The 126,299-nt window shown below is 40.8% G+C and overlaps 1 protein-coding gene and 1 long non-coding RNA gene across 8 annotated transcripts; one reads left to right on the forward strand and one right to left on the reverse strand.

The window, feature by feature from the left end:
- Nucleotides 1–7,092: 7,092 nt before the first annotated feature.
- LOC144375368 (uncharacterized) lies at nucleotides 7,093–12,097 on the forward strand. The gene is made up of 2 exons (XR_013435096.1): nucleotides 7,093–7,374; nucleotides 11,490–12,097. It is a non-coding gene; the product is annotated as an uncharacterized LOC144375368 (long non-coding RNA).
- On the reverse strand, nucleotides 9,096–74,816 carry Snx10 (sorting nexin 10). Of its 7 annotated transcripts, XM_040291781.2 has the most exons (9): nucleotides 74,608–74,816; nucleotides 54,012–54,207; nucleotides 46,212–46,544; nucleotides 36,114–36,157; nucleotides 23,310–23,396; nucleotides 19,843–19,943; nucleotides 19,389–19,487; nucleotides 11,435–11,647; nucleotides 9,096–10,979 (listed from the first exon to the last, which is right to left on the reverse strand). In XM_040291781.2, the coding sequence occupies exons 4-9, from the start codon at nucleotides 36,135–36,137 to the stop codon at nucleotides 10,898–10,900; spliced, it is 606 nt and encodes a 201-aa protein (XP_040147715.1). In that variant the 5' UTR covers nucleotides 36,138–36,157; nucleotides 46,212–46,544; nucleotides 54,012–54,207; nucleotides 74,608–74,816; the 3' UTR covers nucleotides 9,096–10,897. The 7 variants fall into 7 exon arrangements, with proteins under 7 accessions (XP_040147715.1, XP_077896067.1, XP_021577924.1 ...); XM_078039941.1 differs by lacking the exon at nucleotides 54,012–54,207; XM_021722249.3 differs by lacking the exon at nucleotides 46,212–46,544.
- Between the last annotated feature and the right edge of the window lie 51,483 nt (nucleotides 74,817–126,299).

Below are 126,299 nucleotides of genomic sequence, written 5' to 3' on the forward strand. Positions count from 1 at the left end.
CAATGTTTTTGTAACAAAACTCTTCAGTGTGGCAGGACCAGTAATTTAAATACAGTTCCAAGTTGGTGGTGTACGTTGTACGTTGGTGATTGGTTACACCCAGTGAAAATCAATGTCTATTGGTTATGTCCAGTGAGGTGATGTAACTGCAGCTGGGCATGTTCTTTGTGCACGTCCATGGGGCTGTGCTCCCCATCAATTGTAACCAGTCATTGCTAAGGATGCCTATGGCTAGTGCCCCTTACTGCTCTTTATCAATTACAAGCAGACATGACTAAGCAGTTCAATGGCTGCTGTTCCTTATGGCCAGCAACTTAAGAGAGTCCCAGCATGTCCCAGCATGTCCCAGCATGTCTATAGCAAATGCTCCTTACAATTTATAAACTACCTTGTAGGTTGACTCTGACCTGTAGACCTGTTTTTGTCTTTCTCTCTCCAACACTGGAACGGTTCAACAGTGTTTTCAGGTGTCCTCCTGCCCTGGTAGCCTTACTCCAAGCCCCCTTACACATTTACCCTAAAGACTACAGGACTTGCCTATAGACTGGGCTGAACATAGAACATAGGGCATGTGGACATAAAAATTATTTTCTCAAAGAAGTGGTTAATATTTGTCTATTGTTCCTTAGAAATAAGATTGTTTCTCACACCGTGGCTTTTAGGGGAGGTCTCCTTTAGGTCAGGAGATGAACCTGATAGGTAGACCTACAAAGAGGAAAACAAAAATTGGACTCAAGACAGTGCCCATTACTTATTGAACCTAAACAGAATTAGGAGTTTCAGGAAGCTATCTACATGGCCTTCACTCTGTTCACTACCACGACAGACAACTGGTAACGGCTGCTCGCACCCTCCAGCCCAGCAGGCTCTACCATCTGCCCCAGCCTCCACTCCAGGAGAACTTCTCTCTCTTCCAGACCAGTTCCTAGACTGTGCTGTGGCATAGGGTGAGGAGAAACCCAGCAGATGGGATACTACCATGTCACATGTACCCTGAGAGCTGCTGGGAGAAGAGGGGGAAGCCGACCTGGAGGGGTGCTGAAGCGGGGAGAGCAGAGCCAGTGTGGGCTGGGCTGGGTCTGGAAGTCTGGAAAGTTGTCAAGAGTTTGAAAAGAAGCTGAAGAAGGAAAGGGACATGAAGAAGGAAGGAAGAGAGAGAGAGAGGGGAGACAGAGGCTTTGTGTTTTTTTGTTTATTTTGTTTTGATATCAAACAGGGCTTAACCACTGAGTCACATTCCCAGTCCTTTTTTATATTTTTTTTTCTTAATTTAGAGACATAGTCTCACTAAGTTGCTTATTGCCTCACTAAGTAGCTGAAGCTGGCTCTGAACTCACCATCCTCCTGCCTCAGCCCCCAGAGCCATTGGGATTACAGGCATGAGCCATCACGCCTGGCTGGACAGAGGCTTTTTTTAAAGAAGTTTAACAGGGTTAAAAATCAACTTCTTAGTGTTTTTTAGGAGATATTAGCAAAGCTTTAAATTAATTTTCAATGATGTCTTTTAAAAATATGTTTTAGTTATAGATGAACACAATACCTTTATTTTATTTATTTATTTTTATGTGGTGCTGAGGATTGAACCCAGTGCCTCACACATGCTAGGCGAGTGCTCTACCACTAAGCCACAACCCCAGCCCCTTCAATGACTTTTTAAAAGTCAGACTGGCTCTAGCTTTATATGGAGTTCTATAACACAACAGCAGACATTTGGAGAAAGCAATAACCTATCCATACAACTAGGGTGACAGCCTCTCAGATACTTCAATTTGCTCACTGGCCATTTATTGAGTGCCCACTCCACTGTACACACACTATGCTAGGTGCAGTGTCTAATGAGAAACAAATCGACCAAAAGAAATATTTAGCCAAAATATTTCACTGAATGATCTCTTGGTCAAGGAGAAAAACAGTCCCAAGGAAAGCTTTTTTTGAATGTCATATAGACCTCATGAATGGGCAGTGACATCACCATTTCAGTGGCCTGCCAAGGAGAAATGAGAACCAAGGCACTATTACTTGGAAAGAAGTACACAGAGGGGTTTTGTTTACCCTTGGGAAATCTAATGTTTCCCAAATCCAAGAACACAGGCATCTCTTAATCACCTATTACTCTGCTCTAAGGTCTTCTGCCACAGGAAAGGGGCTTTAAGAAGGGTCTGAGGGCCTCTTATGTACCATTTGACAGTAATACATCATAAACTCTAGAATGTGCTCTTGTAGTCAACTGTGGGCTGGTGCTGGGGAAGGGAAAGGGGGTCCAAGATGAAATGCAGTCCTCACCCTCCAGGGACTATTGCTGAAGAAAGGCACAGACAGGTAATGGGCTCTGGATGCTGTCAGAGAGGCATGTAGAGTTTAGGAAGCATATCAGGCCATCAAAATACAGAGGGAAGCTGGGTGGGTATGGGCAGAGCAGGTGTCAGAGCACAGGGAATATTTAATCAGAGTCCTGGATAACTAGTAGGAACTCTCCAAGCAAGAGGGCTTTGGGAGGGGCAGAAAGAGACCTTCCCAAGCAGACAGAGTATGCAGTGATTTTACTTGCACCTCATACCTACTGCCATGCTGCAGTATTATCTCAGATTATAAAGAAGCAAACTCTGAAAAGTGACTTGCCCCAGGTCACTCATTTTGTAAGCAGTGAAACTGACATTTAAATATAGCACCATACGTAGCATCTGCCTCTCTAGACATCCTGGTCTCTAAAGAGTAATCTTTCTCACTTAGTGATATCCACTTATATCTCGCACCCTGGCCTCAAAAACACCCATGGTGAATGCAAGTATCTCTTAATCATTCTGAGAAGAAATCCAAAGTAGTATAGTTTAAAAAAGATCACAGAAGTTTAGATTCTCCTCTTCAAATGAGTTTAGAGAAACTGCATACAGTCACACACACACAGTCACAGGGAATGGTAACACATCAAAGACCCCGAGATGTGCAGAAAATCAATGTTAAACTTTGCTTACCCCAATGTCTGAAATGCAATTGACTATAAAAACCTCATCCTGTTTTTCTACCCCCTTTCTTTTTAACAGTTGCATCCCTCAGAACTAGTGTTCTAGGGAACACCTTTAGGACATTCTGATTTAGTCTTATTGTACTGATGAGGACACTGAGGTCCAAAGAATTTGGGACCTGCCTTTAAGTACAAGAAAAGCCAGAATCAATTCACCAGACCTGCTTCCAGATCAATACTCTTCTCTGGAAAATCTCTTTCCAGACCCACACCCTCTGATAAATCGCACTTCAACATGTCTATTCCATACCTCTGATGCATAAACAGCACAAGCAGCACAGGAGTTGACAACCTTGCAATTGTCAACTTACAAATCACCCATTTAAAAAAATACAAAGAAATCCCTAGGTGAGAGCTGAGATCGTGTACACAAACTTTGAGTATGTTTATAAACACTATTAATCGCCCTTGTCATGGTTTATACTAGTTCTCCCAGCCTGGCTGATATCAGTTGTTTATCTTCATTGCCATCCACTGAAATAATAATACCAATAACAACTTCTAGCTCTCTTTTTGCTCTCAATGTGAAGGATAACATTAATATATCGATACACATTTCTAGTGTTTATCTTTATACATCCATTTAAATGGAACAAAAACTGAAGAAATCACTCGTTAACAAGATAATCAAAATCAAACCTCTGTACCAAGTATTTCATTGATATATTAAATCCCATTATCACTAACTAAAAAAAATTATTTGTTTTGGAATTTGGTTGGAATTCAAGACAACCAAAAACAGATAGAGGGTCGGGACTGAAAAATTTTAAAGGTAATAAGCAAATTAAAAACATATTTCAAGGATACTTAGTACAAAATTTTGAGAAGTATATATGAATAGCAGCATATTATGAAAGGTCAATTGGATTTTCTTTCTAGTAAGTTAAATATTCAGTGCTTGTGCTCTGCATTTGTTACCAAAGTCTTCTTTATCAGCAGAAGAAGGCAAATGATACCCTGCAAATGTTTTAAACGTGCAACTTTGCTTATCTTCCTGTATTAATGTTCCTTATGGCAGTTGCTATATTAACCTTATCACACAGCACAGCAAAAGGGAGACCTATTGTGAAGGGAGGGGGGAAAACATTTCATTTAATCTCTAGGACCATTTTTTTTTTAGTTGTTGATAGACCTTTGTGTATGTGTGTGTGTGTGTATGTGTGTGTGTGTGTGTGTGTGTGTGTGTGTGTGTGTGTGTGTACTGCTGAGAATTGAACCCAGTGCTTCACACATGCCAGGCAAGCACACTACTGCTGAGCCCCAGCCCCAACCCCTGGGACCTTTTATTAACCTAGCAGTTTTCTGATTGTCAAGAGGGGAAAAATTAAAGTTAGGCTTTTACTAGGTTTTCTTAAAATCTCAAAGAGAAACTAGACATTTGCAAATGGGTAATTCATTAAACACCATACAATGTGAAGAGGACACAGATTAGATTATCGACTAAATGCTCATTATGTGAGTTCTGGGTTTCACAGGGTCCACTAAGAGCCTTGACAAGGAGACAGGAAGTGGCTCCTCCTGAGAAAGTCAATCTCTCCTTCAGAGCTTGAATCGCTCGTTTATGGATGTGACACTACAGGAAATCCCATCTGCCCCTGGTAAGACTTCTATTTTCCTCTTCATACACTATCTGTGTAGACATGGAGGAAATTCAAAGGCTCCATCTTTTAATTTCTTTTTAACTTTGACAACAATATGTAACCTTACCTGAGCCCTTTTCTCTTGAGGTGCTTGAGAAAGCATCTAAACTTTATGATTGAAATTAGTATTTTCATTCAACTGCAAATGCTTGAACTCAACACACATATTAGCTGGGTGAACATACGCCTCTTCTGTTTCTTATGCCAGGTAATATGCTTTTTCCTTTTTTTTTTTTTTTTTTTTTTCATTATCCCTTTAATGCAGAGCAGGGCTACTGATTACAAAGAGGCAGTTTGACTCCAGCAATAGGTCTTCTTCACTAATCCTCACTGTCATGGAAATTCCAGCTGCTACAAGAATAAGAGGCTCAATCCATATTTGCCAGCTCTAATATGAAATCTGTCAGAGCCCAAATTAATGAGTTCCAAATTCCTTACATCACGATAACAGGTTAAGACTGGTCAATTAATTACATAAATCCTTCCCGATTCATTGTGCGTTTGCAGCCCAGATTGTGTCTTACATTACTCCATGACACAAGGCCTTTTGGCTCCTGTTGTTCCGCAGAAAGGCCCCATTTAAGTGGAGGCTGACTGCCATGGCAAAATGTTAAATGTCACACGTTAAATTTGCACTTTTCTGTAATTGCTTTTGTTAAAAAAAAAAATTAAATGAAAGCACAGGGCTCCCAGTGTACCACTGTGCAGACGGCTGGAATTGTACTGAATGAATCCTAGGAAAGGCAAGTACCTGTTTTATCTCCAACAGTTCACACAGAGTCCTCTGTAACCAATTCTCTATAGGTAGTGGAACCCAAAAATGCATATATTTGTGAAAATAACCAAGTTTCCTGAGATCTGTGGCAATAAAAATACACATTTGGAAGATGTTTTGCTTTATTAAAGGATTAAAATGGGCTTCTCTACATGACTTCCCTTGTCTGTGTGTATACACACACACACACACACACACACACACACACACACACACACACACACTACCTGTGAACCTAATCACTTGAAAAGAAAAAATATAGTATACAAGCATGTGTATTATATTTGTGTTAGGCCTTGCCTTTAAAAAGATGTTCCTCATGGCTTTGCTATTTGGATTTGTAAATGTAATGTTAACAGAGGGTAGAAGAATTGAGGGCCTAGAATAACTCAAAATCATCCAGGTCAAAGCTTTTCCTTCTTAAAACGTCAAGATGTGCTTAGAATCAAGCCAGTGGGAACTCAACCTGGAACTATAACCTCAGGATTCCTAGCATAGTCTCCCTTCAAGCCACTGCATTTCTTTGTGGGGTTTTTGCAGATAGGTGTTCTGTACCGAATGCAACCCGTTAGGGTTGGTTCCTGAATCATTTTACGAGCGAATAGATGATTCTCTGAGCACAAACTGAAACCTATAAGGGCTGCAAGTGCTTTCCACTGGGGAAACACTTCGGACCGGAACATTTCAGACACAGACAACTAGCCAGACCCAAGGCTGCAGGTTCTCGGGCTGACGGTCCGCTGCGGCCGCCGCACTGGCCCTGCAGCGCCGCCCTCTGTCCGCCAGAGGCCTTGCACCTAGTAGTCAACGGCCGAGCGCTTCTTTATTCAGGGGCAAAAAAGAAAAAACCTTCTCTCTTCTGTCCCCAGCCCAATGGGATAGGGGTTTTGTAGCTCTTCGCCCGTGTACGTACGTGTACACACACACACACACACACACACACATCAACCTCACCCACGGCCCAGTCGCACCAGGCTCGACTGTCCCCTCCCTCTCCAAATGAAAAGAGGCAGGTTAACACGACGACACACCGCCCAGGAAGGTTTTAGGCTCCCGGGGGGACTGGAAGAGACCGGGGTTAACATGTGCAGTGCAAGTGCAGATGAGAACATTGAGGATGCAAGGGTTTGCCCCAGCCCAGCCGCGTCCAGGGCGCTCAGGGGAACCCCCAGGCCATAGCCGCATCCAGGCTGAGCACCGTCGGTCTCTTGGGCGCAAGAGAGCTGTGCAGCGCGAGCATCTGCAGAACAAAGACGCGGGTTCGGCCCCAAGCTGGGGGACGCCGCCTGCCTCCGCCCAGCGCTGCCCGCCCGGACCCAGCCAACGGGCGGCGGGGCCCCCTCTCGCGCTGCGCTCACGAGACCGGCAGAAGCCCCGGCAGCGTGCAAACCCGGAGACCCGGAGGGTCAAGGGTATTCAGAGATGCCTTCAACCCCAAACCCTCCATCCGAGGGCCTTTTATAATACTATTATTTTATTATTGCTTCTCTTTCCCAAGCAACCAGAGTTGTCATTTTAACGCTGGAAGGGGGCCTCGTGGTGCCCACGCTTGAAGCAGGTGGGGCAGGGAGCTGAGGTCTGTGCTGTAAATCGCTGTCTTTTTGTGGTGGTTGTTCCCACTCACCACCCGCCGCCCCCCTCCACCCGTTTTTTTTTTTCCCTCCCCTTTCCGCAGCGCAGTTGCTATGGGTTACCAGGGCGGTTGCCATGGGTTACCGGTCCGAGGCCGGTTGGCTCGCTACCTGCTACCCAGTCGCCGGCGGCGGCGGCAGAGCGGCCAGGGAGGGGAGGAGGCGGGAGCGCGCGTGTGCGGGACGCGGCGCGGGGGAGTGTGCGCGAGCCGCGGAGGCGCCGCAGCCAACAGGCGGCCGAGGGTGCAGCCGCTGGAGCGCCACCGCCGGTGGGGTGGGGGGCAAGGCTATAAAGAAGGCCCAGAGGTAAGAAACTAGCAAAAACACAACCACAAGTTATGCCCGTGCTGTGCCTCTAGCAGCAAAAGACAAGCGGTGTGGGGTTTTGGATGCATCTACACTTCTCGTCGGGGGAGAAAGGGTATTTTCCTCTTTAGCATAAACCATTTGCATAGTGTCTTTAGACCAGCGTTTAAATTCAGCAGAAAATTGTGGCTTATTTTTTTTTTCCTCTTTTTCTCTGTATCGTTTGAAAAGAAGTCTTTGGAATTTCAGAGAAAGAGAAAGGGTCATTAACTACTAGAGTTTGTACAGCTAAAATAAATTAGTGTCCAATGCACTGTTCATAACAAGGATCTAGAAAAGTTTCCAGCAAGAGTGAAGAGCAATTGTGTCTGACTTAAAGGGACAATGGTGACTCGTTTGTAAGATGCATACGGCAAAGAATAGAGCCAAAATCCTTTGTAAATATATCAAATTGTAAAGAAATTGTTTATTTACATCCTAAATTTTCTGAACTCCATTTCTAAAAACGTATGTTTCTTATGACCTTTATTTGCAAAGAAAATTGTATGTATGCTTTTAATGTCAAATTTCAATAACTAACTTCAGACAGTATTTGTATTTGAAACTGTGTTTATATATAAGAAAGTAAGAAAGGGTCTATATTCCAAAACAAAACCACAAATTTGTACTGAAATAAATCATTTCCTCTGTTGAAAAGATGCTGCATTACATTTCAATATTAAGAGAGAGACTATTTTAGAAACAGAATAAGCTTTTGATATTTTAGAGGCCTTTCAGGAAAAGGGGTCTTCCTTATGTCTAAAAAAATGGTTCTTTACAGTTCAGATATTAGAAACTTTTTTTTGTAGCAGAATTGCTCAATAATGATGAATCCTTAAAGCCCCCAAAATCATAAACTAAGTTCAAAACAACGTCCAGTTTACTGCTGGATATAATGGTAATTGTGTCTAAGCTAAATTAGTTTGTTTAAATTCTTAATTGTCATATATAAAGAAATTTTATTTTACTTTTATATGCTTCATACCTCTTGTTTCTATTGAATTATTCAATAAAATCTGATCTAGGCTTGAAAAGCACTGGCAAGATATCTAATATCTTAAGGTACAACTGCATAAAGATAAGCATGTGTGTTTCCCTAGTAATTTTTTAGACTTGAAATTTCAACTAGAATCAAATCACTTTCTTCCAAGTAAGATTATAAGAGAAGTCTTAAGTAACAGGTTGTTGATTTTTATTGGTTATATATAAAGCCAGCTCTGAAACAAAACATGTAAGCTGGAATTGTAAGTGGATAGTTTACCCTTTCAGAATTATCCAGGGAAATAGTTTTGCTGTGTGTAAATCAAAGCATCAGGATTACAATGTTTTAAATTTAAGTTACATTTTAAAAAGAATATTAAATACTATTCTATTTAGTTACATAATTAAACAAAGCTTTTAAAAATATGTCAGAGAAAGGATAAGAGAAAAACAAAACCATTGGGAGTTGGAGTTCAACTAAATATCGGGCTGCAAGAAATCAATTTTAAGAAGCCAGTGCTTAGATATCAAAACAGCTGAACCAAGGAGGCAAATAGGTACAACTAAAGCAATAGTAAATCAAGTTTTACCAATTCTTCCAAAAAAAAAAAAAATACTGATAACTCAAAAACACACTGAATTTAGTTATAAATAAGAAGAAATACATTTTCTATGTAAAATAAGTGATACAACAAAGTTGATTATTTTTTCATGTTTAATGTGGAAAGGATGATCTCATGACATTTACATACCAAATACTAGGCATTATGTAGTATTAATGTTGATGGCTATGTTACATCAAAAAATAATGTGATAATTGGTGGCACAGTATGATTTTCAAAAGTGCTATAAAACAGAAATATTGGGAATTCAAATACACATTACCAAGGAGCTGGGGATTGCTCTGCAAGGCCCCAATGGCAAACTTTACATGTTAGCAAAATAATCAGAAGTTGCTAAATTCTTTTTTCCTTGTATTAAAATAGTGACATAGATGACAAATAACAGGATCTAAGATACACTAAATTAAAATACTTATACAAGTTTAATAATGTTTTAGACCAAACCAAAAAAAAAAAAGTAAAGAAATTCATCTTATTCTAAATTTAATTTTTTTTTCTGTTGGTTTTTAGTCCCCCCACCACCTCCCACCATTGGTTCTTTAAAACAAAGCAAAGACTTTGTGACACAGTAACTTTAATTAAAATTTAAAAAAAAAAAAAGGAAAAGTCTGCTTTTTTGTAGCCTTTGCTGTCTTCCATATAGACTGGGTAACATTTAATCAAAGCAACAAGTTATCCCTGTTATTTGAAATATCTTCCTGTTAGTTCCACAGATATATTTTGTACTTCCACAGATATATTTTGTACTATTAAATGAGGAGGAAAGTTGGATAATTATCTCAAGAATATGCTGCCTTGTCTGAAATTTGAAGTTCAAAGTAGTTTATCTGAGACATCTTATCTTTGGGCCATTAAGACAATACATTTCATTAAAATTATACCAATCTTCAGGCAGATGTCTAAAAAAAAGGGTTCTTAAGAAACAAATAATAAATTTTGAAGTTAGCAAGTTGACATCCTTTCTAAAATTATGGGAATAGTTATTCAAAAAATTAAATTTGTAAATTTTTACAAGATCATTCTTCTGACTTAAAAATAAGTTACAAGTAGCCACCACTGATAATAAAAGTTATCTAATGATAAGAATTACATATTTGGTCAAAAAATAAATTATTAACCTGTAATGCTAATTACACAATAATGAAAACAGTTTCCAGAAATCATTTGCTTAAGCTGATGGTTGGACAATGAAAATATATTTCTGAATCTACAGACTGCAAATACAAGTAAAATTACTAGCACTATTTGTTTTTTCCCCTAAGCTGTAAACATTAATGTTTCTATTCATAAGATAACATTTTCCTTCTAAGTACGAAATAGGTAAAATAATGGGAAGCTTAAATACTCTTAAATATTTCAATCAAACACCCAAAGCAAAGTATTTTGCCAGTGCAGGGGAGGTATCCACAGAATATCAGCCACATGTCTGAGAGAGGCAGTCTGATCTACGAGGTTACTGTTCACAGTGGCTAACATCACATGCGCTGTGTTTACGGGAACTGCTCCATTGACGTGGAAGGAATGCCCTATCTGGATTTTATATGCTCCCTGTTTACCTATCTTTTAAAATTCAATAAAACCAACTAGGTTTTCTTTAAACATAACTCGTTTCACTTGAGGGCAGTATCTTGTTTACCAATAATATTTGGCAATAAAGGATAGTATGGCATTCACAGGCTTTTAGCTTTATACAGAAGCTTGGCTAAAAGTTAGACAACATAAAAATGCATACCACTAATAAACAATCCACCATCTTTAAGAATTTAAATATCTAATATCATGAGAGTGAGCTTTAGGTAAGAATATATCATTAGCAAGCTTTCTTCTCTATGCCTGGACACAATTTGCTATTCCTAAGATAGTGACATTAGAATTATTTTTCAGGATTCCTGTGGAGCTGTACTTATTTTACATCCATGTGAACTGCTGTCATCACTACTGTGTCCAAGCCCAGAGGATGAACTGGAAAAGAAGAGAGGGGGAAAATAATAAAAAGAGGAAATTGGTTTTCACAACACACTCAAAGCCTGAGTAACAGAGGAGAACTTTAATTATCTCCAGTCACAAAGAGAGACAGGAAATTTGGACTTTTAATTAGCCATTTGGAGTGCAGTTGGATATTTTTTTAGCTAGATAATTTAAACGCGAATAATTCAAGTCTGACTAAATGAAAGTCACATAATCAGAATGCAGATAATTGAATTTCTACTGCATTCATTAATTCAGTGTGGAGGTGTGTGTGAAGACTACTATGATGAGCTGTCACAGCTCAATAAAATCTCAGTCAATTAATTTTTTCATTATCTTAGTATTACATCAACAAAAAAGCGAAGTATGTGTATATATCTATACACATGCCTGTGTGCACTATGTGTTGTACAAATACGTATATATTAAATCAAAACGCAAGGAAATACCTTTCTGAATCGTAATCTACATCATTTTCTTTTCTCCCTTCTTCATCTTCTTCAGGGAAACGTCTGTTCATCAAGGCAAATTTGTGAATTGCTTCTTCCACCGAGTACTTGGTCTGCCCAGAAACACAGGCCTCAATGTCGTCTGAGTTCAGATGGCTCTGCAAGAAGAGGTGAAGGCTGCTATCTGAAAGCAAAAGTGCATTCTGCAGGACTCTATATAAAAGAAAGAAAGGGAAAAAATAATCGGTAAACTGGGACGGACGGATCCCGGGAAGGAAAAAGAAAAACCTTAGAAACACACCACAGAGTAATTTCTGTACTGCAGGAAACTTTGCATCAATTATGGGTTCTTCCCATTAAAGGGATGAAAGCATATGTTAACTTTTATTCAATTATTTGGAAATTTAGGTGAGTAAAAACATGAAGCTAATAGTTAAGAACATCTGTTAAAAGAATAACTTCAAGGACATTTGTTCAATTTAACCATCTGTTATGACCATGTGGATTAATTATGGAAATATTTTGCTTATATAGTCATAGGAATTTATTCTACTTAAAAAAATTTACTGCCAACAGCATGTTAATTCAGGCATCTTTATTGGATAGGCTGTCACGAAACATCAAAACTTTTAACTACTATTAAAAATTATACGAGAAATTCAATATATTTCTCAGCATGTTTTACATTTTAAAACTTCACACGTATACATATGTTCATAAGTATATGCTTATTGGGGCTTACTTTTTTTAATACCCAGGTCTGATTAGAAATTTCTCCAAAATCTTCAGTAGCACTGCAACTCCATATCCTCAAAACAAGTAACCAAATAAAATTGATTCCAGCCAATTTTACCACATTGAACTAAAATATGATAAATTTGTGCTCGATTCATACAATTTCCCCATGACAAATTAACATTTACAAAAGTAATATAGATTTTAGCTAGTGTATTAGAAGTTCATGGAGGACTAAAAACTACACTGTAGCAAAATCTGTACATGCTTAAATTCATATTATCAGTGAATGTGTTTTTATCTGAAATACATGTCTGAGAATAGGAAATCAAGTATAGACTTTAACAGAAACTGGTTTTATCTTCATAGCAAAGGTTTTGATGTATGACCATCTAGTCTTTTTTAATAGTTCAATTACGGTATAATAGGAGACACAAAGATCAGATATAGGAGATAACACTAGAACACTAAACCTAAATATAATTTTGCCTAACATGGGATTTTTCACATAGAGATCTATGAAAAATAGATCATATATTTCAGACCAAATGAACCTTACCTTATATTTTGCATGTTTAAACAAGTAATTAGAAAAATAAATCTCTCTGGCCATTAATATCAATTTAGTTAAACTCCAAGGTCATTAGAACACCAAATCCTTTTTTTTTTCAAAATAAAGCAATTATTTCTTCAAGAAAGCAAATGCACATATCAAAATGAAAATCTAGCCACCACCTCCTTTGCTTCAATAAGTTTATAAATGTAGTTTGAGAAAGTATTCATTCATTACTAGTCTGCTAAAACAAAAACTAAGACCTTTGTGATTTTTAAGAGAAAATTTCAAGCAGAGCAGCTAAATACGTCCCCTCTCTGTGCCCTCTGCCCTGGGTTCTCCCAGAAGATGACCATGTCACAGGATAAAGATTAATTTACCATGTACAAGTAGCCAAGTAGTAAAATCCCTTTTACTACTCAAGATTTATTTTCTACATTTATAAATGTTTACCATTTTGTTTTAAATACTTCAAATTAAGAGAAGAGTTATATCGCAACAACCCACTTATATGAACTTGGACTCCCTGTGAAGTTTGAGCAGAGCATTTCCTGTGGCCTCCTGTCGGTAGTTTCCTGCCAGCCGTAGGACAAGTAACTGTTCATAGGATTGTGCTCGCTGCTTTGTGTCTGTTGGAAATGTGTTTTATTTTCTTTATAAAATAATGGGTAATCTTTAAAATTGATTTTAGATGGTTTGAGGCATTGCACCACAAAAGTAATGAGCACTAATGTCAATGATATTGGACACAAATTCATTTTAGCTTTATTTCATGTCTAAAGCAATTCTACTGAGCCTTGAACTGCTCACACACTGTTATTAACTTGCTAGTAACCTAACACATGGGTACAGCAAACAAAAGTGATCAGAGTCCAGGTTGATCAGGACCTCAAGGCTACTGTCCTTTTTTCTTGAGCTATAATTCAATTTCCAATTTTACTGTACATTAGACTCATTATTTCCCAGTGTTTTCTGCATAATACTGCCACCTAGAGGACACACGGTTAAAAAGAGAAGGGGCTGGCGGCCCAGCTCACAGTACATGGAAGAAGATGAGGTTGGGGAGGAACGTTCCCACAAAGTTTCAAAACCAGGGCTGGGGTTGTGGCTCAAGCGGTAGCGCGCTCGCCTGGCATGCGTGCGGCCCGAGTTCGATCCTCAGCACCACATACCAACAAAGATGTTGTGTCCGCCCAGAACTAAAAAATAAATATTAAAAAAAATTCTCTCTCTCTCTCTCTCCCTCCTCTCTCACTCTCTCAAAGTTTCAAAACCAGTGTGTCTTCAAGGCATGGTTTTTGTTTGGGGGACCTCTTTTCTCTATGGCTAAAGGTATGCCACCATACTACATGAGCATGAATCTTAAACAAGCAAATCTATTTTAAATATGTTTACGCTTTTTATTTTACAGTCGGATATTTCATTGCAAAATTTAAATTGAAAATTTTGCAAAGTGTTTCCCCCATTTAGTTCAGTGAGCATGATTGGTTCCTTTAGAGTAATAGTCAGTTTACCATCTATCAAAGAGGGTTATGACTGCCACAATCATAATACTAAGTCCTATTTTTTCCTTAGTCATATTTGCGCCACTTTTCCACAAACAAATCTAATAGCAGAAAATCAACTTCAAATTCAATATAAAGAATACTTTGTAAAACAGTCAATAAAATGTCATTGTTAGAAGGCCCCATAAAAATAAATATATATGATTTTCAAGCCTTTATAAAAGGAACAAAAAAAAACAGCCTCTAGAGTTTTAAAGGAATTTCTGAAAATATATTTACAATGAGAGTCAAAATTTATTCCTTTCTCCATAACAACTTTAAAACAAAGCGAAATCTGCTTTTTCCTTGAATTGGACACAGTTGAAAATCTAGTTTTCCTCAACATTATTTTATAAGGTGCATTATATAGTGGTTCAGTTGGGAACAATATACAGCTACACAAAATCATTTAATCCTAACTAAAGATGTCCTGAGTCTACTGAACCCAATATAATGATGTCTATACACATCTGTACAGTGTGTGGAACGTTAGCAGTTTGGGGTAGAAAAAAAAAATTAATTCAGCCTCTTTACCTCTTACCAGGAGAAAAATTTTTTTAAATTTTAGAAACCCTATAAATCTTCACTGAAGATATTCATGATCTGTGCTGTGGTGCCCTCTATTGAACACAAAGACTTATAAAATGTGTGTGTGTGTGTGTGTGTGTGTGTGTGTGTGTTTACAACTAACTGTAATGTTTCAGTGGTAGTCTTTTATTAAAAAAAAGAGGGGCTGGGGATGTGGCTCAAGCAGTAGCGCGCTCGCCTGGCATGCGTGCGGCCCGGGTTCGATCCTCAGCACCACATACAAACAAAGATGTTGTGTCCGCCGAAAACTAAAATAAATAAATAAATATTAAAAAAAAAAAAAAAGAAAACTAGCACATGTGAGACACTGGGTTCGATCCTCAGGACCACACAAAAATAAATAAATAAAAGTTTTGTGTCCATCTACAACACACACACACACACACATATATACACACACACACATATGAATGTGTGTGTCTGTGTGTGTATATATATATATATAAAATCTACAACATATATATATTTTTTTAAAAAAAACTTTAAGAAATACCAAACCACAATAATCGTAGGATGAATGTAGTTATACTAATAGGAGCATTCAGTAAAGAGGGAAAGCCAGCTCCCACCCATGATATCCAATAAATGTAAAAAATTAGTCTGGCTTAAGCGGAATGCACTCGCCTGGCATGCGCGGGGCGCTGGGTTCGATCCTCAGCACCACATAAAAATAAAATAAAGATGTTGTGTCCACTGAAAACTGAAAAATAAATATTAAAAAATTCTCCCTCTCTCTCTCTCTCTCTCTCTCTCTCTCTCTCTCTCTTAAAAAAAAATAGTCTGAATTCCACTGTTCATAGTTGGAAACTTACCAACAGAGTATAATAATTTTAGTCCATAACTTTCTTTTTCCTGAAACTATCACAAGTGACTTTCAATTTATAATTAGGGGAAAGAATATAAAAGGAAGATTATAGTCCAAGATTGAGGAAAAACAAATAGAGTTGAAAAATTCCACAATCATACTGGCCAATTTTAGCTAGCAGTTGAGAGTTCTGCTAATTATAAACTCGCCAGTTCCTAGAATTAATAAAGTACTTCCACTTTTCCTACAATTTCCTTATCTGAAAAACTGAGATAAAACCCAATTCCTAAGTCTGTTGTAAGTACTGAGATAAAACAGGTAAAATGCCAACACATAGCAAGTGATATATTCTTATTTGGCACCTAATCAAAGCAACAGTTTTCTAATTCCTCTATGAAGACAGCCTGAATTTGTACTTTGCTGTTAAATACGCATCATTTCACAAATGACCATAAAATGAAAAAAGTACATTTTATATTACACACACACACACACACACACACACACACACACACACAAAGAGACATTTTGGTTTCACTGAGTTTGAACACATATAGTGCTTCTGGTTCACAACTTCAAAACTTACATAAAACCTCATTTTTAAAATACATGCTAATCCAGACATTATTACCCTTTATACCTGAGTGATTACATCACTAGAATAACTCTGAACCATGTACAGCCAGAGGAATAAAAAGTTGTGCTCCATTTGCATACTATATGTCAAAATGCATTCTACTGTAAAATAAATAAATACATTTTAAAAATAAAAATATGTGCTAAAAGTCTACAACACAAGCTTATGTCACATTTTAATGTTGTGATTCCCAAAGGTCCTCTACAAATAAGATAGGAGGTATTTATGGATAAACTTACTTAATGGTAAACAACAACACCTTAAAGGATGCCTGGCTGGGTCAGGCACGGTCCTGAATTACACAGCACATGCAGTTTCCCTACATGGGCTTGGGTAGATGAAGAGAAGGAGCTCTGGGGACAAAGACACAGAAGATGGCTATTTGTGCACAAACCAAAGAACAGGAGAGTTGTGCATGGAAATCTGGGGGTCACAGAAAGGAGAGGCCACAGTTTAGGTTAACTGAGTGGTATCTGACTCCTTGCCTCCTGTAAGTTCAAAGCACGGAGAAGCATCAGCTTTCTAATATGAAACAAATATTCACCTACCGTTGCAAAACAAATAACATACAAGTGAAGAGGCACTGGGTTCAATTCTCAGCACCACATAAAAAATAAATAAAAGGCATTGTGTCCACCTATAACTAATAAAAATATTTTAAAAAATAAAAAAAATAACATACAAGTGAGCTGCATGTCTGTTGCATGATTTCACTTCTAGATGATCCAGATCCAATATTAATGAATTAAGCCACAGCCCTGATATGTCCATAGTGCTTCCCCATTAGAATGGAAGCTTCGAGGACAGAAGAATTTGGGTCCATTCTGTGCAGGTCTCTATCCCTGGCACACAGCCTGGCCCAACGCAGTTCTTTAACAAATATCTGTTGAATGAAAGATCACCATAGGGTTTCCAGAGTCCTTTCTGAACCATTATCTGAACAGACAACCACCATGAGGTTGGCAATGCATAGAATGTATTACCCTGGTCCACAGAAAACCGAAGGAATTAAGGGACTCAAAAGAACTAAGTGAGGAGCTGGAGCTGTAGTTCAGCGGTAGAGCGCTCGCCTCATACATGTGAGGCACTGTGTTCGATTTCCAGCACCACGTGTAAACAAACAAATAAAAAAAAATAAAGGTGAATCAACAACTAAAAAACAAAATATTAAAAAAAAGAATTAAGTGACTTTCAAAATTCTGTAACTAAGGAAAAAAATCAAGAGCCAAGATTTATGAGAGACCTAGAACCCAGGTCCTCGAGCTCCTAAACCAGTACACTTTCCATATGACGTCTGCAAATAGCCAAACAATACTGTGCACAAAAATGCCCTGCACAAGCACAATTCCACGGTGACCAAAGGATACTCACTGGAGTCGTTAGTTCCAGTAAAGCAATGGTAGATGAAAAGGTTGTGTTCAAAACAACTAAATGACTTCTAGTCAAAAACACATGCCCTGTGCTTAACTAATGACAAATACAGGGACAGGTGCTGTCCTTTAATCTCAAATAAGACCATACTACAGAAGATAAGCCACTCCTCAGTGCTGGCCAGGATTTGGGGATTCAGACACCCCCTCCCAGTTCTCCCTGGTGATGGCCAGGCCGCAGCTTCCCAGGGGCAGCATCTGGAGTGAAGGCTACTCTGCAAACTTGGGCTGTAGGGACCTTATCTTAAGGCCATCAGCCACCTGGGCCCCATGGAAACAATTAAAATCAGAGCTGTCCCCAAAGGGAAAAGGCAGAAAAAACTTGACCAGCTCTTTGTTCTGTCATGCTTGTAACACCCAAAAGAACACCACAGTAACGTTTTCAAAGGCCTCGGCTCCAATGAACCGTTCTCCTGGTCTCTTCTCTTCATATTTATTCCTCTGACTTCTCTTCCTTTCCCTGCCCTCCTTCAATTTATAAGCTTGAATCTCTCTGCATGTCTCTATGACCCCTTCAGAGGAAAGGCACTATGTCAATCTAATAGAAATAAATATTAATATTCATGTGCACACTTAATACCCAGAGCCTTTATGAGTGAGCCATATGGGGAGAAGGCAGTATATTATTTCAGGCTAGCTCTAGGGACCTATTTAGTGAACTCAAAAGGAGATGATTTCAGATCCTGAAGCCACTAAAAAAAAAAAAAAAAAAAAAGCATGAGTGTTCAGGAGACCAAACCTGCCACTAACTAGTAGTCACATGGTCTACCCCATTTCCTTATCTATAAAAAGGGGACTTAGAAAATAAGCTCAATGCTACTTCACGTCTAAATGCATTAAAACAATAATTATCAACACTTAGACAGTATATGCCAGACACATCATATACCGGATACTACTGTGGGTGCTTAACGTGCCTTAACCCAACCAATCCCCTCAATGACCTGAAGGGTAGGTTACCCCATTTTACAGATGGGAAAACACAATTGCAGAACCAGGATTTGAACACAGGCAGCCTGGCCTGTTTACAAACCAGAGTGGCAGCACAAGCCTCCTGTTGGACGGCCATTCTGTCATTTCAATGGGCGAGACAATGGAAATCCTAGTAGTGTGAATTCAAGTGGCTCTATGGAAGTACGGCTCTCACAGAGAACTCTATAGAGTTAACCCACTGGGATTATTCGAACACCACCAATACTCCTTTACAAACATTCCCTCTAAAGGAAAAAAATCAAGCCACTCCCTTAGAAGAGCCCTGAAAGGTGTGAGCAGACCATTGTAAAAATGATTTTGGCCTGCCCATCTTAAATGCCGTAAGGAAGACAGTTTCGAAAAAGTGCCTTTTTAAGGCACATTTGTTTCTTGGCAAATTTTACTTCTGTCGGCTGAACTCCCAAGTAATTGGTATTTGCTTTACATCTCAAGCGCCCAAATATTTATCCTCCGATTCAATTATTCATTGTTCCTTTTTACAAGACTCAGTCCCAAATGTGTACCATGTGATGTGAGCCACAAGATGGCGCTCTAATACAGGCAATGAACGTGTGCGCCTGCCTGGAGAGCAGAGAGGGCATTTCAGAGACAGTAACGTCCTCCCAGACAGAACCAAAGGACCCCTACTGAGCAATTTGCTGTCTGACTACAGAATTCCGATATACTTACTTTCTGAGGAAATCTTCCAGACCCTGGCGACGCTGATCAACGTGTTGGCGATTGTTCATGTTGAAAAACAGGTTTTTAGATGGAAGTTCTGGCAGTTGTCTTATGAGAAAGAAAAAAAAAATTCTTAATGACCAAATCAAGGTGACTTAGTTACAGAAATCCCTTAAAGTGAAGGGAAATTATGCATGATAATAATTAGCACACAGCTATTATATATGCAGAAATCAATTAACTTTTTTTAAAAAAATCTTTAAATATGTTTTGGGTCTTTCATGGTCAATATTTGTGAAAACATGGTAAATTTCAAATTCAGATGCAGTAGCCTCAAAACTAAGTCATATAGGCAATCAAGAAGCCAATAAATCATTTGTATTTTATATACTTAATGCATATCAATCTAACAATGTCTGTCATAATAATAAAGTCTCCTCAATATGTTCTTTAAATCACTTACACCAGCAATGCATTATTTTGGAGTCTCTGCCTCAGCCACACAAATTCTCTATATCTTCTTCGTACACAGGATGTCTTCATTGTAAAACACATGCTATTAGTCTGTGTAAAAAAATAGAAAAATAGGATCTTCACCTGAGGAAAAAATGCTTTCCTTATAACTCATAATAAGTTTCAAATATTCATGCTAGATAGGATGTAAACCACCAAAAATATATTTACATTTATGCCAATACTCTGCAATCTTGCATGTAACTCACCAAAATCTCAGCCCTGAGGTCAACCAAGATGGCATTCGTGAGAAATGTGGTCCCAGACTGTGCATGGCCCAACCACACCCTGAGCCCTGAAGGAGTCTCCTGCTCACCTAACTATGAGCATTGCCATCAAGGATGAATTACAAAAAAAATAATAATAATAAACAAATTCTAAAATGCCAATGACCATTAAGAACTCCTTGACATGGCTGTTCCTAGGGATCACACAAGTCACCAGGTATCCTGAAATCACTGCTCCACTGGAGAACAGCATTTCTCTTCTCTACTGGACACGAGGGGGAATGCAACCCAAGTCAAGAGGGAGGTGCAGGGTGCATGGGGATGGGCATGAGCACACAGGCAAAATAGGCAGATCCAAATTCCAGGCTTGGTTCTGCTAAAGGGCAAGTCACTTGAACTTCAGTTTCTTGAGTAATGAAACAGGGACGGACTAGTACATACTTATTTTACAGGGTGGTTGTAAAGATTGACAAGAAGCACTTGACAAATGTTATCTACCAACGTTATTATTAGTTATTAACAGTTGGTTTCCTTGAAGCTATCCTGAGACAGACTTGGAAAAAGCCACCCAATCTAAGCTAAGCCCTAACTAATGCTTCTTAGGGTAAACACAAGATGGGTAAATACTATTCTTTGGGAAAAACAAGAAACTGACAAATATTTGTGTCTTACTGGTTTCAAAAAAAATAATAATAATAATACTCCTATTCTCTATTTACTCTCTATATTTGTATGAAACTCTATTTCATAATCTTTACAATTCCAAATGAGAAACTTATTTTTCCAATAAGACTTGTATTATTTCAAAAATTATTACTCTGCCAATTAATAAGATCAGCAGCTGTTTTCCTTGGGAGATCTAAGTGATTAAGGGTAACTGTTCCCATGAAATGTCTGACATAGTACCTGATATGTGTGAACTTTATAAAGTTCAGAAAACCTCAGGTCGCAAAGAAGTTAAGAGATTCACCTTCATAGGAGCCACTGGTCTAAATACCATCTTTGCTGACCAGGTCGCAGAGAAGTTAAGAGATTCACCTTCACAGGAGCCACTGGTCTAAATAGCATCTTTGCTGACATGGCAGCAAATGTGCTAGAAGGAGTCCAGGGCACAATAATGTTCTGTGGATGGATTTCCTAGCACACCAAGGTCTCACTTTGAGGTGCTCCTCAGGGACTAAGCAAGCAGGCTGTGTTACACCAGAATTAGAGTCCTAATGAGGTTTGGGCAGATCCCCTCCCAGTATCTTCCCCCCAGAGAAGACCAGGCCACGGCCGTGCCTCCTGACATCCCCAGCACAGGCTGAGTCAACTTAAAATTCCCTTTAATTTCCCACCTCACAGTCACTGGATGTTAGTAAACAAAGATCCACCCTCATACCTAGACCAGAATAAGGTCTATCTATGAGCCCTTTCATTCACAGGACAGGTTCACTAGAATATGAAATATATATATATATATATATATATATATATATATATATATATATATGTACTACCCAGCTCTATCACCTACTACTTTAAAATTCCAAGTAAATGTCAAAATTTCAGAGTCTCCTGATATTACTTCCCTTGAGGTTAATTTAAGCAAGTTAATCACCAACTTCTCTAAGCAAAGCTCCATCAGTACAGCATCTAACCAAAGCCATCTAGAACTCTCCAGCCCCATCATCCACTTTGAATTGTACGGTGGGCAGGCGCCTCTTCAGCATCAGACCATACTGAGATCACTAACTGATGAAGTTCCTTGGAATCTGTTGGCTAAGATTTGTTCATTGTCAATTTATTAGCATTTCAGAGAAGTGCCAGAATACCACCAAATAATTTGTGGAGCCCCATAATATGGGGCTCCAGATACAGGTTTCTGAATTCGAGGCATGGTATTCACTAGCTTTTCACTATCTCCGGAGAATAATTAAATTTCATGCCTCCCATAAGGTGGGTGATAAGGACTCACAATTTTTCAGAGGCAGTTAAGGGCAACTAAAGAATATCATTGCATTTCAAATGCTTATTCTTATATGCTCATAATTTTCCACACAGAACATACCTCTGGTGTGAGCTTATGAATAGAACCAAAAGAAAATAAAAATATATAGCATACCCTCACAAACGTCTGCAATGCAACCACTAACTACAGGCAGTTCTGAGTTTTAATTTGGTTTATTTCCTAAGTTGGGAGAATTTTGAAAAGAAAAAAGATAATTTTATGGCTGGTGTTGGGATGTCTAATATACCAACTTAGCTGTTCACACTGATAAGATTAAATGATGGCTAAATTTTATTTCACTTGTGTTTCGTTGTCACAGATAAATTCTGAGCCAGTTCCTATACTCCTAAGAGAAGTCTGGACTAAATAAATTGGGAAAAGAGACTATCTTCAAGATCCAGGGCCAATAAACCACAGCCCATGGTCCCAGTCTGGCCTGCCACTGTCTTTGCAAATAGTTTTACAAAGCACAATTGACTGGTTCACTCATGTACGGTCTGAGGCTGCTTCTAACCTCCAACAGCAGAAACGGTGGCTGAACAAAACAGAGGCAAAGGTATTCAGTGCCTGGCCCTCCACGGGAAAACTTTGCAGAGCTTTGTTCAAGATGATCACAGAAGGCCACACACCACAGAAACCATTCAAGAGATTACGGTACGCGGTTATTTCCAGATAAGGTATATCATTTCTAATTGCCTACTCCTGATGCTAATTACTCAGAGTCTAGATTAAGGCAAAATAATTGCATATATTCATTTCCCACTTTCTGATTCTGTGTATAAAATATTACCCTTCCTTTTCCCAGGAACTCTGTATCCTCTCAAAACTTCAGGTTTATCATCCAATATATTCTCCAGAAACACATTATAACAGATCATAAAGAAATATCATTAATGGGGTATAAATACTCTTAAGCCATGAATTTTAGATGTATTCACATCTTTATAAATGAAGGCAATAAACATTAAAATATTAATATTTTTAAAAGGTGCAAAAAGGATGTAACTAAGAATTTTTCAGCTGTAGAAATCATCTTATTACTTCATTTAAGACATAAGCATTAGTAGTAACCATTCAAATTTAGCTCTTTGAATTAGGAAAGCTTTTATAAATTTTAATTTTAATTATCTCAGAGCAACCCATAAAACAGATGCTGCCATAAAATTTCTGATTTCCATTGACCACAGATTGCATACTTACATGGATACATATCTCATAGTCAATATATGAATGCCAAAAGTCCTCCTTCTGAATCCTAGGATCTCGGACCCAGACGCTGACAAATTCCTGTAAGGGCATCGCAAAGAAATCTGTTTCAGAATGGCAAGTAAAGACTGGAAAGATCTGAGAGAAATGACTGTATGAGAACAACATTAGCCAACGAACGTGTCATACTTAAAAAAAAAAGAAGAAGTAAAGTTCATGAATCAGGCACCACAAGCAAGTTCAGAAAACACTTAGCCACAAGTGGAATTTTTAAAACAATGCAAAACTGACCGGACCTGCTTACAGATAATGTTATAGGTAACTGAAAACAAACAGAAAGATATGCTCTAAAACTTATTTTTAACTTGTAATCATAAAAAAAAAAAGTTCATAGTTTTCACAAATTTTAAATGCAGTCATTTCTTACTTTCATTATCTCTAAATTAAAACTATAGGCCATGTCTGGCAGATTTCTTTCTGGAACACAAATAAGGAAAGGCAGCCAAGGTCAGGTGCAAAGTAAGCAGTGAGTTGAAACTGACTATGAGTGAGCAGCCCAGCCTCGAGAATCTGCAGTGGTGACTTACTGGAAAGATGAACACCCTCTCTTACACAAGACTTTCCTATTTTTAAAATATATTTCCGACATATTAAAGCAATTCATTCTCATATATTTGTGTTCCAAGTAAAAGAGATGTTTAAAAAAAAAAAAAGCATCACTATGGTTAATTTTTGTGCCCCTTTTTAAAGATAAGAACAGGCAATAGGAGATGGCATTGAAACCAATACTTTTTAAAAAGTGCTCTTTACTAAGTTTAAAATATGAAAACATATGCAGCAAAAGAGTATTGTTTGGCATCATAAATGTTCATATATAACTCATTCACTCAGCAATCACGAATTTGCTAATTGAATTTTAAATATTTTAACTTTTTGTTAAGATTGGGTCTGTCAGCTGACACACAGTCCTCTCTGTCTGGTTTTAGCACATCCAAGACGCAGACTGAGAGTCTGAGCCCAGGTTCTTTCCTCTTAGTGTACACTTTGCACCAGTCACCTGTCGCTGTGGGTGTGTATTTAAACTGATTTTCCTGTAGTACTTTCTTATGCAGATAATAAAATGGGAGCTTTCAGTCCAGAGTATATTTTAAAAGCAGCAAATGAGTCCATATTCCCTGAAAATACCTTTCTGCCACCTATCAAGTATCACCTTCTAAAGCATTATATGCTTGATTCTTGTATTTGAGACTCATGTCCTACTGTTTGCCCTCAGTATATAAGTATTATGAGATAATGTCCCAAAAAAGGTATATCTTCATTTGTTTGTTTTGGGGGGGGGGATTTTGTTTTTGTTTTTGTTTTGTTTTGTTTGGTACCAGGGATTGAACTCACGGGCATTGACCACTGAGCCACATCCCCAGCCCTATTTTGTATTTTATTTAGAGTCTAGCAGAGTTGCTTAGCTCCTGTTTCAGCCTCCCAAGCTGCTGGGATTACAGGTATGCGCCACTGTGCCTGGCTCCAAAAAGGTATATCTTAAAATCTCTTCGCTGTGTATTTTTAAAATCAATTTGGAAGCAGAGGGGAAAAAAAATAAGGTAATAGTAGATCAATACTTTAAACATTTTGGCCATAATTTCTTTCTTTTTTTTTTTTTGAGAGAGAGAGAGAGAGAATATTTTAATATTCATTTTTCAGTTTTTGGTGGACACAACATCTTTATTTTATTTTTATGTGGTGCTGAGGATCGAACCCAGCGCCCTGTGCATGCCAGGCGAGCGCGTTACCCCTTGAGCCACATCCCCAGCCTGGCCATAATTTCTTAAAAGCGTATTCCAAATTATAAGAGGAACTATAAAAATAATTTTAAGCAAAGTATCTGTAATGTCCCCTAATTAAATTTATTGTGATTGAGTCAAGGATAGATAGATCCTGCCCAAAAATTTAACAGAAGAAAAATCTAGGAACTCTGCTTCTTTGCTTTTAACCTTAGTCTTGAGTGCGAGCATGTGTGCGTGTGTGGGTGTGTGTGTGTGTGTGTGTGTGTGTGTGTATGTTTTAAACTCATTTTCTTGCAGTCCTTTTCACATATACACAGTTCTTAGAAGGAATCAGTGAATCAATGAACAGAAAGATCAATAGGTTAGGAAAAGGAGAAGACCATAAGTCCACATCCCCCCTGCTGCCTCCCCACCCTGCACATACTCAGCGCTGAATTCTGGCTTTCACAGATCTTGGGCACTTTTGCCTTCACAGATCCTTTCCTCCACACAGACACAAAATTAAACACACACACACACACACACACACACACACACACTTTACAACTACACTAGAATACATACAAATACATTAGCATTATATACTATAGCCTTTTTTGATCTAAAGGTTCATTCTTCTGATTTTAAAAGGAATTAAAACATTTTCATGTTCTCTAAAAATAGTGTGTGGGCCCTGGCACCATGCCTGATGCAGAACTGAGGGATGGATCCCAGTCACAGGTCACATGGAAGCTACGCTCCCTTAGAGGATGTTGGCAGGGTCATTTTTCCCTTGAAGAGGAAGACATTCTTAGATAAGACAAAAAGGGAAATTAACTATTTCCAACAGCTCAGTGTTCCCCTCAGTAGAAGGAAGACAGGCATCTGTTACTGAAATAGTGGGTCTTCATCCAGATTGAACAAAAAGACAGAAACATATTTGTCAATTTGCCACAAATCTGTATTTAAAAAAAAAAATAGGGGCTGGGGTTGTAGCTCAGTGGTAGAGCACTTGCCTTACACACATGAGGCACTGGGTTCAATCCTCAGCACCACATAAAAATAAATAAATAAAGATATTGTGTCCATCTACAACTAAAAAAATATATATTTTTTTAAAGTTTCAAACTAAAACCAATAAAATCCAGTTACTGCAATGCCACATACCCCTGGCTACCTGACATAATTAATTGGTAGCAATGGCAAACAGTTCTCTGAAAAGTAAGGGCTGCCCCCTACTTTTTATTCACTCTCACCCCAATGTCAACATATAAACGTTGAACAGCTTGTCTCTTTTAATGGAAACAGTACTGAATTTCTTGTCATGAGCCCACTTTTTAAATTATAAAAGTTATTCACTGAGCTTCTGTTTCTACATCTGGAAAAATGGGAATAAATGTCTGTCCAACCCTGTTTGTGAGGTGGATGGAGTTGTAAAATATTAGTGAAAGATATTTTTCTTTAAGTACTACAGGAATGTAAAGTGTAATTATATAGAGAGGAAAAGGCTACTAGCATTGAGGTCTTTCCTACAAACATTAGAATTAAGAAATTAAGAAATCAATTGCATATCTTTTTTTGAAGCAAAAATTACTAATTTAAGAACCCATTGTCAGACGAGGGTAATCCCAGTGGCCCAGGAGGCTGAGGCAGGAGGATCATAAGTTCAAAGCCTGCCTCAGCATTTAGCGAGGCTCTAAGCAACTCAGAGAGACCATGTCTCAAAAAAATAAAAAGGGGCTGGGGAATGTGGCTCAGTGGTTAAGCACCCTTGGGTTCAATCTTCAACACCAAAAACCAAGCAATGAAACCCAATAGCAAATACTCTAGCAGCATGATTTTTCAGAAAAAAAGACAGTTATACCTAAGAGTTAACTAAAGATTTCACAGTACTTATTCCACCCAGACACTTTATAATATTTGAAAGAGGAATGGACAACACAGTAACAAATTACAGTAAAGAATTTCTTCCTCTTCTCAGTGTGTTCTCAGATGCTTATTATCACTTTAATCTTTATATAAGGAAATGTACATTGAATGAATATTTTAAATCCATACAGGGGAAAAAGGTCTTCTAAGAACACAGTTATGCATTTTAAATGTACACTCAGAATTCATGGTGACACTAGGATTCCAATTTTTTTTTTCAGTCCTGAAAGGTTTGTTTTGTTTTATTTTGTTTTTTTAAGAGAGAGAGAGAAAAGAGAGGGAGAGAGAATTTTTCAATATTTAATTTTCAGTTTTCGGTGGACACAACATCTTTAATTTTATTTTTATGTGGTGCTGAGGATCGAACCCAACGCCCCGCGCATGCCAGGCGAGCGCGCTACCTACTCGAGCCACATCCCCAGGCCCCGGAAAGTTTTTTAACTTGGTTTGAATGCTAAATATCACTATTCTTTTGTGGATGGTGGACTTTTCTTCCCTTTCTATTGCCTGAAACATCACTATACCCGATGCACCGTCCCGGCCTGCTATTCTTTATACCTGTTGCAATTTTAGAGTGACTTCATCCAAACACATTCAACCACCCTGCATGAGCTTGTAGCTCTCATAGCACCACCCGTCTATCCCATAAACTCTCAGTGTCCTAAACACCATAAACATCATTCTGTTCCTCACCTCAGCGAAGAACATCCTCAACAATCCCAGTCAGACTTCTCTCTTTGACTCACCCCCTCAAATCCACACTGACCAAATCCTTAAGATTCCCCTCCATGGAACTACCCACAATTCCATTTCCTCTACCTCTGCCTTTGTTCAAGGACCTCTTGCCCAACATTAATTGATCTCTGGGCCCATATTCTATGTACCCTCCAAAACACATCTGATGATGTCATTTCTTTTTTTTTTTTTTTTAATTTATTTTTTAGTTCTCGGCAGACACAACATCTTTGTTGGTATGTGGTGCTGAGGATGGAACCCGGGGCGCACACATGGCAGGCGAGCGTGCTACCGCCTGAGCCACATTCCCAGCCCATGATGATGTCATTTCCCTGTGTAAAATCCACCAAAGACTCTCCCATAATCTTCAAGATCTAGTTCAAACACCTTAGCTAGACAAACACCACTTCCCCTCTACTTATCTCAAAGGCTAAGCTTTCTCTCCTTTTTTTTTTCCTCCAAATATTTTTTTTTGTTGTTATGTACCTTTATTTTTTATTTATGTATATGTGGTGCTGAGGATCAAACCTAGTGCCTCAAACATACTAGGCAAGTGCTCTGCCACTGAGCCACAACCCCAGCCCCAAGGGCTAAGCTTTCGACATCACACACAACATGCCACTTCACACCTCCATGCCTCTGAACAAGCCGTTCTCTCTGGATTGCTCTCTGCTTCCCCACCATCACCCCCCTTTTCTTAACCTTCTCTTCTACTGTTTTTGGCTAACTCCAATTCATTTTCCAATGCAACTCAGTCACCACTCCTGGAAACCCTTGTCAGACTGTCCTGGTCTAATTCATTGCTTCTCCTCTGAGCCCCTAACGTCCTATCTTGGGCTCAGTTCCTACTCACCACACCTTGCTGTCCTGTACTCTGATCACCTGTAGGTCTCCTCTATCAGAAGCTGTGTTCCTACAGAGCAGCTCATGCTGTCTTGTGAAACTTGAGTATCTAATGTATCCAGTGGTCCTCCATTAATTTCAGTTAATGAATAAATGAAAACCTGCAGGAACAAATAAATCGCCTTCGAGGGGGGAAAAAAAGAAATTAAACTTCTGCTGAAATAAAAACCTCACCCACATGGGTTCTTGGACTCCATGTATTAATGATAAGTTATTTCACAGCTGGTTTAAAGTTTATCTTAATTTAACAAACCTCTTCCTCCAAGAGTGTGCCAATTAACAGCAGAAGGCTACCAGAGCAATGCTTAAGATCTATGAGAACAAACTGGTTTCGAACACCCTAAAGAACTCTAGAAATGCCTATTTACATAGAAATAATCGAAAATCATTCTGATATCTTCAATAACTTGGTCCCCTAAGACGTGTACCAGGCAACAATTCATTAGCCTAGTTGGAGTTAAAATATGTACTTTGACTGTAATAAAAGTACATTTATTTTAAAATATTCTATAATTCAGATGGGCCTCTCCTCCCCCACTCTGCAATTAGTAGGAATTAGTGAAGTTTCACTACACTTCCAGCTAAGAACAGCCCAGCCAGGCAGCCGGGGTTCACCTATAATCTCTTAATTAGACGCATCCCTCACGACCTGCCCACCATCCTTCAAGGGAATGTTGACAGCCTGTCAGCCACAGAGGACAGCCCCAGAGTTCCATACCTACCATCATATGGATTTCCTATGGAAATGGCTTCTGCAGCAGCAGTTAGTCAATTTAATAACCTTATTAAACACTTTAATGACTTCTTGGGCCTAATGACTATATTGGGCATGAAAGAAAATGCCAGGAAGAGTAGAATTAAAAATTTAAACTAACTGATCCTTCCTGTTCCCCCTGTGAAAACAGGCTTCTGAAGAAAGTAGGCCCTTCGAAAACCTCATTCCTGTGTCCTTTGGCAGTAACCACTCTGTGTTGGTGGCCCCAACCCAGGTTCAACCTTTATTTCTAATTTGCCTTTTCTCATAGCCCTGATGTGAGATGAAACTAATAATAAAGAAAAGCTGTGTTGTACAGGGTACTGACATGCACCAGGCACTCTGCTTAACCATTTTCCTTTAATCTTTACAATAATCCTAAATGCTCAGCAATATTATCGTCCTAATTTCATAGATTAAAAAAAAAAAAAAAAAGGCTTCTAAAGCTCAAGCACTGGCCCAAAGTCAAATGACCAGTTAAGGCTGAGCTAGGTGTCGAACACAAGTGTGCCTTGTTCAAAGCCCGCACGCACGCACACACAGATCTAGTTAAGTGGTTCTTTAAGCAAAAGAAAATACGAGGTAATGTCCAACTTCACTATAATTGCATTGTTTGGGGGGAAGGATTATCTACTGTGCTATTAGACAAAATACCAGTTTAAGCAAAATGCTTTTTGAAACTCCACCCCTCCCACCCAGGAGACCTCAGTACACTTAGTCATCATGTTTGCCCAGGTTCCTCTTGGCTGCGACACTTTTTCAGATTTTCCTTGTGTTTGATGACCTTGACAATTAAGAGGAGAGCTGACCAGGATGTTTAGAAGATTGTTCCTGAATTAGGATTTGTTTGGCATTTGTCTTACGATTGAACTGGGGGGTTCTGGATGTCTGAAAGACCACAGAGTAAAAGTACTGTTACTTTCATCAGGCCATACGGAGGGGGCATGCCGTCCTCACCATGACTCCACGGCTGACGTGGACCTGGATCACCTGGCTAAGGCAGTGTTTACCCGATTTCTCTAATATAAAGTTTCTTTTTTCATAGCTTAACAAATGTGAAGATAAATTTATATTCACTATTTTTTCTTTAATATTTTTAGTTGCAGGTGTACATAATACCTTTTTGTTGTTGTTGTTGTTTATTTAGTTTTTTTATATGATGCTGGGGAGGTCAAAGCCAGTGCCTCATGCAGACTGGGCAAGCACTCTACCACTGAGCCACAATCCCAGCCCTAATTTTTCCTTTTTTTTTAAAGATACTTCTAATTTAATCATCACTGGCCAAGTATTCCTTGAAATCTATGTGAATGCTCAGCTGGAAGGGTGAGGTATTAAACTATAAATTCTCTATGCTCGCAGTTTTCTAAAAATGACATATACATATTATCAAAAGAGTAGAGAGAAATAACCCGAACTTCTGGTTTTTTTCCTTAATACTGTTCCAAAAATGTTCTGTAGTGATCAAATCTTCTAAAAATTTGGAAGAAGGAAAAAAAAAAAGAAAAGAAAGAAAGAAAGAAAGATCTTTCTTTGGGACTGGCTCAGAAAGCAGCAGAGCCCTTGAGTGACTCTAACAAACCTCATGCTCAGAGTGTCTGCAGTGTTCTCTGAAACCTGCTGTGTACTCAGAAGGAATAATATGTCTAGCTGCTTTTCTTTTCTTACAGAAGACTGTGAATTCCCTGCTATGGAAACCATACTTTTTTTTTTTTTTAATGGGAAAACTTAATAACTGGGTATAAGAGCAGGACTGAGAACCAGAAGAAACAGATAGAGGAAGAAAGGGGGAGGGAGGGGCAGAGAAAAAAAGATATGGGAAGGAAAGAACAAATTTAGGTTTGAGGGAGTGAGAGACTGGCTTTTTGTTTGGTTGGTTTTGTTTTTAATACTGAGGATTGAACCCAGGGCCTCGTGCATGCTAGGAAGGGCTCCACCACTGAGCTACACTCCCAGCCCTCTGAAAGGATGTTTGTCTTTTTTTGTTGTTGTTGCTGATTCCCTTCAAAATCCTCAGTATCCCAAGACACGAGGAGATCATTTTTATTCTTTAATGATATTTATTGGTTTTAGCCCAGTCTGTTTACAATTAGTATCCCAATATCAAAACCATGCTTTGAGGCTGAGGCTGTAGCTGAGTGATGGAGCATCCACCTAGCATGTCTGAGGCCCTGGATTAAGTCTACAGCACCAGGTAGAGGGTGAAGACAGCTTTCTTACAGCAAGTCCAAATTGCCACCGTAGGTCAACATAAGCATATCTTAAATATATTAACATTATCCCTAGAGGTCATTCTTCCAAAATGAGATGGCAACACATCTCTCCTGTCTCCCTCATAGCACCCTATCTCCTGCCTCAGTGGTGGGGTTCCAGCGGTGCATGGAACTCCCCTAGGCCCATTCAGGCCTGCTCTACTCAGGGTATTTCCTGCCAAGGAACTGTTGGTGCCAATAACTAGTAACTGCTGTTATTCCCAGTATGGACTCTGTGCATTTTGAAGGAGGAAAAAAATCCTTATCCTAAAAAGTGAGGAAAAAAAAAAAAGATCAAAGCAAAAACTAGATAGGAAAGGTAGCAGAATACAACAGTCACTAATATGTCATTATGTAAAAACGTGAGTGTGTAACCGATGTGATACTGCAATTTGTATTTGGGGTAAAAATGGGAGTTCATGACCCAATTGAGTCAATGTATGAAAGATGATATATCATGAGCTTTGTAATGTTTTGAACAACCAATTAAAAAAAAAAAAAAAAGCAAAAACTAAAGGAGAATGCAGCCATCATGATCTAGAAGAACAAAGATGATCTGCCCCCTGCCATGAACTCAGACACAGAGGATGGGGTTTCAGCCACCCTTCAGGTCTCAGCCCACAGAGAGGAGCAAGTCTAGCTCCTTCGTGAAGGAGCTGCGGCCTACCAGGTTCAAGGCCAGAATGTTGGTCTTCATGAAACAGACCATGACCTGCAGGAGGAAGCTGTTCATTCACACATTGCAGAAGACGAGCTTCCACCAGGCCAGGCACCAGGGCTCTTAGTAGTGCAAAGAAATCAAACTGCTCATTCTGGACATTAAAAAATAAAAAGAGCAAAAACGCCTGACTCCACAAAAGATGCTGTCTGAAACGTATTTCCTGTCACAGCCACCTGCCTTTCCATTTGGATTCTGGGTTCTGTCTCATTAAACACAAGAGTTGATTCAGTTGAGTCCGTCTAATTATTCTTATTAAAATATGTAACCATAATATTTTAATTGTAAATTAAAGTTGCATGCATGAATGAATCTGAATTCATTTTAATTTTACAATGGCCCAATGCCAAGGCCTTATTATGGGGAAGATCCATCAGCTCAGATACTGCTCTCCTGGGAATTCAAACCAATGTGCAAATGGAACGTGTTTAACTAACAAGGGAGACTCTCACTCCCTTTTCTCTTCTCCCTAGATTTATTACAGTAATAAAGCTGTTCTAACAAGAAAGACTGCATTTCCCAAATCTTTAAAAAAAAAAAAAAAACATCAAACTTCTAGGTTGGCACTACCAGTTATGTAGAACCATCTGAATGTCAGACTATCTGAATCTTGAACAATGATGGCAAATAGGTCTTAATTCACAGGCCAACCTCATGATTCATAAGTAATATCTGTCATGGGTATTAAGTGGAGAGTAACTATGCAAATACTGTATCCTTGGGATAGATTCTACAACAATCAGTAATATTGCATTTGATCCTTACATGGGTGATAAGGCGGAACCTGACTTATTTTCCACTAAACAACAATCAGCCACTAGGATACTGAAAGGCTCAACCAAAACCTCCCCTATTCTAACAGGCATTGACTACCGGATGCTGTTAGGGTAGGCAGGGAGGTAAGGGAGACCATAGAAAGCCTTTCCTTGATTCTAAGCTGAGGCCTGAAGGAGAAGGAGGCGTTCACAGGTCACTACATTATGGAAACTGAAGGAAAAGATAGTTCCAGGAGTGGGGAAAACATCTGAGAAAATCCCGGCGACAAGAGTGCATAGAGCATTCAGGCTCCAAAATAAACTCTAAAATAAGGAGTAAGAAGGGCCCTGGTGTGGAATAGGGAGCAGGAGGAGGTAAGTCTGGAGAAAGAATCTGACTTGAGCCCTGCAGGGCTTATAAGCCACGTGTCCAAGTTCTGGCTCTGCTCTAAGAACATGGATTAGAGGTCAGATCATTCTAGCTATATGTAGAAATGGAAGGATGGGTGGTGAATTATAGTACATCCAGGATCTAGCCTTGGTGCATTCATTTCTTGCTGAGAAGCTAAAGTAAATTTTTGAACATTATACCTCTTTCTGCTTGCAGTATTTTTTTCCTTTTCCATTTAAAAACTTTCCGTCTTGGGGCTGGGGTTGTGGCTTGGTGGCAAAGTGCTTACCTTGCCACATGTGAGGCACTGGGTTCGATCCTCAGCACCACATAAAAAAATAAATAAAGAAAATAAAGATACTATGTCCCTCTATAACTTAAAAAAAAAAACTTTCCATCTTAAAATTCCTTTATGCTGTAATATTAATATGTGGCATAATATTAATGTATATTTATAAGAATGGCCATTTTCAAGGGCAAAAACATACTTTCTTTATATAGGCGACTAAAACTGATGTCTGGTTTTTAGTCATTGAGTGATTTGGTTTTTGGTTTTTTTTTTTTTTTTGGTACTGGGGATTGAACCCAGGAGTACTTTACCACTGAGCTATATCCCCAGCACTTTTTATATTTACTTTTGAGATAGGGTCTCACTAAGTTGCTTACGACCTCAATAAGTTGCTGAGGCTAGCCTCAAATTTGCAATCCTCTTGCCTCAGCCTCCCAAACTGCTGGGATTCTAGGCATGGATCACCATGCCCAGCTCATTGAGTGACTCAATAATAGAAATCAAGTGATTAAACCAAGCCCTCTCCCACCCCACCAAAGTTGCTTATAATCAGAAAAAAAAAAAAAAAAAAAAAAAAAAAACCTTTGCTGCTTTCAAGGGTAGCCATCCTCACCCCACCTCCCAGGAAGAAAACTTTTAAATGTGCCTTTGGAACAGGGTTGGTGGTGGGCACAAGCCCACTCCCCTAGTTCTTTCTTCTTTTTTTCTTTGCAGTCCTGGGTATTGAATCCAGGGCCATGTGCATCCAAGGTAGGTACTCTACTAACTGAGCTATATCCCCGGCCCCAAGCCCACTCCTCTGGACAGCCAGCCTGGTATTGGGAGGCCTGTGCAGATGTGTTACAAAGAACTCACCCTATCCAAGGAGGTCTGGACTCCCTGGCAACTGGAAGACAGTAGTCTCTAGAACTGGGGAGTCCTGCCCAAGTGACTTTGTTTGCCTCAGGATTTGGCCACTGGACAGTCTAACAACGTGATTACCACACGTACTTTGGGCCATGCTATATCTGTTCTGACCTCCAGAAGAAATGGAGATTAGGGCTGGGGATGTGGCTCAAGCGGTAGCGCGCTTGCCTGGCATGCGTGCGACCCGGGTTCGATCCTCAGCACCACATACAAACAAAGATGTTGTGTCCGCCGAGAACTGAAAAATAAATATTAAAAATTCTCAAAAAAAAAAAGAAATGGAGATTAAAGGTACAGTTGGCTCTCAATGGGACTCAGTCACTCTCCATATCTGTGGGATCAAGTATGGATCAGAAATATTGGAATAAGAAAATTCCACATCTCTATTAAACACGTCCAGACTTTTTTCTCTGATCATCTGTCTCTAAACCATACAGTGTAACAACTACTTACATAGCACTTACATTGCATTTGGCATTATAAGTAGAGATGATTAAAACATGGGAGGATGTATATGGGTTATGTGCAAATACTAAGCTGTGACAGTAAAAGCAAATGTGACTCCATTTTGTTTTGTGACTCCATTCTGTAAAACAACTATGCCAAGGAGAAGGGTCTTGACTGGGGCAAGAAGTTCTTTTCCTTTTGCTATAGAAACCTTTAAGAACACGGAACTACCTAATAGGGCATTGTTTCTGTAACTAGGGTAACTGGGGTGACTGGGCTAACTGTGATTGGTTAGGCTTCCTACCGCTTGACTGCACTGTCCCGCTTCTGTAACCTGGCTTGCTTGCATTGGCTAGACCCCCGAATATCCCTTTTGCGGTTTTCAGGCTTATAAGGAGCCCCCTTGCAATTGTTCGGGGCTGATCAGGGAACAGTTTTATGTTCTAGTCAGTCACCACTAGTGTGCTTCAATAAAGGCTTGATTCAATTATATGTGAGTGGTTTATGAAACCCCGGGACAAAGCTTTAACTATAACAATGCCATTTTATACAAGGGGCCTGAGAATCCTCAGTTGTTGATATTCATGATGGGTCCTAGAGCCAATTTCCTATAGATACCAAGAGGTCAAGTGCTAGCTTGACACCTAGATGAAAGCTCAGGATTTACATTCTGGAAAGGACAGCCTTGCCTGAGCTCTGGGGGGGGAAGAGGGAGACAGTTCTGAGTCACAAGACAAGCAGTGGGCAGCAGAAATCCTCTGCAGCTTTGTCACTGGAACCAAAATATGAAGGTCACAGATGCTCCCATGGTGGGGAGTGGGGAGCATACAGGAGGGTGGGTCATCAATTCTTCCATCGGCCCTCTTCTGAGAAGCCACAGGTTTATTGTTAATGAATGAAGCACTAACCTACAGTGCGTCAAATCACACAGGTGATGTATATTCAGATTTATGACAACATACCTCTTTCTGTTGTTCTGGAAACATCTTCACAGGACACGATCAATCTGAAAAATAAAATGTCAACACTAGTGATACAGAATCTCCACACAGGAGTAGACATGCCTCTTGTGGCCTCCCTCGGACCCTCACAGGGGAATCTCTGCTCCTCCCTCGCTCTCACCTGCTGCTGATCTGATGAACGTCAGTCCACACTGGGCATGGGAGTGTGGACCGTGGCCAGACCAAGGCAGTCAGATAATGAAAGATCCTCAAACTGCAAGGCCAATCAGGCTGGAGTCTGAGCCTTAGAGAACTGAGGGAGGCTAGAGATATTGGGGAGTGGGGGGTCATGAGATTTGGGGAAGGGGTGCCAGTAGGCAGCAATGAGACAGAGAGGAAGGAATAGGAAATGATACCCAGAGAGATCCACCCTGTGGAAAAGCCCCAGTATTTTTATTGGAAACTCAAACCATCAAAGACCAGGTCATTTTTGTGACACGTAAACTACCCCAAATGTCAGATGAGATGTGGTGGGGCCCAAAGAGGGGTGAGAGGACCTTGACTAGGACCTGCCAGTCAACACAGCCAGCCTATAATTTGATTCTGGACCCCCGTATGTCCCTGGGGTTGTTCTATTGATATTTAAACCCCGTTTATTACATAAGCTCAATGGAGTTAACCCCTAATCAATCCCTGATTTAAAAAAAATTAATTCCCTCCCTCTATCCACACATATGTACTTGTTCTTACAATAGAGCTACGACTGCAGGATTGCTATTTCCTTTATGTTGATAAGACTAAACCCATTTTCTAAGTATTGTCATTCACAAATCTTTCCAGAGTTTCTACTAACGTCTTGGTACTGTGGGTAGGGAAGAGGCAGAACATAAGCTCCAGACTCCAGCCTCCACATGGAGTCAATGACAAGATAACCCAACCTGCGTGGAAAGGTGTCTGCCACAGAGGAACAGTGTACCACTCCGTGAGCTGCAGGCAGGCAGGTAGGATTCCAGGAAAAAGGAAGTTCCTCTCTCCTAGAGAAGTCAGTAGAATCTAGAGAAAAGGCAGGGGGCACCTGTGGAATCTCAATGTTCAAAGAAAAAAGGGGGGGGGTGGCTGCCAGGGAGACAGAGGTGTGACAATGACTCACATAGATGATGACAAAAAGCATGATGTTTTGGTCAAAGAGATGGTGACCGAGCCAGATCAGCCGAGAGACAGGGTTCTGGGAGGGTAGAGTTGAATTGTGGCTGCCACAAAGATATGTCCAAGTCCCATTCCTGCGACCTGTGAATGTGATCTTATTTGGCAAGAAGGTCTTTGGAAATATGAGGTTAAGCATTTCCAGGTGAGATCATCTGAGATGACTGAAGTAGACCTTATATCCAATGATGAGTGACCTTATGAGAGAAAGAAGAGGGGAAGACACTCACCCAGAGGAGGTGGCCATGTGAAGAAGGAGGCAAAGGAGGAGGAGTGACAGAGACATGAGCCAAGGACCACTGGAAGCCACCGGAAGCTGGAAGAGGCATGGAAGGATCTGCTCCCATCACCTCCAGAGGGAGCATGGTCCTACTGACACACTGATTTTGGACCTCTGGATTCCATGATTATGACAAAATAAATTTCTAGTTTTAAGTACCACGTTTGTAGTAATACGGGAAAGTCTTATAGAGGAGACTTCTGGGGAGTAGACTGGAAAAGACCAGCTGGGGCTGTCACCAGGGCGGGGAACTCATGCATTGGTTCATGAGGAAGTACGATGGAGCTGATACCAGGCGGGGCTTCCAAAAGCTGTATTAATTTGGAGTCCTCAGAAGCTTATCACCTACCCTTCAAAAAGAAAACCTCTTCACCCCTGTCCCCAGTTCCTGTTCAGAGGTTCCTCCAGAGTACATTGGTATGTGCTCTGCCCATACCTGGGCCTTACTAGTTCACTGCCCAGGAGGGAAAAATCTGGCCATGCTGAACTAGAGGTGGGAGGTTCAGTGGAGAGCAGAGCAGACCCAGAGGTTCAATATCTACACAACTGTAAGGTAGGAAGGATGTGAAAGGACTGGTCAGAGCACCCTGTAACAAGAACCGAAGAACATACAACATGGATGAATCCAGAGGCCATTAGGCCAAGTGAAACAAGACAGTCACAAAAAGACGAACACTGACCCGAAGCCCCCAGAGTAGTCAGAGACGGAAGTAAAGTGGTGGTTGCCAAGGGCGGGGGAGAGGGAGAACAGGAAGCTGTTCCGTGGTACAGAGCTTGTTTCACAAGATGAAGAGTTCTGGAGATTGGGTGCACAACACTGTACACTCCCAAATGGTTGTGATGCTATATCTTATAGGTATGTATTTTACCACAATTATAGCAAACTTTTAAAGACTGGAAGGACTCAGGAGAAAGAGGCTTTACTGAGGAAAGCAACACTTAATTCAAGACCTAGCAGACAGTGTGATTTAGCCAAGGAAACAAAAGAAGAAAGTTGTTCTAGGCTGAGGGACTGGCCAGAGCACAGGGGCAGAGGGTAAGAAAGAAGAGCACGTCAGGCATTCTGGTTACCCATGGAGTCCAGTGTGAGAGGGAAGCTGGACTTCCCATATTCTCAGGATCTGTGCTCCTATAAACCACATGCTGCACACAGACATCTGTCTGCCCAGGTGGATCCTCTGCCCACAGACCTCCACCCTCCAGTCACCCCACTAACTCCACTCTTCCGTGATTCTGCAAAAAAATACTTCCCCTCTCCTGCCCCAGCTCTCTGCCCCCATTACACAACTACGTTGTGCAGTTCCCCGCTTACATTAACCTTGGTGGCATCATGAGATCTGTATATTCTGTTTCCCCATTTGATTGAATTTCCCCAACAGAGAAGATCTATGCTTTTTATGTAACTGAACTTCACCACCATCCTGTTAGGGGGTGAGGGTGACTATCCTCACTCCACAGATAAGAAAATGGAAGGTCAGAGAGATTCAGCTGCCTAAGGTCTCCAAATGAGTGAGCAAGTTCAAGTCTAGTTTCTACTTAAGCCCATCTGCATCCCAACTCTGGTCCCTCCAGTGCCTGAGGCTGCCCTTGTGAAGGTGTGATATGAACAAATGGTTCAGAGTTAGGAACTTCATTCTCCCCATAGGGCATGAGCTTTCCTCACCCAACACAGAAGGTGGAGGTGGATCCATACCCTGCCTCATGGTGGAGAGGGCCTTTGTAAGATAGGGAAGACAAGTATATTTATTAAGGAAACAATTTTTGTGTCTTTCTTTTCTTTGCGGTTAGGAATAGTCAATCCTTCAACAAAGCCCTTGACCCTGTATACCTTCTGGATATAGGCCAGGTTCCAAGAGCTGGGGCCTGAGCCTCAGAACAGAGAGAGAACATCTTTCTTGTCTTTCTTTCCATGTCTCACCATCTTGCTTTGACATTGCCTCCTCCAATGCACTTTCACCCTGGTCTTATAGCCATCGTGACAGCACATTACCTTTTTAATGTTGAAGAGACTCCCTCCACCATGGGACAACTCTGCCCAAGGAAAAGCACCAGTCACCTACCCTGTTCCTTTCCCATGACAATTCTGCCTCCACAGAAAGCTATTACTATAGTTTGGACCTTAAATGTCCCCCAAAGATCCACGTGTTGAAGGTTTGGTCTCCAGCCTGGGGTGGAATTAGGAGATGGTGGATCCTATAGAAGGTGAGGCCTAATGCAAGGAAGTTGGGTCACTGGGAAGATGCCCTTGGAGGGGATACCAGGATCATGGCCCCTCCTCTTTTTCTTTCTCTTCCTAGCCACCATAAAATGAGTGTTTTCCTCTCCGACACATTTCCCCCACGATGTGCTCCTTGCCACAGGCCCAAAAGCCATATTACAAACTGACCATTACTAAAACCTCTGGAAAAGTGAGCAAAACAACAACAACAAAAAAAAAAAAAAAAAAAACTTTCTTTCACGTTACTTATCTATCTCAGGTATTTTGTCACAATGACAGCTAACTAACAGCTATTTTACAAGAAAATTACAGATGGAGTCGTGGTATTCAGGAGAGAGATGGGGTGAGACAGGAACCTCAGGGAGCACTGGGAGAGGACCTGAGTGAGGAGCTGGCTGAACAGTATAGGCCACTTTCAGAAGGACCTAAGAAAATGGGGTGAGAAAGGTGGCTACTTCCAGGGGCTTCCAAAAGCTGTGTTAATTTGGAGTCCTCAGAAGCTTATCACCTACCCTTCAAAAAGAAAACCTCTTCACCCCTGTCCCCAGCTCCTGTTCAGAGGTTCCCCCAGAGTACATTGGTATGTGCTCTGTCCATACCTGGGCCTTGCTAGTTCACTGCCCAGCAGGGGAAAGTCTGACCATGCTGGGAAGTTGGTATCGTGCCCATCTTCCTCCGTTGGGAGATGGCCCAAGGCACTAAGGGCCCCACAGAGGCCCCTGGGACACACAGAGGAATCAGGTCCTAGTACTATGTTTAGTAAACAACTCCCCACCCTGACATAAACAGAAAATCAATATGAAAATTTTTGAGGAAATAGTGAAAGATATAAGCACATAAAAATTTAAATTGGTGCATGTTTCAAAATAGAAACAAATAAACATGTAGTATATGACAAAGATTAATATTTTTTTAATTACTAATCTTTGTCAGATACAAATCCATACCTAAATATTTTTGTAAAAAGTAGGTAAAGGCCAGGTGCAGTGAGTGGCACATGCCTGTAATCCCAGCAGTTTGGAAGGACGAGGCAAAAGGATTGTGAGTTGGGGCTGGGGATGTGGCTCAAGCGGTAGCACGCTCGCCTAGCATGCGTGCGGCGCGGGTTCGATCCTCAGCAGCACCACATACCAACAAAGATGTTGTGTCCACCGAGAACTAAGAAAAAATAAATAAATGTTAAAATTCTCTCTCTGTCCCCCCCCCCTCACTCTCTCAAAAAAAAAAAAAAAAGGATTGTGAGTTCAAAGCCAGCCTCAGCAATAGCGAGGTGCTAAGCAACTCAGTGAGACCCTGTCTCTAAATAAAATACAAAATAGGGCTGGGGATATGGCTCACTAGTTGAGTGCCCCTGAGTTCAATCCCTAGTACCCTCCCCACCCCCACAAAAAAAAAAAAAAAAGAAGTGAGCAAAGGTTATCAACCCACAAAAAAGAAGAAACAACAAAAGATGGCTAAATACAAGTTATAGGAGGCTGTTGATTTGGACTGAGCTCCTGCACTGAGCCCAACAAACCAATCAAAACAGAATGGAGTCACTCCTGCTAAGTGCCACAGGGTCCAAATGAACTCTGAAACAGGATAGTGTTCAAAAACAGGAGATTCACAGCCATCAATCAGAAGGGGCTGTCTACCTGAGCCAGCATGATGCAGCAGTCCACTCAGTTTTAACCCTACTGGGAAAGTAACTTTGAAACAGTCAATCCACTTTGTTCCTTGTTTTCTGTTTCCTTCAGCTCTCTGCTGCTTGTAAAGCCAGCCTCCTCTGCGCGGCTCATCAGAGTGCTTTATCTAAATCTTTACATGAGATGCTCCCCATTCATGATTGTTAAACTAAATCTGTTATAATTTTGTCTTTTAACAAGGTGAAACTCAAAAAGAAAGCACAAAAACTCACTTAAGGAATAGCCATTTCTACAAAGATGATACACAAATGGCCAATAAGCACATGCCAACATACTCAACATCACCAGACATGAGGGGAATGTAAATCAGAACTAAATGAGCTGGGCATAGTGGTGCACACCTGTAATCCCTTTGACTGGGGAGGCTGAGGCAGGGGGAACATGGAGGTAAGCCTCAGCAATTTAGCAAGGCCCTAAGCAACTTTGCAAGACCCTCTCTCAAAATAAAATATTAAGAGGGTTAAGCACCCTTGAGTTCAGTCTCGGATACCAAAAAAAAAAAAAAAGAGAGAGAGACAGAGAAAACTAAATGAAAGTTCACCTCACATCTAATAGGATAGCTACTATTTTTAAAAAGAGAGAAAGAAAGAAATTAATGAGTGTTGATGAGGATATGGAGACATCAGAACCCCTGTGCTGGTAGGAATGTGAAATGGTACAGCTGCTGTGGAAAATAGTACTGCAGTTACTAAAAATATTGAAAGTAGAATTACAACACATTCTGGCTATCCCACTCCTAAATCCATACCTAACAAAACTGAAAGCAAGATCTCAAAGAGATGTGTACACTCATGTTTGTAGCAGAATAATGGCCAAGAGGTGGAAGTAACCCAAACGTCCATGTGGCATTTACACACAATGGAAAATTCAGCCCTAAAAAGAAATTCTGACATGTGCTATGACACAGATATACCTTACAGATATTATGCTAAATGAAAGAATCCAATCACCAAAAGACTTATCCTTTATGATTCCACTTAGGAGGATTTTAGCATAGTCAAATTCATATAAACAGAGAGCAAATAGGGATTGGAGATGAGGGAGAAATGGAAATTCCTGTTTACTGGCTCAGTTTTATTTTATCCAGAGAAAGATCTAGAGATCTGCTGCACAGCAATGTGAATGCTTGACACTGCTGAACCCTATACTTAAAAAAGTGTAAAATGATAGGAAGGGTAGCAGAATAAAATAGACACTAGTATGGCAGTATGTATAAACGTGGCTGTAAAAATCAATGTGATACTGCAATCTGTACACGTGGAAAAATAAGAATTCATACCCCATTTGAATCAAATGTATGATACGTCAAGATCATTGTAATGTTTTGAGCAACTAATAAAAAAATTTTTTAATAAAAATAAAAAAAAAATTTTAATTTTAAAAAATGTGTAAAATGGTAAATTTGGTTATACATTTCTTACCACAATTAAAGTTTTTGAAAAAAGAGTTAATAATCTGTTTAAACATTTGACCTTCCTATTAATAGAAGTTCAGATAAACACAAGATACCATAATTTTGTCTTTAAAATTAGAGATTTCTTTAATCATAATATCCACTGTTGGCAAGGACTGTGAGAAATGGGAACTAAATGCTCTTGATAGGAATGTGAGCTGTTTCAACACTTCTGAAAAATAATTCAGCCATATATTTCAAAAGCATTTCAAAATTATTTTTATTCTTTAACTCAATATTTTGACCTCTGAGAACCTAAAAAAAAAAATCAGGGCAACATGTACAAAATATCTACATAAAAGAATGTTCAAAATGTGGTTTTATTTTGTTTTGTTTATACTGGAGATTGAACCGAGGGGTGCTTAACCACTGAGCCACATCACCAACCCTTTTTTTATATTTTATTTTGAGAAAGGGTCTTGCTGAGTTGCTCAGAGCCTTGCTAAGTTGCTAAGGCTGACTTTGAATTCATGATCACCTCCTGAGCTGATGAGATTACAAGTGTGCCCCATCATGCCCAGCTACACAATGCAGTGTATTTTTTTAAATGAAAGTAAATGGAGGGCTGGGGCTGAAGCTCAGTGGTAGAGCGCCAGCCTCGCATATGAGAGGCACTGGGTTTGATCCTCAACACCACATAAAAATAAATAAATAAAGATACTGTGTCCACCTACAACTAAAAAAAAAAAACTAATTAATTAAAAAAATAAAGAAAGTAAATGGAAATGAAAATGTCCATAAATAAATTTTTAAAAATGAATTATGGTACAGCTATATAACAGACTACCTTATAGCTATTATAAGTTATGTTATAGAAGAATAGTAAATTATTAATGTAATTCAAGAGTATTATTAAGTGACTTTTTCAAATCTGTATTCATTTATTTACTTATTTAAGAATGGGAGCTTATACATGACAAAGTTACTAGTGATCATTTCTGAATGGTGGAATCAAGACTTTTTTTATTTTCTACATTTTTCAAAAGATAATGCATTTGTTACTTCTAAAGTCAGGAAAACAATTTTAAAAAGAAAGTGAAACCTATTGTGCTCGATTACTTTTATAACCTCCCCGCACCCCTCACCCCACAGCCCCCAAAAGAAAAGAAGAGTAGCTTGGTTAATTTCATTCTTTCTGTACTTTACCTCCTACTACAATGTTCAGCTATTTTTCTATTTAAATTTCGAAAATTCACAGATTTCCCCTATTTGTGTCATAAGGATTTTCCATGGGTGAGGTTACTTTAAATTCAAAGTTCATTTCAGGCCAGTTTTTCTCACCTCAGCTCTGAACACCACCTATACCCTTTGCACTGCATCGTGCAGGTCTGCAATAAGGCTGGGTCCTCCCAGATCTCCTGTGGGGAAGCTCCCAAGGCCAGGATCCAGTTCCAGGCACAGCTATACAGGAGCCCTCCTTGTGTGACCCTCCCTAGACACTGATGATGGCATCAGGGTGAGTGAGTGCTGGACTCCAGGGAAGCCAGTCCACAGATGAGCTTTTAAGGTTTTGTGCCCCTGACTCAAAATAAAAAAATAAAATAAAAATGATTGGCCAGGCATGGTGGTGTACACCAGTAATCCCAGCGCCTCGGGAGGCTGAGGCAGGAGGATCATGAGTTGCTTAGGGTCTCACTAAGTTGGCCTTAGCAACTTAGTGAGGCCCTAAGCAACTCAGTGAGACTCTGTCTCTAAATAAAATACAAAAAGGGCTGAGGATGTGGTTCAGTGGTGCCCCCTGGGTTCAATCCCCAGGGGGCTTACTTACTTACTTTAGGCGAACTTACTTACACACACAAAAAAAGTGCTTGACCCTATTAATCATAAGAGATATGCAAATAAAAACCCAATAAGATGCCACTTCATTCCCACTAGGCTAGTTAGAAGCAAAAAGTCACCTAATTATGGTGGGGATGTGGCTCAAGCGGTAGTGCGCTTGCCTGGCATGCGTGTGGCCTGGGTCGATCCTCAGCACCACATACAAACAAAGATGTTTTGTCTGCCGAAAACTAAAAAGATAAATAAATAAATATTTTTAAAAATTCTCTCTCTCTCTCTCTCTCTCTCTCTCTCTCTCTCTCTCTCTTAAAAAAAAAAAGTCAGCTAATAACAAATGTTAGCAAGGACATAGAGAAATTGGAACCCTCAGTGGAAATAAAAAATGGTATAGCCTCTTTGGAAATGAGTCCAGCCATTTCTCAACCCTGGTACACCCAGGGTTACCACTTGACTTCAGTGATTCTACACATAGGTATATATCCAAGAGAAATAAAAACAAGCTCCCACAAAAAAAACATATTTTTGTGAACGTTCATGCCAGCATAATTCATTACAGTCAAAAAGTAGGAACAACCCAAACTACATCAACTGACAAATAAACAAAATGCAGTCTATGCATACAATGGATTACTGAGTAATAAAAAGAATGTCATTCTGATACATGCTACCACTTGGATGGATCTTGAAAACATTACACTAAGTGACAGAAGCCAGTCTCAGAAATCCATACGTCAGTCTCTATTCACGTGAAGTCCAGAATAGAGGTATACAGAAAAAGAATGTGGAACACGGGTTACCTAGGGCTGGGGAGGAGACAGGAACCTAGGGGGACAGGGAAGTGATACCTAAGAAGTACAGAGTTGTTTCTTTTTGAGATACTGAAAATATTCTAAAATGGACTGGTGATAGTTGCACATATCTCTGAATATACCCAAAACCACGGAACTGTACCCTGAATGACTGAGTGGATTGTATTGGTATGTGGATGACAGCTCAATTAAGCTGTTTTTTCAAAAAGTGCTACCTGAAACCCTGAGCCTGTCCCTTTTATGTCTGGGCCTAGTGTACAGAACACCCCCTTCCTTGGAGTCACAGTGTCTGGCCAAGCTGAAGTTTCTCCAGAGATGACCCAACCCTCGGGTTCTCCCATCCCCACCTGAATCCTTCCTCTTCCAACCCTTCCCTCTGCTGTGCCTCGGGAATTCTCATCTGAGAGCCGGGGGCTGGCAAGTGCCCACATTCACTCTCCTCTCGGCAGCTTGGCAGCTTGGCAGCTTTGTCTCGGCTAGGCCCTGGCTTCTCCACCCTTTCCTTCTCTTGTGCCCTGTGTTTTGTCCTGACAAACCCATAGCTAGCAAAAGTGGCCCCAAAAGTGGCTACAGGGGAGTTCCCTCAAGGGAGCGCCCAAACCCCCCTGAGATAAGGTCCGATGGGATTACAGAGAGCAGTGCCTCTCGCCAAGGTAATCAGGGTAAAGCATTTTTTAGGTGAAGTTACTTACAGAAAGGCTGAAGTGTCACTGCAATGGTCAGAGGGCTGATCTACAGTGAGAGAAGATGTCCTCAGCAACAGGGTCAGGGTGTAGAGTTTATAGGAGGATGTAAGGAATTTAGCCCAGAGCCAGTTTCAGTGCCTTGGGTAACAACCTCAATTTCTTTATCAGTGCGAGATCCTGGGCTCCAGACACCTGAAGCTGGCCAGGTCACACAGCAGTTCAAGGCATTCTGGTCTTCAGTCAGGACGCAGAAAGATAGGGGAACCAAGCGACCCCACAATTTACACCCGGATGGCTCTTACAGTCTCACGTGTCCACCTCTCCTGGGATGTCCCTGAGCTGTAGGAAAGAGTGGAATGGCACATAAAGACCTTTTTTCTAATTATATGAAACACTATAAACAGAACCCACACCAAAAGGAAATACAGATGCATGTTACCACAACCTAAAATCACTTTTTTTTTTCTTTTTGGTACCAGGGATTCAAGCCAAGGGTCTTAACCACTGAGCTATATCCCCAGCCCTTTTTTATATTTCATTTAGAGACAGGGTCTCACTGAGTTGCTTAGGGTCTCACTAAATAGCTGAGGCTAGCTTTGAACTCACAATCCTCCTGCCTCAGTCTGCCACAGTCTGGCTGGGCACAAATCACAAGCCACTGAAACAGGAACAAACTTTATTTCTGAACTCCACCAGCACACTCCCCACACGCGCTCCCCGGCAACTCTCCCAAACACCATGCGGCTCCTCCAGGAACCAACAACCGGAAATTCCTTTTCCAGAAATCCCTCTTCTGGAAATCCCTCCTCCCGCACTTCCCCAACCAATGGGAACTCTCCGGGAATCCCCACGAGAACTCCAAAGTAGCAGGCCGAGGCGGACAGTAAAGGACTAATATACAACCGAATCAATCCAGCATCATCTTAATGGCTTGCCTCTCAACCAATACTATTGGCAAAATGCCAGGAGCCATTCCGACTCAGCTGTGGCTCTCAGCATCAGTCTCCCAAGCCACTGGGACTACAGGCATGTGCTACCATACCTGGCCCTAAAAATCACCGTTTTTAAATGGTTTACACAGTGACTCAAGAAAGAATCCTGAAAGCTGTCATCAACTCTTTTCTTTTCGATCCTTTCCAAATCTGATTGGTCACCAACATCTGACCATCCTCTCTCCTAATGCCACCTAACTCTGTTCCCTTCTCTGAGCCTCCTATGCTGCTGGCTATTCAAACACTATACATTGCTCTTCTGGACTCTGATTTGTTCCATTAACTAAATGGTACAACCTCTCCCACAGGCCTTGGAGATAAATATCTGCACCCTGACCGCTTGGCATTTATTTTTAATAATACAATTTCAGTTTAAAAAAAAAACTACTTACAACATTTTTCAAAAATTTCTCTAATTTTGTTTCATAGTAAAAAACAGATCCTGAAAACAAAGCTTTAACCGTTCATATTACTTTGGGAAAGACAAAACAGAACAAGCTTGCAGAGCCAGCTAAACAAGGCCTGGGGTCATGTAGAACCTGAAGGATCCTAATCTTAACAGTCACAGGAGATGGTCACCACGGGCCTGGGAGTGCTTTCCTAATTTCTTTATTCATGAAAATCTAAGGAGAAAAATGGTCACAGTTTCCAGGGTTCCCTGGTTGATTATAGCCATTCTCCAAGGCCACATTCTCCCGTGCCTTGTAGGACCCCATAATATAAAGGAAAAACCTCCAGCAATCTGAATCTTACCACAAGTGTTCCTAGACCCATGACCAAGACTTTAAGGGCCCACAGCCAAATGGGGAAAAGAAAAACAATGTGGTAAACTTCTCATAAAGCTTAAATCTCTCAATTTAAAGGACTCAACTTTATTCTGAGATTATATTTTTCCTGTTGGGGAGGGGTACCAAAATATTATTTTATAAAATAACAGGGCACATATCTGATAAAGATAGGCAGGTGTTTTATCATTTATGTAAAAATCAAAAAATTAGCTATCTTGTACAAGACCCCCAATCTTCTTTTTTAAATAGTAGCAATTCAAAAAGCCCACAAATCTGAGTGCCCCTCATCTCCGTACTCCCTGAATCCTCTCCCAGAATGTGGATTCTGACAGGGTTTTCCTGGGTCCTTCGTTGTACCAACTCCAGTCTGGTAGTATTGGCTGTCTGGAGTGTTAGGAAAGATCCCGAGCACGTGCCTGCTCATTGAGGCAGGGCATGCTCAGCCAAATATCGATGTCTGACGTGGCATTGAGGAGGGTGGGAAGGACATGGGAGATGGAACAGAGGAAGAGTGCCATGGGCAATGCATCTGACAAAGGGCAGCCAGGCTTAAGACATGCCAGAGCCCAATATTAAAACCACTTGGTAAAATATAACTGAAAAAAACTTAATGACTTGCTCAGCCCCTTAACTAATAAGTCATCACGAAACACAGAAAGGAAAGTACTACGAGGTCACAAGGGTACTGAGGGGTCAGCAGGGCTCACTCACTACCTCCTGGTCTGTGATTCATTTCATGGTTCAAGGAAACCCCAGGCATTCTGTCCATGCTGAAACTGTTCTTTCCAGGGTCTGCCTGACACCTGGAAAGAATGCTCAGCCCAGTCAGGCTGACCAGGAAAGGGCTCAGCAGGAAGTAGCCACACAGCTGACCAAAGGAAACACAGCCAAAGGCAGTCTTTTTCAAAAAAAGCTAATCTTGTGATCTCATCAGCAGTGCAAAGTCCAAAGATTAACAAAATACTGCAGGAAAACAAAGGCACTGAAGAGTAGGAATAAAAACCAAGACTGGCTTCATTCTAGGAGCAGAGTTGGCAAAGAAGAGATCTCTGTGAAACACATCTGGACTGAAGCAGATTCAAGGTTAGCAAGCTGCTATCTTCATGAGTTTGGAAACGATGAAATCTTTTGAGAATCATCATCCCCATGGATAGCTCTGCTGAGGCTCAGGGCTCTGAGCTACATGCTGTTCCACCTGCCTCCCAGAACAGGAAACGGCCACTGAAGACCCCATCTGAAACAGGCCACCACATCTAGACACAGGGTAACTGACCCCAGAGTCTAGAGCTTGCATATTCTTTGCCCTGGGAGCAAAGTCACCTGTGTGTAAGGCTTTACACAACATTTAGGCAAACCAAATGCCTATTATAAAGAAATGATTAAATCAAGTAGGACCCAGGCATGGAACACCCTGTAGTTCACAAGATAGGGGTAAATCTTAGAGCTGAGATGGGAAGGGGGCCACATGCACAGAATAGAAACAGTAACTGCTGAACAACAGGTAGGGCCATTCCACTGAGAAAGTCTGTACATACACGTGACACGTGACCCACTTACCTGCCCACATATGCACAGAAAAAGATCCCAGGAGGATACATGACAAAGCCAACAGAGAGGGAGGGACTTTCATTGTTGCTACTTTATGAATCCCTGGATGGTTAAGAGCTTTTTAAAAATATATATTACTTTTTTATTTAAAATATAAATTAAAAAATACAAATAACATCTACATACATAAAAAGATACAGAGTCATCTTTACTCCTCTTTTGCTGAATCAGGAAAAACCATTTACTAGAAAAGGCAACAGGCTGGGGAAGTGAACCCTGCCTGCCTCCCTCTAGTAGCTTTTGACATTTTTCCCCGCCTTCGCTGGCACATCAGGTTGTATTTTCCCCCCCCAGTTTGGATCAAAAGCAACACTTAATTTTTGAAGCAGGACTGGCATTCGAAAATCTGTAGAGCAAACCCAGATGGAGCAGAAGTGAGAGAAGCCCAGCCCAATGGAAGTCTGGTGATACCAGATACCAACAGCCACAGCTTCCAACTCCACCCGTCTTGCCTTCACCCTCTTTTGGTCTATTATTTACTTATCATTTATCTTCTCCTTGCTTCCAGATGGGCTTGAAGTAGTTCCCAAATGGGTTTAGGGCAATGAATAATAGTTGACCTGAAAAACTTAAATTACTAGCACAGAAAGCAAGGTGCAGAAATAGCAAGAATTCTTTTTTTTTTTTTTTTTCCCCACCAAGATGGAACTGAAAGCAACAACGGAACTTCCTGCCCCTGCCAATGCCTAAACCAAAGCAAATGCTTTGAAGGGCAGGAAGGCAGTGTTGAAAGGCATCCATAGCTGCAAAAAGATCCTCATGTCACCCACCTTCCAGGGGCCCAAGACACTGTGGCTCCATAGGCAGTCCAGATGCCCACAGAGGAGTCCACAGGAGAAACAGGCTTGCCTAGGATGCTATGGACAAGCTCCCCTGACCGGAACCAGCCAGGAAGGAAGAGGACAACAACACACTTCTGTTCCCTGAGGATGTGAAAGATCCAACAGGCTGTGAAGAAGCCCTATGAATTGATGTGGCCAAGGTCAACACCCCATAGACCTGACAGAGAGAAAAGGCTTATGTAGATTGCCTATTGATTGTGATGCTTTGGACACTGCCAACAAAATTTTGCTCATCTAAATAGTCCAGCTGGCTAATTCTATGTTTTGTTTTTTTTTTCCACATTGAAAAGAAATAAACCAGGGGTGGTAATGCAACTCCTGTAATCCCAGTGGCTCAGGAGGCTGAGACAGGAGGACTTCAGGTTTGAAGTCAGCCTCAGCAACTTAGCAAGGCCCTAAGCAACTTAGCCAGGCCCTGTCTCAAAATAAAAAATAAAAAGGGTTGGGGATGTGGCTCCATGGGTAAGGCCCCTGGGTCCAATCCCAGGTACCAAAAACAAAAATAAAAACAAAACAAAAAAAGTAAGAAGTGTCTTTTTTAACAGATGCACAGGGATCTCTGTACATTTAGCCATAAGAAAAAAAAACATACAACTGCAAATTATGTGGGGAAAAAAATCACTTGGCAAAAAGCGCACAGTACTGGTACAGAAAGTATGCATTAGCCTACTATTCATGATGCACTGCCATGGAGAATGTAGGAAATATGATGTAATTCCACCATGTCTTAAAATTCTAGTATATTCCAGATGTATTACAACTGCTTCCAAGAAAGCCCCACTCTGAATGTGACCTCACACCAACACTCCATAAGAACCTTTCTCAGGGCTGAGGCTACAGCTCAGTGGCAGAGCACTTGCCTGGCATGGGTGAGGCACTAGGTTTATTCCTCAATACCACATGAAAATAAACAAATAAAATAAAGGCATTCTGTCCATCTACAACTACAAAAAAAATTTTAAAAAAGAACCTTTCTCATGTCTAAGATGCTAAGGACACTTGGCCTGTTTGAAGACCATCATGAAATCTCCCTTCAAGCCTCCTTTTCTCCTTTCTTTTTTTCTTTTTTTTTTTTTAATGGTACTAGGGATTGAACCCAGGGACACTCTAACACTGAGCATGTGCACATCCCCAACCCTTTTCATTTATTTATTTTTTTTTAATTTTTTTTTTTTTTTTTTTTTTGAAACAGGGTCTCTCTAAGTTGCTTAGGGCCTTGCTGGCTTTAATCTTACAATCCACCTGACAGCCTCTGGACCCTGGTTCAATCCCCAGTACCAAAAAAAAAAAAAAAAAAAAGCCATGCCCAGCTTTTATTTTTTATTTTGAGACCATGTCTAATCTACTGAATTGCTTAGGGCCTTGCTAAATTGCTGAGGCTGTAATTTGTGATCCTCCTGCTTCAGCCTCCAGAGTTGCTAGGATTACAGGCATGTGCCACCGCACCTGGCTCAAGCACCTGGCTTCCATTTTTCAAGTTAATTATTCCCAGCTATTTAATAGCTTTAGCTACAGAACAAGAGAAGATATAAGTAAGTGTCTTTGTGAATTTTCAAGTAACATGAATGGAAAACACAAACAGTAATAAAAGCATCTGCCACTTACTGGTCAGCCCCATGCTGAGTATGTGCCTCCTTTAACAACTTCCCTATTTACAGAAAAGGACAGTAAGACTTGGAAAAGTGGAGTAACTTGCTCAAGGTCACCTCCACAAGGTCACCAATTTTTTTTTTTTTCAAAGAGAGAGTGAGGGGGGGGCGGACAGAGAGAGAGAGAGAATTTTAACATTTATTTATTTTTTCTTAGTTCTCGGCGGACACAACATCTTTGTTGGTATGTGGCGCTGAGGATCGAACCCGGCTGCACGCATGCTAGGCGAGCGCGCTACCGCTTGAGCCACATCCCCAGCCCCAGGTCACCAATTTGTTCAAGGGCAATGGTGGAATTCAAACCCATCTGTCATTAGTTACCTTTAGTCACCTGCCAGACAGACTCAGTTATAAGCTCACTATCACAGAAGAGACTGCCCTAATTCCCTCCAAGGAGGACAAATCCTGAGGTGCACTTCCCCTGCACCACCTTCCTCTGTAGCTCTGAGCACAGTGCTATTTTTATCCCCATTCTAGTAAATATTGAATATTGGGTCTACCTCTCCACCAAACTGCAATCTCCAAAATGTACAACTTTTCCTCATTACCCTTATTTATTTAGATCTCTGGCCTCTGTAATAGTACCTGGTACATAATAGGTTCCCTGTTCACTGGTTTAATGTATGCTCAGAAATCACCGGCAGCTTAGGGCACTACGCTAAAGAAGCACAGCCCCCAGGGTCCACCCATGTGTAGGCACAATGCCAGCTGAGCAGAGTGGCAAGAGAATGCCCAGGGGATCTTGAAGTACAAAACTCACAGTGGTGACACAGGGCAGCACATTCACATTTGAAGGAGAGCAGTGTGAGGGATAGTCTCTGGGGTCATGCCACCTGAGCCAAATCCTACCAAGTGCCCAAGGCCACCTGCTTAATCTCCACATACGTAATATCTTCATCTATAAATCTGATTAACAACAGAACCTACTGCCATGTAATTACTAAGGAACAAATAAATAAAAAAATACCTTAGACTAAAAAAATACCTTAGACTAAAAGCTTGCTCTTTATTTTTTTTTCCTAATTTTTGGTAGCTATAAATGGAAAGCATGCCTTTATTTTATTTATTTTTACATGGTGCTGAGCATCAAACCCAGTGCATCACACATGTTAGGCAAGTGCTCTGCCACTGAACTACAGCCCCAGCCCAAAAGGCTTGCTCTTAATAAGCACATAAATAATTACCATTGCTAATGATTGTTACTATGTTTAAAAAAAAAAAAAAAGAAAGAAAGAAAAAGAATTCCTGTTTGTCATTTGTTTTCCCCACTGGACCAAAAGGCTGCAAGAAATAAGGAGGAGGGCTTTCTTTCCCTTTGGTCACTTAATACAAAGCAAACCATTATAGTTAAAGGATAATGTAATTACACCAATGATTCATCATTCCCAGCAATGGCCCTGGGTTTCTCGACAATCTCGGGTAACTTTCAGGTTTGAAATCATGTGATTCTATGTCAATTTACTTCTTAAGCTAGACCAAGAACCCAAAAATCTGCTGTGAAGGAACGAAATTTCATTTTTTTACTCCAAGTAAAAAGATACAGTCTAAATATAATTTGATACAAACATCAAAATCTCAAATTTGACAGCTTCAACTCTATCTTAAAAAAGGAAGCATCTCTTTTTACGATTGCTTTCCTAATAGAAAAATAAACTCCTTTGATCTGGTATTTTATTAGCTATCTTGCAACTAAAAATACTATCAAATATTTTGTGATTAAAAAAAAGTTACAAAGACATTGTTGACTCAAGTAACAACATTTTAATATGAACCTGGAAAAGTATGAAGTTGAATTTCCTGGCTATTATAATGGCACTAAGATTATTTATAAGACTGCTTTTGTTTCAAGATTTGACTCCTCCTTACAAATGTTCTCGTGATCGTATCTACAGGTCCTTCTGTGCACTGAAACGTACAAATTACTTACTGTTCATCAACCCAGTTCGTACAATTTTGTTTGCTTTTCTAATCCATTCTGCTTGCTTCTTTCTGTTTTGTTCTTCCTGCTCTTTAAATCTATAATTCTGTTCCTCTCGTATCTTTTTTTCTTAAAATACTTGAGGCAAAATCACAGGCAGTTCACAGGCTATGTTGTTTATACTCAACTCTGAAAGTGAAAGCAACTGGAAATGAAGGAAACAAAAATAGTTGTTAAATCTCAGCATTTCACAACAAGTCTGCATCACAGGGAAAACCCCAGGGTTTTATAGCAATATGGGGTTTTTGATGGGGAGGGACATCAGGGATTAAACTCAGGAGCACTCAACCACTAAGCCACATCCCTTGGTACATTCTTGCCTTGCATTTCATTTAGAGACAGGGTCTCACTGAGTTGCTGAGGCTGGCTTTGAATTTATGATCCTCCTGTCTCAGCCTCCTGAGCCGCTGGGATTACAGGCATGTGCCACCTGTAAGCAATGTTTTAAGCAAGTCATACAGAACCATCACATAGTATCATAATATAAAATATTGACCCAGTAGAAGCACTAAGTCCTTTCTAAGAATGGACTAGCCTCTGAAAACACAGTCCCATAAACAAGATGTTGCAGTCTAGCACAACAAAAAAGAAATGATTTTTTTAAAAAGAAAATGATATTTACTACCTGCCCTTCAAGTTCTTGAGGGCTCAGGATCTGCTTATCAGTCCAATGACCAGGCTTGGTTTCATAATTTTTATTTTTTATTTTTTATGCCACATAGGAACAGTGAGCCTTAAGAGGAAGGGGAGGGAGAAAACAAGTAGGAGGCAGGGTTTTGTTATATGAATGTTTAGGCAAACAGCCACACTGGTTTCAAATTTATGTAATTCCTAAATGATCTACCCCTTTACAGTCTTTATAGGCACATAATGTCTCTGACTATTCTTTTATATCAAGAGCACTCCAGATATTATAGGTTCTCCTGTGAGGGCAAAACAAACATAAAAAGCCCAGGTAAGAAAATGCTCTGCCAAAAAAAGGTGTTTCAGGCAAAGTGAGATGACAGCCTTGGGGACAAAAGACCAGTTTACTGGTTCTTACAAGTCAAGTAATGTTATATCTGTAGCTAACAACCTGTGTTATACACTGAATAGTTTAAGACACTGAATAGTCTATTAAGAGGGTAGATCTCATGTTCTCACTACAATAAAATAAATTAAAAAAAAAAAGAAAGGATTAGTTATCTGCTGAGTGGTTTTCTAGTGTGCCCTCAGGGACAGCTGGGAGTGAGAAATGCCAGTACCCTAAAATGCGGCAACACAGACACCACCCATGCCCCCCCTACACACACAAACACACACACACACACACACACACACACACACACACACAGCCGCTTCCTCCTTTGCCAGCTAACTTCTACATGCTAATTCCTCTGTGTGCTTCATGTGGTTTTGGTTTGTTTTTTAACATCCCACTCTGTCCTTGCCTAGGAGACACAACATGGTATACAATCATGGGCAAAATCCTCAAGATCATAATCTCCAAGAACCTGAAAATCCTAGTAACGCATACGCCCCAAACCAGCTATACAAGCCAAGCAAGAGGCCAGAGACCCCAAATGGCCACCACACAGACCCAGGCTCACCCCAGGGGGCGCCCAGGCACCAGGGACCTGCCAACAGCACAGGCTGAGGTTTCTGCTCCTCTCCCTGCAGGGACAAGTAACAAAGAGTGACCAACTCAAGAGCCCCACTGGGTGTTCTCCCTCTAGGCAAACTGTGGAGTGTGGCCTAGAGACTTGCAAGAGGCTGGCCTCAAGGGGCTCAAGGATGGCCAAGGCGGGGGTGAGGTGGTCTAACTATGCTGGGGGGGGGAGCAGTGCAGCCTGTGGGTGGGGAGCACCCACAATGCATTGTGGGGGTCTGGCACTCATAAGGCACCAGACGGCAGCCTCTGAATCCATGCACACCTGGGGCGTGGGTCAGGGAGCCCAGAGACAGGGAAAGGGAGTGACTGCCACTCTTTGTTAAGGTTGGCTGCGCTCAGGGTGGCGGGCGAACAGAAGGGGAGTGGAAAGAAGATGCGAGAATCACAGTTCAGAAGTTCAACCCTCCTCCCCTCTTCTGGAAAGCTGAGCACCTCCCTACTGTACCAGCCTCCTGCTCGTCTCCTAGGGCACTGAATGGACACTCCAAGGCCACCTCCCAAGGCCACCATCATCTGCTGCATGCTCCTCGACGGGCTTACTTTCTGCTTTTCTCCTGAGGGCCCCGGGCTCCGACCACACCAGTGAGACCCCTCTTCCTCTCCTGGTCAGTGGACACTCCACTCTCTCTCGCTGGCAACCCCTGCCTCCTGTGGCTGAGGCAAAATATCAACAGCAAACAGAGCCCTTGGGATGGCCAGGATCCCCGCAAACACTTGGTCACGTGAACTCATTTACTCCACACGACCACCTTCGAAGGGACACTGTCTGTGTCCCCCCACCTGAACAATGAGACACAGAGAGATGATGTGACTTTCTCAAGGTCCCACTGCTCATAAGTGGTAAAGCCAAGGTTTAAATCCATTGTCAGCAACAAAGTCTCTGCTCCCCACCCACAGGCTGCGCTGCCCCTCACAGCACAGTTCAGACCACCTCATCCCCTTGGCCATCCTGAGCCCCTTGAGGCCAGCCTCTTGCAAGTCTCCAGGCCACACTCCACATTCACCTCACATGAGGACAATCCTCAGCTTCTCTCCCCACCTAGATTAGAAGGCCCATAAGAGCAAGGCTTCATTTCCATATCATCTGTATTCATTTTCTATTTCCGCTGTGATAAATTGCCACTAATTTGATGACTTGTAAAAACAGACATTGGGGAGGGGGGGTGCGGGTACCAGGGATTGAACCCAAGGCACTTTAACCATTGAGCCACATCGCAGGCATTTTTATGTTTTGAGACAGGGTCTCAGTAAGTTGCTGAGGCTGGCTTTGAACTCAAAATCTTCCTGCCTCAGCCTCCTGAGTTGCTGGGATTACAGGCATGCACCACTGTGCCCAGTTTACAACATGCATTTTTCTTTTTTTGGTGGTGGTTGGGGGGGGGTGCCAGGGATTGAACTCAGAGACACTCAACCACTGAGCCACATCCCCAGCCCTATTTTGTATTTTATTTAGAGACAGGGTCTCACTGAGTTTCTTAGCTCCTCATTTTTGGTGAGGCTGAATTTGAACTCATGATCCTCCTGCCTCAGCCTCCCAAACTGCTGGGATTACAGGCATGCACCACCCTACGTGCCTACAACATGCATTTCTTAAGGTCAGAAGTTCAACATGGGTCTCTGCAGGCTACAACCAAGGCATCAGCAAGAGTGTTTTCCTTCTGGAGACGATCTGTTTCCCTGCCTCTAGGGGTGCTCACTTTCCTTGACTCATGGCCCCTTCCTCCATCTTCAAAGCCAGCAACTGATCATCTCTGTGACCCTTCCATGTCTCCATCTGACCACAACCAGGAAGGTTCTCTTTTAAGGACTCACGGGATTAGATTGGACTCACCTGAATAACCCAGGATAATCACCCCATCTCAAGGTCCTTAATATGGTCACTCCTTGCAAAGTCCCTTTTGCCATGTAATGAAATCTATTCACAGGTTCCAGGTACTAAAATGTGGACATCTTGGAGCCATTATTCTACTACCACCAACTTTGCATATAAACCAATGGAGCCTCCCCCTGACAAATACGGGATTGATCTCCGTCACACTCCAGCTGAAGCTCCTGGATACCGGAGTTATGGTCCTTTCATGACCCCTTTATGTGCTGAGCATTAGACTTGTGGCCCCCAAATGACAAAGAGCTCTTTAAACACCCCTTTTGGGTTGGGGATGTGGCTCAAGCGGTAGCGCGCTCGCCTAGCGTGCGTGTGGCCCGGGTTCGATCCTCAGAACCACATACAAACGAAGATGTTGTGTCCGCCGAGAACTAAGAAAAAATAAATAAATGTTAAAATTCTCTCTCTCTCTCTGCCCCCCTCTCTCTCTCACTCTATCTTTAAAAAAAAATAAACACCCCTTTTAACACCCCCCAATAATGAGAGCACATAATGGACACACAGATTTTTGACAGTCTGGGGATAGAACACAATGCTAACAAATCAGGGGTTTGATCCCACTTCAAAAACTGTTTTCCTCTTTGCTTTTTAAAACATAACACCTTGTTTCAAAATATAAAAAAAATCACAATACTAAATAAAAATTCTCCCTCTCTCCTTGCCTCTTAAGCATTTTTGTATCCTTCTAGAGGTATTTTATGCATCTGCAAGTAAATGGTAGCACTACATACATCCCTTCCTGTTCCCCTCTCTTTTTACTTAACAATGTAGACTGCTCTACATCTTATTTTTTGCACCTGCATACTATTCCACTGTGCAGACGTACCATAACTGATTTCACCAGCCCGCACCCATCTCTCTTATGCTAAATCGACTGTGCTCCATGAATACTTGTGAGTACATCTGAGGGATATTTTTTTCAGTAAGTGGAATTTCTGGATTCAGTAAGATCATGTGAATTATTAACTATGACAGAAATTGGCAAGGTACCCCCTGCAGAAAATAGTTGAATTAATTGTTTTCCCATATCTTCCCTGACATGATCAGTTTTCAAAAACTTTTTTTAGGGGCTGGGGCTGGGGCTCAGTGGCAGAGTACTTGCCTAGCATGTGTGAGGCACTGGCTTTGATCCTTAGCACCACATACAAAAATAAATTTTTTAAAAAAAGGCATGCTGTCCATCTACAATTACAAAAAGAAAAGAAAAAAAAAAACTTTTTTACCCTTGCCCATCCCAGACAGATGAAATATGGTCGAGTGAAATTTAACTGGTATTTTTTTTCAATTATGCATGAGATCAAGCACTTTTCATATGTTAAGGGAGCCACTGATTTATTTTATATGAATTATTTGTTCATATCCTTGACCATTTTCTTATAGTTTTTATTTGATTTGTAGGAGTTCTTTTGTGCTAGGGAGATTAATACTGAGTCCATAAAACAGTTGGAAATGTATTTTTCTGGTTTGTTTTAGGTAATGAATTTTATCCTTCTTTTCCTTATGGCATCTAGGTTTTGCACCGTATGTAGAAACATCACTCCTACTCCGAAATTAGGAAAATTATTCTCCTTTGACTCTTCTAGAGAGACTACTCATCCATATACAGTGAAAAGTTCTGTTCTATGGTCATGAATTACACTCTGGCCATAATGTGCTATTGGCCATAATATATGGAAACTAAATTTAATTTTCTTAGTAGCTTTTATTTTGTGAAACTCTGCAGTTTTAAATCATCATCTCATGACAGCTGGTGAGACAGGGCAGCAAAGACTTATTTGTCCTGTTTTACCAGAGAGGTTAAAGTCCTGCCCAAAGCCACACAGTGTCATGAATACTCAAACTCAGGACTTGTGAATGTCAGAAGCTGTTCTCTCTACCTCCCCCGCCCCAACACACTCCTCCTCTCTTAACAAAAACATCCATATGCATTCAGACCTTGAGGTCATCTCTGAAGCCATTTCCAAATAACTTCAAAAGAAGGTGAATCATAACTTTTCTAATCAAAACCAGCATTTATTTAAGTGGGCCACACGGTGATCCAAATAAAGTGACTCATCCTCAAACGTCTGAGCCAATGTCCCCATCAATGGACAGAAGTCCATGTGCCTATATCACTTGGCCAAGTAAGGAATTTAAATGTTCCCGGATCCCCAAGGACTCAAGAGTGGATAGTTAGGAGCAGAGCTTCTCGGTGTGGGGAGGAAAGGAGGCGAGGGACATCCGAATCACAGGAGGTTCTTTTCAGATCGAGTGGACCCCAGTACCCCCTCCTGCACAGTCCCAACCAGAAGTGCACCACAGACCCCTCCAGTGTGTAAACGAGACATTTGAAAACCACCATTCCAGAGCACAGGTCTGCATCTGAGCAACCCCTGATGTCACACCCCTTCCCTCCTCCAACCAACCCCTTAACTCTTCTGTACTCCCTGGTGTCCATTCACAACCAGATCGGTCCGGGTTTCCTTGCCTCCGGCCCTTTGTCCCTCCACCCAATCCACCATGCTGGCCCTTTCCCATCTGCAGGCTCCGCATCCACACCTCCTCATTCAGGAGGTCCCTGACCATTCATTAAAGTAGACTCTCCCAGTAATGCTCTGGCCTCTTATTTTTACCTTTGATTTCATCACAGTTGGCATTATTTTATCTACTAATCTGTTTTCTTGTTTATTATCTGTCATCTTTAAAAAGTCCCCTGAGGGCAGGGACCTTGTCCAAATCACTCATGGTATAACCCTAGCACTTAGCATAGTGCCTGGCATACAGTCAGTGTTCAATAGGTATTGAATAAATTAATTTGGATTGAATGAGTTCCAGCTCTTTCCCCATCTCAGCATCATCATCAAGGTTCTGAGCAGCCCAGCAGCCTGGGATGGGCAGGTGGATATGAGGATCACTCACCTGGCCTCTCCTCCTCGCCCACCTCCCCTCACTCATGATTAAGCCTTCCTCTTAGGAGAAAAGAAAGTGCTTAGCAACAGCTCAGAGTGGAATGCTGAAAAAAAAAAAAAAAACATTTTCCTCAGCTATTTCCTATATCTTTTCTCTTAACCTCACTCCACTGAACTGTGGAGGATGAGTTGGGGAATAATGTTAAAATTTTGCTATTAGAAATCAAAACCAGGAAATAGGAAAGACAGAATGGATCAGACATAACTTTCCTATGTTCACACATGAATTCATGACCAGTGTAACTCCACAGCATGTACATCCACAAGAATGGGGAGTTATACTTCATGTATGTATGATATCTCAAAATACACTCTGTCATGTATATGTAAAAAGAACAAAGTTTTAAAAAATCGAAACTAGCCTGGCACAGCAACTCTGGCTGCAGCAGGAAGATTGCAAGTTCAAGATCAGCCTTGGCAACTTAGCAAGGCCTTGTCTCAAAATGAAAAGGGCTGGGGGTGTAGCTCAGCAGTGGAGCGCCCGCTAAGCATGCATAAGACTCTGGGTTCCATCCCCAGCAACAGAAATAACTCAGTAATAATACAATAAATATAGCAATTAAACAAAAAATAACTGGTTGTTTACTATGTTCCACTGTATAAAATCTGTGACATGAATTATCCTTTCTATTGTGACAGCCCCATGAACCAGGTATCACAATTACCCCAATTTTATAACCAAGAAAATGGTAACCAGTCCTGCAGCTCTAAGTGAAGAAGCCAGGATTCAAGCCCCAGTGGATGGACTCAGAAGATCCCTCACTCCCACTGCATGGGAACCCCCACAACTAACAGGGCACCCACTTCCTCCTTAGTAATAAATACTCAAAAGATAGCCATGAGTAGAGAATATCAACTTTAAAAACTAAGTTATTAAAGGCTCAAATGTTTTAGGGATGTGGGGGCAGGACCAGAGTTCTGGGAGAAGCTAACAGCCAGACATCTGAAAATGACATTCTCTTCTTTGGAAAGGAGATAACACAAGACAGACCTGTTTAGGGTCATTAGCTATACAGGGCCCTTTAAAGATAACCAAAGACAATGACAACTCAATCCAATATGCTAAGAGTCTATTATGTAATAATTCTAGGTTTGGTTCTAGTGAGGGATTTTTTTTTTAAATGACTAAATAACCCTCCCTGAATTCTAAGACATAAAGATGCCAAGACACAGATATGAATCAGGTCACTTGTATTGCAAAGCTCACTGTATGTGCTGAAAGAAACACCACTGCTGACTGGGCTCCAGAATGCTGGAGAATAGAGGAGAAGCAGGACTCGACTTTGCTACTGACATTAGGACAAGCACAGAAAATAGGACCAGTGTGGGGTGGTTAGGAAGCACTAATGACCTTGTGCACTAATTTCTATATCAAAATAGACTCTACTGTTATGTATATCTAAAAAAAGAATAAAATTTAAAAAAAAAAGAAGAAGAAGAAGCAGTACTAATGGGGCTGGGCATGGTGGTGCACACCTGTAATCCCAGTGGCTTGGGAGGCTGAGGGAGGAGAATTGGGAGTTCAAAGCCAGCCTCAGCAAAAGCGAGGTACTAAGAAACTCAGTGAGACCCTGTCTCTAAATAAAATATAAACTAGGGCTGCGGATGTGGCTCAGTGGTTGAGTGACCCTAAATTCAATCTCCAGTGCTCCTCCCAAAAAAAGAAACACTAATGCTTTGTGGAAAAAATAGGAGCTCAGCCCCCAGGAGTAGAGGGCCTGTATCAGCAGGATATTGCAATATAGGTGTAGAAGGGCTATAGTGGGCATTTTGGCATGAGGAGAGGGGAATATGGACTTCTATCCTGTTAGAAGGCAGGGACAGAGTACATTCATGCCTCTTATAAACTTGGTTCCATGACTGTCCCTCCAGGATGCCAAATCCAAGGATATTCAAATCCCCGGCATAAAAGGCATAGTATTTGCATGTAACCCATGCACACACACCCCATATACTTTAAATCATCTCTAGATCACTTATAATACCTAAAACAATGTTTACACATCAATTCATTCACATGGATTCAGTGTAGTATTCAGTGCATGGCAAATTCAAGTTTTTCCTTCTTGGAATTTTCTGGAATTATTTTTTTCCCAGTTATGATTAGTTGAATATATGGATGTGGAACGTCAGATAGGGAGGGCCAACTACAAACGAAAGCCCGACACAATGGCAGTGATTCATCTGGGGACAGGTAGAGGAAGAATTGATAAGGAAAGAAATTATAGGCCACGTGCTTCAACTGGGGGCTGCTGGAACACACCAGCCAGGGGAAGAGCCACGGAGAAGTACCTGAAAACAACAAGGAAGCAAAGCACAGGGGATTTTTGCAGGACAGCGAAACTACTTTGCATGATCCTATTCTGGTGGCTACGTGTCTACAATGACACATTTTATACGTTTGTCAAAATCCACAGAACATCATACCAAGAATGAACCCAACCATAAACTCTGATCTATGGGTGATAAGGACAGGTTAATGTAGGTTCACTGATCATAACAAATGCACCTCTTTGTGGGGAGGCTACACATAATAGGAGGACACAAGGTGTACCAGTCTCTGTACTTTCTGCTCAATTTTGCCATGAACCTAAAACTGCTCTAAAAAAATAAACAATTAAGATAAACGGATGATAAGAAAAGCTTGGACAAAGGGTATGATAGAGAAAAAAGAGTCAGGGGTGACTCAGAGACCAGGTGATTGGAAGAAGATGGAGTCACCAGGAGGATGAGGAAGTTGGAAAGGAGTCCTGTTTTCAGAAGTAAGAAAGATCAATCTGACTGGGAACATGGTAGATGAATATAGGACATTCGTGCAGTCCTGTTTGGGGCAAAAACAAGAAAAGGGTATAAGGTACAAAGATTAGGGGTAAATTCAACATTCAACGTTCTACTATTTTTTTTTTTTTTAGCTATACATGGACATAATACTTTTATTTATTTATTTATTTTTATGTGGTGCTGAGGATTGAACCCAGTGCCTCACACATGCAAGGCAAGAACACAACCTCTGAGCCACAACCCCAGCCCAAATGTTCTGCTTTTAAGACTGAGAAAAGTCTTTAAAAAAAAAAAAAAAAGAAAAAGAAAGAAAGAAAAGAAACTTAACAACATCCAGGAAATCACCATCTTTACCCAATATGTCCCCTCTGTGGTGAAGCCCTGCTGCTAGAGAGGGGTTTCAGTTACTTGCACAAATGGGAACAACCATGTGTGATCTACCCGTCAAGTCTGAATCTACATAAAGGATCACAATCCAAATCTGGAGAACTGGCAAGCAATTTGAGAGGCAAGCAAGAAGATTTCACTTGGGAACAAGGAGTGTGCCCCCAAATTAAGCAGGGGGATATGATGGAAGGCAGTATAGTTCCTCAATACCAAACCTCCTGGCTGTGCATTCACATCCTGCCCTCTGCCAAGGGAAACTTCCAGCTCTCTGTGTTTCAGTTTCCTCATCTACAAAAAGAAGATGACCGCCAGCTTCGTAGATCTGCTGTGAAGACCAAATGAGCCAACATGGAGGCATGTGCCTGACACTCACCATGCCAGCTACCATCAGGCATGTGCCTGACACTCACCATGCCTGACACTCACCATGCCTGACACTCACCATGCCGGCTACCATCATTTTCATTTTGAGGGGTACTGGGGATTAAACTCAGGAGCACTTGACCACTGAGCCACATCCCCAGCCCTATTTTGTATTTTATTTAGAGACAGGTTGCTTAGCACCTCGCTTTTACTGAGGCTGGTTTTGACCTTGAGATAGATCCTCCTGCATCAGCCTCCTAAGCCACATTTCCTATCTTAGGCTTGCTACTATCAGGGTTCATTTTTTATCTTCGATTTTTCCAAGCCCCCCTGAGGTGAAAAACTGCTGAGGTGCCTTCCTCTTCACCACAGAATATTTCTTCCTTAGAAACAACAATTCTGGGGGCTGGGATGTGGCTCAAGCGGTAGCGCGCTCGCCTAGCATGCGTGCGGCCCGGGTTCGATCCTCAGCAGCACCACATACCAACAAAGATGTTGTGTCCGCCGAGAACTAAGAAAAAAATAAATAAATGTTAAAATTCTCTCTCTCTCTCTCTCTCTCTCTCTCTCTCTCTCTCTCTCTCTAAAAAAAAAAAAAAAAAAAAAAAAAAAAAAAAAGAAACAACAATTCTATTCAACTATCTTCTTTGTCAGATGGGAATCTAATACTCAGGGTGCAGAATGTTTTAAATCTACTTGCTTTGAAACACGATCACACATGTGAACCACACACCGTGGCCATTCCCTGCAAGTCAAATCATTAACTCATGAACATTCAACATCTAGCCAAGTTGAAGAAGCCTAAGACACAGAGAAGTAAGTCCTTCTAAAAGAGGGTGAAATGCCAACGTTATTATTAGCTCTATTTGCCATAGGTACTGTAATCCAAGGGCACTTGACATGTGTCTAGACAGCCTAGCCAAGTTCTCAAAACAGAGGTCACAGTTTTGCAAAGTTTCTCAAACAGGGAAATAAGCTGACTAGAAAGTCAGCATCTGGGGCTGGGGATGTGGCTGAAGCGGTAGCGCGCTCGCCTGGCATGCGTGCGGCCCGGGTTCGATCCTCAGCACCATATACCAACAAAGATGTTGTGTCCGCTGAGAACTAAAATAAATAAATAAATAAACAAATTCTCTCTCTCTCTCTCTCTCTCTCTCTCTCTCTCCCCCCCCCTCCTCTCTCTTAAAAAAAAAAAAAAGAAAGTCAGCATCTGGTGGGCACCTCACTGGAAATCATGACCCTGAATTCCCAACACAGGGACTTTGTGTGTTTGGACACAATGACCTCAGTTTCTCTGGGTCTGATTACCAGGAGGCAAGCAGATGAAAAAGACTCCAAGTGGTTTGCTGAGATCCAAGAGCTATGGTGACGAAGTCCCCAATCCAGACAGTGACCTCTCACCTTCAGTTATAGCAGGTACAGCCTGCCCACTCCTGCCAACCTCTTCCAAATCTTCTGCTCATTCAAGAAGAAATCAGAAGATAATTATAATGCAACAGAAAACTCTTTTTGAGTGTGTCCTATTTGTAACTTCAAGGAGTATTGGTTCCCTACATACAAAGCCCTCTGTTCTGTCCTGTACTTTGACCCACTGGATTTCCATTCATGAGAGGAACTGGGCAGTATTTATAGTTTTAGAGGAAAAGACCCTAGAGCTGAGGAGAGAGGGAGACAGCAGTTTCTCCATGAACCAGTGAAGTCTACTGACCTAACAAAACCCACAATGAGAGTGGATTTCTCCATCCATGAGGGAAGGGGCTGTTTGTGCATAGACAGGTAAAAGAGAAAAAGCCCAAGAGCCCTCTCCACCCACATTCCAGGGAATTCAAAGAACACCTGAACAAAGCCTTGGATTTTCCTGAGCCTGGGGTCTAACTCTCTAAAGAACAGGAGTCCAGCTAATTGGGTCTTTCTTTTTCTAAAGCAATTAAACAATCTGCTTTTACTATTTAACATCCAAACACCACAGGAATGCATTCAAAAGCAAAGAGATAAGGTGTAGCCACCCTCATTTGGGTTCATCTCAGACCTCTTACAAAATATCTAAATTCTTCCAGGAAGAGGTGATAAACCGGGATTGAAACTGGCATAGTGATCATTCTGGTATGTCTCCCTTGACACACCTCCACTTCTTTTGAGATCAGTCCCCAGATTGTGGAGCTTGTGCAGTATGATCCCATCCCAACACACCCCCATTTGCTCACACACTCCTGGCCCTGCCACCAGGCTACAGAACTGGGAGCATCTAGGGGGAGCAACTTGTTCCAATTTATGTTCTTCAAAAGATTACTCCGGGGCTGGGGAGTGGCTCAGTGGCAGAGTGCTTTCCTCGTACATGTGAGGCACTGGGTTCAATCCTCAGCACTCATAAAAATAAATAAACAAAATAAAGATACTGTGCCCATGTATAACTAAAAAAAATATTTTTAAAAAAGAGATTATTCAGGGCCAGGTGCGGTGGCAACATGACTGTAATCCCAGCGGCTCTGGAGGCTGAGACAGGAGGATGGTGAGTTCAAAGCCAGCCTCAGCAACTTAGCAAGGCCCTAAGCAGCTTACTGAGACCCTGGCTCTAAATAAAATACAAAAAAGAGCTTGGATGTGGTTCAGTGGTTAGTGCCCCTGGGTTCTATCTCCGGTACAAAAAAAAAAAAAAAGATTACTCGGCTGTTTTTGGATTAGAAGGAAACGAGATTTACCAGAAGTTGATGTCAATGTACATGAGGGCTACAACCTGAGACAAAGGGGAAGAAAGCAGAAATAGGATCAGAGAGAGCAATCAAGACCCTGAGAAGGCTCAGGTGTGGGGAGAAGATGAGAGGTAGTGGATGGCACAGGGATTGTTCAGACAGGGATGGCACAGGAGACTGCTGGGGGCGAGTAGGAACAGAGTCAAGATGACCAAGATGCTGAAGGAGCTCAAAGTCATGAGCTCACATCTGCACCATCCCCCTCCATGTTCACACAGCTCATTTTATATTCACTCTGTGTTCTTTTTCTTACAGAGGACTCCAAGCTGTCAAGTTTTAGGCTTCACAAAACTGAAGAGGGGAAGATCACCATGTTGGGCAAGTTCATCTGAGATGACTTGAGATATATTCAGAGAGCCACAGTCAAATTCATTGTTAAATGTCTAAACATGGAGGTCTCAAGAGAAAGCCAGACATCTGCTCTTTAGAGAGTTGATGATCTATCAATGATTTAAAGTCATAGAAATGAATAAGACCAGTTTATCCAGTATTTGTCACACCCTTAGATCACCCAGAATGAGATAAAGATTCCCAGGTCTCATCCTGGACCTACTGGATTAGAGTCCCAGAAACTGGCTTTAACAAGTGTCTCAGATCATTCTTATATTCAAAAATCACAGATATGCTGGGCATGGTGGCACAGGACTATAATCCCAGTAACTTGGAAGGCTGAGGCAGGGGGATTCCAAGTTTGAGGCCAGGCTCAGCAACTCAGTGAGACCCTGTTTCAAAATAAAGTAAGGACTGGGGATACCTCAGAGGTAGAATGCTCCTGGGTTTGACCCCAAGTGCCAAGAAAAGGAAGAAAGAAGACCACAAAGAAAGTAAAGAAAAGGAAGAGAACCCAAAAGGGGCCTTAGGAGCTGCCAACTGGAGGGATCTGGAGCAAGCAGAAGAACAGGTGAGGAAATGGAGCAGAAATGAACAGAGAAATAGAAGAGAGCTGAGGAAGGAGCTCAGAGTCACATAGGCAAACACTTTAAAAAGAAAGAAAGAAAGAAAGGAAGGAAGGAAGGAAGGAAGGAAGGAAGGAAGGAAGGAAGGAAGGAAGGAAGGAAGAAAGAAAGAAAGAAAGAAAGAAAGGGGTTGTGGCTCAGCGGTGGAGCACTTACCTAGCATGTGTGAGGCACTGGGTTCAATCCTCAGTACCACGTATAAATAAATAAAATAAAGATCCATTGACGACTAAAATCTATTTTAAATAAATAAAATGCATTGTGTTCATCTACAATTAAAATATTACCAAAAAAAGAGCGCATGAGAGGAAGGCAAGCACTTGAGTGGAAAATCCCAGGTTGGCCACACCGAGGCACTTACAAGTAGAGAAATCCCAGGGACAGGCACAGGGAGCGGCAGTTAAGGGCCCTGCAGCCCTTGGGAAGCGTGATTAAAGGTAACTGCAGTGTCTGACTTTTCAGGTCCAAACAGTTGCCTTTGAGCTACCTGTGGTGGCCTTATAATAAGCCACCAACTTGCTGGCACTAATTTTAGGGGGTCCCTCTTCCTCATAACCATATAAGCAGCAATAGCTACAGCACAAAGGGACGAAATTGACAAGTACCGTAAATCTTATTATTACTGCAAATTCTTATAGGATCTGCCACCACAAGAGCCAATGCGTTTCACTCACAGCAGTTGATCTTAGCTGAGAATCCAAATCAGTGTTATCTTCACCCCTCTTCCCTCTCTCACTCACCCCCACGCCACTATCAACTCCTTCTCTCTTGTTTCCAAGATCTTCAGAAATAACTTCATCCTAGAGATGTCAAAATTGGGCTCAGGGGACTAAGCACAGCCTTTCTATATGTGCAGCAAAAAAGGGTCACAGGAACTAGAAGCAGAGAGGGGCAGAAATCATGGTGCACCCTGGGAATGAAGTGGTGCTGGTGGAAAAAATAAAGGCTAAGGGTAACCAACACCAAGGTCAATAAGACCACACAAAGGTCTCGGGCTGTACTTAGCATGGCTGGGTCAGGCTGGGATTGTACGATGCTTGAGACCAAGTGCAAGGATGTGAAAGAGGAGGCCAGCCACAGGTAAGCCACATGGAAAACACCGTACTAAGGCACAGTTCCTCTTAGGGCTGTACAGGGGCTCCTGCTGTCCCTGCTGGGTCAGGCTGGGTGGAGTCTGTCTCCTGAGTGTAAAGGAGGGGCTCTCAAGGCCATGTCAGGGCAAGCACCCCCATACCGATGATCACTGTCTAATGACCGCTGTCTAAGGGTCTGGACACTTGAGGCTTAAGTTGTGTCTGTCCACATTTTCTGATACTCAGGGAATCCGGCCAAATGCCATAGGGTTCTGAGCAAAATCAGGCACAAAGAGGCACAAAAAAAGGAAAAGGCACATTTGAGATGGAAAAAAAAAAAAAATGGGAAAGGAGGTTAGAAAAAGAGGGATGGAAATAACCTGGCACCAGTGATCTCAAAGTTAAAATGCTCTGAAGTTTTACATTTACCTCATGGTTTTTGTAAATAAACCAAGACAAAGGTCTGCTTGTCCACAATGTCAGTGAAAAAATTAAAACCCAGCCCCCAAATTACAGCCTTTGAAGACCTCCATGGAATTTGAGTTCCCGGACTGAATAATGTACCCAGGATGGCTTTTAAATTTTTCCCTTAAATTGGATATGGTGACACACACCTGTAATTCCAGCAATTTGGAAGTCTGAGGAAGGAAGATCACAAGTTTGAGGTCAGCCTCAGCAATCTAGCAAGGCCCTAAGCAACTTAACAGGACCCTGTTTCAAAAAGCAAAAGGGCTGGGGATGTAGCTCAGCAATAAAGTACCCCTTGGTTCAATTCCTAGTACAAAAAAAAAAATCCCCTAAGGTGGATACAGTGGTACACACCTGTAATTCTAGTGACAGGAGGCTGAAGCAGGAGAATCCCAAATTTGAGAGCAACATATTAAGACTCTGTCTCAAAATAAAATATATAAAGAGCTGGGAATTTAGCTCAGTGGTAGAGTACCCCTGGGTACAATCCCCAGTATCAAAAAAAAAATCCCCTTAATAGTGATATCAGAGAGAGAGCCATCTTGGCTCCAAAAGCAAACACAATGGTGGAAATTTTAAAATTGAGGGCTGGAAAAAAAATGGGTATGTAAATAACTATGGCTTCAATTTCTATTACCTCCACCTGTTCAAGTTATAAAATCTCTCTGAACCATAGAAAATGACTACAATTCCTATTTCACAGGACTAAATGAGATAATATAAATCAATGCCCAGGGCAGTGTGTGGTACATGGTGAGTACTGAATAGGTGTCCCCATCTCTTTCCTAAAACATGGCATCATGACAAACAAACAAAATGTTCCTGGAAGCAAGTCAGAAAGCTCTATGCTGCTCCTTGTCTCTGGCCTTTGGTGCCCTCTGTTATTTCCCTCACCCCCTTTTCTGTTCTTCCATCCCCAGAAAACCAGAGCTTCCTAATAGAGGGTACCTTGGTAGCCATTAGGGATATAGTAGGAAATTTCCAGCCTGAATCAGAAGAGTGCTCAAGACTTTCCTTTCTTATTTTTCCCCCCAGTACTGGGGATTTACCCAGGAGCACTCTACCACTGAATTATATCCCCAGACCTTTTTATGTTTGCTTGTTTTGAGACAGGTTTTCACTCAGTTGCCCAGACTGGCCTCAAACTTGCAATCCTCAGGCCTCAGCTTCCCAAATCGGTAAGATTACAGGCATGTGCCACTGTACCTGGCTCCCTTCTTATTTTCCCAAGATCCAGACTCCCTGGCGGGCAGGGGGGGGGGGATAAAGAATCAAGACCATCTACATATGTAGTTCAATATAAATTCCACTGTTAACCTGCCAGATTTCAAGAATGCAAGAGAATATAGACATCTCTAAGCTATACAAGAGCAGGAGACATGGACTGTTAATGGTAGACATTCATGGAGGGGGCAAAATTAGTTTTGCCTTATACCTAGGAAATAAAATTTAACTGAGTAACAAATGCTAATTGTTTTTAAGTGCTTGAAGGCCACATAATCTAGGGTAAATGACCTTCTGCTTTAAGTAATTTTCTTTTTTGTTTTTTTAGAGAGAGACAGAGAGAGAGAGAGAATTTTTTTTTTAATATTTATTTTTTAGTTTGTATGTGGTGCTGAGGATCAAACCCGGGCCGCACGCATGCCAGGCGAGCGCGCGACCGCTTGAGCCACATCACCAGCCCTTAAGCAATTTTCTTAACACATACAATTCCTGCCTTCAGGAGTGGGGGCTGGAACAAATCTTTGAAATTATTAGAAAAAATAGCTGGGAATGAATATTCACCTAGAAATTCTGAGGACGGGTCCCTCACTCAAGCAGAGACCATTCCTCACCTTGATGGGGGTGCTATAGGGAGAATATGAGATTAGAAGCCAGAAGAACTGAGTGTGAGTCCCATGTCCACCTCTAATTAGCTGCATAATTCAGATTAAGTTATTCTGTCGATCCACTAGACCTCAGTTGCCTCACTTATAAACTGAGATAAGTGGAACACAAGTCATTACTAACATGTCTTTCCAATAACAAGTGACCCTTTTAGGATCTGAAGTTATGGATCCTCTCCTCTAGAATAATACACTTTTGTATGTAAACATCAGATCATATAAAAAAAAAATTTTTTTTTGTACCAGGGATTAAACTCAGGGCACTTGACCACTGAGCCACATTCCCAGCCCTATTTGGTATTTTATTTAGAGACCGGGTCTCACCGAGTTGGTTAGCTGCCTCATCTTTGCTGAGACTGACTTTGAACTCGAAATCCTGCTGTCTCAGCCTCCCCAGCTGCTGGGATTACAGGCATTCGCCAACACACCTGGCCATATAAAAAATTTTTAAAAGGAATCACACATTTGCAGGGTAGTGGTCACAGACTCCATAAAACCTATCTCTGTATCCCCAGAGTCAAGATACCCAAGGCCTACCATTGGCTTTTAAAAACAAAATACAACATCAACAACAATAAAAAAAAAAGTATGTAATCACAAAGTCTTAATTAGAACGGAATCATCTACAGAACTAAGCGCATCTCCTCTGCAGAAACTGGGAGTGGGGAGTGGTTACTTAGGGAAAATAAATGGAAGTACCAATAAGAGTTGCCCTTGCCCTGGGAAGTCCTTTACAGTCATTCATAGGGGAGTGGCTAAGAATACCAACTCCAGTGAGGGACTGTCTAGTTCAAAAGGAGGATCTACTAGTTATTTGATCTGGGGCTTTGTGCCTCAGTTTCTTCAACTGTAAAAATAAAGAGGGGAAGGATAAAACTAATATCTATCTCAAGACCACTTGATACAGAGCCTGGTACACACTGATCCCTAAATAATTATTATGTTTTATTAAATCTGGGGCATATTGGCGGGGTGGGGTTAAAATTGTGAGCTAGGAGTACCTTGATTCGTTAGCTTCCTCAGATGTAAACCAAAGGCAATAACAGAATCTGCCTTGTAAGTTTTTTGTGAGGCTTAATTAAACTGCCTTTAAAAACTCTTTGGGGGGGGGGGGTACTAAGAATGGGACATGGTAAGCAAGTGCTCTACCACTGACTGAGCTACGTTCCTGGCCCATAAAAACTCTTCTTACAATGCCTGGCTTGTAATAATTACTCAATAAATAGCAGGTATTGTCATTAACTCTGGAAGGGGGAAGGATTATCATTACCTTTTGTTTGTTCATTTCAGAAGAAAAATGTTATGGCCATTTAGAACGGAATCATCTATAGAACTAAGAGCATCTCCTCTGCAGAACTAATAACACCTCAGCTAGCAAGCAATTGTACCAAGATTTCAACTCAGCTGAGTCTAAAACCAGAAGTTATAACCACTACCCTATACAACCAGGTGTTGGAACAGGATTTGGAGAACATATGTGTTCATTCATACCTACTAGAACTCTAGAAGATAAGAAAGACATTTGGCAAAAGCAGTCCAAAATTTGAAGAATTTCCCATGGAGTCAAAGCCCCCTCTTGGCCACTCTTAAACATGAAAGACCTTGTAGGCTGAACCCTGATCTCAACCAGTTCTTTGCTTTCACAAGTAGCTGTTAAACCACAGCCCGACACCAAAAAAAAAAAAAAAAAAAGAAAAAGAAAGAAAGAAAAAGAAAAAGAAACAATGACTTAACTAGCAAAATAAATCCTTAAAATGAAAGTAATGTAATGCTGGGTCTGTGGAAAGATCAAGAGTGCTCTAAAATCAAGTGGAAGTTTTTGTAGTAGAACACAAATGTTTCTCTTGAATTAACATTTTCATTTGGCAAACAATGAAGTTGTTTATTTTTATTTTTTGGACTCCTCAATAGTAAAATAAGAGGAAGTGGGCAGCACAACCCAAAGCAGTGGTGAGAGAAGCAACATGTCACAGGCAAGAGACTCATCACCACCACCAAGAGCCACCTCCTTGAAATGCAGGGTCAGCCTGAGCTAAACGGATTTCTTTAACTGCAAAGTGAAAACAAAATGGACTGGCAGAAGAAACAAGATGATCAGTTAAACTGAAGTCGTTGCTAATCATAATTTCACATTTCCATATATTTATATATTTCTAAGTATATTTTACTTTTCAATCTTTATTCAAGGCTGCCCTATCAGTCAATCTCAAGTCAACCCCTCCTTTAAATAAAGGGGGTCTGGAGGGTGGAGCAATAGAGCACTTGCTTAGCATGCTCAAAGGCCTAGGATCCATCCCCAGCACCACAATCAATCAAGGTCCAGCTATACACCTGCCTTAGGAATAAGCGTCACTGGAAGTGATGGCAGACACCTCAATCTCACCTCCATTCTCCCATTCAGAAGCCCTATCAGAGGTGGATCAATGGTTGGAAGAGTCCCATGTCACTGGGACCCCATATCCCACAGGAACTAGCACATCCCAGGAAAAAAAGCACAGAGTGTCTGCATTCCAAACCCTGGGCCCACTGCTCCCAAAACAGGGTGGGGCAGGCAGAACTCTGGAGTGGAAGTCGGAAGCCCACCAGGTTCTGGGCCTCCTTCTGCTCCCACTTGGCTGACCCTGCACTTTCCTCCCAGACCTTAGTTTCTCCTTCAGTACAATGATAGGTTTGATGGAGATCACGTGAAACCTCCCTCCTGCTCTCAATTTCTGATTCCATTATTCTTACATATAAATGAGCTTTGCAGAAATAAAAGCCCTTCCTTTCAAACAGGACATATTGCTCTACATTCTGCGACCATCCCCCTCAATAATCCGTGTAATTTTAAAAGTATGATGCATCCAGAACTGAAAAACAGGCTGTTGCTTTCCTGTGTCACCAAACCTGACAATGTAGATTTTCTCTCCGGCCTTTTCCATCAATCCCACAATCCCACGGAAAAAAAAAAAATCTTGCCTACCCCTCCAGATTTCTAAACTCAACGCTATCTTTTCCTGCATTAAAAAAGAAAACAAAAATACCAACCCAAACCCGGGCAGGTGGAGGATGCCACAGCACTAATGTGGAATCGGAGATTCCACCTCTGCCCCGCCCTCTCCCGGGGGTTCTTTTTGGGCACCAATCTTTAGTTCAACTCATCCCATCTACCTCCCCTAGTTACAAGTCAACCATTTCTTCCACCCCAGCACATCTCACATGGAAAGGAGGCAGCTCCCGGGCTCCAACCCCAGGAGACTCAAACCTCCTCCCAGCCCGCGAGGAGTCGGCACCTGCGCGCAGCTGGAAGGGCCCCACGTCTTCCTGTGGGAAAGAAGGGGCGGTCGGCTAGTCCCCCGGCCGAGGTGCCCACTCCCGGAGCTGGGGAGGCCTCCGCGGCAGGTCTCCTGTCACTTACGGGCGGCTCCTCCCGGCAGGGCTGGGCAGATCGCACCAGCCGGCGGGCCAGCGGCGGAGTTTGCTGACTCAAAGGCGCGCGGCGGCGGCGGCGAGCGCACACGAGCGCAGCCCCGCGCTCCCCGCGCACGTAGCGGCCCCGCTCCCGCGCTCAGCGCCTGTCGCCCGCGTGTGGCCGCAGGGCCTCCGGTTTCCGCCGCCCGGCGCCGCCAGCCCAGGTGCCGCCCTTGGTGCCCCGCCCTCCGGCCTGGTGGACACTAGAGCTGACTGCTTGCGCAGCTGGCGCGCAGGGTGCTGCGGCGCCTAGAGTTCTTGTGTCATTTAGTCACCCCTTAGCAGTTTAAGTGACTGAATGACTAAAGGTCGCCTAATATTTCATTTTCAAGCTTGAATTCTTAGACACAGCAGCAGATTATCATTCGGTACTTGCTCCGGGAGCCCGCCTCCCCTATCCCAGAAATCGGGGAAAGAAAGAAATACCCCCATATTTTTTTCGGAAGCTTAAGCTGAAAATGTGCACTTTTGAAATCACCACTTGAAAGCCACCTCGGGCTAGCTAACCCTGTACAGCTCCCTGGGTGCAGGGAGAACTGATGAGTGGGGAGGGGATTGGATACATAATGTGATAAACAAGAATATCAGGATGTTAATAGATCGGGTATATGGGTTTTCCTCTTTTTTTCAACTTCTCTTCATTTTCATAATAAAACGTTTAGGGATAAAACTATGAGATCCAATAAAGGATCTGAATCGTTAAGGCATTTCCCAAATGGCACCTTGGGTTGTCACCTGTTTGCATGGAAAATCACAATAGTCACTTAAACTGTTAAGGGGTGACTAAATGACACAGAACAATAAAGGTAGCCTAATATTTCATTTTCAAGCTTGAATTTTACCATTAAACACAGCTGCAGATTATCATTCTGTACTTGCTGCTGATTAACATGGAGGGCCATTCGAAGTCTACCTGAAAAATGTACATGTCTGTATTCCACAACTACACCTCCTATGTTGTTTCATAGCACAACTTCTAAAAATAAGTTTTATCTTATCTTAGATCCTGAACTTGTATCTCTGAATCGTAAATAACTAGTATATAATTTCATAAAATTGCACATGTAATGAATGTAACCATCATCACTTTTGAAGACCAAATTAAAGTGTGTTTTTCAAATTTTTATATCTTTCTCCATAAAGAAAAGTATTAACTGGGGGGACAAAATGCAGCATGCTTGTAAGATTCTAAAAGATTCCAAGATCTTATTTTCTAACTTATTGTCAAGAACATGACTTTACAACTGTGAACAAATCACCGTTGGAGAGTCTACAGGAGGCCATTTAAATATCTCTTATAATTATGACCCTAACAGAAAGGAAGTTATGAAAAGAATTCAGAATAGAAAGAAGCTATAGTGGCTGGCCTGATCTTGTAATCCTTTAAGGCTCAGGAAGCTGAGGCAGGAGGATCTCAAGTACAAAGCCAGCCTCAGCAACTTCACAAGGCTGTAAGCAGCCTAGTGAGACCCTGTCTCTAAGTAAAAAATAAAAGAATTGGGCTGGGGATGTGGCTCAAGCGGTAGCGCGCTCGCCTGGCATGCGTGCGGCCCAGGTTCGAACCTCTCAGCACCACATACCAACAAAGATGTTGTGTCCACCGAGAACTAAAAAATAAATATTAAAAAATTCTCTCTCTCAAAAAATAAATAAATAATAATAATAATAATAAAGCTGGAGATATGGCTCAGGGTCAAAAAAAAAAAAAGAAAAGAAAGAAGCTACAATGTATTTTTTCTAGCCAATCTGCTTTAAAAATTGTCATTTACAACCCGAATCCAGGGGTCTGATGTAAGTGACAGCCACCTTTTTTAGGTTGTAAAATTTTTGTGATACCATCAGTGGGATTGGGTAAATCTGGACTCTGCTGTAGTTAAGAAACCCTGCCTGTTGATAAGATCACCATAAAATTCCTTTTAAGGTCTGGGGATGGATGTGGTTCAGTGGTAAAGTATTTGCCTACCATGCTTGAGATCTGGGGTTTGATCTCTAGCACTGGGAGAAAATTGCTTTTAAGAAAAAATATCAAAATTCTCACCATGTGAACATTTTAACCCTGAAAAGAATTGAGTATATAATATTTATGAGATTCAAGTCTATGATATTAATATTTTCTTCTAAGAAATCTAGGCACATTTAAATTCTATGTACATGTAATGTTTAAGAGAATTTACCCTATTGGAATAACCATTTGTCTTGTAGTTTGTTTAAGATGTGTAACTTGATTCTAAGGTAAAATATTACTATTAGCAAACAGTATGAAAAAAACACTCAACATAAATTAAAATTTGCAGCATTTATAAATGTAATTTATCAATTGAGTTACTTATAAATCAACTAAAGAGCCCAACAAGGAAAACCAATACATTCAATTCATAAATGAAAGTTTTTTAATGAAGGTAAAAATGTTTAGAGGTGATTAAGTTTGTTAATGGAATCAAACCCCTTCTTAACTTGTGTTTTGGTTTGGACGTGAGATGTCCCTGCAAAGCTCCTATGTTAATGCAGGAATGTTCAGTGGTTAAACAATTAGATTATGAGAACTGCAATCTAATCAATTCATTCTTCTTTGAAAGGACTGACTGGGTAATTACTGTAAGCAGGTGTGGCCTGGCTGAGATGGTGGGTCACTAGAGTTGTGCCCTGAAGGGGTTCATTTTCTCTACAGCCCCTTCTCCTTTCTCTGTCTTTCCTGTTTGTCATGAAGGAGCAATTCCCGCACCAGATTGTGCCCCTTCTGCCATGAAGTTCTGTCTCATCTTGAGCCTAGATCAATGAACTCTGCTGAACCATGGACTGAACCTGAGCCAAAATAAACTTTTCCTCCTCTAAGTTGTCCTTAGCAGGCATTTTGGTCACAGCAATGAAAAGCTGACTAACATAAGTTGTTAAAATTTGGTGGAAATGCCTGGTGCAGTGGCACATGCCTGTAATCCCAGTGGTTTAGGAGCTGAGGCAGGAGGATCATGGGTTCAAAGCCAGCCTCAGCAAAAGCGAGGCTCTAAGCAATTCAGTGAAACCCTGTCTCTAAATAAAACACAAAATAGGGTATGTGTTTTATTTAGATATAAATAAATAAAAGGGGATGTGGCTCAGTGGTCGAGTTCAATTCCTGGTACACCCCCCAAAAAAATTTTGTTGGAGTTCTAAGTAAAATAAGATTAATTATCCAGCCTTAGAAAACTAAGGAAGAGGGGCTGAGTTGTGGCTCAATGTTAGAGCACATCCCTAGAAAGTGTGAGGCACTGGGTTTGATTCACAGCACCATATAAAAATAAATATTGTGTCCACCTACAACTAAAAAAAATTTAAAAATAAAAAAAAAACCTAAGGAGGAATTATGCTATGAAACTTGCAATTTCAATAAATATAACATTGTAAAAATAGAATCATATAATATTTTCTGTCCACAAAAACTATTTTTGGATGCACCAAAAAGTTTTTACATTAACAATCGCTACCATTTCTGTCTTTTTCAATGTGAGTGCCTTATTCTGGGGGAAAGGTAGTATTTTTGTACCTAGGACTGACTGTAGTGGGAGCTCTAGAGAAAGCCCTCACTTCCCTGTTGTATTTGTGGTGGCTACAACAATGATAAGCCTTCATGAAGCTCTGTTCCCACCTAAAACCTTCCTTGAGTGACTTCTAGTGTTAGGATATCTGGATTCAAATCATGGCTTTACTACTGCCTGCTTGGGGATCATGGAAAAATAACTTAAACTTTCTGGGCCTCATTTCCTTTCTGAAAAAGGGGGGATGATAACACCAGCACCGGCTTCATATTGTGCTTGTGAAGGTTAAATGAAACACCACAGGAAATGCTCTTAGAACTGTGCTGGGCACAAAGTAAGCACTCTGTAAATTTTAGCTGTTATCATAACTTGATCCAATCTCTCCTGTCTCTGACCTAAGTGCATTGAGACACATGAAAAAAAGCTGTCTTCACTCCCGCCTCTCACCGGATCCTTCTTCCATCTCTTGAAAAAACTGCAAAATCCACAAGGCAGAAAAAATGAAATTTGCCTGGACTCAGTGTTCAGAAATTATAATTAGCTTATACTACACAAATATTAAGATATATTAAAAACCGTGCTATTTGTTTGTTTTGGAGACAGGGTCTTGCTATGTTACCCAGGGTGGTCTCAAACTTATGATCATTCTGTCCCAGCCACCAAGCATCTGGGATCATAGGCATGTGCCACCACACTCAGCTTTTAAAAATACTGGAGCGGGCTGGGGTTGTGGCTCAGTGGTAGAGCGTTTGCCTAGCATGTTTGAGGCTCTGGGTTCGATCCTCAGCACCAACATGAAAATAAAAACACTGGAGCTTTTAATGTGCATAATGGTCTTGCCTTCTTAAAAAAATACTGTCATAGGAGCTATTTATAATGTACAAAAGATGATTTTTATTATTCATCAAACAACTAAAAAAGGAATGTGAAGGAAAATGTAAACAAATGACAATTTGGATTTTCATTTCTGATCTTGCAACAGATTCATCTGTTTTCAAAAACATAAAGACATTCCAGATTAATGTAAATTAAAATAGCCACTGTTGGACATTAATGTTTTTTTCAAAACATTTCTTCTGTGTATTCTTCCCCAAAAAATGAGACTAGAAAAAAATTTTTGAGACAGCTTACCTATTTGTAAGATAAAGGGGCCTAGACTGCCCATCCATCTGCCCAGTTCTCCTCTTCCTTATGTTTGTTAGTGGGCTACTATTCTCCTAGTTAACATCCAAAATCTGCTAACTTTGGCACTGGCTTTGCATTACTCTCTTACCCTGGCACTCTCTTATGGTTTGGACATGAGGTGTTCCCAAAAAGCTCCTGTATTAATGCAGAAATGTTCAGAGGTGAAATGACTGGATTATGAGAGCTGTAACCTAATTAGGTCATCCTTGTTTGAATGGACTGAGGAGTGATAACTGTAGGCAGGTGGGGTGTGGCTGGAGAAGGTGGGTCACTGAGTCTTTCCCAAAAAGGGTGCATCTGCCCTGCGATCCCTTCCCTTCCCCCACCCCCTTCTCTGTTATTCCCCTCTCTACTTCCCAGCCATGATGCATCCCCTTACCTCAGTCTCACATCAATGGAGTCAGCTGAACAAGGACTAAACCTCTGGAACCGTGAACACAAAATAAACCTTTCCTCCTCTAAGTTATCCTTGTCAAGTATTTTGGTCACAGCAATGACAAACTAACATTAAATAAGGATGAAGACGAACCTGATGCTATTAAACTTATAACCTTAAAAAATCTAATATTGTAAAAATAGCAACAAAATAATATTTTCTATGCACAAAACTCCAAGCTCCAAGATCCATACCTTGATCTTGGCTGGATTATGATGAGACTCACCCTCTGCTTTCTATTCTCCTCCCAACATGTTCCACACTCCCAGAATCCTACCATAACTTCTCCATAGTGACCAAAGTTAGCCATTTTTAAACATCATTAGCAACAGAACCTTTCTTCAAAAGAGCCCTACTTATAAAACAGGAAAGACTGTATTTCATTATTATACATTTGTTTGATGAATTCAATTTTGTAACATTTGCTCATATAAAGACATCAAAAGACATGAGAAGGTATCTTATGAAACACCAACATTTGAATCAAGGGTTTGATTTCAAACTTCTATCAGTGTCAACATGCAATGCTTTTTTTTTAATATTTATTTTTTAATTTTCGGTGGACACAACATCTTTGTTTTTATGTGGTGCTGAGGATCGAACCTGGGCTGCATGCATGCCAGGAGAGTGCGCTACCACTTGAGCCACATCCCCAGCCCACAATGTTTTTTGTTTTTTGTTTTTCTCTTCATTCAATATTGAGAACATGCTTATCTATTCAGAAAAGTACTTGCAAAAGATAACAGTTTGTAAACAGTTTAAGATGTCCTCCAATCCAAACAACAATCCTCCTTCAGTCTCTGTTGGCAATTGTATCCAGGACCTCCAAGAATACCAAAATTCTGCAATGCTTAAGCACCTTATATAAAATGGCATAGTATTTGCATATAGCCTTCATATATCTTCCCATAAACACTATATCATCTCTAGATTATTATAATATCAAATACAATGTAAATTCTATATAAATAGTTGTCATACTGTATCATTTAGGGAATAATGGCAAGGGGGGAAAGTCTGTACATGTTCCATACAGAAGCAATTTTCTTAAATAGTTTTGATTTATGATTGGTTGAACTCACAGATGTGGAAACTATGGATATGAAGGGATGACTGTATTCAGAAAATATTGAAATTTGTGTTTCAAAGATGAAGCACTGAAAATATATAATACATCCTAATGTTCTTTCTTTTTATTTACTTGTATTTATTTATTTATTGCACTGGAGATTGAACCCAGAGGCACTTTACCACTGAATTACATCACCAATCCTTTTAATTTTTTTTTTTTATTTTGAGATAGTCTTGCTAAGTTGCTGAGGCTGTTCTGAAACTTACAATTCTCCTGCCTCAGCCTCCTAAGTTACTGGGGTTACAGGTGTACACCACCACACCTCATCCCTATTACAAGTAGAAAATTCAGGTAAAAGGACCAATCCTTACAATAAGTGCCATCATGCCTATAATGGGAATTATCATCATTCAGGAAGTTATATGTTCACTTGTCTTTGAATAGACAATAAGAACACACATCCAAAGAAAGAGGTGGGTACCTTGCCTAGAATCCCACAGGATGCACCATGTCATGATACTAGAGTGATGTCCTGTCCATTCTGGTCTATCAAAAAAGCCTTAAAAATAAATAAATAAAATTTTTAAAGCCTTAATAAGGAAAAGGGAGACAAAGAAGAGAAGGAGGAGGGGAACAAAAAAGCTTTGCATTATCAAAAACTGCATTCTTAAAAACATTGGTTTAAATGATGAACTTTATGTTATTATTATGAATCCAAAAGAACAAACTGGTTAGTTAAAACTGACAAAAAACAAAGTTTGGTATTACTGAGCATATCTTGAACATAAATTCAGTCCCAAGTCATCTGATTTCTAGGTCTCTGATGTAAATTGCAGTGTAGGATAACTAGCACTAACAGTCAACCAACAAGAGATCAGTGAAGAAGCCAACCCCAGGACAGAGCAGATAGACAAAGGTAGTACTAATTCTGCATCATGGGTGCATTACAGTCAATGACCATTTGGAGGCAGTAGAGTGCAGTGGTGAAGGCTCAGACTCCAGCACCTAAAAACTTCCTTCTACAATCCCAAAGCTTCTATAGTCTTTCCTTCCAAATCTATGAGGATTCATTCCAGGACCCTTGTGGAGGATGCTCAATTCAAGAACGCTCAGGTCCCTTATATAAAACGGTGTAGTATTTACATATAATCTATACACCTCCTCCCATATACTTTCAATAATCTCTAGATTGTCTACAATACTTAATAAAATATAAATACTGTGTAAATAATTGTTACATTTCATTGTTTTGAGATAATAACTTTTAAAAAGTCTGTAGGTGTTCAGTAAAATTCATTTTTTTTCCAAAATGTTCCAATCCTTGATTGAATCTGAGGATGCTAAACATGTGGATACAGCCAGATAACCTTAGACAAGTCATTTTACCTGTCCAGTCTAAGTTTTCTTAACTGTGAAATAGTACATACCCAATTGATTGCTATTAGTGAATAATGTATACAAATGTTTAGCCCAGTACTGGTCCAGAGTAAGAAAGGGCTTAATAAATATATTACCTAGATGTTATAATTTTTAATGCACATCTTTTCTGAATAAATGGTTACATAATATCCAAAGTTCATATCATAGAAACTTGTGCAGAAGAGGATATACTTATATGCATTTAAACGATTTTCTCTTAAAGGAGACAGGCTTCGTTGTTTGGTGCTCGGAATTGAACCCAGGGCCTTGTGCAAGGCAACCACTCTACCAACTGAGTTAGAGCCCCAGCCCACACAGGCCTTCTTTAAAAAATAACTCACCCCTGTTTATGTCTGAAATGTCTCTGAAAGGATAAACTTTGATGAGAAGTAGATGGAGGCAAGAGTGGGAGGAAGATAACTTTTATGTCCTTTTGAACTATGCAGATGTTATAAAGTGCATTTGAAAATAGATAAACAGAGAGACAAGTACCAAAGATGCTGCAAGGGTGGGAAAACTTATTAACAGGAAAAAAGGCATACAAATTTATTTAATACAAGTTTTACATGACATGGGAGTCCCCATAAGGAAATGAAGACCCAAAGCAATTATGGTCAATCACTTATGTACTGAATTAGACAAAGTATAGTAAGCTCTGAGGAGGCCTAAAAAATAAGAGTTATTTTAAAAAGATCCATATCAAACTTTCTTGGTCTTGACTTCTCATCTTTGATGATAATAATGCTGCATCTTTCATGTGTGATTTTTATCTTCTACTTTTATTTTTTTTTTTTTTTTTTTTTTTTTTTTTTAAAGAGAGAGTGAGAGAGAGGGGGACAGAGAGAGAGAGAGAGAATTTTTAACATTTATTTATTTTTTCTTAGTTCTTGGCGGACACAACATCTTTATTGGTATGTGGTGCTGCTGAGGATCGAACCCGGGCCGCACGCATGCTAGGCGAGCGCGCTACCGCTTGAGCCACATCCCCAGCCCATATCTTCTACTTTTAAAAAAAACTAAAGGATATTCAGAGTAATCTTGTAGTTGCTGTTTTTTTGTTTTGTTTTGTTTTGTTTTGTGCTTTCATTCAAAATCATCAGTATGGGGCTGGGGATGTGGCTCAAGTTGTAGTATGCTCGCCTGGCATGCGTGAGGCCTGGGTTCGATCCTCAGCACCACATACAAAGATGTTGTGTCCGCCAAAAACTGCGAAATAAATATTAAAAAAAAAAAATCATCAGTATGCCAGAGCAACTTATTTGGTGGTTGCATATTCTTTTTTTTTTTTTTTTTTTTTTTTTTTTAATCAAAAGTGTTTACATGGTTTTTTTTGAATTGGTAAATTCCTTTCCATAGGAGTCATATCAATTTTTTATTGATTTTATATGACAGTGGAATGCATTACAATTCATATTACATATATAGAGCACTTTTTCACATCTATGATTGTATATAAAGTATTCACACCAATTCGTGTCTTCATATATGTACTTTGGATAATGATGTTCATCACATTCCACCACCATTTTTTTTTTTTTTAGAGAAAGAGAGAGAGAGAATTTATTTATTTATTTAGTTTTTAGCAGACACAACATCTTTGTTTGTATGTGGTGCTCAGGATCAAACCTGGGCCGCACGCATGCCAGGCGAGCGAGCTACCGCTTGAGCCACATCCCCAGCCCTCCACCACCATTTTTAAACACCCTCCCGCCCCCTCCCTTCTCCTCTGCCCTATCTAGAGTTCCTCTATTCCTCTCATGCTCCCTCTCCCTACCCCACTATAAATCAGACTCCTTATGTCAGGGAAAACATCCGGCATTTGTTTTTTAGGATTGGCTAACTTCACTTAGCATTATCTTCTCCAACTATATCCATTTACCTGCAAATGCCATGACTTTATTCTCTTTTTTTTTAGAGAGAGAAAGAGAGAATTTTAATATTTATTTTTTAGTTTTTGGCAGACACAACATCTTTGTATGTGGTGCTGAGGATCGAACCCGGGTTGCACGCATGGCAGGCGAGCAAGCTACCACTTCTCTTTTATTGCTGAGTAATATTCTATTGTGTATATATGCCACTTTTTTTTAAAATCCATTCATCCATTGAAGAACATCTAGGTTGGCTCCACAGTTCAGCTATTGTGAATTGTGCTGCTATAAACATTGATGTGGCTGTGTCCTTGTGGTATGCTGTTTTTAAGTCCTTTGGGTATAAACCGCGAAGAGGGATAGCTGGGTCAAATGGTGGTTCTGTTCCCAGTTTTCCAAGGAATCTCCATACTGCTTTCCCTATTGGCTGTACCAAGTTGCAGTCCCACCATAATGTATGAGCATACCTTTTTCCCCACATCCTCGCCAACACTTATTGTTATTTGTCTTCATAATAGCTGCCATTCTTATAGGAGTGAGATGAAATCTTAGAGTAGTTTTGATTTTCATTTCTCTAATTGCTAGAGATGATGAACATTTTTTCATATATTTGTTGAGTGATTGTATATCTTCTTCTGAGAAGTGTCTGTTCAGGTCCTTGGTCCATTTATTGATTGGGTTATTTTTTTTTTTAATATTTACTTTTTAGGTGTAGATGGACACAATACAATGCCTTTATTTTTATGTGGTGCTGAGGATCCAACCCGGGTCCTGCCAGTGCTAGACAAGCGCACTACCGCTGAGCCACAATCCCAGCCTGTGTTTAGCTTTTTGAGTTCTTTATATAACCTAGAGATTAGTGCTCTATCTGATGTGTGAGGGATAAAAATTTGCTCCCAAGATGTAGGCTCTCTATTCACCTCACTGATTGTTTCTTTTACTAAGAAGAAACTTTTTAGTTTGAACCCATCCCATTTACTGATTCTTGATTCTAATTCTTGCGATATAAGAGTCTTATTAAGGAAGATGGGGCCTAATCCCACATGATGAATACTAGGGCCTACTTTTTCTTCTATTAGACGCAGGGTCTCTGGTTTAATTTCTAGGTCCTTGATCCACTTTGAGTTAAGTTTTGTGCACAGTGAGAGATAGGGGTTTAATTTCATTTTGTTGCATTTGGATTTCCAGTTTTCCCAGCACCATTTGTTGAAGAGGCTATCTTTTCTCCAAAGTATGTTTTGGGCACCTTTGTCTATTTTGTGGGCTAGTCTCTGTGTCCTCTATTCTGTACCATTGATCTATCAGTCTGTTTTGGTGCCAATACCAGTCGTCACATATTCTTTTTTTTTTTTTTAATATTTATTTTTTAGTTTTCGGCAGACACAACATCTTTATTTGTATGTGGTGCTGAGGCTCGAACCCAGCGCCGCATGCATGCCAGGCAAGCGCGCTACTGCTTGAGCCACATCCCCAGCCCCGTCACATATTCTTAACTCCCTCAATCTGACAACTTACAAAAGAAGTACCAGTATTATATGTTTCGACAGTCAACTTAGTCAAAAAAAGCTCAGAGTATTATGTGTGTATAGGGGGTATTTTCTTGCTCTGCTCATAAGAATGTAAATTGAAGAAATAATTTTGGAGAGCAGCTTGGCAGTGTTCTAACAAAACTAAAATCATGCATAGCCTGTGGCCCAGCAATACCATTTCTCAGTATCCCTCCTACAGAAACCCTCATACATGAGCCTGCGAAGGTATATACAAGGATGGACATTGTAGCATTGCTTGTATAAGCAAAAAACTGGAAGCACGTTCAATGTTCACCAATGCAGAAATGTTTAATCTGTAGTACATCCATAGTGTAGCATACTATGCATCACACACACACACACACACACACACAAATTTGTCTATATGCATTTGACATTGAGAAATATTGAGACATATTAAGTGAGAAAGGCAAGATGCAAGTAATATAGTGTGCACTATTTATATAAAATAAATTATAAAACTTGTCCTTTTAACATAAATACATATATTCCAGCATGTGAGTATATGGTCTAGAAGGACAACTTCAGATTATCCAGAGGTTCTCTGGGGAGGATGACCCAGCCGTGCTATTAGCCCAAGTTTTTCAAGGCTCTCTCTCTCTCTCTTTTTTATTTTATTTTATTTTTTTATATTTGGACACAATATCTTTATTTCACTCAATTATTTTTTACATGGTGCTGAGGATCAAACCCAGGATCCCCCGCGTGTGAGATGAGCACTCTACCGCTGAGCCACAACCCCAGTTCCATCTCTTTTTTTTTAACTTAATGCTTATTTTTAAAATTATTTTTATATATGTTCAGTTGTTGATGGATCTTTATTTTATTCACTTATAAAATGAATAAAATGCAGTACTGATACTCCAACCCTGTGCCTCATACATGCTAGGCAAGTGCTCCACTGAGCCACAACCCCAGCCCTCAAGGCTCTCTTTCTTCCAGACAATTTACTGCTATCTGCTGCAACACTGTCATTTAAAAACATCAAAATTTACTACCTTGTGATTAGTGCCCCCTAGGATTGTTCATGACACCACCTGCACAGTTATCCTGTGACCATCAAGGACATTTCCTCTAATGATTGAGTTTTTTCACAATGCCACAAATCTGGTTTTATTCTGAGTCTGTACAAAATAAGTTAACTTGGCCACATGGATAAAAACCAGTAAGTTTTCAATGTGTTATAATTTTGTATGTAACACACTTCAGTGTACAAAGGTGGCTAAGTTCCAATAAATTGGGGTTTGTGAGTTATGTCATTGTCAACATCAGAGACACTGCTTCCAAGTTCAGGGAGGATTTTAGCAGTAGTGACCCTTGGATAATAGACAAATTGGTTGTCTTTCACATCCTTCCTTTCAGATAGCAGGAATGCAGTTAATTCTTGCATAATTTTTTTTTTTTTTTTTACTCAATACAGGTAGTGCCAGGGAGGGATTAATTTTCTTGCTCTTTTTATTTGCAATAGTGATTGCTCATCACAGCCTAGCATATCTTTGCAATATTAAACAATTCAAATTACTGTTAGGTTTCTATATATGTGGGTTTGGACATAACATGAGTAAAATGTGATACTGATTTTTTTGGGGGGGTATCAAGGATTGAACTCAGGGGCATTCAAACACTGAACCACATCCCCAGCCCTATTTTGCATTTTATTTAGAAAGGGTCTCACTGAGTTGCTTAGTGCCTCACTTTTGCTGAAGCTAATTTTGAACTCACTATCCTCCTGCCTCGGCCTCCCAAGCTGCTGGGATTATAGGCATGCACCACCATACCTGAATGATTCTGATTTTTTACATATTAAAATTGTGAAGAATTTTCTTTGTTTGAAATATTATTTTTAATCATATCAAAATGACCAGTGTAGGCAAATAATTTTTTAAAATTCTATGTTTGTTAAATATAATGAAGTTTCAACCCACCATATTAGCACACCTGTCTAATCCCAGCTACTCAGGAGGCTGAGGCAGAAAGATCACAAATTCAAGGCCAGCCTTGGGCAACTTAGTGAGAACCTGACTCAAAAGAGAAAATTAAAACAAACTAGGAATGTAACTCAGTGGTAGAGTGCTTGCCTACTATGCATGATGCCCTGGATTCATTCAATTCCCAGCACCATTAAAAAAATGTATATATATTGTATATACATATGTTATTTTGTTTTTCAATTCTAACAGTTGATATACATTTATATAATTTTTGCTCTTCAATTATAATCATTGATATTGGATGTTTTAGAAGAATAATTTGGGAAACATTGAATTTTGATTAAAAATAGTCAAATTTTGAGGGCTGGGGATGTGGCTCAAGCGGTAGCGCTCGCCTGACATGCGTGCGGCCCGGGTTCCATCCTCAGCACCACATACAAACAAAGATGTTGTGTCCGCCAAGAACTAAACAATAAAACATTAAAGATTCTCTCTCTCTCTCTCCTCTCTCACTCTCTCTTTAAAAAAAAAAAAATAGTCAAATTTTGTTATTTTGACTTATAACTACATCTTATTTTTAGACCTTTACTATCAATAGAAAACAAATTACATGACAATCTTAATGACGATAACAATAAAATCAATAATGTAGCTAAAATTAAAACTTATGAAATAAACATGTAGTAATTTATGGATTATGAAAGCATGTTTTATATGTCATTCATATAAGCATCACCAGTCCATCAGTAGAACACCCAGACATGCCCAATAATATTGAGTCATCTTTGATATTTTATCACATGTCAATCACTTAAAAAACATGAGTATGAACATATTTTTCAATTTTGACACTATGAAGGTGGATCTGTCAAGGTGATAGAATAGATTATAATTCATTTAACAGTTAGTCAGCTTGATTTATAACTTGTAAACATTTAGACATTTGATGAGTGTCTCTATTTTACACTTGGCCCAGGACCTGCAAATGTTAGGGGCACAATTATGGATATGTGGGGGAGGGGGTGTACAGAATACCACACATAAATATTTCAAGATATACCATAGACCTAAATGTGACAGATAAAACTAGTAGCTTCTGGATGAAAACTTGCAGGACTTTGAGGTTTTGTTTTTTTTTTAAGTATAAAAAGCATTAATCGTCAAGAAAAATGTGAGGAATTGCAGACATTAAAATTAAGAACTTCTGTTCATCAGGACACAATTAAGAGGCGTCGGCTCCGCGACCGAGTGGCTGCGGTGGCGGGGAGCTCACAATCGCAGACTTAGGGCTCCCTTGGGATTAGGGGTCAGGTGGGAGGAGCGAAGCTCAGGGGCCGAGGGCGGCGACGCGAAAGACCTGTAAACCTCCAGTCCCCTTCGCGATCGCCACCTCGAGGCAGTCCTCCGGCTTCGCAGCCCACAGTCCGTTCCAGCCCACGCCCAGCGCCCACCCTGTCCTTCCGCCTGCGCTGCCACTGCAGGCCGGGATCCTGCACCTTCTCCCACCAGTGACCCGACCTAGCTTTTATCCTCACCGCCTTATCACCAGACTCGCGTAAATGCAGCCTCACTGGGGACACCTTTAACACAGTTGGAGCTCCGATCTGGGCCACATTCCTTAACTCATCCTCACCGCTCTGGCAATCAAGGCTAGCACTCGGAGCAAAACTCTCCCATCCCCACCCTTCAGGTTTATCCTTTTGTGCTCGGCTTTCTCATCCTCATACCCCTCAAACCCCTACTCAGTTCCCCAAGGTCTGCTCATCCCAAACAGCCTCCTCTCATTGAAGACCTACTACGAAAGTTCGTGTCATCCTTTCTTCTTGGCGACTGTGATTACATCAGCCTTATTCAAAGTCTGAGGTGTACTTTCTTGTCCTCACAGACTCAGCCCCTAACTTCCTAGCTCACCGTATACTTCTTTTCCCGCTCCTACCTTCCTGAGCACATCCCATCCCTAAGTCTTTGCTAAATTATCCCTCAACTCTTGCTGCCTCGGTTCCTACCACCACCTCCCAAATCCTCTTTAAAAAAAAAAAAGGAAAGAACCATTAAGGTGGGGGGGGGGCTGGGGTTGTGATTCAGTGGTAGAGCACCTCATATGTGTGAGGCACTGGGTTCAATCCTCAGTGCCCCATATAAATAAATGAATAAAATAGAGATCCATCAACAACTAAAGATATATATTTTAAAAATCGTGCTTTTCAATTACTGGATTTGTTAAAAAAAAAGAGCTGGGCATGGTGGCACAAACCTGTAATCCCAGCGGTTTGGGATGCTGAGACAGGAGGATTGCAAGTTCAAAGCCAGCCTTAGCAACAGCAAGGAACTAAGCAACTCAGTGAGACCTCATCCCTAAACAAAACAGGGCTGGGGTTATGACTCAGTGGAGGAGTGACACTGAGTTCAATCCCCAGCATCACAAAAATAAATTAATAAATAAAGTTTTAAAATAAAGAAAAAAAATAACAAAAGTGGGAGAAGACATTTGCAATATATAAGTCTGACAAAAAAAAAACTTATATAGAGACTATACAAACAACTCCTTAAAATCAATTATTTTTTTTAAAAAAGCCAAGAGCAAAATGGGCTATATCTCAAATTTCCCAGAAGATGATATTCAAATGAACAATAAATGTATAAACATATAAATCTTGCTGAGGATGTGAAGCAACTGAAATTCTCAAAATCCACTTTGAAAAGTCATTTGGTATCATCTGTTAAAGTCGAACATACCCATACTCCATGACCTATTAAATGGATATATGCCCAACACACATAAGGTTATAAATATCATGCATATAAATGTCCAAAGCAACGCTATTCAAAATATCCCCAAACTATCAATAACTCCAATGATCATCAATGAGAGAGAAATCAATTGTGATATATTTATTCAACACTCAGAGTGAACTTGCACCTCTTGTTATGCACAATAATATGAATGAGGCTGCAGTTGTAGCTCAGTGGTAGAGCGCTTGCCTAGCATGTGTGAGGCACTGGGTTCGACCAGCAACACATAAAAATAAATAAATAAATGGTACAAATTGTAATAGCATAAAAAAAAATAATGTTGAATACTCTCTTAAGGACAATATTTAGTGAAGGAAACCTAACACAAAAGCATATATGAAATACAAAACAACCTATAGGGTGAACTACTGAGGTCAAATCTGTGGTTCTCCTAGAATCAAAGTGGTCCTGGTCTCCCCTTTCTAAGATAATGCTTTTATCACTTCAGAGTTTTGCTAGTTTCTTGTACTGCCTCTCAAGTTTCCTGATAGGCATCAATGGAAAATGTATATGGAGCTTCAAGAATTTCTCTTGTTAATAGTTACATAAGTATGGATTGCAGGAACTTGAGCAATGTGACATCCATGGGTGTCTTCAATCACCACAGGCAGACTTTTCCCCCAGACCAATGTGTCCTGACTTTACATCCCTCTGAAGCATTCTTGAGCCAACAACAGATTTTATTTGGCTAAATCTAGCAAAGAGGAATAAGGCCTTTGTGAGCAGATTTTCTGCATTCCAAACCAGATGCACTGATTCCTGCAGAGCAAAGCATTCTTTCTCATTGAGCATACCTTGTACATAGTTTCCTGAACTGCTGCTAAGTCACCTGGCCTCCTGATCCATAATACAATTAAGAATCTAGTGCAGGTCATGCAGCGTCATTATTATCATTATGAGGAGCAGTGGCAGGAGCATTTTTTTTTTCTTTTTTCTTTTGGAGCTAATCAAAAGGAAATACACATGGGGCTCAGCTTGTGGCTCAGAGCTGGAGCGCTTGCCTAGCACGTTCAAGGCCCTGGGTTGGATCCTTAGCACTACATAAAAATAAATAAATAAAATAAAGGTATTGTTTACAATACCTTTATTACAACTACTTTATTACAATTACAACTAAAAAGTAATTTTTTTAAAAAAAGGAAAACACATAGGGTAGAGCAAGAATTGGGAATGAGGTGAATAGAGGGAGAATATCTTTACTATGTATGACTCAGTCCTTTTTTAAAAAAAGAAAACTCAAGGTTAATGGCACGCTATTTTGTCTGCATAAAAGCATTTTATGTCAAAACAGCATCAGCTGTGACTAGCTGGCATCAAAATAATTATGTTAACAGGATTGCAAACTGTAATAACAGGTCACATGCAGTCTAACTCCTTTTGCTTTTTTTATGTTTGATTGCTGACAGCTTTTAAATCTCACACTTCTCTTTTCCCCTTCAGTCTCACATCTGGGGAAGTTGATTTAAAAAAAAAAAATAGTTCTCACCATCTTTGGCACTGATAGACGATTCCAGCACACATGGAACCCTGACCTGACCCTCCCTCCAAATACATAAAACACCCAGGCCAGCCTTTTTTTCCTATTCTCTCAAGCTGTTTTCAGACTGGCTATTCTCCCCAGAATGTCTTATTATGTATAATAAAACTTTTTATGTCCTTTGGGGGAGGGGGTAGGTGGGATTTGGCATCATTGTCTCAGTATCCCAACAAAATTTGGGAGGGGTGTCCATTCTATTTCTTCCAGGTGGCCTTAACATGTACCCTTAGCAAATGTCATTTGTTTTAAATTTTTACGTAATTAATTTATATCAATGTGTTGCGTATATTTTAATATTAAATTTATGTTAATATTCACATGACATGTATGTAAACAGCATGTAACATGCAAGTATCATGCACATAATATACAATGGCATACACAAGACACATGGATAGCATCTTTATGACATGCATGTGGTGTGCACATAATGTGTGTAGCATACAAATGACATATGTGCTGCATGAATGCAATATATGGAATGCATATGGCATGCAGAAACATGTATATAACATGCAAGTGACATGTGTGCAATGCACAAACAACTACATGTGTATAATCTGCAAGTAATGTGCAAATGATGCCTAAAATATACAAATAATATGCATATGACATATGAGTAGCATATGTATGACATATATAACACGCCTATGACATCACATCATCTCTCTGTGTGTGCCTGTCTCTGTTTCATAATTCCCCTTTTTATAAGGATTCTGGTTATATTGAATTATGGCCCTCTCTAATGATTTAATTTCCATTTGATTACTTTTCTAAAGACTCTATTACTACTATTACTAAGGCTCAGGACATAGCTCAGCTGATAGAGTGCATGCCTTGCATGCCCAAGGTTCAATCCCCAGGACCAAAAAAAAAAAAAAAGACTCTATTACCAAATAAAAGATTTGGTAATCTATTACCAAATAAAAGATTAGATAATCTATTACCAAATAATAGATCACATTCTAAGATACTGGGGATTAGAACTTAAACATATCTTTTTTGGGAAACACGATTTAACTCATAATGGTGCCTATAGAAGGAGAGCAAAAACTAAAGGAAGGACAAGGTAGGGGCAGAGGGTGTTCCTTTCATGAAAATGGCTCAGAGAACAAGGGTGGGATCATCACTTGTCTACCTAGAATAGAGAGACCATGGCGTCAGTGGTAAAGGGTATAAAGTGGATGTTTTAGGGGCTGGGGATGTGGCTCAAGCGGTAGCGCGCTCGCCTGGCATGCGTGCGCCCCGGGTTCGATCCTCAGCACCACATACCAACAAAGATGTTTGTCCGCCAAGAACTAAAAAATAAATATTAAAAAAAAATTCTCTCTCTCTCTCTCTCTCCTCTCTCACTCTCTCTTAAAAAAAAAAAATAAATAAAGTGGATGTTTTATTCTCTAAGTCTGTTTTCTTATCTGTAGAAATAATAATACCTAGCTGCCTCCTGAGGCCTGTGGTAAATCCTATAAGGAACACAATCCCACAAAGGTGTCAAAAATGAGGATGACTTAAATAAGCTCTTCCTTCACCTTCAGTCCCATCCTCACTCACTCCTTATGGGGATTCTGAGGTCTTATGCTGAAGCAAACTACACAGTACATGCACCAGTGGGTAGAAAGAACACTTCTCCAGAATGCAAATTTTTCCAGGTGCTTCTAGAACTCTTGCAGAGCCTTGGAAAGTGAACTAAGTTGTAGAATGGGTGCCTAGCAGAATTGAAGCCAGATTTAAAGTTAGGTAGTAAGTATAGTTAGAAAAATCGGGTCTAATATTGAGTGAAATCTAAAATAGAGGCCATGCTGACAATGATTCCAGGAAACTTGCAGGACAACTCATGGAATGTTAATGAAGTCCTGAAAAGGCCCTAGGCCAAAGTCCATCCCAAAGAAGTGTTAATGAAGTCCTTCCTGCTCAGACTACTTCTTTGGCCCACCTGTGTCCCACCCCTCGGGCCTTCCAACCTACATTCCATCACCAAAGCTATAAAAAGGGGAACAACGCTCTTCCACGGATTCCACCTCTTGGGTTCCCTTCTTCCTCCGGGAGAAGTCTTTTCTGCTGTCCTTTAATAAACTTCTAATCTCTACTCTGACCTTCCTCGGCGTGTGCTTTTCTGGTGTTATTCTTCAACATTGGGGAAGCAAGGACTCGTCACCGGCCAACAGCGGTAACAGAATGACATTTATTGCATCACCAATATTCTCTTTTCTCTAGAGGCCCCTACCTTTCTGATTGCCTTTGATGTAGAACGCGGATTCTAACCCTTGCTTCTCTTCATCTCTTGTGGGGAGGCAACCAGCTCTCATGATGAATTGCCTCTTCTTTTAGACTCCAAACCTCCTTAATGCCTTCTTTTTACAGGATTTAGTTCTTGCATTCTCCAGAGTCTTAGATTTTATTACAGTAGCCTTCAGCTACGGAGCCATTTTATCACTTAAGAGCAGCATGATTTTGCCAGGCCCAGCTGACCATGGCAATGATTTCTCAAGTGCCAACCAGTGGAACTGAGGCCACACCCAGAATTCAGAGAGGCCTGTTGAGCCCACTCCATTTCTCCCCTACTGCTGCCCCTGCATAGTTTCTCCCTGCCCTATTCTCAGCTAAATTTCAGCCTGTAAAAGATCACTACTGACCTTTGTGGTCAAGGATATGCAGGGATGAGAGTGCAGCTCTCTGTCAAAAGGAGACACAGCAAGAGAATAGCGTCTGACTTGGGAATCCTGAGTTTGAATCTTGACTTTGTTACTTGGTGGCTTTGTGACTTTGGACAAGTTGCTCAACCTCTCTAAGGTTGTCTAAAATGTCTAGTCTTTTCAAATGATGAGAGAGAGGCAGGAAGATGGTGGAAGCAGGCTAGGCGGTAAGTCCTGATCTCATAGTACAAAAAGGAGGCAGCAAGGGAAAAAGTCACATTGAGAGGTGGGTGACAAAACAAATGCTCTAAGACTCAGTATTACAAAGCCCATGACTTAGAGAGACTGGAAGATAGACTACCAGAATAGAAAATAAACTTAGAGTCCCCTAACCCTGAACCTGAAGCTGGGTATGGGAAGGGGGGAGGGGCAACAGAGAGAAAGAGGAGGGAGTGGAAAATCTTCGAAGCTCACCCACTTATAAGCATTTGGAAGGACAGATAAAATTTAAAGCATGATGGTAACAGAAATGTCCTTGAAACAGAGCAAACAGTTCAAAATTGAACTGGGGGTCCACAGTCATCATATATATACATATATATATATCTGGGGTTACATCTGTAGCACACCTATAGAAATTAATTAATACACATATTAATTATATATAAATTTCATAATGTACAAATCATAATATTATATATAAGATATGTTTATAGTAATGCTTCAATCATGATACTTTGAGTAGTCCCTTCTTGAGAAAGGAACCTCAGCTTCCCTCTCCCCTAGGTCCCTCCCCAGGTATCTTTGGAAGCCCAAAGAGGTCCTCTTGAGTACTTATAAACATGACATCTTCAATTACCACCTGAAATCTCCATATTCTTCTTCCTCCAACAATCACTTGATGATGCCTGCTATCCATGAATTTCCGTCAAGGAAGCCCACATTCATTGATCTGACAGAGGCAAACTGAGAGGGGAACTTCATCTCTTTCCCCTTATATGAGCTTTGGGCCTGACCTTGGCCACAGGTTCTCCCACATTGCTCTGCAGTATATGACACAGATGGCCCAATGGGATCCAGCCACTGCCCTATCACCATGCAGGAAAGAACTGGTACAGCCTTTCCTCTGTTCAGGGTGGCTCTGGGGAGCATTTCAGGAACTCAGACAGCTTGACAGCTTCAGGGTGTTTCTGCTCTACTTATAAGCCAGGAGCCATGTTTTCTTCTCTGTTCCCGGGGTCGCACTAGCACTACTCCATAAACCTTCTCCCAGCAGCAGCCCCATCTCCATGGCAACAGAGAGGCCTGAAGGAAGATTCTCTTAGCTCCCCTCCACAGGACAAAGTTGGGGTGCTCACAGGTGAGCTCATTAGAAAACACAGGAAATATGAATAAAGAGAAACAGGGAATGCAAAGGAGCATTAACTAATCCAAACAATGATCAAAGAAAAAGAACAGAATAAAGTTGACAAAAATAATAGAAAATGTGTGACATGGAAGTGCATGATAGAACATCTGGTGAAAAAGGGCAGGTTACACAGGTATGTAAATTATGGTTTCTTTTTTTTGTTTTCTCAAAGGAGTCATCTAGAGTACATATACATGTGTAACCACAATCTTATTTTTTGGAAAAAAAATATGATCATTTCTCTCCTCCTCCTCCTCCTCCTCCTTCTTTTGTTTGTTTTTGGCAGCTAGGCATGTGCACTACCATTGAGGTACACCTGCAGCCCCTTTTCATTTTCTTTAGAAAATAAATACGACTCTAAAACTTTCTCTACTGGATGGGTGGAAAAGTCAAGCATCAGGCATGTTGTTGTGAAGCCAGATTTAAAGATAGGTAGTTGGTGTAGTTAGGTAAATTGGGTCTAATATCGAGTAAAATGAAGTCCATGTTGAGAATGGAGCCCAGGAAAGCAGAGCAGCAGTTGGAGAAATTGAAATGTTAATGTTCTCAACGCCCAGAGACCATTCTAAAGAAATGTTAATGAAGCAGCTCGCAGCAAACAGGCAGGTGCTAATCAGAATCGGCCCCAGGCCCTTCCGGCCCAGATTACTCCTCCAGCCCATCTGCCCCTCACCTTTTGGGTCTCCCCACCTACATAGTATCACTTCAAGATAACAGAACAAAGGACAGGAACATCTACAGAAATGTGGGAAAGCTGGGCTGGGGATGTGGCTCTAGCAGTAGCGGGCTCGCCTGGTTTGATCCTCAGCACCACATACAAACAAAGATGTTGTGTCCGCCGAAAACCAAAAAATAAATATTAAAAATTCTCTCTCTCTAAAATAAATAAATAAATAAAACTTAAAAAAGAAAAGAAATGCAGGAAAGCTGCTGAAAGAAGACCTTAGCTATAAAAGAGGGAAGACCTCCCCCATTCCACGGATTCCACCTCTTGGGTCCCCTTCTTCCTCCTGGAGAAGTCTTTTCTGCTGTCCTTAATGAAACTTCTACTTTCCACTCTAACTTGCCTCAGCGTGCTTCCCCGGGGTTATACTTAAGCACTGGGGAAGCAAGGACTCATCACCGGTAAACAGCGGTATCAGTTGTATGTTACCTTACCTTGGCAATAACCCATTTGCTTGGCATTTTTGGGAAATAAATTGTTACACATTTTCTAGATGAGATGAAATACTACCCTTGTTCACCTGGAGGATTGTGGCAACCCAATCATGTGCAACAAAGTTCTTATCCATGATTATTCAAAGGAGTTACAAGTCCCGCTACTCACAGATAGGGAGACCCTCGGAATTCACAGATCACTTTTGCCCAGAAAGCAAAAGGGGACAGAAATGTTAGAAGTAGGCATCATGACACCAAAAAGCAAAGAAAAAAACTTTTTGAAAAGCAAGTCTGAACAGATCCCAGAAATTCCAAAACACCGCACGGCTGATGCCCCACTAACCGAACAGACTGTGAGCTGCCAGGGGCAGGAACTGTGCCTTCAAGATGCTGTGTTTCCGGACAGCCACAGGCTGCAGGCTCTCAAAAAAGAGTTGAGGAGCTAGGGATATAGCTCAGTGGTACCTTGGGCAAGGCCCTGCGTCTGATTCCCTTGTCCCACCAAAAAGAAAAACTCATTAGGACTAATTAGAACAAATAAAATAGATAGATAGATAGATAGATAAATAGATAGATAGATAGATAGATAGATAGATAGATAGATAGATAGATAGATAGTCATTAGGTTTAAGATGAGAGGGAGGAAGAGACAATGGAGGGATCCCTGCCAAGTAATCCGCAATTGGCTGATCCTACAGGCAACCTTACCTCTATGCAAATAAATTCCACACTAAGTAACAAAAGTGTGTGCTGCGGCAGGGCAGGGGTCCGGGAGATAGGATACAAGGATTTTCCGTGTAATATCTATTCTCTAAAGCAAAGGTAATCTTGCAAAGAAATTCACAAATTTTATGAGATGAAACCAAACAAGAATGCCTCAAGCATTCCCACAAGTCACCTAAACAGAAGGTTGCTTTTCTAGTACACCGTGGGCAAGCCCAAAGAGGTTATATCTTGGTTCTGCAATGTTTTACAACTGCACTATCCAGAGAGACTGTTTTAAGTTTACAGTTGAGAGAAAATGCAATTAACTATAAAACATTATAAAACATTCCATTCTTTTGTAATGCATACAAGTAACATTTAAGTGTTCAAAGCAGCAAGGAGACAAAGCAATCACAGTCTGTCCTGTTCCAGTAGTTCCTTTGGTTCTTTCTTCAGTGTCACAGTTTGTGAGTCATTCTTCCTGGAAATTAGTGAAGATCAAATGAAGCCAGTCACACTCTGTCCTGGAGAATTTCTTCCTATATAGAAATTAATGTACTTCAGCATTATATTAGTTCTCTGGTACAAAACATCATCTACTTGTTTTAAAAACACCATTAATATCTGTTTTTATCCCTCCATCATTCCTTCTGTGCAAGCAAGACCATCAAAGTAAACATAATCATAGGTGATCATAACCTCTCTTTCCCCCTGGCTTTGGTTTATATTTATCTTGAAGTTTGTTTATGCTTTTATGCTTGTTGCCCATCTAGTCTTTGTCAATTCACAAGCTACTTTTTTTCCCCAGACATTGTTCCTTTCCTCATGGAGCTAGCAATTTATCAGAAAAGGTGTGCATTAATCTAATAACAAAATTAATAATAAAGTATAATCTATGTTAAAAGTTATGAAGGAAAAGAGTTATTCATAACTTTAGTTTTATAAAAACCCAGAGAGCTGACCCTGTCTGGAGGAATTCAGAAAGCTTACAATGGCAAAATGGGACTTGACATGGTATCTGGGAGAGTGTTCAGGTGTTTGGAAGAGCATGTGCAGGGGCCTTGTGAGTGAAAGCCAGCCTTATTAGGATGGCCAGAGATGAAACTACAAAGAGATGAAGCTATAAAAGTGATTATAGGGACTTTGTAGTCAGATTATTGGCTTTGAAAGTAGAGAACATGGCATGTTTTTAAATAAATATTTAGAAAGCAAAATCAGCATTCTTGATTGACTATAAGTAGTTTACTTTGCAGAAATTTCCAAAAAAAAAAAAGGAGAAGAACAGTATTATCCTCATAGTGTGGAGAGATAGCAAGTTAGAATGGGAAAAGCCTGGGTTGTAGAGGCAAAAGTTCATTCAATTTTCTGCTCTGCTGCTTATTAGCTTGTGGCGTTGAATTTGCTGTTTAACCTCTCTGTGCTTTGCTTTCTTTATTTAAGTAATCCATGTTCCTGTCACTCTATAAACTCAAGTGTGTAAGAAATGTTTTAACTTTTTAAAAAAAAATCAGCCAACTTTCTCTTGTTCTTCATTTCATTTGACTTGTAGGAGGGAAATTCAATCTCATTATTCCTGGAGCTACCTCCACTATGGTTAAACAAGATCCTGGGATTTTTATACGGAGCTAAAGCACCAGAGTCCTTGGGTTATCACACAACAATCTGTCCTAGCTGTTATCATATCACCTATGGTTTCAGCTTACAGGGCCCTGCCACTTTATGCCTTGCGGGAGGAAAGGAAGCTTTGGTAAAGCCCAGAGGCCATTTATAAAGGTCCAGTCCCTAAGAGTACCCCCAAGCCTATCAGCCTCCCCTATCCTAGGGCCTGCCAGAAAATAAAGTGTACAAGGCAGCCCTTTCAGGCAGTCCTGAGAAAGAAGGGCAGTTTGTAGCCAGGACAAACTAGCCTTGCGGTCTCCAAGGGCTGGAGCTTATATAAATACTCAGGCAAAGATTTTTAAGCTGGTACACTGTTGCTGAAAGAGTGTAATTTTTTTCTACCAAGCAAGCAAAACAAAGTTGTTGTTGTTGTTGTTTTTTAAGAGAGAGAGAGAGAGAGAGAGAGAGAGAGGAGAGGGATAGAATTTTTTAATATTTATTTTTTAATATTTAGTTTTCGGTGGACACATCTTTATTTTATTTTTATGTGGTGCTGAGGATCGGAACCCAGCGCCCCGCGCATGCCAGGCTAGCACACTACCATTTGGTTTGAGCCACATCCCCAGCCCAAAGTTTTGATGGCCCTTCTCAGGGGACCCACATACTTCCATCCAGGGATCCTTCCCTTCTATCTCATAGCTTCTCAGCCCTTCCTGGTCACCTTGACTGTCTCCATGAGTGCTCTTAAGAGGGGCAGAATGACACTGTCTTCAGGGAGGGAGGATAACCTGAGCAAATCTAGCTAAAAGTCAGACACATCATCCTTTTCCCTTCCCTGTAGATTCTAGAAAAGTGATACGCTTCAAAAACAGGAAGAAGAAACAAAGTTCAAGCTACAACAATGGAGACTGTGTTTGGGAGGGGAGAAGGAAGTTATGAGTCTTCTAGAGTTCTGCTCTCAGCCAAATGCATTCTCCACATGACTGGAGTGCTCCAGACAGAACCACGAGACCCAAGTGGCGGGCTCCTGTCAAGGCCAAGGTTAATTTCTCTCAGTCAGTCAAGGAGCAACTGCTGAAAGAGGAGGTATATACAATAAGCACAAGTCAGGGTAAACATAGGGTTCATCCTGATGAGGAAACACAGGGGTTAAAGCAGGTGAAAGAAGAAACGGAGAAGGGCTCTGTTATTTCTCCCCATGTATCTTTCCTCCTTCCAATATCAGATTTTTCTACTCAGCAGTTTAAATCCATCCTTTATAGTATAGGAAGAAAAAATGTGTCCTTAGAGTTTTGACTTTTTCAGAATTGTTTTGAATTCTTGATGTTCTAGTCAGTTCTCAATTCCCTACATCAGAGGTAGAGAGATCTCAAGGGGCAAGAGGATGCAGCAAAGCAAGAGTTGGGGACATGTTTAATTTATGCGTAGGGCTGGGCACCATAATCCCAGCTCAGGAAACTGAGTGAGGCAGGAGAATCGCGAGTTCAAAGCCAGCCTCGGTAACTTAGGGAGGCCCTAAAGCAATTCAGGGAGAGCTGTCTTATACAAAATATTTAAGAAAGGGCCTGGGATATGGCTCAGTAGCTAAGCACCTCTGAGTTCAATCCTCTGTACCAAAAAAAAAAAAAAAAAATTTACAATGCAGGTCCAGGTTCCCACTCTAAGCTCTAGCAGTCATGAACCACTATGGCAGGGTAATATTTTAAAGATATTACCTTATATCCTTTCTTCTCTCCCTCAGTGTCTCTCTGCACAACTCCCCTTCAAACAAAAGTCAAAAATATCTGTTGAGCTTTCTAGCTTTGTTTTACTTATTTATTTTTTCATGTGGTGCCTCTCCCATGCAAGGCAAGCACTCAACCACTGAGCTCAACCCAGCCCATCCTATCTTTTGTTCCCAAACTCTAAACTTATTGAAGGGCTGGGGATATAGCTTAGTTGGTATTGCTCAGTTGCACGCACAAGGCTCTGGGTTTGATCCCCAGCACCAAAAAACAAAACAAACAAACAAATAAAAAACTAAACTAGATGTACCCAAAAGATACAGAGAGAGAAAGGAAGTCTTCCTGGGGAGAAAGCATTTGACCAAGCAGACAGTGGTTCAATTAAGAGGAAGTTCCTTTTTTCTTTCACAGCAAGAAGTCCGGAGGTAGGACTCTCTCTGCCTTAGGCTTCCTAGGCTCTTTGATACTGGAATGGGTTGCTGTCTCTGAGTCCTCTCTGCTTTCCCATCCTGACTGCCAGAGGGTTGCTGGCAACACATCCTCCCACCGCCATCTCAACTGCGGAAGCAGGTTGGTGTAGCAGCCATAGCCAGCATACCAGTAACACCCGTGGCTTGCACCATTTTCATGGATACTGGCCCAACTTCTGGCCAGCAGCACCTATTGACTCCTTGCCTGACAGCTCTCACCAAAAATGCCCCCAGGAGCAGTCTGCTGGGCAATAACTAATGAGAATGGGGAAATAAATCCTGCTTCATTTTGAAGCCATGTTCTAAATTGTTCCCTAGTTGAATTATACCAAAGTTATCCACACTGGAAATTTGCTTGGTAATTCCATCTTGCACTGAATTTTTGCTTTGGCCTACATCACTTCTCCCCTCCTTTACCAGTGTTTCCTAAGAATATCTCCCCAATAAATGATTGATGCTTCAAATCCTGCTTTCAGAGTCCACTCCTAGGGGAGCCCAAACTGGGACAGGGACAAAGGGAGGGGTGTTGGGGGCAGTCAGTGTCAGCAACAAAGCAGGCTTGTCCTTCTTGCTGCCTTTACGTGTGTGTGTGTGTGTGTGTGTGTGTGTGTGTGTGTGTGTGTGTGTGGTGTGTGGTGCTGGGGATTAGAACCCAGGGTGCTGCAGTCTGGCTGAGCATAAATAACCAAGCCGCCACAAAGCACTTGTATGTTCAAATAGGAAACTTTATTGCCTGAACTCCACCAGCACTCCACGCACACTCCCGGGAACTCTCTCAACCCTCCACCGGGCTCCGCCCCAACTCTCTCAGAGTAGCGGGCACCCAAGGCAGCAAGAGCCGCCCTATTGCCTGACAGCACAGGTCTATATACAACTGAATACACAGCTTAATTTAACCATTATCATCTCAATGGCTTGCTGGCTTCACCTGTCAACCACTCCCTTCTTGCAAAATGCCATGCATCATCCCGACTCAGCTGTGGCCCTCAACACCAGGTCCTTGTGCATGCAAGGCAAACACTCTACAAACAGAGTTATATCCTCAGCCCTGCCTTTACTTTTTTTTTTTTTTAAGTTGTAAATGGATCTTTTATTTATTTATTTATCTGTGGTGCTGATGATCGGACCCAGGGCCTCACATATGCCAGGCAAGCGCTCTACCACTGAGCCACTACTCCAGTCCCTGCCTTTACTTTTGATTGGAGAAAAACTTTTGTTCAGACACTTCTTATTTATTGACCAAACTGGGTCTTGGGGGCACCTGTGCTGTTAGAGAGGCTGGGAAAGCTGGCTCTGATGGAGGATGGGTAAGCAACAGGGGGTTACTCATGGTTATTGGGTTAGTTAGTATGTTGGTTAGGATCAAATTTAATGAGAAGGGACAGAAGAAACCCAAACAAGAGTGACTTAAACTAGATAGAAGTATATTTTATGCACATTAAAACTAAGGAGGGGAGCTGGGGATATAGCTCAGTTGGTAGAGTGCTTGCCTCAAATGCACATAGGCCCTGGGTTCAATCCCCACACCACCAGAAAAAAAAAAAAAATTGAAGAGGGGTTAATGCAGTGTTGGTTGGGGCTCCAAGCTTTGATTTTCTTGCTCTGTGCTAGTGTTTTAATCACACAGGTCTGGTAAAGGCCTGTGTGTTTAAAGGGAGATAAGAGAAACTTTAAGAGGCGGAGCCTAGCGAGAGGGCTTCAAGTCATTGGGAACATGCCCTTGAAGGGGCTAGCTGGACCCCAGTATCTCCCTCTTACCTCTTGGCCAGGAAGTGAAGGACTTTGTGTTGTCATGTGCTCTGGCTATTATGTGCCATCAGTGGCTCATAAGCAGGAGGCTAATTGGTCATAGACTGAACCCTCCAAAACAATAAGCCAAAATATAACTTTCCTCTTTAGAAGTTGATTTATCTCAGATATTTATTATAGTAACGGAAAGCTGACTAACTATTATGCATAACTTCCAATCCCAAAATCATCACATAGCACAAGATCACTGTCCTATGTAGCAGGCGCTGTTCTAAATGCTCTGTATGCATCATATCATGTAATATTCCTAACAACCCTATGAGGCAAGTGCTATTATTACCTCCCTTTTACAGATATGGAAACAGATAAGTAACTTGCCATGGATCACATGGCTACTAAATGGCATAGCCACAGGTTATCTGGTTTCAGAACTTAAGCTCTTAAGCCACATTTTTTGGATAATATCTTCCTATCCAGGAACATTGCTCATGACTTTCTTTGCATTTATTTAGGTCTTCTTTAATTCCTTGCACCTCTTTTATTAGTTTTATTACTAGGTTCTGTTTTGCTATTGTTAATTATATCAGTTTGGAAATTGTATTTTCTTAAAGTCTGGACTACATGAATATAATTGATTTTTGTATATTGACTCTATATCCAGTCATCTCCCTAAATTTATTCATTATAATAATTTGTTTGAAGGACTTGGAGTTCCTATGTAAACATTTACATCATCTCTGAGTAAAGCCAGTTTCATTTTTCCTTTCTACTCCTGATGCCTGCTTGCCTCTCTACCCTCTTTCCCTCCTCTCCTCCCTTCCTCCCTCCCTCCTTTTCTCCCTTCTTTATCTTACTACACTGCTTAAATCTCTAGTGCAATTTAGAAACAGATAAGTAACTTGCCAACAAACAGAAAGTAACTTTCATTCAGAAATGAAAACACTGAGCATCCTTTTCTCCTTCCTGGTTTTATAAGACAAAGTTTCTAAGCCAGGTGTTATGATGCTGATATCCCAGCGCTCTCACAGGCTGAGGCAGGAAGATCAAGAGTTCAAAGCCAGCCGCAGCAATTAAGCAAGGCCCTAGGGAACAGGGAGACTCTGCTTCTAAATAAAAACATAAAAAAGAATTAGGGATGTGGTTCAGTGGTAAAGTGCCCCAGGGTTCAATCCCTGGTAGAAAGAAAGAAGGAAGGAAGGAAGGAAGGGAAGGAGGGAGGGAGGAAGGAAAGGAGGGAGGAAGGGAGAGTTTCTAATATTTTAATAAGAATGATGTTTAATACAGGTTTTTGTATATACTATTTATTTGGTTTTTTTTTAAAAAAATTCTCTTTTGGGGCTGGGGATGTGGCTCAAGCGGTAGCGCGCTCGCCTGGCATGCGTGCTGCCCGGGTTCGATCCTCAGCACCACATACCAACAAAGATGTTGTGTCCACCAAGAACTAAAAAATAAATATTAAAAATTCTCTCTCTCTCTCTCTCTCTCCTCTCACTCTTTAAAAAAAAAAAATCCCTAGTACAGAGAGAGAAAAAAAAGAAGGAAGGAAGGAAGGAAGGACAGACAAACAGATAAATGAGAAAAGGAAATAAAAGAAAAAAAAGTCCTTTCTTGAGTGGTGCATAGATGTAGCCTCAGCTACTTGGGAAGCTGAGACAGGAAGATAGCTTGAGCGCCTAGGAGTTGGAGGCCAACCTGGGCAACGGGGCAACACAGTGAGATCCTGGGGGGGGGGCAGAGAATTTATTCCTGTTTTGCTAAAGATTTATTCATGAATACTTTTTCTATAACTATTGAGAATATATGATCTCTAAACCAGGCGTGGTGGCTCATAATGATAGACCCAACCTGATCTTTTATTAAATTGGGAGCCATCTTGCCACAAAGCCATGAAAAGCTAATTTCGGCTTTACTATAAATTACTGCAAACTCTGAACCTGCTTGGAATGCCTGCCCGTGCCTTGAACTCACCCATGCCTGGCTCTCTGACTAGATAGCAGCCCTCTCTGAAACTTAGTGGCACCTCATAAATATTGGCCTTCCGTGGCCAGACAACGACCCTCTCTGAGGCTCTGATGGTCCTCATAAATTCTGATGTTGGGGCCAGCAAAAAATGTAAACTACCATTAGTGTGATGCTTGTCAGAGTTCTGTTATCTGTAACCCCCCTTTGTGTAACTTTCTGGGCTATAAAGCTGGGCTGTAGGAAAGGTGGGGCTGCTGTCTTGTTCCCACCGTTTTGGGAGGGAAAGGCAGTCCAGCAGGTCGAAATAATAAGCTTGCTTTAATTTGATTTTAATTGGAGTCAGTGGTCTTTTCTTGTGTCCTGGTCTAACAATGCCTGTAATCCCAGTGACTCAGGAGGCAGAGTTCAAAACCAGATTCAGCAACTTAGCAAGGCACTTAGCAACTCAATGAGACCCTGTCTCTAAACAAAATACAAATAGGGCTGGGGATATGATTCATGATTCAGTGGTTAAGTGCCCCCCTGGGTTCAATCCCTAGTGCTGAGAGAGAGAGAGAGAGAGAGAGAGAGAGAGAGAGAGAGAGAGAGAGAGAAATTTTAAAATTAGATGAAACATGTCTTCCAGGGATGAAGTGAAAATATATATTATTTTCTATATATATTTTGGAGTGGTACTGGAGATTGAACCCAGGGGTGCTCTACTACCAAGCTACATTCCCATCCCTTTTAAATTTTATTTATTTATTTACTAGGGATTGAACCCAGGGGCACTTAACCTGGGTTAAGCTTAACCCAGGGGCTGGGTTAAACCTCAGCCCCTTTTTTATTTTTTATTCTTGAACAGGATCTCACTAAGTTGTTTAGGGCCTCACTTAGTTGCTGAGGCTGGTCTTGAAATTGTGATCCTCCTTAATCCCAAATTGCTGGGATTATAGGTGTGCATCACCATGCCCAGCTTCTCTCTATATATATACATATATGGTTTTTTTCTAAATAATTTAAGAATAAATTGCAGATATGGAGTTCTAGTATCTCTTAATACTTTAGTTCTTAATATTAAATATTTCCCCAAAACAGAAACACTCTCCTACAAAACCACAGACAACAACAAAAAAGAAATTGACATAGATATTATATTTTCCTTTATGCACAAACCACATTCAAATTTCATCAGTAGTTTTTATAATGTCATTTATAGATCTAAGGACAACCCATGGTCAAAATCATATATGGCTGTTAAGTCTCCTTGGTCTTTTTGATCTGGAATAGTTAGTTCTTCAGTCTTTTGAGTCTTTTATGACCTTCACATTTTTTTAAAAGAAGAGTCTAGGGCTGAGATTGTGGCTCAGTGGTAGAGCACTCACCTAGCATGGGCAAGACCCTGAGTTCGATCCTCAGCACCACATAAAAATAAAATAAAGATATTGTGTGCAACTACAACTAAAAAAAAAAAAAAAAAGAGCGAGAGAGAGAACAGTCTAGGTATTTTGTAGATGTCTAAATTTGGGCTTGCCTGGTGGTTCCTTGTAATTAGAAGCAAACTCTGCACTGTTGGCAAAAAAAAAAAAAAAGTATTCCCATATTCTCCTCATGCCACACATGAGGAATCACATGACAATTTATCCAATTACTGGTGATGTAAACTTTAATTTTTTTTGGTACTGAGGATTGAAGCCAGAGGCGCTTACCCACTGAACTTCATTGCAGCCCCCTGCCCCCACACACACTCTTTTTTTTTTTTTACCTTTTATTTTGAAATAGAGTCTCACTGAATTTTGCTTAGGGCCTAGTTAAATTGCTGAAGCTGGCTTTGAACTTGCAATTCTCCTGTCTCAGCCTGCAAACTACTAGGATTACAGGCTGGCACCACATGCCTGGGGGTCATTCTTGCTGTCACCAACAATGTTTCCACAACTAATATCTTTGACAGACACGTCCTTGACATTGAAGCTCACATTGTGCCCAGGAAGAGTTTCACTCAGTTTCATGGTACATTTCAACAGACTTTACTTCAGTTACGATGTTGACTGTAGCAAAGATGAACCACCATGCCGGGTTTGAGAACACCAGTCTATCCCCACAGAGTCAGTGCCAATACCACCACTTTTGTAAACATCCTAGAGGGGCATAGGTAAGAGTTGGTGAGAGGATGCAATTTAGAGTTCCCAGGAGTGTGGTCCCATTGGCATTATGGGGGGGGGGGTTGGGGGGGTAGGAATTGAACTCAAGTGCTTAACCACTGAACCATATCCCTAGCCTGTTTTTTTTTTTTGTTTTTTTTTTTTTGTATTTTATTTAGAGACATGAGTTGCAAGTTGCTTAGGGGCTCACTAGGTTGCTGAGGCTGACCTTGAACCTCCAAACCTCCTGCCTCAGTCTCTCTAGCTGCTGGGATTACAGGCATGCACCACTGTATCCAGCAGGCATTGCCGTCTTTTTAAAATTTTTTAAATTATTTAAAAATTTTTTTTTAGGTGTAGATGGACACAACGCAATGCCTTTATTTTTATGTGGTGCTGAGGATGAAACTTGGGTCCCGCCTGCGCTAGGCGAGCATGCTGCTACCACTGAGCCACAATCCCAACCCCAAGGCATTGCGGTCTTTATGGGAAATTTGCCATCCCTTGCCCCAAGGCATGTCAGCACTTGGCTCAGCATGTTATCACCACTCCAACCAGAAATGGGTAAAATGCTACTGTGCTGGGTTGTAGCCCATTTTTAAAATGTATTTGCTGACGTCCTCAATGATTTCTTTTTTCTTTTTCTTTATTTTTTCAAAATTTTTTTAGTTGAAGATGGAACAATACCTTTATTTTATTTATTTATTTTTATGTGGTGCTGAGGATCGAACTCTAGAACCTCACACATGCTAGGCATGTGCTCTACCACTGAACCACAACCAACCCCCTCATGATTTCTTTGTATCTCTTCTGGCTATAGGGCAACTCAGTGGAATCCATTTTGTGAACACTTATATTGATTTGTTTCACATCCAGTGTATGAGCTAGAAGGCATGCTCACAGTCTGATGATTTTTGGAGATACCAGCTTTAAATGTAGTGCCAAATTTAAACTTAAATAGGAACAATCAGGACAACACAGTCAGCCTGATGTGTAACTGTAATCATGTCTTTGATTAAATCAATGCATCAATGATAGTCACATAATATTTGCAGGTCTCACCTTCCACAGGAAGGTGCTAGTACTGATGTCACACTCACACTCCACAGCCTGGAGTGCAGGACAGGGGGAATCAAGAAGAAAAAGGCATAGTTGAATAATACCTAAAGAAATCATCATCCCCCAAATGTAAGTAGTCCAACTGGTAACTCAAGACCAGATCATTGCTAGTTCTAATAAAAGAGGAGTAACATTACCTGTAAGATCATGTCTCCTCCTGTTGCCTATATGGAGCAGATATAGCACAGCTGTGCCCCCATACTACCTAAGCCCCAAATCTGAAAAATGATCCTGAATATAAAATCTGTCCTTTTGTTATTGTTGTTGGTACCAGGGATTAGATCCAGGGATTCTTAACCACTCAGCCACATCTCCAGCCCTTTTTATTTTGAGACAGGGTCTCACTAAATTTCTTAAGGCCTTTTTAAGTTGCTGAGGCTGGCTTTGAACTCACAATCCTCCTGACTCAGCCTCCCAAATCACTGGGATTACAAGTGTGCACCACCATTCCCAGCCTGAGTATAAAATATTGATGGGCTGGGGATGTGGCTCAAGCGGTAGCACGCTCGCCTGGCATGCGTGCTGCCCGGGTTCGATCCTCAGCACCACATACCAACAAAGATGTTGTGTCCGCCGAGAACTAAAAAATAAATATTAAAAAAATTCTCTCTCTCTCCTCTCTCACTCTTTCTTTAAAAAAAATAAAATATTGATGAATTTATTTTATGATTTGAAAGAAATAACTAACTAGGGGGTTTAGAAATGCTCCAACAACTAGCCACATTTTCACAAAACCTGTCTGCGGAGAGACCAAGAAGAGAAGGATATTTTGACTGCATTTTTTCCCCTTAAAGACATTCTTCTGATGGAAATTTTTCCATAGTTTCCCAGTACAGAGTAAAAGCCAAAGTCCTTTCAATGATCTACAAGTTTCTACATATTGGACCCTCACATACCCACAGTCAAAGATAGATTTAAAATCTGTCACCAAGCAGTGTAAGTCCTCATCTGAAGTGATCATAGCGTTCTGGAGTTTCATGGCCAAATTTGTGGCTCTTGAAATTTGCTTTTGTCCGTAGCTCAGAGTTAAGCAGACAGACTTATGTTGACGGTGACCATGTCTACTTGTTAATTTACAATGGAGAGACTATAAGTTTCCAGTGAAAGAGATAAGTGATACCTCCAGTTATCGGTGATGAGTTCTACTCCCTCACATTTTGAAGTATAACATTAGAGAAGCACACCAGGGTAATATCTTCAGAAAGGAGAAGGGGGCCATAGCGGGTATTCTGGTATCCCAAAAAGCAAAGGTGTTCTGCCTTTTTTTATAGGTCTTAGGCTTCCTTTATTCTGTTATCTTCCCCTTATTTCTCTCCTTCATGCCTAGTGACTAGGCCCAGGAGATGTTCATTGGGATGGCCAAAAGGTGAAAAAGAGATGGGCTAGAGGGGCCAAGTTGGAGTGATCTGGGGTGGAAGGGGGCATAATTAACAACCCCCTGTAGGGATGGACAATCCCTGAAACAGATTACCTTAGCAACAGGTTGGAGCTGCTCCAACAGGTTGGGCAGGTGATCTGGATAAGGGTGGAGAAAGGGCTCAGAAGGAATTAACATTTCAATTCTTCCATTCCCTTGCCCATCTGCCTGTCTAATTCTGGCATGCCCTTTATTCTTTGTACTCCTGATACCTTAGAAATCAGGATCGGGTCCTTGTTCCTGAGGCATTGAAGGTTAAACACCCAAGAAACACTGAGGCAAGCGTAGAAAACAAGTTTTATTTAAGAGAGAGACAGAGATAGACTTCTTGGGAGAGAAGGGGACCCTAGGGCTGGGAGAGGGGTGAGTGGGTGTGTCTTGCCTTGTTATAGATCCCAGGTGTCCTCTCCCCCAAACCTGCCTACAAGCCTGAAGGCAGGAAAAAGCAGCCCATGATCATTAGCAACTCCTGGTGTTGGCTGGCTACTTAGCAACCTATTTCCTTTTCTTTGATAATTAGCCAATTAGCCCTCATTTCTCCCACCCATCATTTACCAGCTATGCTGACCACCTGTCCTTTACCTGGTCTCACTCCTTTCCTGCTTAATAGGCAGTTATTGACTGTGCTAGTTTTTCATCACTATGACCAAAATACCTAAGCAGAACAACTTGGAAGAGGAAACTTATCACCCACTTCCTCCAGCCATGCCCCACCTGCCTAGTTTCTACCCATAATCCACTCAAATTAATAGTCCATCAAATGGATTGATCCTTTTGTGATTCAAAAGGATGGAATCAGTCAGTGTAGGGACTGTAGGGAGCAGGGTGGTGTCAGATGGAAGGTGTTATTTAATCCAGGCATTAGACACTTAGTGAGGTCCTAAAGCAACTCAGTGAGATCCTGTCTCTAAATAAAATATGAAAACAGTCTGGGTAAGTGGCTCAGTGCGAAAGTACCACTAGGTTCAATCCCTTGTACAAAACACAACCACCTTGAATTAGAGAGGATCTAAAGTGCCATTCCTATATAGCCCAGGAAGGACATGTAAGAAATAGTTGTAGTGGGAAGCTGTGGACAAACCACTTGGGTCCACCTCTACCATTCAGGAAACCACACCAGCTCAAGGATCAGAGAAAGAAAATCTGCTTAGCATTGTTATGCTTGAATTCAGGACCCCCAAAAGACCACCAGAGACCAAGATCCATGTAAACAGCAAAGAGGTGTTTATTACAAGCTAGCTCGGTCCTCTGCGCACACACAGCAACTGGTGACGCTGAGAGGCCCCGAGCCCAGGGTTTGCAGCAGTTTTATACATTCTTTGGCAAAGGCAGGGACCCCCACATATATCATAGTATCTCTTAGCAAATCATCACACACCGCGGGAAAATCAAATAACAACTCTAAAACATGATTAGCACATTCACTGGCGGGAACAAGTTGGGTAAGGGTGATTCATTTGAACTGATTGGTTTAAGAGGGGGATTCATTTGAACTGATTGGTTTAAGCCAAAAAGGGGTGTTCAGGCTGAACTACATGGTTTCCCAATATGTTATCAACCACCATAAACTTCTGGGAGGGTCATCTGGCATCCCAGGTATTTCCCTGTCTCATGCTGATTGGTGGCTGCTAGGGGACTGCTATGAATCCCCACCTAGCCTGACTAAGTCAGGGACACCTGGCGCAGCAGATCTCTCCTGTTATTTGTAGATAACCAACTTAGCAGGGTGGGAATGTGCCTAGGAGTGCTCTGTGGGTCTTTCCAAGGACAAAGGTGATGTCCCTTCCTTGGACAGGCTTTGCTCTGAGGTAGAGGCTGGTTTTTCAGCATCGCCTATGATAAAGACTAATACAAAACTCTTTGGCCCCTGTCTCTTTATGTCCAGAAATTTCCACCTCTTAGCAATGAAAAGAATTTCAGGTAGTATGATTAAATTTAAAAAATGGGCTGGGGAGCCGGATTGTCTAAGTTTCGATTCCAGGTCCAGTGCTTATAAATTGGGCATTTTGCTAGACATGTGTCATTTGAACTTCATTTTTATATATCATTATTGTGTGGGGCTCAGACTCAGAAAACAGATTTTGGGTCCTAGTAGGTGGAAGAAGATACAAAGACTGTTGGGATAGTAGATGTGCTTTATTCATGTAACAGGGGTTCACTTGATGTTTTGACTATGTCCCTTGAAGCATTGAAATTTACATAGTTTTTTTCTTTTTCCCAAACTTCTTCTTCCTGACTTTCTCCTCCCTGATCTTCTTTTCCCTATCCTTATCCCTGATCTCCTCTCTGGTCTTCTCCTTCCAGATCCCTTCTTCCTAATAACATTTTCTCTGAATCACCTCTTTAACTCGCCCCATCCCCTTCCTGCTAATGGGCAGAAGCAGAATCACAGCCTTTGGAAGAGAAGTCCCCTGTGTTTCTCCTTTGCTAGAAAAGCAATAAATCTTTTTCCCGTGTCATTGTTATTGGATTGGCATTAGGGACAAGGATCCAGCTTTCAGCATCATTCAGAGGTGGCAACAGCCTCCAGTCTTTATTTATTTATTTATTTATTTATTTAGAAATTTTAATATTTATGTTTTTTAGTTTTTGGCAGACACAATATCTTTGTTTGCATGTGGTGCTGAGGATGGAACCTGGGCCGCAAGCATGGCAGGTGAGCGCACTACCGCTTGAGCCACATCCCTAGCCCAGCCTCCAGTCTTTAGCCCTCAGCCAGTTTTAGCTTAAGCTCCCAGCCGGTTCCATTTTGCCCCAGTCAGTTCTGTTTGGCTCCAGTCAGCTCCACGCAGCCCCTGAGCCTTTTCCATAGGCCTTTTTATACACAGGCCAAACAAAGAAGGCACAAGGCCAACAGGTTACAGAAGTGAGTGCATGCTCCCAAGAAAATGTTTATGACCTTGAGTACATATGCTGAATCAGAGTGTTTTCTGACCTTGGCTACACACTGACCATGACATAGCCGATTCATGGCCTTGATTACAAACTAAAAATATAACATAGCCCTGCTGGAAGCCTCCTTGCGGAAGCCTAACTATAGCCATTTTGGGCCTGTCCCAACCATCATATAATAGTTTTATAAGAGTTCAATGACAATTACTGGCTGAGTCACCCACCCCCTGAAGACAGCTGAGAGAAAGTACTTATGTGTCTCTTTTCTTCTTTGTCTCTGCAGAAATCCTAAATCAAACATAGTTTCAGGGTATGATGTGAATCTTTTGAAGACTTACATGGATGTTAATACTTCATTAATCAAGGGAGAAATATAGGAGTCATCTAATAAGGTATCATTTCTCTTTGAAAGATTATTCACTCGCTTGATTTTTCTCTCATTTTTAACACCCTTGCTTATGGTTGTCAGATTAACGAAACTTATTTCATCCAATTTTTTTTTTCTAATTTTTTTTTAAAGAGAGAGTGAGAGAGGAGTGAGAGAGAGAGAGAGAGAGAGAGAGAGAGAGAGAGAGAGAGAGAATTTTTTTTTTTAATATTTATTTTTAAGTTCTCGGTGGACACAACATCTTTGTTGGTATGTGGTGCTGAGGATTGAACCCGGGCCGCACGCATGCCAGACGAGCGCAATACCGCTTGAGCCACATCCCCAGCCTCTCATTCAATTTTTTAAGAGTTCTCTCTGTGAGGCTGGGCACTGTGGTACACACCTGTAATCCCAGCAGCTCAGGAAGCTTGAGACAGAAGGATCCTGAGTTCAAAGCCAGCCTCAGCAAGGGTGATGCACTAAGCAACTCAGTGAGACCCTGTCTCTAAATAAAATACAAAAATAGGGCTGGGGATGTGGCTCAGTGATTGAGTGACACTGAGTTCAATCCCTGGTACCAAAAAACAAACAAACAAAACAACAACAACAACAAAAAGTGTTCTCTCTGTGAAAGACATGATGGTGTGGGCTGTTATAATAAAATTCCATAAACTGGATAGTTTATAAACAAAAATTTATTTCTTATAATTGCAAAGGCTGGGAAGTCAAGATGTCAGCAGATTCAGCAACTGGTCCCAACCCATTTCTTGGGTCCTTGACAGTCATCTTTTCCTGTAACCAAACATGGTGGATGAAGGGAAAGCAAGGAGAGAGAGACCAGAGACGGGTAAGCAAGAAATGAAAGGAGACCAGGCAGAGATACACATGAGAGTTTATTTGTCAGAGCTGACACATGAAGGACATCTCTGTATAGGAGAGAGAGGCAAAACAGGCTTGAGTTCTGGGACTTTTATGGAGGAGGCTCAAGAAACAGAGCTGGGTGGGTCCTAATGCGGGTGGTTAAGGGTTGGGTTGGTTTGAGAGAGTGGTGAGCCTTTCTCAGAAATGCCCGTGGGCAGAAAAGTGAGACTTTTTCCTTAAAATGATAACTGTCAGGGCTGGAGATGTAGCTCAGTTGGTAGAGTGCTTCTCTCCCTTGCACAATGTGCTGGGGATTGAACCCAGCACCAAAAAAAAAAAAAAAAAAAAAAGAAAGAAAGAAAAATGGTGGCTGTCACTTAAGATGGCCATCTAGATGCTAAGTAAGGACCTTGTAGTGGAGGAGGCTAAGGAGGTCTCTTTTTTAATTTTTTAATTTTTTTGGTACTGGGAATTGAACCCAGGGGCACTCAACCACTGAGCCATAACCCCATCCCTATGTTGTATTTTATTTAGAGACAGGGTCTCACTGAGTTGCTTAGCTCCTTGCTTTTGCTGAGGCTGGCTCTGAACTCATGATCCTACAGATGGGTGCCACCACGCCTGGCTTCTGAGGTCTCTTTGAAAGGGCACTGACCCTTTCATGAGGGCTTTGCCTTCATGACCTAATCATTTCCTAAAGCCCCCACCTCCTAACACTATTACCTTGGAGGGTAGAATTTTCATGTGGGACTTTGAGAGAAGCACATTCAGTCTATTGCAGAAGGCATCTGTATTAATACGTTTTTGCTGTATTAACCGAAACCCCAAACAACAAACATTTATTATCTCACACAGTTTCTGAGAGTCAGAAACCCAGACGTGGCTTAGCTAAGTGGTTCTGAGTGTTTCCCATAAGGTGCAGTCAAGCTGCTGGCTGGAGGTCAGTTACCTCAAGGCTGTCCTAGGGAATCAGATCACTCTTGCTGGCAGTGGTTGGTAGTCCTGGATTCCTCACTGGCTGTTGGCTGGAGCCTTCATTTCCTCACCTGGTGGACCTGTCTTTAAGACCACTTACCATATGGCAACCTGTTGCCTAGAATAAGTGATGTGAAGTTGGAGGTGAGGTAGAGAGCACCCAAGACGGAAGCTGCAATCTTTCATAATCCAGCCTTGGAAGGGGCATATCATCTTTTGAGCTATATGCTTTGGGTCCTGTAGAATAATGGTGAAAGAAAATAGGAAGGGCCTAGATGTTAGTACCAGAAGGCAGAGTCATTAGGGGAGAACCTGGAGCCTGGATACCACAGCATCCAATAATACCTACTGCCTTTTAACCCACTCTGACCTCCTGAAGAAAAAAAGAAACTCAAGTTCACAGCTAAATGGTGAGCTTACTACTTAGATAGACACTCTGGGAAATGCAAACTTACCCATGGTTTACCAAGTCCCGTGTCATTTATAAAGTCATATGTTAGAGGGAATGAGAAATTTTTTTGCTTTTTTGGTGTTGTTTTTTTTTTTTTTGAGAATTTCAATATTTATTTTTTCAGTTTTCGGCGGACACAACATCTTTGTTTGTATGTGGTACTGAGGATCGAAACTGGGCCGCACACATGCCAGGCGAGCACGCTACTGCTTGAGCCACATTCCCAGCCTCTTGGTGTTTTTTAATTGGCATTTTGCCATGCTTTCTGTTGTGCTTATCTGACATCTGGACCATTATTATCTACAAAGCACGCTTGATATTTCTTTATGATAAGTCTTTATTTCTTCCCTCAAAGCAACTAACTATATAAAATCTTACCAACTCTCTGTTTATAGGGTTACTAGTGTTTTTCCACATTGACCCCCTGAGGGCTATAATAATTAATAATTATTATATGTTAATATATTATAATTATTATATGTTAATGATTATGACACTTTTTAAAAATAGAGTCTTTGTTTTCCTATGGGGGCTTAAATTCACATAGCCTAATATATAATAGAAAAGAAACACACATACTATTTTGGGCATTTGAGTGAATTTAAAAGTCCAGCTATATAATTTATTCTTAAATCTGTCTATGCCTAAATTAAAGCTTCTACTAGCTAACCCACAGTTTAACTTAAAAATCTGTGGATTAAAATTATTTTCAACCAAGCTAGGTGCAGTGGCATATGACTATAATCCTAGTGATTTGGAATGTTGAGGCAGGAGAATTACAAATTTGAGACCAACCTTAGCAATTTAACAAGACCCTATCTTGGAGAAAAACAACAACAACAACAACAAAACTGTCGGGAACTAGAAGGAAATTCTCCTTCAAAGATTAGCCTGACAGCCCCCTGGGAGACATCCTGCCCAGAAGGCATCCTGCAGCTACCTATCTCCCTGGAACATCCTGCGGTTATCAGGATCATCAGACATCTTGCAGCTGGCAGTTTTACCACCCACATCCAGCAATTGCTGATTGGAGAGCTTCCCCATCCCCAGCATATGAATACCCACCCACATCCAGCAATTGCTGATTGGAGAGCTTCCCCATCCCCAGCATATAAATACCCCTGTGTGAACAATAAAAGTTTGCAGCTTGATCAGAACTTTTGTCTTGCTGTCACCTTTCGTGTCTCTTGTCCCTTCATTCCTCCCCATCTAGGTTTGCTGCCCACGTTTGATGTGTCCTGCCGGACGGGACATTTGGCGCCCAGTGTGGGGCTCGAGCCTTTGACTGAGAAGGAACGCCATCCTCCAGGAAGACTTGGCCAAGCGGGAGCGTGAGATCGCCTCGGCAGACACGACCGAGAGACAGATCCGGGAGGATAGCGAGGACGGACTCAAGGTGAGTGACCCACCATGGGACAAGCAGTTTCGTCACATGAGTTGTTTTTGTCAGGCCTCAAGGAGGCCCTCAAGACACGGGGGGCGCATGATAAGAAAAAGGACTTAAAAGTTATTCTTTTCATACATAGGAGAATTGTGTCCATGGTTTCCCCTTGAAGGGACCATTGATGGTAAAAGATGGCTTAGAGTAGGAGACTGTTTAAAAGATTATTATGAATCCTTTGGCCCAGAAAAGGTGCCTGTTCCCACCTTTTCTTACTGGAACTTAATTAATGAACTTCTTAAAAGTTCACCCTTTGATAATGGTACCTTAAAACTTGTCAGGATTGGGGAAGAGGCTATGCAAAAGACCTCAAAGACCAAAACTGAGGATGTAGCTCAGCAATCCTGGTTCAATATCCAGTACCAAAAAACCAAACAAACAAAAAATAATTTTCAACCAATATTCTAGAAAATTGATAAAATATCCAGAAAAAAATAACACTTCTATTTTTACATTGTACCATATGATCCTAGGTGTTCTGTTTCTCAATAAGGAATACAAAAGCCTGATAAAGAATATAAATGCAACATCAGGTAATATAAATCAAAAGTTAAGGCTTTGTGTTCTCATCTTTTCCCAAGATTTTTGAACAATTAAAGCATTACTTCTTACTATTCAAGGGAATGCATCCACTATTGCAGAATTTAAGGGATCTCTTTCTTTACCTTTAAGCAAATACAGAAATGATTCATGATCTCTTTTGAAACAATAAGCTGTGTCCTAGGTCTGGAGTTCTCGTCAGTACTGTGCCACTCTCTGAGGGGCCAAGTTGTCATCCGTCCTGAGCCTTCCTCTGCCAACCCTCTCCTTTCCCCATTCACACTATCATCACCCACCCTCGCTGAGCAGTCCAGGTGAGGGTGCCTGCTGGTTTTCTGCTCTAGTCTCCTTCACCTTCCATATCCAGTCATCAGCAGGCCCCATTCATCCTTAGCCCTCGCTGTCTCCTGCCAGTGCCAACCCAGCTCTTCATTTCCTTTTTCCACAGCCCTCAGTATAATGTGACACCTGTAATGCAATGTCCTTGCTGGATGAGATTCCTCTTTGGCTGACATAGTTCCTGCCTTCTTTCTGTCACTCCATGTCCTCAGTTCTGAGGTTGGAACGCAGCTTGGCACTGTATGTTCCTGTAGGTCTTCTCCCATAAATTAAAATGAAGTCTCTCCAAAGCAAGGAGCTTTTTGGGAACAGTAGTGGCTGGGGACTTTGGCAGACATTTTATAAACATCAACAATGATTCTCAGCCAGGGAAGATTTGACAATGTCTGAGGACATTTAAGGTTGTCACACTCAAAAGGGTGCTGCTGGCACCTTGTGGGTTGGAGACTAGGGAAGCTCTTGAATATTCTGGAATGCACAGGTCCCACAAGAAGGAATTATCCAGCCCCAAACCTCAATAGTGCTGAAGTTGATAAACATTGGCATACATTCTTGTGTAGTCCTCACAAAAGCCCCACAAGTGTCATTGTCATTATCATCCTGGTCCTTTCCTCAGTTTCCTTTCTCTGGACACTGAGACTGAGACAAGATAGTTTTCCTAGAAGAACTAGAATTTGTAGTCAAGGTTCTATTCTCTTTTTCTTACTACCTCCATCTTGGTATAAGTCTCTATTAGGTAACAATCAGGAACAGCTAGGACAGGTCTGATGTCCATGCCGTTCAAACTTCAGGTTTGGATCTATTAGTGTGTGTGTGTGTGTGTGTGTGTGTGTGTGTGTGTGTGTGTGTGTTCGTGTGTTTAACTATCTAATTTTTTATTTTTAGTTGTCAATAGATCTTTTAATTATTTATATGTGGTGCTGAGAATTAAATCCTTTGCTTCACACATGTTACGCAAGCAGTCTACCACTGCGCTGTGACCCTTACCCTCTATTAATCTTTTGTGAGTGAAATTAGCAGTGACCTTGGACCAGGAATCAAACAAAAACAACAATAATGAAGAAAGACAGCCAGGCATGGTGGTGCATGCCTGTAATCCCAGCAACTCAGAAGGTTGAGGCAAGAGGATTCCAAGTTCAAAGCCAGCCTCAGCAAAAGCCAGGTGCTAAGCAACTCAGTGAGACACTATCTCTAAACAAAATACAAGGCTGGGGATGTGGCTCAGTGGTTTGGTGTCCTTGAGTTCAATCCCCGGTACTCCTCAGCCTGCTGCAAAATAATGAAAGACCAAACAAACAAACAAAAAACACCTTGAACATATGTAGAAATACTGCTGTGTCAAATTATTTTCAGAAATTATTTTTTGAGGATGGGTATTGCATAAACTGTATCCTGATGTAAAATCTGTTTTTCATTAAGTTTTGCAATCAGGATGTTATAAAATGTGCTCTGTGTAATGGCTGTATTGGGGATATAACTAGTGAAGAAAACTTTATTTAGCCATGATCCCTAAGGATAGATGATCTTCTGTATCCTGAGGCCAACTTGATCCCCTTCCAGGGCAATTGGAAGGAAAAGTTGAAATTGGGTTGATTTTGTACTGAAGGCAGTATCTTCCCAGCAATCATCCATTCATCAATTATTTACTAAGCATCTGTTCCACCTGGACCTGGGTCTATTCTAGGTGGTAGGGACATAATGGAGAGACAAACAGTGAGATTCTAATGAAGCTGACATTCTGGTCTGGATAATTTCTATCCACTAATGCAGACTGCAGACACTATCAGAGCTGCTTCTGCTTGGGCACCTCCTCCCCTTACATTCCATTTGGTCAGTGCATTTACACACTGCACTTTTTTTTTTTTTAAATCCCTTAATGATTTCAATTCATATCTCCTCCCATAATCAATGCAGGGATCAACCTCAGTACAAACAGAATTTAGAGAAAGGAAAATTTTTTTAAAAGAAGAGGATTAGGAATGAGTGAGATCCGGTAAAAGTTGTTGATGGACCTTTATTTTACTTATCTATATGTGGTGCTGAGAATAGAACCCAGTGCCTCACACATGCTAGGCAAGTGCTCTACCACTGAACTTTTAAAACTCTGTTAAGATATTAGAGTTGGGGCTGGGAATGTGGCTCAAGCGGTAGTACGCTCACCTGTCATGCGTGCGGCCCGGGTTAGATCCTCAGCACCACATACCAACAAAGATGTTGTGTCCGCCGAGAACTAAAAAATAAATATTAAAAAATTCTCTCTCCCTCTCTCTCTCTCTCTCTCTCTCCCCCCCACACACTCTCTCTTTAAAAAAAAAAAAAAAGACATTAGAGTTGCCATGAAGAGATGATAAGGGCTGGGGTTGTGGCTCAGAGGAAAGAGTACTCATCTAGCATGCGTGAGGCACTGGGTTCAGTCCTTAGCACCACATAGAAATAAAATAAAGGTATTGTGATAAAGATATTGTGTCCACCTACAACTAAAGAATAAATGCTTTTTTCTTTTTTTTAAAGATGACAATAAGTCACAGAGCTCTTAGCCTCTGGCTGAAAATATTGAGTATTCAAACTATTTGTTCTTCTTTCCATTTTTTTTTTTAATTGCAGAGTGGGTTTTTTTTTTTTTTTACAGCTTTTTGAGAGTCTACCTTATGTTTATAGATGATAATTCTTCCCAAACAATGGATTCTGTATGTAGGAGCAAAAAGGCCATGAATTATTGATATGGAGTCAATAAATAATCAGACTAGTGCTTCCTTTGTTGTTATGATACAGTAACACTGTGTGATGCAGATGAACTGTTATATCAGAGATATTCTGAATTTTATAAGATATCATATGGGGGAGAGAAAAGAATAGAAATTCATTGGGTTAGACAAAGGGGAAAGAAGGGAAGGGAGCCGGGATGAGAAGAGGGAAGAAAGTAGACATTACTTTCCTATGTTCTTATAGGAATATACGACCAGTGTAACTCCACATCATGTATGAGCACAAGAATGGGAAGTTATATTCCATGTATGTATGATATGTCAAAACACAGTCTACTGGTCAAGTATAACTAAAAAGAACAAATAAAATTTTTAAAGAAGATGTCACCAACTGCATCTGTTTTGGAAATATCTGCTTTGTGAAGTAAGTTGAATTTTGGGTCAATGTCACACAAGGACATTGCCCAGAATGAACCTGTGAACTCTGGTGGAAATCCCCTTTAGGCTTTGGGTCATGTGTGTGGAGCCTCATCAAATGGTGAACCTGAACCAGCTGCGCGTATGCTAGGCATGGGGTTAAACAGCGAACAAGACAGTTCCTGCTCCCTAGGAGCTTGTCAGGGGAAGACAGGCAAATTAGCTAGCAATTTTGTACTGGGAGGTAAGAGATGTGATGGGGTAGAAACAGAAGTTCATCAGAGGAATCCTAACTCATAAATTTCTTTCTGGGGGAAAAGTATAAAGGAGAAGAAAAAGATAATGGAAAGCACAAGGAGGAAGGTAAGGAATAGAAGAGGTAGGTAAAAGTAGGGAGAGGTCACAGAATGTCCAGGCCTGTCTAAGCACCACACATGTGCGTTCTGGAGGACACCATAGAGCTCCATCCTACCAGGGTCCTTGTAATCCTAACAGTGGAATTCTGTGTTTGGATACCATTTTTTTGGACACTGTTAAAGTACACATATATCAAAAGGATGGAGAAGGCAGGCAAAGTAGCTCCTTAGCTTATAAATTTTACCTTGAAAAGCAGAATCCCTTCTGAGGAATAAGAAACAGGAATGGTAGGTTTTTTTTCTTTTCTTTTTTTTTTTTTTTGTGGTGCTGTGGATTGAACTCAGGGCCTTGTGCATGCAAGGCCAGTACTCTACCAACTGAACTGTAGCCCCAGCCCAGGAACAGTAGGTTTGAGTAATTTTAAACCAATTTTATTTTTGTTCATGCAAAACCTACCCCTACTGCACCCCCACCAAGTTCTGCATTAACTTAAAAACTCATGGTTTGAAGCATAGGTATGGGCCGTTCCCAGTGGAGTGCAACATGAGGAGTTCCGCGGCAGCTGTAGGGAAGCCAGAGAGGTGGAAGGGAAATCTCTAGAGAAAGTGGGAGGAACTCAAAATGAACTGTCACACAGGGCATGGTGGCACAGACCTATAATCCCAGCAACTCGGGAGGTTAAGTCTCAAGAATTCAGCGAGGCCCTGGTTTAGTAAGTCTGTTGGGCTCAATCCCTGGTACCAAAACAAATAAACTTCACAGTATTCCCAACATTGGCCATGGAAGGTAATGGTGTAAAAGAAGCTACGCCATGTTGGATCATGTCAGGTAAAGGCTTTTTTTTTTTTTTTTTCCCCAGGTAAAGACTTTTAACCATTTTTAGGAGGAAAGTCTACAGTCTTAATCTTATGGAATAGGGGGTATCAAACTATAGTTTTTAGGCCCAATCTAGCTCATGGCCTATTTTGATATGACTAACTCCTGTTTTTCTGTGTGACCTGAAAGCTAAAAATGGTTTTAACTTCTTCTTCTTCTTTTTTTTTTTTGAGACGTGGGTCCCTCTCCATCCCTCTCCATGTTGCCCAGGCTGGGCTTAAACTCCTGGGCTTAAGAGATCCTCCTACCTCCATCTCCTGAGTGCTTGGGACTACTGGTAAGCACCATAGAAGAATAGAATTGATGATATATAAAAATTATAAGAAATTTAAATTTCTTTTTTTTTTTTAAAGGAAAACCAAGGGTAAAGGGGCTGCTGAAAACCTTTTTTTTTTTTTTTTTTTTTAAAGAGAGAGTGAGAGAGGGGGACAGAGAGAGAGAGAGAGAGAATTTTAACCTTTATTTATTTTTTCTTAGTTCTCGGCAGACACAACATCTTTGTTGGTATGTGGTGCTGCTGAGGATCGAACCCGGGCCGCACGCATGCTAGGCGAGCGCGCTACCGCTTGAGCCACATCCCCAGCCCTGAAATTTAAATTTCAGTGTCAATAAAGTTTTATTATTACACAATCATACTCATTCATCTATGGCTGCTTTGTGCTATGGTGGCAGAGTTAGCAATTATACCAGAAGCCACATAACCATAAAAACCTAAATAATATGTACTATGTTGTAGTCCTTTAGAGAGTTTGCCAATCTCTTAGAATAAAATTAGTAGGCATTAAAAGACCTAAGTGATAATGTCTTAATTGGGGCTACTATCAGTGAAATAATCGTTTCCATAAAAGTAGATCATTTAATTTCTTACATACCAGTTTACAAGATATTTTTAAAAAGATGTCTCGTACTTCTGACATTTATATTAATTTTTAGGAAGCATCACTAAAGCTAATTTAAAATATACACTTGGGGCTGGGGATGTGGCTCAAGCGGTAGCGTGCTCGCCTGGCATGCGTGCAGCCCGGGTTCGATCCTCAGCACCACATACCAACAAAGATGTTGTGTCTGCCGAGAGCTAAAAAATAAATATTAAAAATTCTCTCTCCCTCTCTCCCTCTCCTCTCTCACTCTCTCTTTAAAAAAAAAATATACACTAAATCTACATATGAACTCTTTAAGTTAGGGTGATATTTTGTTTAAAGTGCAGGGGAAAATAAGTGACGTAAAATCGGGAGATAACTTTTTAGTTAACCCACCTTATTTTCTATTCTCTTACTGGAATTACCTGTTCACTGGCTGGGATAGTCACTTTGCTAAACTTTAGCGCAGTTATTTAAGTATCTGTAGTATCTTCTATGCTACAAATTAGAGCACTGTGACAATTACAAAAGTTGTTTTTTTTTTTTTCCTTCCAAGATTTAGTTGACCACTGTAATGCAAGAGTCTTTTCTACAATCATGAAATAAAATTCCTCAAGAAAATTTCTGGGCTAGGGGTGTAGCTCAGTGGTAGAGCACTTGCCTAGTACATGTGAGGCCCTGGGTTAGATATACAGCACCTTCCCCAGCCCCAATTTCTATCTAAATTCTAAAGCCCCTTTTCTGATCCACAGTCTTCTAAAGTCTTTTTTAAAAAACATTTATTTTTTAGTTATAGTTGGACACAATACCTTTATTTCACTTATTTATTTTTACATAGTGCTGAGGATTGAACCCAGGGCCTTGTGCATGTGAGGTGAGTGCTCTGCCACTGAGCCACAACCCTAGCCCCTAAGTCTTTATCCTAAAGATTATATTTACTCTGTTTGGGAATTAAACTGATGCTTATTCCTGTCTAAGAACAAATTGGCTATAGTATATGGTTAACAAGTTAGAGATTATTTTAAAAATTCACCAGCTTACTTTAGTAGTTTATCTTAGGGTTTTACTTTGAATTATATCTTAGAGATTGCTTTACATTTTGATTTTGGAATTTAGCAAGAACACTTTGTTTTCTGGGGGGGGGGCGGGAGGAATTATTTTGAAGATGCATTTTATCCTGATTAATTTATTTTGACTGATGCTTGGTTTTCTAATCTGTAGGAAATAACCACAAACCCAGCAGGGTCAGAAAGATCCCCAGGGGACCCCAAAAGAATTAACCCAGAAGTTGTAGCATTGAAAGGCAGGGACAATAGCTAGGGATGGGGCCTTCTTGCCAGTCCCTATACATAGCATCTGGGTTCTCTGTGGTATAAGCCACCAGAAAGACATAAACTGTTTTCCCATTCTAATAGTTGACTGGGAAATCTGCCTTTAAGAATGACACTCATTCCCAGCCCAGCTTTGTGGAGTGAAGAGCATTCTAGGATTCAGGTGTTTACCCAGTTCAGGCCATTATGTATCAAATGCTTTCACATCCATCCAGTTAACTCTGTAAGATGGATAATGTGACCATTGTTGATGTCACTCAAAAGTGTGTAGGAGGAAAGACAGATAAGATTAAGAAAGTTTCAGGAGGCAATAGAAAATGATATGATCCAATTAAAGAGCCTATGGAGGAGAAAAGTAAGAGGTGTGGCTTTTTAAAAATTTAGTTTTATTTTTAAAGTTCCCCTAATTTGACAAAAAAAGTATATATTTACAATGTATAATGTAACATTGAGTATATGCTGTGAAGTGATTAAATCAATTAATATTTACATCATAAAGGAATCACTTTTTTGATTCACTTAGCAATTTTAAAGCATATGACACATTACCAACTATGTAGCCATCATGCTGTACAGTAATCTTCAGAACTTGTTCATCATTACTGTAACTTTACTAATTCACCCACACCATCCCCCTGCCCACCACAACCACCATTCTGGTCTATGCTTCTGTAGATTCCATATGTAAGATCATGCAGTGCTTGTTTTCCTGTGTCTGGCTTTTCTAACTTAATGTTCTCTAGACTCATTCACATGGTCACAAATGCTAGGATTCCCTCTTTTTAAAGGTTGAATAGTAATTCATTATATCCATTCATCTGACATTTTGGTTGATTCCATATTTTGGCTTTGTGTACAATGCTGCAATGAACATGGGAGTACAGATTATCTCCTTGACATACTGATTGTATTTCCTGTGAAATGAAAAAAGTGGGATTGCCAGATCATAGTGTAGTTCTAATTTTAAAACCTCTCTGCTGTTTTAAGTAATAACTATACTAATGACATTCCCACCAACAGTATCCAAAAGTTGTTTTCTGCACATCTTACCAAGGATTGTTAACTTTTGTCTTTTTGGGTATGTGTGAGTGGTGCTGGGGATGGAACCTAGGGAATCCCAGCAGCTCAGGAGGCTGAGACAGGACATTTGCAAATTCAAAGCCAACTTCAGCAATTTAGTGAGATCCCGTCTCAAAATAAAACATAAAAAGGGTTGAGGATGTTGTTCAGTGGTAAAGCACCCCTGAATTTCATCACTAATACAAAAAACGAAAAACAACCCTCCCCAACACAAAACCCCCAGCTCTATTAAAATGTAGTTCACATATCATACAGGTCACCCACTAAAAGTATACAATTAAATATGTTAGTATATTGGTAGGTTTGTGTAACCAGAGGTACAACTTCAATATGGCATATTTCTTCAGGATAGCTGAGTAAACATGATTGAATGTTTTTGTTTTATTCAATCCTTTATTTTTAGGACAGCTTTATCAAATGTTCTCACCAGCATGTCTTAAAACAAAATTGCCACCATTTTACACCTAGTTCAATACCAATCAAGTACAGAGCATAGTTAATGCTTGTTTCATAATAGCACCAATTTAAACCTGAGGCTGCTTGTTTGAAGAACTACAGTTTCCATCATGGATTTAATTCATCCTTGAAAATGAACTTGTACTCACAATCCCTGAGTCCTTCTTACTTCCCCTCTTTCTCAGGTCAAAATGGCAGGGTGTGGGCCCATTCTAGTCCACTTTTCTACTATTAAAGAAAAGTCCTTGGGGCTGGGGATGTGGCTCAAGCGGTAGCGCGCTCGCCTGGCATGCGTGCGGCCTGGGTTCCATCCTCAGCACCACA

Source organism: Ictidomys tridecemlineatus, chromosome 2 (assembly GCF_052094955.1).
Source record: "Ictidomys tridecemlineatus isolate mIctTri1 chromosome 2, mIctTri1.hap1, whole genome shotgun sequence".
NCBI classification, from domain to species: Eukaryota; Metazoa; Chordata; class Mammalia; order Rodentia; family Sciuridae; genus Ictidomys; species Ictidomys tridecemlineatus.

Coding starts and splice junctions, on each gene's coding strand:
- Snx10 (XM_005319131.4), bottom strand. CDS start 36,137: ATGTTTCCAGAACAACAGAAAGAG. Junction 23,397..36,113: donor TTCCAGAACAACAGAAAGAG/GTATGTTGTCAT, acceptor ATGCCCTTACAG/GAATTTGTCAGCGTCTGGGT. Junction 11,648..19,388: donor CTGGAAGATTTCCTCAGAAA/GTAAGTATATCG, acceptor TCTTTTATATAG/AGTCCTGCAGAATGCACTTT.